Genomic DNA, 129,357 nt, shown 5'->3' on the forward strand with positions numbered 1-129,357 from the left:
CTTCCGACTCTATACAAACAGGCGACGAGTGCGCGATCTATTCTTAGAGGAGAAGATATGCAGTTGGCGACTCTTTTCTTTTTTGTTTTTTTCTCTCGGGCCGCCGGAGGCCGTTAATCAAGGTTGTATTGCGCGCTCGGCAGTTCCAATTCGGAAAGGTCGACGACGACGCATCCCCCTGCGTTCAGAGAAAGTTGAGAAACTACAATGCCGACCTTTCTCCACTTTAGAACTGGAAGCTTGAAGGGAGGGATCGAGAGTTTTGTGCCTGACAGTGCGCAATCACAAAGTTATGCCAGCAATTCGGCGTAACGTGTGTTCCAAAACTCTCGCTCCTCGAGTTGCCGAAATTTACTGACATACCAATTGTCGCCACACCCAGTAGAGACCGATAAAACTATTTTATGCCTCCGCGTGATAGCACACAAAAAATAGACACTTTTTTCTTTATTCTTTTCTTCTTTTTATATGGATATAACTACCCAGAATATGGATATAACTACCCAGAATAACACGTAGGCAGATAATGTTCCGCTCGACGTCGGTGAAAGAAATGTTTAGGTTACGTTGAGGTCGCGAGGTCACAGTGCAAGGCGAGACGGCCACATTTTTTACAAGGTGTTAACATTTATTAACAAGGCGGAATTGCATACGATCAGGAAAGCCTTTAATTGAAATTTCGCAGGAGTGGAAGCATAATTTCTAATTTTGATCCAGTTTGTTATGTAACCAAAATCTTCCGTCTAAGGGCCGGCCACGTACTTCCCTACAACGCAACAAATAATATTGGCTTACCTGGGATTCTTTAATGCCCACTTATATCCACCACGTGTCCCAGCTAGCGTAAGCCAAGCTGTTCAACGCAAAAAAAAATTTGGATTTAAAAAAACACGGTGCGAGATACAATTATAAGACCTACGGGGTTACGGTCGTCACACTTCTGACGACATAACATCGTGGGTCTTAGAACTGTCTCTTGCACCGCGTTTTTCATTTTTTTCTTTCAGCAGCTCGGCTAGCCCTAGATAGGACGCCCTATATAAGTTAACGTGCATGTTGAAATGCAGCCGCCGCGACCGGAATCGAACTCTCAACCAGGGGCTGAACAGCATAACGTCATATCCACTCAGGGGGAGTCTATAAATGAACAAGCGTGCGCAAAGAAAAAGAACGAATGAAATGAATGAGTACATCTAGGGTAATAGTCCGTAGTTTCGAACCCCACATGGTGCTTGAGCTACGGCTTTTTTTTTTCCGCCTTACCACAGCGTTAGCGCGGACCGGTAGCACAAAGGAACATGACTCCATGGCAAAACGATCCAACAAGAGCAATTGCAGTGTGAAGGTCGCCTTACTGGGCCAACGTGATCGTTCTTGTTCAGAGGAAACCACTGCTATTTAGTTTTTCAATTAAAGAATAACGTATGCCGTATTACCGCGAGGTTTACCCGTACTTGTTCCTTTTTTTTTTCAATTCCTTAGAACATCGTGGAAAGAGCTTATTGCCAAAAGCGAGCTTAGTCTAAGTGATACACTCGATCCAGTTGTCGAAGAGTAGGGGCTCTTGAAACAGCGAGGGGCTTATATTTCCGTTAACAACGCGGCGTCCCACGCAGAAGTAACCAAGTTTTCAACATTTTTTTCAAAATTCGATCTTGCGTTACTCGACGGTATCGATCGTTACTATTTGTTCCTGTTTAAGGTGTAGTGGTGTACCGGAAGTGCATCCTCGTGTGGTAATGGCGTAGACACCGTTGCTAAGCGATGCAAGCAGGAGAGCAGAAGTGAGGGGAGGGCCTTGTCCTATATTTTTATCAAGAGGATGCGTAAAAGCGAAGCTTAAACGAATAGACGGGGAAACATGCCTGAGGCAAAAGTTGTTTCGATTGGCTTGGGGAATTTCCGCAGGCACACTGAGGTCATCGGTGAGCGCGTGAGAGATACATAGTATTTCTAGATTAAAACGGTGACCGATCCGGTTTAAGCAACGTCACGTGTCTGTAAACTTTTATGACATAAGTACGTTTATATATATATATATATATATATATATATATATATATATATATATATATATATATATATATATATATATATATATATATATGTATGTAGTGTGTGTGTGTGTGTGTGTGTGTGTGTGTGTGTGTGTGTGTGTGTGTGTGTGTGTGTGTGTGTGTGTGTGTGTGTGTGTGTGTGTGTGTGTAATGAGTAATTTCGTTGATCCTGCATAGCACTCGTAAGTCTCAGCTATAGCAGTCACCTCCTTTGGTTCAGAAATCAAATTGGCCAATATGTTTGCGTATATTGTGCGCTCAAGTGTTCTGGCACGCGACCTTGACGTGTTTTGTTTTTCTTCCCCGATATTCGCAGTCATGGCACGCGCTGCGCCGGCGAAGTCTCTGCCAAGAGAGACAACGGAGTGTGCGGCGTCGGCGTCGCTTACGATTCTAAGGTGGCAGGTGAGCTCGCTGAGTTTTGCGTGCGTGCTTGCTTGCTTGCTTGCTTGCTTGCTTGCTTGCTTGCTTGCTTGCTTGCTTAAGTCGGCGTGGCCGACAAACATTCGCCGGACAATGTGTTTTTGGGAATTAGCCTGAACTCCCTATTATTCCGCGACTATTCGCTTATAGGGGTTGGCCTACAAGCAACAAGCGAACGAGTAGGTTCCCAAAGCGTCGGGTTATTTCCGTAGACGCTCTCGATTTGACTCAAAGTTTAATTGGTGTTTAAGTTTCTACTTTAATTCGATTTATCGTTTGACCAACCAGACAGAATCCTGCTATATGTTTACGTTTAAAGTTTTTCTTATGCTCGACTCCCTTGTTACGCGCAGTCTTGGCTGCAGCTATTATTGTGAAATAAATATCAAGGACTTTACTCACGGTCAGTGAATATATTAAATGTATTTCTCCGCTAAGCGGTCAATACCAGTTCGTTTGCATGAGTCAACGAGGCCATGCATGTCTGCCAGTCCGTAGGACTGGGTAGTGAGGTGATCACGTAGGGCAGAGGGGCAGGGAAACAGGCGTTCCACGTTCGCGTAGCGGGAGAGGGAATTAGCTCAGGATGGCCCAAAACGGGGACGGTATGAAAGGTGTCGGGCTAAGGTGGTAAGGGTATTTAAGCTCTCTGACTTGCGGTGTACTGTGTGTTTATGAGGTAATTAGCCTGGGTAGGATGGAGGTATGTATAGTGGCTGAATTGAGTGTCGGAAGTTGACGTAATGTTGGTCTGCTTTGTAAATCCATCGCTATATTTTCGAAGTTTTTGTATGTATCCTCTTGTGCTTATGACTCTTATTATTTTTGTTATTTATTTCTGTATTTGCTCCGCTCTTATGTAACGCCTCACCAGAGCCCTCGTTCTTTTTTTTTCAAGGTATATAATAAATTAATGACGGTATGGCTGCTACGCTCGCGTGCAGGCATCCGCATGCTGGACCAGCCATACATGACGGACCTGATCGAGGCAAACTCTATGGGCCACGAGCCCAACTTGATTGACATCTACAGCGCTTCCTGGGGACCCACCGACGACGGAAAGACCGTCGATGGACCCCGCAACGCCACCATGAGGGCGATTGTCCGCGGCGTGAACGAGGTATTGTACTTCTACGCTCCAGCTTGGAAAGCACTGGCAAAGTGCAGGAAGCGGAACACGCTCTTAGAAACACATTATAATAGGTGACAACCTAAGAATTACAAGCAAGCTCCACCCACAAGAACGCCTTGCAACCGCTCTTCACCACTTAAAGAGAGCCGAGCATGCTAGAGTCCGATCTTAGCTTAATGAATTTAATCTGCTTCTGCAAATGCTAGGGTAATTGGAAAATAAAAGCTAGTTCTTTCAAGCTAAAATGCTACGTCTTGCTGAACTGTGATATCAGAATCCTCTATAAAGTTCGTCTAAATGTTGAGGTTTCGTCTTCAAATCAATCTCGCAGATACCGATCTATACAGAGCAAACAGAGGTTTGAAACGCGCGGAACCGCCAGATGAATCTAATTTACTAGCGATTCAGTGCCAATATTGTTTGAGTTGGACAGCAAGAATAAACCTGTTAATTCTTAGGCTGCCACCGACAACAGAGACTAACGCTAAGTCAGCTTGGACTGGTATTTGTGACTTTATTTGCGTATATGTATGCGGAGGAACGCGCTATGTTACTACACGTCTTTATCATGAGCGAGGAGGTACGTGGAAGAGGCACAGCGGAAGACGAGCGTGATATTAATGTTTTCCCTTCTACAAATACTACTAACCTCATCAAAAAAGTATTAGTAGATGCCTCACAATAAAGGGGGGGGGGGTGAATCAGACATCCACCCGTTCGCAGCAATTGCTACAAAGGAAGCCCATGCGAGTTCCGCAGACCTATTACGTCAGATGCCTGACAATATCCGTTTCCGACTATTTATGTGAGCACCTCTGCCGATGCAGAGACTTCTGTCTCCCCCCCCCCCCCCGGAAACATTATTAAAGGTTCGCCACGTAAAAACTGCTGCAGAAATAACTTGCAGTGGCGAGTTCATGTCTCTCATGTGCACGGTGTTGCTGGGGCACGTGTTTTTGCTCATCAATCAACGCATCATGTGCACGTGAACAACTTGCTCTAGCAAAGTGCATAAACTAGGCGCATTTGTTGCGCCATCCAGCATTCACTCAGCATTCAGCATTCACCCAGAATTCATCCAGCATTCACGCCATCGAGCACACCTTAGCGTCCTCGCCTTTCTTTATGTGTGTGCGGGGGGGAGGGGGATTATACATATGACACACAAGAGATCTCGGACAAGATGACCGTGAACTCACGCAAAAGCTAAGTATAACTTGCTGTCGGTTGTGAAATTTTGCATTATGAGGCATCTCGGAGGCACTTATGACAAACAGACGGCTTCAGACAAGCTGCCTCACGAAGCTGTGCGAACACCAAGGATAGGTTGTTATCTCAAGCAGTTTTTTTCACCTCTTACGTGAAAAAATCACGTGGGCGTTTCTGCGCACTGCAGGGTCGCCACGGCCTGGGAAACATCTACGTGTGGGCGTCGGGCGACGGCGGGGAGGACGACGACTGTAACTGCGACGGATACGCGGCCTCCATGTGGACCGTGTCCATCAACTCGGCCATCAATGACGGCGAGAACGCGCACTACGACGAGTCCTGCTCGTCGACCCTGGCCTCCACCTTCAGCAACGGCGCCAAGGACCCACACACTGGCGTGGTACGCCTCCGCATGCCGCGTTCTCCGCCCGTGGCCTTCACTGCTGGGCCTCGTCTCTAGCTATACCGGTTACGTTTCGTGCCTGTTGTCGGGAAGAAATGCGCGAATAAATTTGGGGCGCTATGCTGACGCTGGTCAATGAGGCGGATAATCCTCTAAGCCGAATGGAGTGCTCTTTAGTTGTCAATGTATTGTAAATGACACTCGCTTGTTTAGGACAGGTTGAACAGGTTGCCGAATAATCGAGCTTTTTTCTTGCTTTTTGCTATTGTCATTTGATTAGGTTCTTAGAGGCAAACTGAATACTCATAACAGATTGGGGCATAATTCGTTGCGATGAATTGCCCTATGAATTATCCTATCCATCACACTGCTGCGCTATTGCCTGCTCGTATACGCTAATCATAATTAAGAGTATAATATCGTTCTATTTTGTAAAACGTAACAATCAGAATGAAGATTCTGGTTCTGTCTCAGGTAGGATACTGTAAGTTCTTTTTTTTTTTGATAGCACGACATTTTTCTCGGTAAACTTGGTTGAGCGGAAACCCACAAGCTGAAGGATTATTCGTGAAAGAGAAGTTGGCATTCACGGGCCCGTAGCATGAAGCTTCACGCCACAGACTGATGTTTGCCCATTTATCCTGTCGTGAACAATGCTTCTTTGAGCAGAAGGTGATTAACTAAAGTACAACATTTAGGCGCGCTGTCTGTGTTAAATCAACAAAGAAAAAGGAACATAGAGCTTCCTTCTAAAGCGTGAACGACTGCTGGCACGCAGGCCACGACTGACCTGTACGGGAAATGCACCAAGACGCACTCTGGGACATCAGCAGCCGCACCCGAAGCGGCCGGTGTGTTCGCCCTCGCGCTGGAAGCAAAGTAAGACCACGAAGCAGTTTGATTCTTTTCTTTTTTTCATTCACCTCTATACATGACAAAGCTATTTCTGGATAATAATTTACCCTCGGATAAAGTGCTACAATTGCAGATAACATCCGGCCAAGAAAACGATTACTCTGCAGAATACGCACGTATATAGAAAGCTGTATAAAAACCATATGTCATTAAGATAAGAGAGAAAAGTGAAATTCAGAAGGCTCTTCAGGAACACACAGGATCATAACCGAGTTTTTAATTATACAGGTTTGGTATTACTTAATCTCATTAGATACTGACAACCCTCGAAGATAGAATGATCGGTGAAGGGATTGCATGTAAGATAGCAATGTTCATGATAGCAGCGAATCATGTGGCACTACGCATCATTTATGCATTTTGATATGTTCACGTACAACAGAGGAATCATGCCAAAATAATTATTTGCTTCTGCACACGTCATGCCAGATTTAAAGCTAAAAAAGGGCATTTAAGTTATTCCAAGTTACATCTTCGAGCGTCACAGAAGTTTTTGTTGTTCTATGTGCATCGCGCTTCAAGCAACAGTACAGAATTCGAAAAACAAGATGGTTCAGTTCTTGGAACTAGCCAGCAGCCCCCAGGTCGCTAAAGAACACGCATAAAAAATACGTTGAGTAAACACTTACTGTATCAATCACTGAAGATCGCACAAAATCCAACGCAAGGAATCACGCTATGGCGTTTGAGTGGATAACAGGACACCGCAATATTCCTGGTAACACTGCATGGGATGCAACAGCGAAACGGGTGCGTAATAACGAAGAGACATTAAATCTCCTTCCAGCAATGAAGCTGACCTGCTGCTGAAGCAGATTTCCTGTCGCCTCAGCGTAAAGACCTGGTTTGCTCAGCAGACAGGAGGGGCCGAGACATTCGTTATTGAACCAAGTATTAAAATGTCAATCCCGTAAAATTTTAGGGATAACAGAAAATTTTAGACTCGTGCACTGTATCCTGCTTGATACAGCAGCACATATGCGGCACTACGAAACGCGTTGCGAATTCACGGTGCGTTTGTGACGAAAATATGCACCTCTTCCACCTCGGGTGTCCAAGAGTCTGAACTGTGTGTTCTGACGGATAATTTCAAGTAAACTCCTATTGATTTATGTATACACATGTTTGTAAATGTTTGTACATGTTTGTACATGCTTGCGCGTGTTCTTGTACTAATAAATTAAATGACTTCATCGACTCTTGCGGACAACTTTGTGTGTTCGGCTCTTCGATTGTATCCAGTGTGTTTCGCCCCTTTTAGTGATTTCGTTTCGCCTGTCATGCTGCTTGTAGTTGGCCGCCTCAAGAGCGCTGGTCACTTCAAGCCTCCATCTTTCTCTGGCGTCCTTGCCATACCTGACTCCTCTATGCACTTTTGCTGCTGTGAACATACGTGCAGCATCGAAACGCGTTACGCAGACATCACAGCTGGAGGAAGATGGACGCATCAGGATTACGAGAAGTAGGCGCCGGTGGGGAAAACTGGGACGGGCACTCGTAGTGTAATGTGGATGCCGATGATGATGATGATGATGATGATGATGATGATGATGATGATGATGATGATGATGATGATGATGATGATGATGACTGCAGATGATGACTGCAGATGATGACTGCGGGTGATCGTGATGTAAGACACTGAGCTTCACTTTGTTCGCAGCCCTGAGTTGACCTGGCGGGACATCCAGCACCTGACCGTGCTCACCTCGAAGCGCAACTCGCTGTACGACAGCAAGAACCGCTTCCACTGGAAGATGAACGGCGTCGGGCTCGAGTTCAACCACCTGTTCGGCTTCGGCGTGCTGGACGCCGGCGCCATGGTGGCGCTCGCCAAGATATGGAAGACGGTGCCCGCGAGATTCCACTGCGAGGCCGGGTCGTACGTCAAGACCAGGTGCGTACAGTAGAGGAAAACGAATGCAGGCACGAAACGGCGCCCGATGCGACATGCGACGCATCTGAAAGATAGCTGCTCCGTTTGTTGGAACCTGCGGGAACGTGCTAGAAAATTCCTGATTGCTGTTGCAGGCGCGACAGGTCGTGCTTCCGATTGCGTGCATAGAGAACGAGAGAGAGAGAGAGAGAGAAATAAAAGAGAGGAAAGGCGTGGAGGTTAACCCGACGTACGTCCGGTTTGCTACCCCGCACTGGAAGAAGGGTTATGGGGACGAATAGAGGGAGAGAGAAGATAAAGAGAGCACAGTTTCGCGCATATTTGAAGGTTCGCACCGAGTCAACGAGAGAAAATATAGGACAGGCTAGAAGGTTAATTTTACAAATATAACAGCGCTAACACATGCAACCACAAAGGAACAAAGACGAGACGCAGCGCTTGTGTCTCGTCCTCGTTTCTTTGTGATTGCATGTGTTAGCGCTGTTACATTTGTCAGAACAAGTATGCACCAATTCCCCCAGAAAGAAGATTTAATACCAGGAGGTTAACCACAGAAAGTCTTGTTCGCGACAGAAAGAGAAAAAGAAAACAATCTCAAAAGTATTTGGAAGCGAGAAAGCGATCTAGTGCTCTGGCCACCTTTAGCGCGTATGTTCGTTTTGACCACTGTCCCAACATCTCTCGGTCCGGCAATGGCCGTCTGTTCAGTAGCGCTAGCTCACTCAAACGCATGACGGTCGGGCTAAGCAGGCGGAGTGAGGTGACTCAGCACTATATTCAGTTTCATACATAGCAGGCAACACTGCGCAAGTTACGCCAGTAAGGCAGCCGTAGAAGTACGACTTCGCACGTTTCGCTGTGCAGTTGTTTATCACCTGCAACGCTTTCACCTGCCACGCTTTCATATACCACGGCTACAATTTGTGGACTTTAAGTTGCATCGCGGCACGTGTTATTTTTGAACCTTCGTGCTACGAGTGCGCGAAGCAGTGAATGTTGGTTGCGAGCCCCAAGTGCGCTGCGGCCGCTGATCCCCGGAAACGCCACTCTGTTCGTCCTGTGATAGATGTTCACTTATGTGTGGCTTTCCACCTAATAATTACATCATATTTTATAACATAAAAGTGAAGGACTAAGGATGAAGCTTTAGCTATCGACAAGCTCACTATTTCCCAATCCAAATACATGCAAAACCCCGAAATGCTTTCATGGAACAACCGCTGGGCATACTTGAATTAAATGTGTTTCGTTTGAGAGAGCAAGATGAGTTGTAGTGAATGTAGGAAGCAGAATATCGATTTAGAGCCTGTAAGTTTAAAAAAGAAACATTTAGAGAACTGAACGAGAGGAAAGGGGATTAACCGAGGGGCCTGATTTTTAAGAAAGGGGGTTAACCGAGAGGCCCAATTTTTTTTAGTCATATCATAAGAAGTCAACAAGCACTAACACCAAGGACAACAAAGGGGAAATTACTTGTGCTTAATAAATGAAATAAAGAAACGATAAATTATTGGAAATGAAATTGGTTGAAAAAGCAAGCTGCCGCAGGTGGGGAACGATCCTACAACCTGCGCATGGGAGGGGGTGGGATCGTTCCCCACTCAGTTTGTCAAGCAGCATTAAACGTGTAATATGTGCAAATTAAATGTACACCCTTACAATTTCTTTATAATATCGCGCGAGCGTCGACCGCACGCGTCAACGGTCATGTATCAGCGAGGGGCACTCCTGAAGTGAACTGCCCAGAAGAACAAATTCGAAATGCAAACCAGCTTGGACGACCGCGCATCCTGTCGCCGATATCGCGGCTCCTCGCCGTTACACGGCCGCTACGCACCGTGTGGTCGACGCTCGCGCGATGTTGTTTAAAATAAAGTGCGAAGGTGTACGTGTGTAATTGGCTTTTCGCTGAAGTCCAATCGGGGCATATGATGCCGATCGATTCACAGGTGGTAGTCAGGTGGGCAGCTTGATTGCAGCCTCACTTTGGCAGGTACAGTCACTGTGATCAGAGGGTACAGACTTGGGGAACTGAACACTTAACCGCGATTTTCGTCTCATCTCTTTTAATGCCCGTGTGCCCCAGACACGCTGAATCGTAACTTCTTGACGACAACATCATGCGTTTAGAAGTTCCTTGCTCACATCATCGCACCTCCAAGCTCTCTGTTGCATCGGAATGTATTTTTGTTGTCTTCCGTATGAGGTAGTGAAGAAGCGCGACGTTTAGAATATGATTAAGTGAAGTCAGTTTAAGACTAAGCGAGTAAGCGCGACTTTGTAGATGTGTCATTGTTCATCCATACATCGTTAATGTCGTTCATTCTCCACTGTAAAGTGTTTGTCTCTTTTTAAGGTTGTGACTAACGAAAAATCGAGCCTCTCGGATCCCCTTTCGCTTATTGTAAATTAATTCTAGTCTTGAAAGTTGTTGAAATTCTAGAAAGTTCTAGTCGGCGAGAATTACCCCTGTCTTGCGCTAGGGGAAACTGGACATCCGAGCGATCTCCAAGTTGCCCCGTACGCATGAAAGGAGTAATTGGAGATTGCTGAAACAAGAGGTTTTCGTCCTGCACTGGACATGAAGAACAAGACGACGACGATGATGATGATGATGATGACGATGATTGTGATGATGATGATTATGATGATTATGATGCTGATGACGATGATGATGACGATGATTATGATGATTATGATGATGATGATGATTATGATGATGATGATGAGTATGATGATGAGGATGATGATGATGATGATGATGATTGGAGTGAGTAAATGTGTTCCTGAATTTCCTAAATTCTCTGAAGGCTGAATTGTCTAGGTGCGGAGCTAGCGCTCCGAGCAACTTCACACACGCTTCCCGTTTTTCTCTAATGCACAGCGAGTTCAAGGCTAACGAGAGCCTAAAGATCTACCTGGACACGGATTCGTGCGCCGGTACGGACACCGAGGTGAACTACGTCGAGCACGTGCAGGCTGTGATCACCCTCAATGCCACGCGCCGCGGAGACGTCAAGCTCTTCATGGTCTCCCCATCTGGAACGCGGTAAGAACCGGACAGCGCGCTGCTCCCACCCCCCAACCCCTTCCCGACTGTCTTCAGCAGCCGTTGCACGCGCACCCTCTAGTCAGCATGAATGCGGACCCGAAGCTGAGCTGGAAACAGGTACGAGGGAGAGAGGAGCGCAGTTTGGGAGGTTCCTGTGAAGCTTTGTGAAACAGGTTACTGGTCGCCTATCTCAGTGTCGCTAGGAGAATCATGGAAAGGAAGCTACGGTCGAGGGTGGCGGAAGGGGTTCGGACTGACGCAATCCGGGGCTAATTGAACATTTCTTAATGAGGGTCTTCGTACAGCCGCTTTAGTAGGCGTAAGTGTAAACACGTTCTTGGTGTCAGGAGAAATTCATGCCTGACTCGCCAGTGAGCAAGGTGGTATAGTGAAAGGAAGAAACAGTTGCATCGGTGAGAGAGAGAGAGAGACAGCAAACGATAAATTAAAGGCAGGGAGGTTAACCAGGACTGAGCCCGGTTGGCTACCCTACACGTGGGCTACCCTACACGTGGGAAAGGGAAAAAGTCGGTGAGAGTAGTTTGCAGCGCCTCGATAACGCGGCTCAGCTCTTTGACGCAATATTCCTCGGGGCGGACGCTGTGTTCTCATATTCACCGTATACGGCTAAATAGGCGGCTAAGTGTATCACAACCAACTAGCTCAGCTGACTCCGCTTAGCCAAGCGTAAAGCGGCTATCGTAAGTGTCGTTCCATTTTTGACGAAGCCAGCAGAAAAGGCGGCTCAGCGAAGACATGTAGCATCGAAGTGAAGAACGATGCACGCTGCTTTCCAAAGAAGATAGGGGCTAAGCAGAATAATTGGAATCTCGAGAGGAAGGTCGCCTGCGCACAAGAAATCATGGTCACACTTTCTTATACATTTAATGTAAGTTACGGTTCTGTTCTTCGAGAAAAAGTTTGCTCACGCGAAGCGTTTAGGTACAACTGTAATTTGTCTGTTTTTTTCCTAGCGTTTTCCTTGTCGATGCGAGGCGGCGTCTAGTCGCAGAGACGTCTTCCAGGTGCCTGCCACTACTCGAAGCCGTCGTCGTAGCTGTTAGCATATACACTGAATCCAGCGCTGGTCAGAATTACAACACACGCTCGCCTTTTCTGCCTCGCAGGTCTATGATCCTGAGCCGTCGACCGAACGACGACGACAGCCATGACGGCTTCACCAAGTGGCCCTTCATGACCACGCACACCTGGGGGGAGAACCCACGCGGTCGCTGGACGCTCGAGGCGCACATCGACCGCGGCACCGGAGGCGCCAAGGACTCCGGTTCGGATGACGCCGGAGGCGAGGCCCGGGGCTTCCTCAAGGAGTGGACGCTCATGATACACGGCACCCGGGACCCGCCCTACGTCGACCTGCCGGCGCACGACCACAACTCCAAGCTCGCCATCGTCAAGAAGGCCCACGAGTCGACGCGTCGGGGAGCCGCGGCCCTCAAAGCGAGGTCCAGACCCTGAGGGGGCTTCCGCCGCGCACGCCAGCACTCCGGACGACGCCTAACGGAAATGAAGCAAAAAACGAGACGACGATGAAGATGCACGACGCGCAAGGAACCGAGGAAAAAAAAAGAACGTACTGAGGAACCTGCCGCGGACACCTCGAAGGCTACCGGGACTGCAGAGCTCAAATTGTGTTGGCTGTAGTCAGCGGGCGCGCGGCGGCCATTTTTCGGCCATCCCTAGAAATGCGGGAAACGAGGCGCGCGAGACACCTTGCGCCCTCCCTCGGAGGGCGGGCGCTGGAACTTGCGTTAGCGAAGGGGCATCGCATTTAACAAAATTTGAATCTCCCTAAAAACTCTTTTATCAATAAGAGCTTGATTGATAGATTGAAACGACCAAGCTGGGAAACTTTTCGGTAAGTTCCTAGCTATGTCGCAACAAGACTCTAAGTTCCTGGTCAGTTTGATGACCTCAATAGGTGAATCGTTCAAATTAGCAAAGTGCCAGAACCCAGATATTTATTCATAAATAACTGAACTTCGACGGAGATGTTCCAAAATGGGTCTTTAACATATATCAAAATACCCATTGTAGCTGCGTTGTTTAGAGAGATTCGATTTTTGTTTAATTTCGAAGGCATTTCATTCATGCAAGTGCTGTGTGAGCGATCACCGAGAAAGCGAACTGGGTGGCCCGTGCGCCTACTTTGCCACATTTGTGGCCAAGCGAGCTCTCAACTAGCACTCTGAAGAAAAACAGAAATTCGAGCTGGTCGATGCAGATTCATCGTGGTGTCTTAGGCACCAAGTTGAACGCAGAAGGAAGAGGATGCGACAGCAACGCATTTGTCTGTCTTCATCCTCTTGTGTTCTGCTTGGCCTCCAAGACACCATGATGGGCTCTGCACACCTTCAATATCAGGTGCGTCGAATTTGACCGTTGCATAGCTACGTGTGATTCGAAGCGCGCGCCGTGGTGTCAAGGATGACCATGGTCGGTGCTACGATCTCACCTGATCTCACCACGTTGTCTGGTGAACCAAGACAGATTAAGGCAGGCCATTCCATCGTTTCACAACAAAATGAGACGATGGGCTACAAGCGCAAAAGCTCCTGTACATACTCTATATATAGTCTATAAGACTATAGGGCGTCCATAGACAGCCTGGGTACTTGTTATCTTATATATTTTTTGTTTGCTGTTATTCATAAACTTTCAAAAATCAATTACTTTTGAGGTCTATCGACAAGAGAAATCTCAAAGGACGTTAACTCGTCAACGACTTAGAAGTCTTGATTTTCTCTTGTCCATGCAGCCCGGAAAAGCCGCTCCAGTCTGTTATGGTGCACCGACAGCTGTGGAATCCAGACCACCCGTCCTGCTTTCGGTACAGGGAAACCTCGTTTTGTGATGGCGAATCACCACCCAGTGCATTGTGCCCTAGCTTAGAAAAGCGATCCGCTGTGGTGTCATCTTGAGCCATTGCACTTAAGCCAACTGCAGCCAACAAATCTGAGCTCTGTAGTCTGAAATCGGAAGGATCTTTGTCTGCAGGCTGGTCTCCGACGAGATTTCTTGCCTGAACCTGCAGCTTGTTTTCCTTTCTTCGAGCTTGATGCACCGCAAGTTCTGAGCTCTACAGTGATTCTGAATGCAATTCAGAAACCCATCAGTTCGGCTGAACAGAGTAATAGAGGTTGCAAGACGGCGTTGTTTATTCAAAGCAGCACCTACAGCATGCAACATTGTCTCTTAGGTTACACCAGATAAGGCTAACTTCTAAAGGCTCAAAGGCTAAAGTTTCTAGTTCAGAGACTGCGACCTAGAGTTGCGACACATTTTCATTTCATTTCATTTATAATACCCTCAAGACCACAAGGTATTACAGAGGGGAGTGGGGTAAAAAAAAGTTACATAACAAACAAAACAAAGAAGGTAGCAAGTGATGTTGTCATAGACATGTGAGGACCGAAGCGATGGTGTCGATTATGGCCGCACGAAATTGTGCGTGGTCTTCAATATCTTCCTTCCACTGGTCCATTCACTGGCATTTGTATCATCCGCTGTCCCAATAGGTCGTTGCCTGTTCCTGTAAACGTAGGAATAGGAACCGCTCTGTGACACCGAGCCTGGTATTCGCAAGGACCACTTCCGTCGTACGATCTCTTCATGACCCTTCGGTGCATAAGCGCCAAAAATTTAGATTGCCAAGTTGGTAGGCAAGGCACCAACCGATCACGCACAGATCGTGTGCACGAAAATCCTCGTTAACCAAACCCAGATGTTATGGGCAAGCCACGGTTATCGTCGCCTCCTTGACGGAACCTAAAGAAAAGTTTAACTCTATGCCGAGGCGATGTGTTAGGAAGCTTTATTACCGCCGGGAACTGGTATACTATAATGCTGAAGTTTGTTGGCCACTTCACATTCTAGACAAGGTTCAATACGAAACTACTTTCCCGTTCAATGGAGCGCTGCGCGTTCCAAACCATATTTCAGCACATTTTATAACCGTGACAACATTTTTGCATGCTTAAAACGACTGTAGTACTGCAAAGCATGCCGTTGTGGAAGAAAGAAAAGGCGCAAGCTCTTGTGTTATCTAACGGTGGTGCTGTAGAACTTGCGGTGTAGTATGCTTGAGAAGATGCGAGTGTGTGCTGCATTCTTGTGACAAATCTTGGGACGCACCATATCTTACGTGTTCTTCAGACTGGAGCCCGCTCCTTCTCTGTATCGATTCACTTTGTTCCCGTTGTCTCTTACAACGCTTTGTTAAGTTCGAGTGTCCCTAAACTATGATAGAAAGAAATCTATCAGTCTAGAAGTACTTCTGAAGCATAAGGAACAAAACACGTGTTATATTTGCAATCACATGGGAAAAAAACTCGCATCATCGTTTTGGACGTTGGCTCTGGCTTGCCTCGTGAGCCGTACGAAGAATGAAACAATGTTGAATGTGCAGTCTTTGTCGGAAGTATTGAGGTCACGACACACGTCACCAAAGTAGTTGCTGCGATGCTTTTAAATGAATTGTGGCGCGAACAGGACAACCGAAATACAGACCACGCGGACTGGTGCTGGTCTTCGCTGCGTTTAAGCCGATTGCTCTGCAGTTCGTTTCGAACTGCCGCTACTATCACGGTAACCTCACAACTAGAGGCACACTGTCAAGTTTAAAGATAACATCCACACTACTTCCTAGAGGAATGACGACAGCCGCGCTGTGTTTTTTATGTTTTCGCTGTTATTCCTTTGGTCTAAAGATAACAGCGACCGAAGTAAAATTTACGGGAACATTTTATAGGTAACATGTATTGTTCTTATAAATTTCACTTCGAGCGATGCTACATTTAGATGTGATAATAAAATAAGCAAAAAATCAAAACCTACATGACCGTTAGTATTACCTAAGCTAAAGACACGATTGTTAAATTATAAGGCTGAAATTTGAACTTTTCTGGAGGTTACCTTCATAACAGTGCACGCGCAAACTATCCGTAGAACGTTACTAAGTGGCTGACATGTGCACCTGAAGGCCTCGTAGCGCTTCAGATTCTGCACTGTGCTGAACTAAGCTGGTTTGGCGTTATAACGCTGGACCTGCATATACTATGTGTCCTGTTCACGCAACTAAAGTTGGGGGCATTGGTAAAGGATTGCGTTCAGCACTCGCTTGGCCTTCTATGCTCCCCTAGTGCAATGCGAGCTCATCCACACGGCCTCGCGACGAGTCTGGCTAGACTGTGCTGTGGCCTGTGTACTTTTGGCAAAGACTGCAGTTATTTCGTGCTGACAGTGCTTTCATGCTCTGTGCTCGACAGTATTTTTCAATGCCACCGTTAAAAGAAAAGAAATAACCGGAAAGATTTCGCTGCACACACTCTACAAAGGTGTACATTGAAAAGCAGAGCTCTTTGTAAAGAAATTAGACTTAGATATGTTGCCTGTTGCAAATTTTAGAGTTGCACCTTGGATGTTGATACGCTGATGAGTTTGCGTTGGCGTGAGATGGTGACTACACGATTTGCTTGCTGCATCGCCGGAAAAATTCGCGCTGGGCCTTGTGGCCCGGGCAAAAACAAAATGTTCGATGCGCATGCGATATACATGTATGATCAATCAGAAAATGTGTCTCTCGATAGTGGAGTAAATGTTGTGTTTTATTTTTCGATACCATTCGCTCCAAACAGCGAGGAATATGACTGCTGATTTCCGCGGCGCCCTTTGTTGTTTTGGTAACGCCCGACCGCGAACACCAGAAGAAGTTGTGAAGCGTAGGATCGGAAAATTCGCGATTCTATTATTTCTACTCTGAAGAGTAAGTGTGGATGAGCATAATCAAAAATTACAGTAACCGCGAGATAACGCGTAGACACATGAGATGAAGAACATCTTCGTGACCTCATTTGCAAGAAGGCTCTATACACAAGATTTGCCGAGTCTTTTGTAATTTCTCAAGCGCGTGTTACAATTAATGCGCACTTCGGAAAAGTAAAGGTCACTGACAATGAATTAACACAGCTCTAATTAATTAGACTGTTTGGGCTTGTCGGTACAGCTCTAATGACATCAATGTTTCCCCCAGAGCTCCCCCTTTCCCATCCCGAAAGAAAGAAAGGAGGGCGTTGGGGTGATGTCATCGGTAAAATGTATATCGACCGAAGAGATGAAAGCTGCTTAGGAGCTAGGGGGCCAGCTTGCTCTATAAATGAGGCCGTTACAGTATTGCTTTATCAGAGAGGATCATTAGAATAAAAATATTCGCTTTGTAGCTGTAACCAAGGAGATAATTGATTCATTCAGCTCTTAAGAGAAAGCCTACACTCCGTAAAGACGGCCATTCTCGTTGTTATGTTTGAAGAAGCCAGTTTACTTGAGATTTATATAAGCTCCGCCACTACAGATGCAAAACAGCGGCGAGACTTGATACGTTGATCCACAGTGACAGGGGCTTAACAGCAGCTAATCTAAATGCACGGGTAAAGCTCAAATGTCACATCTAAACTCGGGCATGTAGAGGAGGAACCCCGTTCGACCAAGGGAAGAGAAAAAAATGAAAAAAATATATATTTTTAAGTATCGAACAATTATCAAGTGCGAATCGACAAAGCAACGACGGCGCTTTATCATTTATCAACCGAGAAGTTCATTTCTTTCTTCAACTATCGAGACTTTTTTTCGCAAATGATAAAGTACAGTCGACATCTGGAAGCTGACCAGAGGGAACTGAAACGGTGTCAGTGTGAACATGTGTCGACAATATTACGCACAATAAAATCGTTTTCTTTTCCATTGCAATGAACACTCTTCGGTCATCGACAGATACGTCGGTGCACACACATTCTGAACACACTTGACGCCTCTCGAAGCATGTCCTCAGTTTTGCTTTTTCTTCCAACACGCCGAAGGATGACAAGAAACGTATTGAAAATGAAATGACATTCGAGCACATCAGTACACGGCGTTAGTACTTGAATCAAAAGTGCCAAGGAATATGGCACTTTTCAAGGCATGTGTGTACGAAGAAGTGAACAACAAAGCCTATGTGGAACATAACAGCATTCAAAAGGACGGAAAAGCGGCCACATGACCAGCTCCCGTCATGTGCAGTATGGTACACTTTTAAAAGGAACATCAAAGTATAAATAATTGCATTAAAACTGCAATATTTCCTTGCATACATCGCGAAAAGCTGACTGACATGAAGATTTGGGGAGGCGTTCTTGCTCTAAGGAAATATTCTGCAGGCATTCATCACATATCTCAGATGTAATTGATGGCGACATACCAAGTGTTCCCTTGGATAGTAGACCATACTGTACATCGTATTCAGTGTCGTTAAATGAGCTACAGAATTCCAATAACAAGCTCCCCCAACTTTCGGGATTAATACCAAGCCGTCATTTTGCCTCCTCTATTCTCTGCGTTATACCATGGTGCGAAGGCTTCAATAACGATGTCCGAGAAACGTTACTGTAGCATAACTGCAGTACATACTGTGACGTCGCTCTTCTTGCAAAATAGTAGTTTCGTTTTCTCAAACCCGAAAACATTGAAACGATAAACGCAACACAGCGTACGCAAACGCAGCCGGCTTTTCACGTTGCTTCGAATTTCCAACACTACTTCCATGTCCCGTCAACGGATGTTATTCGAATACACCAAGCGGACGAAAAACGACCCACAATCCGCCGCTTCGCGGGAGCGTCCTCTGCACGCCATTTCTTTCGAAACCCTGCAACCCGCACGTCCGGCTGCGCATGCGCGAGTTGCGCGTAACGTGACACGGTGTCCCCCGACAAACGTCCTAAAGTTAGGGACCGACCAGAACTTGCAATTTCGAAATGCATTGGCAAGCGTCCAGTAACAGGTACTGCCGAAGCTAACTTCTATTTTTCGTCGTGGTTGTGTGTATCTGTCGGCGCGTGCTGCATGCCGGGCACGTGTCAACAGATACGCAGAGCTTAGAGCCGGCAGACAATGCAGCAAAGACCTAAAAGGTTAAGGGCGCAGACTTCAATTCAGAGTTTTGTGCAACTGTCACTAGAGCGCGGCCTACACCGCTGGAACCGTTCTACCAGAATTAGAATAAAAAGTGTAACAGTAAGGAATTACTTGATTTGACTGAAGTCCTACTCGCTGTTCGTTTTATTTGAGTTATTTTAGGTTCAATTGCATATGGTGCTTGTGTCGTATCACTGCTTCCTTCAAGTCCACATTTAACATTGACCGTGAAATCAGATCATGGTAAGATTTGCAGTATTTTGATTGACTTACGTATAATACTCTACGCGAGCCTAGCTAAAAGTCACTTTGAGCATAGAATATTTGCTTCTGACATTCAAAACAACTAATTTCTATAAATTCACGGATAACAGCAGAAAGACAGCATTCAATATTGTTCTCTTTATGTGTACAAACGCACGAACCAGGCGCGCACATACATACATACATACATACATACATACATACATACATACATACATACATACATACATACATACATACATACATACATACATACATACATACATACATACATACATACATACATACATACATACATACATACATACATACATACATACATACATACATACATACATACATACATACATACATACATACATACATACATACATACATACATACATACATACATACATACATACATACATACATACATACATACATACATACTATCAGCATTAATAATGCCAAAGAACACCTAAGGACACTGAAAGTTGTTTCTACGGAGTTCTATGTACTCCTGCTCAGGTTTCTGGTATTACCAGATCAAAGCTTCTCGAATTTCTCGAGCTGGTTAAAGTGTTCCAGCAACGTTCTCTCGATCATTTCACTGACACCAGCGCCAAATTTCCCTCTAGTAATATTCTCACAAAACATTATGAGGGCAGACAAAACAGGAAGCCGGAGCGCTACGATAGCTGGTGCATAGTGGACAGGTGAGAGTTGCAGCTCCACCTTCGATGTAGAAAAAGAAAGACAGCACATATAACGTGAGAACCCTCCGTCTCGGCTTGCATGCGTTTTCGTCTCGCCGCTCGTGCGTTTTAGTCGTGCTTCAAAGTTCGAGCGGGCCGTGCCGTAATTTTACACGACATTCCGAGCTTCCCATGCCACGTTGCTGACTGCGCGATCGGCACTCCGACATTCGCCGCTCGCGTACTATATACACGGCTGCATGTCTTTTTTATTTGCTATTATTTTACGTGTACAATGCACCAGCGTTCCCGCGTCTGCCCCGCAGATGACCTCCTGCTATGGTTCTCAGCCGCCGTACCTCGCTTGAACTCTATATAGTGAAAGGAGCACTTGCATGGCATTTTCCACTTGTATTCTTTCTTTCTTTTTTCGTTTAGTGAGCCCAATCCTAACAGAAAAAGCGTCAGAGCGCCCCATAGTGGACTATGTATTGGCCCGTGTAATTAACTATAATACTTGTTTCCACGAACGAGTTGCGAATTTGGTACCACGCGTGATGACGTGTGATGACGTCACGATACTAGTCGCTTCGTTCTATGCGATTGCTTAAACAAACATTTTACACAGTATTTCTAGACTGCTCTCACTTTTCGCTCCAGCCACCATTCGATTCGGCAAGAGAACATTTTCTTCGTGTATATTCAAAACCCAACACTGTTTAGAACCCTGCTTAATTGTGTACACTTCTCCATGCTGCTTTCGTGGTCAGTTGTTTTTCTTTTGTATTTCATGCTTTCTTTTTTTTTACATTGTGATGCCTTTGTTGTAACCTGATGCATACATGTTTCACTTCAGTTTCCCGAAAATTTTGCGAAAGGTTTTAGCTGGCACGCAACCGCTAAAATATCTCAAGCTGTACACTAGAACAGGAAGTCTACCTGAGACAAACGCTGGAACGCACAGTGTACTTCACGCCATATCATAGGCAAGACTTCTCTCGCTATAAAATGAATGGCTGCTACACGCTACTACCTTCCTTCTTTGTAATATAGCCTACCACGTAATGTAGCCTACGATGTGTGGTGATGAATGGACCAAGCACGGAGCTTCACTTCTAATCAAACCCAATGTAGTTAAGGCTAGTAGTCATCCGCTACCCTGACAGCAGTCTGCCCACACTCCAAACCAAAGGGAGTTCATGTTACTCCCTTAGGCGGGAGTAAGTGGTTGTCCTCCATGTTTGACGCCATTCTTTGAATTTTCGTAAACCCCGATGGAGTGCTTTTACTCTGTGTGTACACAATCAGAGCAAATGTACTTCGTCCCGGGTGTGAGAATTCTCTAAAATGGAGTTAAATAAGGAGCCAACGGTTACTCCAGTATGTATGAGTAGCCGGAACACCTATTCTTTGTAGAGAGTACGTCGGTGAGTTTTGCAGCGGTAGCGCACCTTGTCGCTTGAGATCTTAGTGTAAACAACTTTTGCAAGTTAACGCGAAGGTAAAGTCAGACAAAAAAAAAGTGGTGCGAATGCAATCGCCGGCTGACAGGACAGAAAAGTGAGAACATAAACGTATGTAGATAGCTGCGGCTCCGTGTCCTTCGATTCCCTATTATTTATGCGCTATCTGAATGACCATATCCCAGCTTGCTCTGACCCGTGAGTAAGACCACATCCAGCACTAACACAGTAGACTCTGTCAAAACCGACCAAACAACAAATTGAACGTCGTCTATAGAAAAAAATAAAACCATAGCCTCTTATTGAACTCCATCCAGGTAACCTCGTAACTTCCCCGGTTTATTTTCTTTTTTTTTTCGACAGCTCCAATGATATTGTACTATATATCGCTGTGAAAGCACGAACTCTAGAATAGGCTTAATTCTTAAATGTGAACTCGGCTGTACAGATACCGCCTTTTCCTACGTCGATGTTTCCCTCCTGTTTCGGACTTAAATGAGTCTTAGCGTAAATAACCTGCTCGCAAATGGCAAAGCTCGTTTACGTCTGTCACTCGTAATCATGTTTTTACGCTTCTTCGCCACGACATTACGCTTAAACGAGTACCTAAGACTTCTAAGTGTTTTGTTACCCAATGAGTATGTAGCTGGCATGTCACGCTATCTACTTTCCTATACATTCGAATCGTTTCTCTACATCCAGCAACTCTGATGTGGAATGACAACGCAGTGAGCGTGACCAAGCTGGTTGTCGCGCGAAAGCGAATTTCGTATTCGTCGACGTGATACGCTCCATGCTGAAACTTCTTTTAATAATCAATTACAATATTTTTTTTGAAGCAGTGTTAAGTACGGCTTATTAATTCCTCGTGAAATTGTTCTGCAATATATATTAGCGCGTCCTTCTTTCCTTTTTCTGCGCACGCATAGCTGCGATATTTTTCACGCCGAGGCGAACGCTGGTATGCATTAATCACTGTTTATACTCTGCACTTTGTACATGTAGACGTTTCGCTGTTGATAGTCTATAAGAGAGAATGCGGAGTGGCTCGGTGAACGCTTGCTAGTATCAGACAGAACATGGACGGAAGCTTCATTTTTTTCTACTCTTGAGGCGCTGCTGAACCATGTGGAAATTTCTTTCCGTCGGAATAGTTTAACTGAAGATGCTTGTGGTGTTTTCCGATATCCCGCTTGCTCTCGACTAATTAAAAAAAAATAAGTCGCACCTCGGACTCAAGCTGTCGGCAGAAGAGGTTTTATCATGATTTCCTGCCGTATCGTTTTTACTTGTTTATTTTTTCATTGAAGACGCTAGCAACGAGCCCAATATGTCGCCAGCTTCTCTGTAGCTACAATTTGTTAAACGAATGATACGTTTAAGAAGAAAAGGCCTCCCATTTTACAAAATGTAAGCTTAAAAGAAAATTCCATAGCCCATCTTTTCACATGTAATTTATGGGATTGGATAAATATTGCGTTTGTAATGAGAAGAAAAACCCAAATTTCGCATACAAACTTGGACAGTGTAACCACTAAAAAACCACTTACATATAGTTTGGCTTCACCTGAGGCAACGCTGTGGTACGCTATTCTGAGTACGGAATTTTTTTTTTAAAGCACGCAGTTAGATGCAGTCAGATGTAAGCAAGGAGTAATAGAGTCTCAATACATCACATTTCGATCAATCAAGCTGGAACAGCAGTCGGAGCTCGACATCAGATTATGCGTGGTTTCTTGTTTCAATAGTTGGCTGCTCCGAATGCGTCTGCTGGTCTTCGCCTACTTAACCCTCGATATTCTTGGGCCTAACTCTGCGTTTCGGAAATTCCAATGTCGCTTCTGTGCTTGTTCAACGCTTCATGCTGCATTTATCTCCATGATTTCTCGAACTGCAGTGGGACCTACCGCTATTTAACAAACATAAAAGCCTCGTATCTGTTTTGGTTCGCTTCCCCAATCATCGGATCGCCCACTGAACGAGCATATCAGCTCGTCTGACAAGAACGATCTGATGCGGGCAAGCTTTCTTTATCGGGCCACTCTGATTACGATGTTGATACGCAGATGATTAGCGACTCTGCAAGCAGTCAACTTGTGAGACTACCTACTTACATGACAGCCGTGCCGATAGAACGCCACATGTTCCATGTATGCTATCGTGTTTTCCTTGGGTGGCGGATGTCTCGCTTTTAACGAAAGAACCCGATCGAACACGACGGGCGAATTTTCGCATCGTATTCAACGCTTGCTCCTTGTTCGATGGATGCAGTGCAGCGGTGAATCACCCTTGGAAGAAGCCGGGAGTAAAGCCCGCGTGTAAAGTGAACCATGTTGACGAACCCCATGGCGAACCCGAGGGTGAGGGGGGAGATATGAAAGAAGTTATAAAGAACACTCGTGTCTCGCGTACCATGCTGTTGTAAGATATTGTTGGTCTGTATAATAAATTCTATTGTACCTCTGTGCGCTTACTACGTTCGTGTGAGTGCCGTTGCGTGAACGTGCGGGCTACCTGCGGTGCGATAGGGTGACACCGGGGCAACACCTGCATCTGCACTTCGCAAGCCGAACGCGTCAGCTGCGCTTGGACGCGAATGACTGGAATACATCGACGCTTATGCAATTTTCTAGTGATCGCGGTGGCTTACTTAGGTCACCAGCGTCAAGCACGTCGAATGCGCTGCAGTATGAAGTGAGTGAGTGAGTGAGTGAGTGAGTGAGTGAGTGAGTGAGTGAGTGAGTGAGTGAGTGAGTGAGTGAGTGAGTGAGTGAGTGAGTGAGTGAGTGAGTGAGTGAGTGAGTGAGTGAGTGAGTGAGTGAGTGAGTGAGTGAGTGAGTGAGTGAGTGAGTGAGTGAGTGAGTGAGTGAGTGAATAAATGAACTAATGCATGAGTGGGTCAGTAAATGAATGTGGGTATGAATGAGTGAGTTGATCAGTGATTGAACTAGTGATCAAGCGAGTGAACGAGTAAGTAATTGAGTGAGCGATAGCTTGTAGCTTTAGAGGTAGGTGAAATACCAAGTAGACCTGTACAATTGTAAACTACATTACCGCGACAGCTGGACGGCCGCTTTTGCCCCAAGAGGAGGCATGGTATAACCAAGAAAACGCGGGTGCTAACGCCACCCCATGAATTTCCTGCTACAGGTCGTCGTGACGTCACGTACTTAGGCACCGTCTACGCAGGTTCAGCTACTTGTTAATCGGTAAAAAAAGGATCACATTGCACCTTAGAAGAGCAATACAATACTAAATGTAGCAATGGTCGAGAAACCAAACACAGAAAATTACCTTTAAACTTGTGACGTAACATTGACGTAAGTGAGGTTTGGGCGCAAAGTTAAAAGTTGGCACCTTCTTTTCAATAGAAGTGTTTAACTTCTTTCTGCGCCAGGTGAAGGAGGTTGAAAGAATAGTTTAGAGCACTAAAATAACTTGTTGTTGCTATTTCTATGCCTGTATTTTTAGACCTGTTGCACGACTTTCGTAGCGCAGTCAGAGCACCCTGAAACGACCAGACGAACATGTTGCGTATGTATAGGAGCAGAGTCACCCTATTTCTATGGTATTAATACGTTCGAGTGGTCGCTTTCGAGCACTCTGTAGAGTGTTCTGGCGGTGCGTGTTACATTCGGCTAGCGTGCGACCACGATGAGACATAATTACGGTCACGTGGTTCATCCGACTGCTCTGGGAGCAGCTCAACGTTCAGCTCGGGCAGGATATACCTTGCTCCAATGTCGCCAGTGCCCAGAATCACTGCAAAGCTAGTCGGAAGGGCTGCAGCAGCCATTCTAGTGTACACCGCAAGATTACAGTGATCGTCTCAGGCACGTCTGATTCCAGTGAGGAGTGACAGAGGAGAAGAAAACTGCATTTTCTACATGAAACGTTTCTACAAGAAGCGTAAAAAAAACTTCGCTTATTTGTCGTTTGTCACTTGCGTCTCACACGCCACTGCTGCAAGACGATCGCAGTGGTAAATCATAAATCAGTAGCGACAAGCTCGGATCACTGTACACGTCACGTGAAGTTAACAAAAATAAAAGACAAACCCACAACACCCCATATCGCTTTGCGAATATTTGTAACGGACCAAGGCGATCCGAACTGAGCTAACCGCTCAAATCAAGCGCCTAACTTTCACTGGAAAAATTAAAAAAGAAAGAACACTACAAATGGTTACATTATTTCTTCAAATAAAGGCAACTACAATGCTTAATTTTTATTCCGGTGGGTCTAGCTTGGCTCCTTCCCCTCAATGTTATTATTTCAATGTTATTATTACAACTGTAAACTATAGGCCATTTCTTTATAGAATGTTGTAGGTTCAACGTCCAAAGAAAGCGACATCTGGACGGTTCCCTTCGCCAACTTGGTCTGGGCATTACTCTTCCTGTTATCTCTTAGGGCGTCAGCACTAGGATAGTGCAATAGGAACGTATGTGATGCCACATTTAATTTCGTAAGCGAAATAGACTACCACGGTAATTTTATCAGTCGTCGTTCCTCACCATGAAAACGAAAATATATCGTATATCGCACTTATGCTATAATATATCCCTAAAATTTATATTAACGATTAGTAATCATTTCAAAGGAGTTGAATGTTGGGTTAGTTGGTATTTTGACAGTAAAAACGCTGGTGCACTTAACTGTCGATGAACATTCAAGAACCCCAGGAGGTCGAAATTAATACGGAGTCGTGCCATGACGACGTGCCTCACAATCAGTTTTTGTGCGTAAAATACCATAACCTAACTCATGAAAGGTGATTTTAAGGCGAGAGCCTTAAGTGACTCATACCCCTGTGATGGCCTTTAAAAAAAAACGCATAATCCGGTCCAAGGGTGCAAAAACTATCATCATCAGCAATGGCTCATGCCTCCCCTAAGCAAGCAAAAAATGCAATGGCTCCTCCCTCTCGCAATGCAAAGGCTACAAGCATTCAGCAAAGTCAAGCGTACAGGGCATATATACATTCATCCGAATCACGCATCCAACGTACAGAAACGTGGCGTCTAGTCGAGTTGTACCAAAAAAATACCACGAGACCCTCTCAATGGCTCGTGCCCCTCAAGCAAGCAAGAAATGAAATGGCTCATACCCCCTAAGGCTCAGGCGGCAAGCGCTCAGCAAAGTGAAGCGAACAGTGAATACATTCATTGAAATCGCTCATACCTTCTCGCGGGAGGAAGCAGTGGCATTACGCCAGTTACAAACCGCAACTTTTCCAAATCTTGTCTCTCTCAATAAATTCTACCCACACTGTTATGCAGATCACTGCCCTGGCTGTGGCAGCTCGCCCACAATTTTCCACGTCACGATTGAGTGCACTGCAAACCTCTTTCCTCCCTTGCCAACTCTCCTTTAGCCCCTACGCAACAAAGAGCTACGGGACGATTCCCTCCGCGACTGACCTCCCGAGGTTCTCCGAGCTGTGATACAACGGGCTCGAAACATCGCCGGAATCATCTTAGGGACCCTGGACTGAGGGTTCCTCCCACACTGCTCTCGCCATTCAAATACTATTAATAAAGATGTTTTACTCTCTCTCATACAACACACAGAATCCGCCGTGGTTGCTCAACGGCTATGGTGTTGGGCTGCTGAGCACGAGGTCGCGGGATCAAATCCCGGCCACGGCGTCCGCATTTCTATGGCGGCGAAATGCGAAAACACCCGTGTACTTAGATTTAGGTGCACATTAAAGAACCCCAGGCGGTCATAACTTCCGGAGTCCTCCACTACGGCTTGCCTCATAATCAGAAAGTGGTTTTAGCACGAAACCCCATAATTTTTAACAACACACAAAGCAGCATGTGCTTCCATCCACTGCTGAGAGGATGCGACGTAAAGTCGAGGAGAAACGTCGTTGCCGCGATTCTGATCCCGCTATGCGAGCGCGCGAAGCAGCAGCTAAGCGTCGAAAACGAACCGAAGAAGTCGAGCTGTGAAAGCAGCAAACGCCACGATGCGAGGCGACGCATTGCCGAATGCGCAGCAGGCTTTCACCTTCACGTGTAAAAGGAGTGTAACATGTTGCCGAACTTTTGTTTTCCAAGCGGCAGCTAGTGCTCTGGGCCGATCCCAAAGCAATGTCCTCTTTATCTTCCTTCATTTTATTGCACAGAAGCTTACCGTTAATTGGTCGAGTAATTGTACTATTGTCCAACAGCAGTGAAAAAGAAAAAAAAAAGAAAATCGTGCACGGTGTCTTATGCAAATCACGCACCACCGCTCGCGTCAGAACGAAACGTGAAAGCGTGACATCAACACGTTTGTCCACTCAACAGGCAGGGCGTGCGAGTGCGCGCTATGGAGACAAGAGCCCCTGTTTAGTGCGATCCCATTGCTTTCCTTTTTTTTTATCCCGCCGGTTCACTCCATCGTCACGTGCGAGGTTCCGTCAGTTGACTTTATTTTCCTTTCTTTTCTCGTCTACAGCGCAGCTGCTTTCATTCGCGAAGCTTGTGACTCGATATTCCACGGGAGAAAGCGGCGCAGAGCCTCGGGGCTTGATTTCCATCGCTATCTGATCGCCACTGAGTGTCGCGCGAGGCATTCGGAGCAAGCTAGCGAGGTCTCTCTCTTTCTCTCGCTATGTCTATCTTTCTTTTTTTATCTTTACAGCCGTCCTGCCCTTGAACTCGCACCGAACGCGCCGGCGCGGACACGTAATGGCCAGAGCGTCGCACTGGGAGCCGTATATACGATGGCGTACACTGACGCATCATTACTTAGATATTAGGATACGATAGGATAGCGATTTGGGGTAGTGGTCAAGGTTCGTGGCGCGAATGCAATGAATACCGGCCTTTTATGCTGACCGTCTCCACAAATAGAACGATGCTGTGAGTGTGAGAGGAAAGCAATACATATTGTTACGGTTAATGTCAAACCGGCTTTATTCAAGGGACGAGATTGATGGTAAACTCAAGATGGCGTCCTGAGGCTGCACCAGCTCACGTCTTCTTCCTCTTCTCCTCGCCCGGCTCATGCTGTAGCAATCCCCGGTTGCCAGACGAAGCCCGCTGGGTGAGTCCAAATCACTCGGAAAGCGTAGGGTGAAACCGCTTAAGACGGGCAACATGTACTAACTGGGTCCGGCTAGACCGACGACCAGCGGACGTCAAGCGTGCCACCACGTACGTCAAGTCACTCAAGCGATCTACAATGACGAATGGGCCCGTGTACTGGGGTAAAAACTTTTCGCATAAGCCACGTTTACGTTGCGGAGTCCACAACCACACAAAGTCTCCTTTGGCGTACGAGACAGACTGGTGTCGGCTGTCATAGCGCTCTTTCGATCGGTACGAAGACGAGCGATACGCCTCGCTTCTTCGGCAAGACAAAGCGTCTTGGCAACAGAGTACTCGCTGTGAAAGTCAAACGGTAGTATAGTGTCAATGCAGCTTACCGGTGAACGTGCGTAAAGGAGATAAAAAGGACTGTAAAAAGGACTGGCTTGTCGAAGAATAATGAATCAAAGCAAAAACGTTGCAACGGACGCAGCTGTTGAAGATGGTACGGCCGCCGTTTCCGCGTAGCGGGTCAGATGGACGACACATACGATCATCCATCGGTTGTCGTTAGATGATCGGAGAAATGGGCCCAGAAGATCGATACTCACTTGTTCAAATGGCAGGCGAGGTGGCGGCAGAGGTTGGAGAAGACCTGGCGGGGCGGTCGTAGGGCGCTTGTAGCGTTGACATTGTTCGCAACTGGCGACGTAGTGCTTGACTGTGTCCCGCATTCTGGGCCAGTAAAAACGCTCCTGGGTCCGGTTCGATGGTTCGATGAATCCTAGATGGCCAGAGGTCACATCGTCGTGCATGGCTCTCAGTATGTCCGTTCGCAGACTCTGCGGCACCACCAGAAGGAAGCATGCGCCTTTAGCCGAATAATTGGTCTTGTAAAGCAGGCCGTCACAGACACAAAATCAACCGGTGGCTCCAGGACGCGATGCGGCTACAAACAGAGGTTCCAAACTAATATCATTTTCCTGCTCTGCTTTGAAAGTCATCGAGTCTGGGAATGTAGAAGAAATGGGAGCAAAACAGTCATCAAAATTGTCTTCGTCACAGTCCGTCGTCTTCAGAGGAAGGCGGGAGAGACAGTCCGCATCTGCGTGGCGACGCCCGGACTTGTAGGAAATAACGAAGTCGTACTCCCGCAGTCGAAGAGCCCAACGTGCCAGTCGTCCACTCGGGTCAAGGAGATTCACCAACCAGCACAACGCGTGGTGGTCAGTAATGATAGTGAACGGGCGTCCGTAGATATAGGGCCGAAATTTGTGGACAGCGAATACAGCTGCCAAGCATTCTTGCTCGGTCACAGTGTAATTGCGTTCCGCCTTAGTCAAAGAGCGACTAGCATAAGCCACAACGTGTTCACCTCCTTGATGACGTTGCACAAGTACGGCACCGATGCCGATGCCACTGGCATCAGCGCGCACTTCCGTAGGTGCGGGTGCATAGAAGTGACGCTATGTAGGCCCTGACGTTAGTAGAAATTTTAGCTGACGGAACACGTCGTCGCAAGCCGATGTCCAGTTGAAAGGGACGGCTTTTTGGAGAAGACATGTTAGGGGGTACACCACGTCGGCGAATCTTGGAACGAAGCGACGAAAATACGAGCACAGGCCCAAGAAACTCCTCAACTCCCGCACTGACTTCGGTGCTTCGAAGGAGCTGACTGCCTCAATCTTCTGTGGATCTGGCCTCACACCGTTTTTGTCGACCAGATGCCCAAGTACTAACGTCTCGGTTTCTCCGAAACGACATTTCTTGGAATTTAGGATCAAGCCGGCTTGTTTGACACAATCCAGAACAAGATTGAGACGGCTGTTATGCTCACTCAATGTGCTGCCAAAAATCACCACATCATCGAGGTAGCACAAACAAATTTCCCATTTAAGTCCTCGGAGGATAGTATCCATGAATCGTTCGAATGTTGCTGGCGCGTTACAAAGGCCGAAAGGCATAACGTTAAATTCATAAAGACCGTCTGGTGTCACGAAGGCCGTTTTCGTGGTGTCCATAACAAAGATCTTTTACTGTCCGTAACAAAGATCTTTCGGCCGCAACCTCAACAGTATGTCTCAGCCTCCTAATGAAACTCATGATCAAAACACATGCCAACAAAATTAACTCGTGATTGTTCCTCACAGTGTATATTTTTGGGCTGTCAGTATATCAGATGTTAATGATCGAGTGTTATTGAAATCTTCAATGAACGTATAATGCGTGCGGCAAACGTATTAAGAGGCCATGCGCCGCGCTCTACTAATCAAAAAGCGTATCCGCAATCCCAAAGCAAGAAGCGCGAAAGAAAAAAAAAAGAGAACAATACCGCCTACACCCTTACCGGAGATATATCGGTACAAGCATGAATCACCTCTTACATAATCACCTCCTGATCATGACGTCATCGCCATCTTTCTCACTGCAACGGAATGCTGACTGCCGCCGTCGCATTCTTGTTCTCTGTCAAGCAATATGTGCAGAATCAACGCCATCTCCCACACTTATTGAATAATGATGAGGCTGAATAACTTGGAAATGAATCGTGATGGCCGATGAATCCTCATCACCAATGTAGTCAAGGCGTATCCCTCGTCTCTCCTCTTTACGTGACCCAAGAAAAGGTAGGAAATTTGCATTAACCTTGGCCTCTACAGCATGAAGTAACACAACCAGCTTCCCTCTGGAATACGTGTCGACACGCATCTGTATCAGACAGGTCGCGCGGGTTAACCCCGCTTTCCCGCATCGGCTGTGTTTCTAGCCGCTTTCTTGGACCGCTTCCGGAGATACTGCAGTTAAAGAAAATGTGCACTGATCCCGAAGATTGATCTGGTGCCAGTGCTACCCGGTGGTACCATCGTGCAGTACCGGTGGTTGGTACCAGTGGTATCGGCACCTGTGGTACCACCATGAGGAACCTGTGGTACCACCGAGCTGTGGTACGTACCACAGCACGGTGGCGTGGTACCGCCGTGGGGTGGTACGGGAGCGTTTTCGCTATCTCCGCTTGTGAAAGCCGGTGTTTTGAGACGCTGTCGTTTAATCAAGGTGCTGCGGGCCCCTCAGAATAAATTATCTGGTTCATGCACCCTATGATCAACCCCCAAATCACTCAGGAAGGCTTTGGCTTTCATCGACTTCGAATGTAGCTTGAATCGCCTTCCTTTTATTTATTTTTTTTGTCATTGGGGGGGGGGGGGGGCCTTCACCCTCTGTGCTCGTGTGTGCACATTCACTGAATTTATCTTACATAAGTACACTTCCCGATTGCTCGGTCACCTGCTATTTATTTATTTATTTATTTACTTATTTATTTATTATTCAATCCTCATAGCTTACAGTGAAGCACTTCATATAGGAGGGGCTAATAAATACTTATATGCAAATAAAAAGAAACACAATTATCAAGTAATAATGCATAATACTGTGTAAGAATATAAGGCAAGTTAGAGGGAGACGATAAGCACATAATAGCAAAATAAAGCGTAATGCAAAGCAGGCTACAGGTAGTTTAAGAGGATATAACAATGAAAATAACGTAGTAAGCAACGTTAAAGAGAACAAAACATAACTACGTAGGAATGCATGCACGTGCATCAAGGTTTGGAAGGCAACCTTATTAAGTGCCTCACGAGAGTAATTGGTGTTAGCAAAACATCCGGCAGGTGATTCCATTTCCTTCACTTTTTTGATGAAAAGGGTGACCAAATGTTTTATACATTAGATGTTTATCTTATGACGATGGTCTAACCTTGCCGAACTAAAAGAAGCCGGTTCGACATAGCGTGACATTATTTTGGGGTTTACATGGCATATCTTATGGAGCAAACGAAGGCGAGTGGTTTTTCTACGTTTGGTCAGCGAAGAAATGTTGGAGGCAAGTTTCATTTTTCAGTTACACTTGCTATGCGCTGGTAATTGTTCAGATTGATTACGAATGGAACAATTCTGCACAGCTTCCGAAGTGTTAGTTGATGTTAGTCAATGATGGTTCCATATCGACGATGCGTATTCTAGATTAGGTCGGATTTGTCATGGCGGTCAGCGCCCCGCCCCCCTTCTCAACATTTTCTCGGTACCTTAACGAACGAACACATCGATTTGTTTCTGCAAAGGACGGCTCTTGGCCAGATCAAAAAACAATTCAGTCAAGGCCTACATCAACGATTCGAGAAATACCTGTTGATACTGAAGTGGTTATAAGGTATAATATTTTAATCAGACTTTGCTCTGAAGAGTTTGAAATAAAGTTCGTTGCCTCGTGCGGAAGATAGTGTTAGGGCTTGTTATCACTATGAAAGATTTCCAGTTTAAAAGAGTAGCTTTAAAAAAGTAGAAAAGAAAACCTGTCTTATTGTTAGTGCTGATATGTACGTGGTATACGTGGTAAAACCACGTTACAGTACTTAAGAAATCGCTCCACTACCGCGTGCGCAGTGACACAATCTCTTTCCCTATGGTCACACTTTCTGTCTGTATCCAAAGCATAAATATTAAATCACAGCAACGTTAAGAACTTTGTTCTCATGCAACTATGCAGTACACCGTTTATAAGCTGCATGCCGAAATGGAAACGCTAAATTATGAGGTTGCACAGTGTGAGGTGTCTACACTGCAGCAACGACAGGAGACCGATGTATGATGCCTTTCGACGGAAAACTGGCGATGACCGGTATATGCACCAAGGAAGTTCGGTATGCACAGAGAAGTGTGACAGATATCTAGGGATTCTGTCTCTCCTGTATTCCAGTGGCACTCGAAAAAATCAAAGGAAATTAAACCAATATGATAATCTCGCATAAAATAGCCACTATTCCAGGTCGGTGTTCCTTAGAAATATATGTGAACCGCCATTGCATATGTTTTTTGTTTTATATTCGAATTATTTCTTTTTTTTTTTCTTATGCCAAACAAAGTTGTGCGGATTGGCACCATATACTTTGTTGGTAAGCATAAAGTCTTTTGCTTTTTTATTCTGGTGTTTTACGTGCCAAAACTGCGTTCTTATAATGAGGGACGCCGTAGTTTGGGGCTCGGGATTAATTTGGCCCAACTGAGGTTCTGTAAAGTCCACCGAAAGCACGGTACACGGGTGTTTTTTTTCTTTCGTTTTTTTTTTTTTTGGCCCCCAGCGAAATGCGGCCGCCGCGGCCAGGATTTGATCCCGCGACTCCGAACTTAGCAGCGTAACGCCGTATCCGCTAACCAAGCACAGCGGGTCACACACAAGGGTCATACCACATATAAGTCCGTTCGCTGGTACTTGCCTTCGGCGCGCATATACAATTTTCGTGTATATATATATATATATATATATATATATAGCACTCCCAGGGTTAGTTCTGGTAGTAACGCATAAATACCCCAGAAAGTGGACGAGAGAACAGCGCTGCGGTAGCTCAATTGGTAGAGCATCGCGCGCGTAATGCGAAGACGCGGGATCGTTCCCCACCTGCGGCAAGTTGTTTTTTCATCCACTTTCATTTTCATTAATTTATCATTTCCTTAATTCAATTAGTAAGCACAAGTAATTTCCTCTGTGTTGTTCTCGGTGTCTTTGTTGGCTTCTTGTGCTATGATTATACTATCCACAAACATGTTCGCCGAGATACTGACCGACCCATCAGCCAGCAGCCAGGCCAATCTCGCGAGGGCGGCCAAAGAAAGCTTCGGTCCGAAAAAGACTCCGGCGATAGGGCACAACCCATTTCGACGGAGTCTCATGTGCCACGCGCTTCGAACCCTGCGTTTCGAAGATATGCGACTCGGGAGCGAAGAAGTAGTCGGCGATGCTCGGTAGCTCGCACGTTCTCGTTCGACCACCCCGCAACCATCGACCGAACGGCGCCTCCGTAAGCAGAACGAGCGACGCTGCGATCACGTTCCGTTCTAACGGCCGGCGTTGTCCGAAGGGGTCGGGCATTCGGAGAATGAATGGCCGAACCCAAGAAGCAGGTCACCCGCGGTGTGTCGGCGCAGAGCGTCACGCGATACCGCGCAGGGTCTTCACAGCACGAAGTGGCCCTGCGTCGACCACTGCAGTGCTGCAGGTTGGACGACGACTTCGGTCAGATCTGTTGTTGCTGTTGTTTCCTGCCAAGCATGTGGCTCCTACTCAATATGGTCCACTGGCCAAGGAATTCATTGATTATTCCAATTTAAAATGAAGAATGAGTCTCAGAATCTCTGTGGACTTAACGCTGTAGAACGTAAAATTATCTGCTAAAGTAATATCACTAAAATGAGATCGAATGAATAATCATTAATTTAAACGAGCACAAAAAAAAGAAAAGAACAGAGCAGTCGGTTGGATTCCACAAAGATTTTTTGGACAGCGAAGCGAACGTCCCCGTGGCTTAATCCCAAACTGGAGGCCTCAAACGAGGTGATAACAGGTTCTGTTAAATCCGCGCCAAGTCTTTGAATAGGTAATACCACGCAAGTTGCCGTCGTCATCGTCGTCGCCATCATCATCATCATCATTTACTTTTCCGTAAGCTGGGTGTTATACAGTAAGGGGGCGGGGGACGGGGGGGGGGGGGGTCATGAAGAATTGCAAATAAAGACAAACATAATAAAAACTACAGACCCAGCACGAAGGAAAGGGATAGACGCGGGGAAAGCGCAATTCTGAGCAATTCACTCCACAACGTAATCCTTTATATATACACCTGGTATACGCATGCCCAGATCTGTTAATTTAAAAAGAAAACGGTAAAAGAAAGACTCGGCTATGAAACGCACGTCTCAAGGAATAGGATTTCTTTAGCGTACACAGAAACAAAAAGCTCATTAATGCAACCCTGCCACATATTTTTTTTATCTAAAATCCTCACAGTAACAAGCCGGCTTGCTCATTCCAGCTTTCACCTGAAATCTTTGCTTCCCGAAACAGTGCCTCACAACCACAAGATTTCCTGTGCGTTCAACTCTTTATCTTTTTTCCCCCACTAATTAACTATGTCACGTGTGCATCAAGTGTAGGCGCGCAGCAAGTTCCTTTTAAGGCAGTAATGGCCACATTCATGGTGTGACAAACAGGAACCCGCTTGAACAGTTGTACATAAATTTGAACATGAACATATACGTGGCGTGCAAAATGACGTATTCGTTACCAATTGTTAGTTACTGAAAATGCAAAAACTAGTGTTCTAAGTTTGATAGAGTCTCGCGTGGTAACTATATGTTATCAGTCAATTCCTTCCATTTTCTGCGTTGTGTCCGACCTTAAAGATTGTGTAGAAGCGTTAGTTGAACTGTGAAATCGTGAACCGTGTTAATATTTGAGTGCTAAGATTTCTGAGTGAGTCATGAAGCGCCTTTTATTTCTGAAAATTTTTCACACTCCGCACACTCGTAAATATTATTAAACATATCTTTTTCCGTGTGTTCTTTAACACGACAAGTGAAAGTCCTGCAAGGCTAAGACATGGAGACTGCAGCTATTTGCTTGCTCAAGTGGGCGACAGGCCACGGCGGCCGCATTTCGCTGAAAGAAAAACGAAAAAATGTAATTGTTGTTGTTGTTGTTGTTGTTGTTGTTGTTGTTGTTGTTGTTGTTGTTGTTGTTGTTGTTGTTGTTGTTGTTGTTGTTGTTGTTGTTGTTGTTGTTGTTGTTGTTGTTGTTGTTGTTGTTGTAAAATAACAAAGAAAAGAAACATAAAAACGAATATTGTTCGTCGGGCACTGACCTGACGGGGCGGTGTAGTCCGCGCCTAGTGAGGTAATGCCACAACCCGCTGTGTTTTTCTCTAACTTACGCGAGACAGGGACAGTCCCACAATAGTTGCCTCACTGTCGGACGAGCACTGGCGTTTCGCGTGCTGCACGTCGGTGGTGATGACGGAACCGACGTTGAATGAAGTTTTCTTCTTCCCGAGAGCACGTTTCTTCTCTCGCACACGTTTGCCAGTGCCTACTCCAATCGAAACCAGACGAAACCGTGCAAGATTTACTGAGTACAAGGTTCCAGATGTTCCTCAGCCCTTCTCGCCGATGCTAAAGCAGATAGAAAATACAGTCGAACGCCTTTATAACAAAGTGCTTGGGGCCTCCGAATTCATTCGCTATAAAAGTCGCTTCGCTGTAAAGCTCGCGCGCAGCCAGGGTTGCCACATTTGACTACATTGCGCCGAATTGGCTACCTTTTGAGGCTGTTGCCGGGAAAAAAATGCCTTGGCTACTTGGCTTCTTTTTTGGCTACTTTTGAAATAGCTTGACTATTGTAAAAAGTGGGTAGAAACTTGTGTAGCTCATATTATGCAGCAACATTAGCAAATATTTATGCCAACTCACGACGACGGCACTTCAAATCTTTTCAAGCTGGTCCATCATCATCGTCAATATGACTCGGGAGCTTTCATTTCATGCAAAGGATTTCGCAGTGGTGACGTCACAGCGTGTTCCATCTTCGCATTCACGTTCCGCGTCAGGCCTGCTACACACTGGGCTTCTTAGGAGTTCTGGCAGCCAGACGGTAGCCAGCTAGTTCCGGTCCTGACAGGAAGTCACGTGAGCTGGGATCCTAAGAAAACCCGAAGCTGCCCGAAGTTTGCAAAATCAAACACTCGGGCAGCTGGCCGTGGGATAAACGTGAACATGCTACCGGCACGGCAGCGGCCGGTGTGGCCGTCGCGCTCTCGGCGTAGTCGGTCCATTTGTGCGTTGTCAGCTTGAAAATATACAGCTGTATTCCGGAACGCGATCACTTTTTCGAGATTTCGCGCGACTGGGCATCTCACTTTGCACCGCGTAACAAAGGGCCTGCGACGCGTCCGATGCCGAGACGCAAAATCGCACGCAAGTAATCGCGAAAGCGATCGCTCGAGGATGCCTCGAGCTTTGACAGTCCTCCAGAAATTATTGCCAAGATTAACTCAAACATTTACACCTGAACTGCAGCTGGGACTCTGATTTGTGATAATACTCTAGTCATATTACATGCTGATCAAAGCGCTGTTAGCTGTAGTCATTTATACACATTTCATATTTTTTTTATGTTCCTGCATTTACTAAAAGCAGCTTTAAGTGTTGGCTGTGATAATGTCTTCAGAGTTACACAATAAATGAAAATGCAACATTTTTCCATAACGTGTACTTTTTAAGCTACATTTCTGTATGTGGCCACAGTTAGCTACTTTTCTGGCTACTTTCCGAGATTTTTGGCTACTTTTCACATTTCGGACCTGGCAACCCTGCGCGCAGCACCACTCATAATAAAATCGGGACAGAATTATTCATTCATTATGCATGTCATTTTGTTGTAGAAGCATTCGTTGTGTCGTTTCGACTGCAGTGCGCTTGGAGAGCGCGGTCATGCCGCGAGCTGTTATAATTGGCTGACACCATGATCTGCAGGGTTCAGCCTAGGTAAGCGAACTTAAATGAAGCCAGTGCTAAAATGTGAAAGGCATTATAGGAAAGAGGAATAATAGGCGTGTTTCTCACTTTACCACCGGAGGACGTTACCGTCACAACAAATGACGTTTTCTTCTCATCTACAAGCGATTGTTCTGCGCGCATCTACGAATTTTTACTCCACGGATACCAAGCAAAAAAGCATAAGACTTACGGCGAATTATAAAGTTATTCTGTCGATGACGCAACAGAAAAGAATAATGTACCTCAACAGCAATGATTGGCTGACATCACGCTCTGGAGCTGATCTATAACCAGCATTCGCGGCCTGAAAGAATTCAAGCGAACTTGCGCCAGCTATCGCGTCACCGCTTCGCATTATGGGCAAAGCTGCATTTTAAGCATGAAATGCTTTTAGCCCCGTTGTCGACGACCTTCAAGAGACCTTGCGCCAAAATCCAGAGCCGTTATCCGGGCACTCAAGACGAGAATGGGACGTGAATGGGCCGAGAACTAAACGAAAACATCTGGGCATCGTTGCGAGGGCAAAACGACATCATCCGGGCAACCAGTCAACGCTTAAGAAAATGCGATCTCTGGCCCTCAACCCCTTGTACAGGACCGCACTGCATACTCTAGTTGCTGCCCAAACAATTTACAAAAAAATTGCTTCCGGTTTCTTCCTAATGTTTGTTCACGATTTCACTGAAGCTGTAACTTCTAGTACACTGAAGTTTAATTTGTCATTTCCAATACCGACTTTCAGAAGGCAGATACAGTGCACCATACAACTGATCGTCATCTTCTGGCGATGATACAGGGTTGCCTGTCCTCTTTTCAACGCCAGCGGTCCGTGAGATCTGCGGCGCGGGTGTAGCACCGCCTTCTTCGAGAGATGGCGCCAGGCTGCGTGAGCAGGCCGCCGGTGGTTGTGAGACGCTTGCGATGGTTGCGAGACTGTTGTGAATAATCGTCGTAATTACTCCAATCAATCTGCTTTGCCGGTAGCCATTTCATGCTTACATCTACTCTCGATTACGAAAGATCCAGCATTCTTTTTCTGTCTGTCTGTCTGTCTGTCTGTCTGTCTGTCTGTCTGTCTGTCTGTCTGTCTGTCTGTCTGTCTGTCTGTCTGTCTGTCTGTCTGTCTGTCTGTCTGTCTGTCTGTCTGTCTGTCTGTCTGTCTGTCTGTCTGTCTGTCTGTCTGTCTGTCTGTCTGTCTCCACCACTGACCTTCAAACCTGCTTAGACTAATTAGCCATGATAGTGAATCAATTTCGCTTTTTTTTCCTTCTCCTACACAGCGGGCCGATGTCAAAGGAATGCACTCGAGTTCTATAGACTCAGACGTAGTGACACCAGGGTTCTTCAATACTTTTCAATACAATACAATAGAAAGTATTGAAGGACCCTGGTGACACGTATGACCACACAGTCTGACGGTTGGGCAGAACGCATCGCCAGACACGGAACAAGGCTTGGGTCTTTACTGACTCTTCATGCAAGGCGACGGCAGCATTCAGCTGCTGCCATTTACAATGCATAGCAATCGAAGAAGACGACGGTCAATAGCGGCGGACCCGCGCGCGTAGCTGCGAAGGGCGAAGCGCGAGATCGCGAGGCAGCCGGTCCCGGCATCTCGCGCCCCGCAGCCGCGGTGGACATCGTCGTTCCACTAGGCCTCGCCAGCACTGCACAGCGCGAGCCGGCCGCCGCAAAGATACGCCGGCGTCCAGAGCCTCGGCGACCGAAACCTCTCCGAAAACGCGGTCCATCCCAGGCCCACCACGCGTCCTCCAAGCAAGGCCCGCCTGACCGCCGGCATGACGCCGGCGGCCGCGGCGGCGGCGGCACGGGAGCACGACAAGAAGCTGCTGTACTTCGCCGGCGGCGCCATCATGCTGATCGCGGTGACCACGGCGTTCGCCAGCATCGCCATCATGCGCTCCGCGCTGCAGAACGTCAACAAGCACCGAAAGAGCAAGGCGCAGTACACGCTGCAGGCGGCCGACCTCAAGCCGCTGGGACACCGCCAGGACGCGGCGGTTCAGTACCCCAACAAGATGCCGATAGTGGCGGCCCCTCCCGAAGATAAGCCGCGCAGAAAGAAGGCCGCCGCCCGCAAGGCTGCCGACCGCCAGCGGCCGACCAAGAAGAAAGCCCGTGCCACAACCAGGAAGGCCAAGAAGGCGACCACGGACCGCCGCAAGGCTGCCAAAGCTGCCAAGAGCGCAGGAAACAGCAAGAAGCACGCCAAGAAGCCCACCACGACCGAGCCCGAGGAAAAGAAGGACGAAGACGACCAGGACGACGAGTAAGGGCCCCCTGGAGCGTCGACCGAGTGCCGTGTGTACACCAGGCCACGAAGTGGTTCGACGAGACAGGAGTCAAAAGGGAGGTTTCATGCTGGCACCTCGCTTTGAAAGAACGTACGCTGGATAGGTTGCGCGAGAGCCGGAGCACGGACTTGCGGAGTTTGCGCTTGTGCGACTCGGTTGTGCCAATAATGAGACTCTGGAATGTGTGTGTCTTCCTTTCACTGGCTTGATGTCACTCGTAGGTTCATAAAAGACGCCATGAAATATTCACAGATTTAAGGATCATCTTCGGGGTGTCTAACTCGCCCCTTTGCACGCACGCACTTATCCCAGGAAGGTTGCAAAAATGCTGGGGCTCTTTCGTAACGGTGTTAAGTAGCAGCAGTTGCATCTCCCTGTGTGTGTATGAAACTAGTTTCATACACGCAAGAGCAATTTTTTAATCTAACCACAGGATGGGCTATACGCGCGTAATTCACCTGGGGTCCAACGTGCGACTTCCGTTTCTGTAGCACCGGGTGCGGTGTAAAAGTAATCCCAGAAGTGAATGCACTCCAGTGCACCTCAGCGGGGCGGAAACTGGGGTGCAGTGATTACAAATCGTCATTGTGGTTTGCAGCGTGACTACCACTTCATCAGCACGTGTCTACTGATGTGCCCGTAAAGTTTCGTTATTCACAGATGTTATGGGGACATGCGGCAGGTAACGCAAGAAAGATATCCTGCAGTTTGGCAGTAATATTCCATGGTTTCTGCCACATTTTTTTTTCTGTGACGGAAAATAGTGCACTCCTAGGAGCTGCACACATTTTATGACGCAGTTTTCGCGTAATGTTCAACACCATTCATCAATAAAACAGGTAATGCTATTAGGTGATACTGCGCAGTTAAAATATATACACTGCATTTTAAAAGCAACGACTTTCTTGGTGAGTTACCCCCACATTTTAGTATCGGATATGTGTTTCCAGGCTTTTTCATGAGCCGATCCCGATGATAGTGCAGTCTAAAAATGCGGGCCGATCCTGAAGTTAGTGCAGCCAAGGAATTTAAGCAGTCCGACGCTCCTCTTACTCTCCTCACGTGAGGGGTCACGGGATAGGGTGCCGTGTGCTATAACTCCGTCCAATTCTCAACCTGAATTCGCTGAGGAAAACATCGTCTTTGACAAACTTCAAATAAGCTTGAAACGCCTTCCAACTCTTTAACTGCGCGCTACCAGTGTACCTTCTTGTCAGAAACGCCACGCGCACGTCTCAGTGGCTGCAGTAGAAGTGGCAGGTGGACTGCATTAGAAAAAAAAAGTTTAACAGAAGACTGACGGCGATTTTTGTTGTGAGGCAAACTTGCACACACACACGAAAAAAAAGAGATATTTCAAGATGGTGAAATAACTTCATTGCATACGCAATAGCGTGTTCACATACAACTGGCTGCTGGGTCTCGTTGATTGCTTCTATGATGAAGTATTTACGTTGACTTGTATTTTTTTTTCTTTTTGTGCGCACTGTGTACTTCGTGCATTTTAAGTGCGTATTATAGCGAAGTCATCCTACAAGTGTGCGAAAAGTCGTACAAATGTTGCTTCAAAATCTGCCTTTCTAAGCGAACGCTAAATGAATATAAGAAGTCGGGAAGCTGACGTGGCGCTAAAGAATCGCAGCAGACATTATTCCAAATAGGTTAAATTAACTTTTACTCATTATTCTTTGTATCGATATTTTTTTTGTCGACCAGCTTCTGTGCCAATACGTCGCAGATGGTCTGCCTTTTCTATGGACATAAAAGATATGTATTCCTTTATTCCACGCGACTCGACACCACCGCTCTCGACACTAATCTGCATTGACGAATCCACGAATGAATTCGACCCTAAGCCATTCAGAATGCACCAGGTGTCTCATGTGGTGCTTTTTTTTTAGAAATGTATGCTCAGTTTATACCTTAAATTGAATTTCGTTCTCTAAGATGGCAACCCACATCTTCGGAAAGAAGGCATGTGCATTGGCTCGTGCATCGCACTCATCATCAATTATATTTTTAGTGAAACTTGACAGAGCCCTCGCAAGGGTTTTGGAAGGCAAAAAGTGGAAAAGCTTTTAGATACTTTAATAAGCTGTTCATGCTTCTTAGCAGGTGCGCAAATCCCTTCGAGTCAGATGCTTTTAATTAATGTGCTGATTGCGAGACGGGAGCATTTTAAACTTCTGCAAATGACACATGAATTCCTTGACAGCGGTGAAATAACCTGTTTTGATGTGAACTGCGTGACGATAGCATGTGCAGATTGTATCAAACGCGTAGCAATAAGTCGCTTGTGTCCTCCAACTCTGCGCATTCCAAGCTTGTAAAGCATAGCATTGTTAACTTGTGTTTTCATAAAGCAGTCCAGAAATCCTGCCAGCAAAAAATGCCACAGTTTCTGGCAGCTGTCGTGGCGCTTGACCGAAGCAGGCTACCTGATGCACGTGCAAGTTTCAGTCGCCGAAAACTTGTTGAAGAGATTCTGTGGAAGAAAAGAGGGCGGTTTAGAAGGGCCACACAGGGAAAATCGAAGGGTTCTTGTCACTTCGTATACCTGCATCAAATTTCCCCCATCTTGACTGGCTATTATTTTTCTTTTCTCTCCTTATCTGTTCTTCCCTTTTCCCCTCCCCATGTGTAGGGTAGCCAACCGGGCACGTCCCTGGTTAACCTCCCTGCCTTTCCCGCTTCGTTTCTCTCTCTCTCCCTCCCAACTCGAAGGTCGCGCAACGCGTATGCATAAAAACTTGTTCTATCAATGCCAAATAAGTTAGGAAGGCTTTGTAGGATGACCCAGCCAGAGTCTTCAACAAATCACAACTTCAATAAGAAAGACAAGAACAGGGTTATGGAATGTGCGGAGGACGTTGTGGTAGAGTGCTGTGGTGTTCAATCTGTCTCGTTTCTCGCTTTTGGTTTGAACAAGTCAGTGAAGCGGCGGCACTAATAGTGAAACTACATTCTTATGAATGCAAAGGTTCTGAGCGTCCTCGGTTACGGAAACCATCATTCCTGCTCTCCAAACAAAAGCCGTTCCTTTTTCTTTATGAAGCGGATAAATTGCTTTCTTTGATTCTTTCGCGCATTTTCGTTAGCCTGTGGTGGGTGGCCGGTGGTCAGTGGTCGGACTTTCACAGCTGACGCAAAGAGCGCATATTCACGGGCAACTGGGTTGTGGGGCGCCCTCGTCAGCAACAGTAAATATATCAGGTTAAGAAAAAATATTCGATGCGAACGTAGTTCTCACAAACGCGCGAGTTCTAGATGTAGCATTTCCAACGGCAAAATGAATATTTCGTCAAATTTTATCACACATTCTGGGCTTTTCCGGAACTTATGGTTATAGGCGATCGGCGACAATGCGAAGACAGAACATGGCGCCGTTGAACACGTGCACTTCGTAAAATCGTTGCGCGTGTGAGCGAACAGTCAGGCCTCTCGTAACGTGCTGTCACGCGAGAGCTTTGGGAGCAGCTTGAGGTTTACATTCTCTGGTGGAGTGCCCGGGAAGGACAGCTAGCTCTCCTCTTCTCCGATCGCCCTCTCCCCGTGTGGCGCTGCAGGAGGTTCTCCGGCACCGCTACAGGTCTACTGGTAAAAGGGCCCGACGACCAATATTTTATTGTACCCGTTTTTTCTTCTTTAATGCAACTGTCAGTCCCGTCGTGGGATTAGCCAGGTGCGCGTTTTATCGCGCTTTGCTGGATCAAATAAAAGTTTATTCACTCACTCACTCACTTACAGTTCGGTGGGTCCATTCTGCAGCGGTAGCACGGAAAATGCCGTGGAGCATTTTTATAAGAATATACCGACGTGCAGTCACGATCGCGTTCGCGAAGCCATCGTATACACGCAGGAAATATGCTGGAGACAGCGAGATGGCGATTGTACGCTGGCACTGGTGGGATGGAGGTGACAAGTGCGGTCCTAGCTGTAAGAAAGTAATAGTTTGTCTATCAAGCCGATGTTCACACGGTTAGCGTTTTCTGAAGTGTTGAATTACTCGTGCAATAATACATAGGTGCTCTCGTGGTTTCCTGTCCAACTGCCTCGGTCACATATAGGTCATGGTGTTCCTTGCTACTGTGCTTCTGACCCGCGTTCGTTTTAACATTGTGATGCCTCTATGACAGCAGCTAGCCTAAGGCGCAAAAGCACCCAAATCCAGGAGGCTATGCCAAAGCAGACACGCGCATAACAAGGCGGAAGTGAGTGACCGAAGACCTCCTCCCATTGCATTTTTCTGTTCGCATGTATATTAATGGCAATCATTTACGGCACAATTATTCGATGGAATTCTGTATATCACAAGGAGACCATAGAACTCTGGGTACTCACTCGTCAACTCGAGCTTGTGAAAAAGCATTCACGTCGGGCCTACCCATCCACTCGATGATGATGATGATGATGATGATTTATTAGAATCGCCTTTGAAACGAGGCGCTGTGAAATAGTCACCGAGCCTGCTTCATTTAATCAGGTATGCTATGCATGTTTTCCATTCTAGCACTTTTGCATACATCTCTTTAATTTTGTTTTTCTTCCCCAAGACGTCTCTCAAGACTTCTCAAGACGCTACCTATGCCTGTAACGGATCCGGTCGTATAAATCTCTTCTCTGCTTTTTTTTCAACTGATACTCTAAACGTCTCTTGCTGTTGATGTTTCTATACACTTTAAATCCAAGCGCTTATGGAAGGGTCTCACTGAGTGAATCTCTTCGCATTCCATTAGGATATGCTTAGTGGTCTAAAGACTTTTGGTTCTCATTTTGTTGCGAATATCTGCTCCGGTATGTTATTGCACTTAAGCAACCAGCTCGAGCATCAAATACCAAGGCTGTTCTGTGTTATAGTACAGATTTTCCTTTCTAATTTCTTTCTTCCCATTTTTGTAAAGATCCATGGTCTTTCTTTTCTTTTTTTGGCTTTCGGTATTTGCATCCAGTTCGCTGTCTCTGACTCTCTCACTTTCTTTCTGATGACTCCTGGCTGTCAGTTTACACTTTCAGTTACCCTGTACTTGGTTGGCAACTTTCTTGACCTCTTCCTCCATTCTGTGTCCGCGCCTTTAAGGTACAGATACTTGTGCATTTCAGCCGCCCATTTATTTTCACCATAATTCTTCAAAACTGATTTTGCTGTGCGCTTCTCTGACTTCAAAAGAGGCCCAACCGATGTCCCCCTGCACTGCCTCATTTGTGGTTTGACCGTGGGCTCCCAAAGCCAACCGGCCTACCGATCTTTGGTTAACTCCGATTTTAAGCATAGAATGGCATTTGCGAACGTTAGAAGTGGCACCATTACTCCTTTCCAGATTCCACACACCACCTCATATTTATTGAGGCCCCAAACTGCTTATGTTTCATTATTTCTGAATTCCGCTCCCCCTTTATCTTCATATTATCTTGGTGGGTGCTTGAGTAAGTAATGTCTTTCATTCGTTTATGCATACGCCGAGGTATTTATATTGCTTGACTATGGGTATGACTTACTGTTTAATTGATACTACGTAATTACTCTCTCTTCATTAAAGATTGCAATTCCCGATTTCTCTTAGCTAAACTTAAAGGGTAGACTTGTCGCTACGTTGCTACTCATATTCGCAAGTGTCTGTAAATAGCTTGCATTGTCCGCGAGTAGCACTATAGGTCCTTCGCATACATCAGCCCAGGGACCTTCTGTTGCACCCTTTCGTTGCCGCATTGCATGTTGCAACTCGTTGCCTTGAAAACAGTGCAGCTTGTTAGCGTGAACTTTTCTTTAGTTCGTAATACATATAAAATGAAACACAAACGCCTATATCATACAAAGACCGCGATTTTACCATTTTAAAATATAAGTATAGTGCACTTAATTTCAGCCCATTTACGTACGGTAATCCGTGTGTGTCCGCCTCTACAGTGTCAAGATATCACCTCAAGTTGGCGTGACATACCGATTTTCGCTAGACATATACAGTAACTCTATTTTTTGCTAAGATCCTTATTTTCCGCGTCTTTCTGGAGGAAATAAAAATTATAATTCCTTCTTAAATCGCGAACGGCATGTTCGCTTCTATGACTACAAATCATTGTCTTATCATTTCCACCAACATATCATGACACTTTCTGGGCGATTGTCGGTCCCTTTAACGATTCTCTTCTCCGTGGAATTACTGAATGAAAGAACAAACAGTGCATCCACACTCAAACAAATCCACAACTTCAAGCGCATCCTTTCTTTGATAGGGCGAATAGCATCCTAAAAGCTTTCGGCTGTTCGCTTGCATTGGAAACCATCGAATATAATTTCTTCACTTTTTATCTCCGTATTGTCTAGGCGTCGACGCCTCTCCACTCTCAACGCTTTTAAGTGCGCAGCGCGTCCGTCGAGTCTTCGGTCAAGGCCAATGCAGTTGCCAGTGCCAATCGTCCGAAGTGCAGGCGACCGAGTTCCTAAACACACGAAGGAGGTCATTTATGCAAAATAGTCACCAGCCGTTGAGTAAGAACGTCTCGTTTCAGGCAGCCTATGATTCCCTGCTTCGAGTTAGACAAATAAATTCATTACTTGAACGAACTCGTCAAGTTTGGATTCCTTCAAAATGATGCGCGGTGCTGTAGTATTGCCCGTTGCTCTGTTAATTAGTGCTATACATTGTTGTACTTTACGCATTTGGGACGTCCTGTTCCTTTATATATATATATATATATATATATATATATATATATATATATATATATATATATATCATCACGCGCCTAATGGGATCGCACTGTATCACGGTGCATGTGTATGAAACAATGTAAACGAGCCCTTTGTTGCAGGACTGGCTCTGCGAAATTTCTCATTTCGCTTTCTTCTAGAAACTGAAAATATTCTATATTCTATTCGATATTAAACGGTCGTTTTCCACGAATACTCGAATTCAGTTCAATTTGAAATGTTTGCTATTAGAATAGCCCTATACATTTCCACTGTTTTCCCCGTACTCAGTATAACGGGTGCCGATAAAAAGAAACGCGGGAAAAGGGGAGGACGCGTCGAGCCACCGCACCGCGTGCTGCATACGTTTGCGCTCGCAAGAGAGAGAGAGGGAGACAATAAACTTTATAGAGCACACGAACTCCTCCGTTCTGCAACGGAGGAGGAGTTTGCGACACACATTTGCGACGACCACTGCCTAAAATAACCGTCTTTATGTGTATGGCTGCTGTAGCTGTACAGCGCTAAAATTCATTTTTGTCCATCTATAACATTTACTTCTGTCTCCGTGTGCCAGCCATTTCTGCCACCTTCTGATAAAGCCTGCGCCTGCGCCTTGCGGACAGGTCAATAGCACTGTGCCGCATATCGCCGTATAATTCGCCTATACTGAGCATCAGCTGAACCCAGTTTACCGATATCCACTCAACAATACATACCGTGTATGAAAAGATTATATATCGATGGCGTCGACAGAACATTGACTGAAGGACTATAATTTTTTGAAAATTACGGCACTCGTGGAAAACATTCATTTAAGTACCGCAGCCGTTAGTAGCCCTGATCCAAAAAGCACGCTTGTAAAACTTTCTTTTGCCGAATTAAGTTAAAGTTACGTTTCTAGGAGCTCGAAAGATATCTTCAGTATCCGCGATTTTAGCGATATTCTGAGAGAGTTGATAATCCGAAACTATAGAATGGTTATACACTCTAAAAACAGTTTACACCCTTTGGGTGTAATTTTTGTCTCACAACAGTTATCGTCATCTGTCTTGCTTGCGTTTTCGTTCTTGAACGCTCTTCCCTCGCTACTTTCCTGACAAAGATGCCTCGACACGCTGATAATGCGAATGCCATTCGTGGCCTGGAAGTACCAGGCGCTGTTTAAAGTTCTTAGAGTACACTCTAAAAACATTTTCCCCCTTTGGGTTGTATATTTGCCACATAACATTAATCGTCATCTGTCTGGCCCGCATTTTCTTTCTTTAACGCTGCGACCCCGGTACTTCCAAGTCACGAACGGCATGTGCGTTGTCAGCACGACAGAGCATTCTCGACAGGAAAGTAAATAGCGCGGCGTTTTCAAGAAAGGAAACGCAAGCAAGACAGATGACGATTATTGTTCTGTGGCAAATATACACCCCAAAGGGTGCAACTGTATTTAGAGTGTAGAAGTCCCATGCTCAGAAGCACTTCTATTCCGCAAGAAACTCTACACTCGCAAAACAGTTTACACGCTTTGGGACGTACCTTTCTCTCCGCAACGATAATCATCATCCATCTTGAGTACTGGTACTACACCTACGGCATGAGAGTTATCTTCTGGGGACAAATACCCCTCGAAGGGTGTAAATTCTATGTACACTCTTAAAGAAGTTTGCACCCTTTGGAGCTTAACTTGTCTCACAACCATAATCATCATCTATCTTGCCCCCATTTAGTTTCTTTAACGCTGTGAGCCCGGTACTTCAAGGTCACGAACGGCATGCGCCGTGGCATGCGCGTTATCAACATGACATTGCATTATCGGCAGAAAAGTATCGAGCGCAGAGTTTTCAAGAGAGGAAACGAAAGCAACGCAGACGACGATTATTGCGGTGGGACAAGATGTAAGCCCCAAAGGGTGCAAACTTTTAAATTTTAAGAGTGCTGTCCCACAGCAATAACCGTCATCTGCCTTGCTTGCGTTTCCTTTCTTGAAAATTCTGCACTCGCTACTTTCCTCTCGAGAATGCAATGTCACGTTAATAACGTGCATGCTGTTCCTGACCTGAAAGTACTCGGTCTGCAGCATTAAAGGAAGGAAAGGAGCTCAAGATAGATGACGATGATCGCTGTGGGACAAGATAAGCCCCAAAGAGTGTAAACTTTTTCTTAGAGTGTAGAATCATCACCATCAGCCTGTTTTATGTCCACTGCAGGACGAAGGCTTCTCCCTGCGATCTCCATTACCCCTGTCCTGCGCCAACCGATTCCAACTAGCACCCGCAAATTTTCTAATTTGGTCGCGCCACCTAGTCTTCTGCCGTCCTCTACTGCGCCTTCCTTCTCTTGGTGCCCATTCTGTCACCCTAATGGTTCGACGGTTATCTAATCTGCGCATTACATGACCTGCCCAGCGCCATTTTTTTCTCTTAATGTCTATTAGAATATCCTCTATGCCCGTTTGCTCTCTGATCCAAACCGCTCTCTTTCTGTCTCTTAAAGTTATGCCTAGCATTCTTCGTCCCATCGCTCGTTGCGCGGTCTTTAACTTGTTCTCAAGCTTCTTTGGCAGTCTCCAAGTCTCTGCCCCATATGTCAGGACGCACTGATTGTATACTTTCCTTTTCAATGATAACGGTAAGCTCCCAGTCAGGCGCTCACAATGTCTGCCGTATGCAATCCAACCCATTTTTATTCTTTTGTGAATTTCCTTCTCATGAACCCGCCGTGGTTGCTCAGTGGCTATGGTGTTGGGCTGCTGAGCACGAGGTCGCGGGATCGAATCCCGGCCGCGGCGGCCACATTTCAATGGAGGCGAAATGCGAAAACACCCGTGTACTTAGATTTAGGAGCACGTTAAAGAACCCCAGGCGGTCGAAATTTCCGGAGTCCTCCACTATGGCGTGCCTCATAATCAGAAAGTGGTTTTGGCACGTAAAACCCCATAATTTAATTTTTTTTTTTCCTTCTCATGGTCAGGGTTCCCTGTGATTAGTTGACCTAGGTAAACGTACGCCTTCACAGACTCTAGAGGCTGACTTGCAATCTTGCACTCTTGTTCCCTTGCCCAGTTATTTATCATTGTCTTTGTCTCACTCCCCTGTTTATCATAATTTATCATTATCTTACACTCTCCCTGTTAAGGTCCTCCATCACTTGTTGTAACTCGTCCGCAGTGTTGCTGAATAGAACAATGTCATCGGCAAACCAAAGACTGCTGAGGTATTCGCCGTCGATCCTTACTCCTAAACTTGAATACTTCTTCCAAGCATGCAGTGAATAACATTGGAGAGATCGTGTCACCTTGTCTGACCCTTTTCTTCATCGGTATCTTCCTACTTTTCTTGTGTAGAATTAGGGTGGCTGTGGAATCTCTGTCGACATTTTCCGTGGAATTTTCGTAAGCGGTCTGTACTCTTTGATTACGCAATGCCTATATCTCTGCTGGTATCTCTACTGAATCAAATGCTTTTTTGTAATCTATGAAAGCCATATAGAGAGGCTTATTGTACTCTGCGGATTTCTCGATAACCTGATTAATGACAAGGATGTGATCCATTGTAGAGTATCCTTTCCTGAAGCCAGCCTGCTCCTTTAATTGACTGAAGTCCAATGTTGCCCTTATTTTATTGGAGATCATCTCGGTAAATATTTTATATAATACTGAGAGTAAGCTAATGGGCCTATAATTCTTCAGTTTTTTAACGTCGCCCTTTTTGTGGTGTAGTATAATATTTGCATTCTTCCAGTTTTCTTGGACCCTCGCAGTGGATAGAGCCGCCAGTTTTCCTAGCATTATGTTTCCTCCATCTTTGATTTAATCGACTGTTATTCCATCCTCTCCTGCCGCTTTCCCCATTTCATGCCTTGTAAGGCCCTTCTGACCTCATCTGTAGTTATAGGAGGATTTCTGTATACTGTTAATTATTGTTTCGTATAGAGTACTCCTGAGTACTTTGGGTACTGTACACGTCAGTATAGAATTCTTGCAATGCTTTTATTATACCTTCGAGATTGCTGATGATATTACCCTGCTTATCTTTCAGTGCATACATCTTGGTTTGTCCTATATCAAGTTTCCTTCTCACTGATTTCAGTCTGCGTCCATTATTTAAAGCTTCTTCAGTCTTTCTCCCCTTATAATTTCTAACATCACTTATTTTCGCTTTGTTGATCAGTTTTAACAGTTCCGCGAATTCTATCTTATCTCTTGAGTTGGACACTTTCATTCTTTGTCGTTTCTTTATTAGGTCCTTTGTTACTTGGGAGAGCTTGCCTACTGGTTGCCTTGGTGCCTTGCCTCCTACTTCAATTGCTGCCTCTGCAGCCAGCCTCGTTATGGTTTCATTCAATACCTCTATGTCATCATCATCATCATCATCTCTCTGTTCTGAGGCTGCATATTTGTTTGCAAGTACCAGCCTAAATTTGTCTGCTTTTACCCTTACTGCCTCTAAGTTGACCTGCTTTTCTTGACCAATTTTACTCTTTCTCTGTTCAAATTGAGGTGAATCGTGGCCCTCACTAACCTATGGTCACTGCACTTTACCCTACCTAACACTTCTACATCCTTTACTATGCAGAATGTAGAAAGATCGGCAGAAAGCATGAAATCAATTTCATTTCTTGTTTCACCATTAGGGCTTTTCCATGTCCATTTTCTGTTGCTACGTTTCCTGAAAAAGGTGTTCATTATTCTGAGCTCATTCCTTTCTGCGAATTCTACCAGCATCTCTCCTCTAGCGTTTCTAGAATCGACACCGTAGTTGCCAACTGCCTGTTCACCTGCCTGCTTTTTCCCCACTTTTGCATTGAAGTCACTCATTACTACTGTGTACCGCGTTTGCACTTTTCTCATCGTTAATTCAACATCTACGTAAAACTGATCCACTTCCTCATCGTCGTGACTGGACGTTGGAGCACAGGTTTGTACAACCTTTAATCTATACCTCTTATTGAGCTTGATTAATGACAAGGATATGATCCATTGTAGAGTATCCTTTCCTGAAGCCAGCCTGCTCCTTTAATTGACTGAAGTCCAATGTTGCCCTTATTCTATTGGAGATCATCTCGGTAAATATTTTATATAATACTGGGAGTAAGCTAATGGGCCTATAATTCTTCAGTTTTTTAACGTCGACTACTGCTACCGTCTCGTTGATGCTGTAGAATTCATCAGTGTTTCCCGCTATATCCTTATAGATTAGGAATCCTATCCCGTATTGCTTGTTATCCGGGAGACCTCTATAGTAGAGGACATGGCCGTTATTCAGCAATGTGTAAGCCTCACCAGTTCGTCTACTCTCACTAAGGCCTATAATATCCCAAACAACGTTGATAGTCTTTCTCACTTGAGAGGATTCGGGTGTTAAACGTTGCAAGGGTCAGTTTCAATACAGTCAGCTGCATACGCAACGTAGCTTCTGAATCGATAGAAGGAAAATGAAACATGTGAACAGCCCGCCTAGAAAGAAAAGTAAGTCATTGTCTGTTACTTCGCAGGCGCACTTCATTTATTCGCTTCAGCAAGCAGGAAGGAGTTCTAAGGCAGTTGTGTTTTGAGAGCGGCCCCACTTATTTTTTCTTTGCCTACACCGCGCTTTTGGGTGCTCGCAGAGTGTGTAATCAAGGTCGGCAGCTCGTACCTTGGAACGCCCGCAACGCACAACGACCGACACAAAGGAACTGCTCAAGCGTAGCGTAACCGGCGTAACTGCGTAACGCCCAACAAACGCGCACCCGGGCTTTATGCGCAAATTTTGCGCCAAATTTAGCGCCGTTCGCGCTATGCAGTGGCCACACTGGCACGACGCCGCTCTTGGAAAACGCCAGGTAGCGCTCGTATCGCCGGCCGCAGCTGAGAGGAGTGCAGCAACGGCAGCAACACAGAAGCGAGAGCCAAATGTGTGCGCGCGTTTCAGGATCTCCCGTATGTGCGACAGCTGTGATCTTCGCAACGTCGTCTCCGGAGCAGTTATGTAGACATCAGCAGGAGCCGACCCTTCGGCCACCGTTCTCCATGCTGTGTTGACCTGTTTTGCAGTGTTTTCTTGCAACCAGTAGTGTCTGCTAACTTCACGGGAGTGCACCATGGCGTCAGTGAAGGTCGCCGTGCGTGCCAGGCCCTTTAATCAAAGGTGAGACAGTTTCGCGTCGCAACCGACTCGTGTGTGTGACTCACGCGCCTGTCGCTCTAAGAAAACCAGCCTCACTTCTTGGGCCGCACTCTTTTCCTTGCCTTGCGTTTGCTACGGTTTGCTTTTCTGTCGTAGCAGTTTCGCTTCTGACGGCCCTTGAATAGGTGCTGCTCCTGACATAACAAACACATTTTTCCTTGGAACGGAGCTTTGTGCCCCCCGCTGTTGCGCTCCCGATTTCAGCTGTTCGCCGCGCCGTTCCGGGCTGCCGTCTTGTTATTTGCATTTTTCGTTGCGCAGACCGCCAGCTCCGTGGACTGCGTACGTGCGTGTCAACATTGGCTGAAAGGATTGCGCGGCGCGCTTTCAGATTCTGGGGTGCAGCGCGTGATGAACCGGCTATATTCGGCGCTTGCGAATAAAGCAACGAACTGGGTGTGCGCGGTCTGTACGTTTGGCAACTGTCAGCGCTGCAGCCGAGTGCGTTTTGGAGCGCTTGCTCTCCGTCTTGCTTCACGTGCGTCTCTTCGGAGGCGTAGTCTAGTAATTCCCACTTTTCTTGTAACGATTCATGACTTCTGTCGACCGTCTATGTGAATCCTACACAAAGGTGTTCGAGCTCCGTCATGTTCCCAGCCGAAGCAAGGCTGTAAACAATACTTGGCGGGACACGCGTTGGCAGAGATGCATCGGTTTCCAGAGCACCTAGGAACGATATCAGTTCACTCTTGTTGGCTTTGAACAGTCTCACGCAAACAGTACAGAAATATTAATGGTGCGTAAGCAGCGGGAGCGCTTAAACCATGCATACATCTCGCCGACAGTGTTTGGCTTTTTATTTAGTGGCTGGAGTCGATCGGGTGCTCATGGCAACTACACAGCCTGCGCTGGAGTATGCTGTGATTTACACGGTTAACTTGTTCCATGTTAGAAGTGAACCATTTTTTTCTCATAAGAAAGGGCCAGTGCTACATGTTCGCATGCTAAAAATATTCCTGCTGAATGAAACTTCGTTTCTCGATGTTTATTTATTTATTTTTTTGTACATTCGTTACTCCGCAAGAGTTGTCATGGGTCTACAAGTGTTGAAAAGGTTCTCAGTAATGTAAGAAGCGCTCTGTATACGTCTGGAAAACGAACAGTTTGTGGTGTAGTGAAATTTGCCAAATACAATGTTTCCTGATAAGAAAGATGCAGTCAAGTGGTGCCAGCCAACCTTATAAACAACTCTTGAACAAAACCAAATGAGAGAATAAAATAGGATTTTCATTTTCTGAGGTGTTGTCATCTTGCTCTTAATATCTTGCACCCTTGATTTATCGTTTGTTTGGATAAAGTGAGGTCGATTAGGTATTTGCTGGTAGATAAGCAGATGTTCGCTCATAGATATTGCATACTTCAACTGCATGCTTCGTTGGGGAAAGTCAGCACATATTGAAGTACTAGCACAGCCGTTGTGTCAGACCATGCAGTAGTGGTTTCATGAAAGTTAAAACCGAAATCCTATAACAAAAACAAGGTGTTGGGGATCAGAAGGATCAGAAAATTGTATGCCATCTTTTCGTGCACCATTTCCTCTTCCTTGTGTGATCTCATGGAATGGTCCTATATGCCATAGCACTGGTCTGGTTAGTAATCATTACACTCGAACATATTGAGTGTAGACAAAACGACTGAGTTGATCAATAATAGAGCATGTCAAGGGCACATGAAGCAAGATGAAAACAGATAAGAATGGAACATTCTGTTGTTCATCATCTTAGTGCTGTTTTGTCACTTAATGTGGTCTGTTCTTCGCCACATATTTCTTCCACGATCACTCCTCCTTTATGTGCTAAAGAAAGGTGCAATGTGCAAAGCGCACTTCATTGTTTCCTTCCTGGTGTTTTGTTTGCGCTCAACATAGGGGCTTGCAGCCTCTATAATCTGGCTATCTTTTTCTGGAAGGCTTTTGGCCAACTAGACTCTCTTAATTGCATTTTTTTTTCCATATTGAAAATGGGGCAATGATATGGGCAAGTGAGAAGACAGCACAGGCGATGTGTCTTACTTGTCTGCATCTTTTACATGTATGGGACCTAACTGACACGCGGAAACAAATAGCTTACTGATTATTATTTTTAATGCTTGTACGAGAATGTGTCGGTACGTGAGAGCAAACTGGTCTCAGGTGGGTGGAGTTTGAACGATATATAGCAAGAAGCCAAACTAAAGGTGCCATTGGCATGGAAAGGTGTGTCGAAATTACATGCTTGCCTCTTTCTTCTGCAGGGAGATTGACTTGAAAAGCAGTGAGATTATTCGCATGGATGGTAACAAGACATGCATTGAAAATCTGAAGGTTAGTCATTGGCCATATACCTCATCTGTGCATGGGAAACAGGTGTGCTTGATGACATTGTGTGCCAGTTTAGTGGTACAATAACTCTGAACATTCGCATGTGCATATATAAATGTGCTTGGACCTGTAGTAAGCTTTAGTTGATATTCTTGCGTGCTGGCTGTTTTGTCCAGACATGACTTAACGAGTTTGTTTTAGAAATTTTTTTTAACAGACCAGTATTGTTCGTAATAATTTCCAGCACCTCGTTTCACATTTTTGGTTTCTTGGAAGTGTTGACATGAATGCTTTCAGCTGTTTATTGTGTTAAGGAAAATTTAAGCACCCCTATTTTCTATAATTGTGTATTGCCAGGCTAGATGACCTCTCAAATACAATTGCGAAATGGTGGGACAAAATCATTTACATTCATAGGGTGTTTTAGATATCTGGGAAGATTGGCTTTTTTTTTTCTTTGTTTCAGCTCCCCATCAGATTTATTTAGGTTTAAGCACCCCTTTTCTTTCTTTTTCCCATATTTCAAACTCCTAAACTAAAGGTGGGTGCTGAGGAAGTATGCCCGCCCCTCTTATTTTGCTTTTTAATGTCTACTTATATAAAAATGTAGTGGAACATATTGGTACGTAACCGAGAAAGGCGGGCTAGTTGGTGGTCGATATTTGAATGCATAATGTAACCACGCAAACGACAATGAACAAAGAAGGAAACACACTGCGCAAGCACAGAACTTCAACTGCTGAAGTTCCATACTTGACCAGTGCGTTTCCTTCTTCGTCCAGTGTCGTTTGTGCGATTACATTATGCACTCACATATTGGTACTTCAGGCAGCCTCAGTTCCTATAAGTCAAACCTTCCCCATGCCAGTGATTGCAATAACTGTCAAGAATTGAGTTGGTACTACATTTCTTGTTCTTCTATAACAAGAGTACAAAGCATGCTTGCATACATTTTATCCACTAGCAGCTTGCAATTGCAAAATTGAATGTGTATATTTCTGGCATCAATTGTTGTGGCCTATGCTTGTTGCTCCTAGAGAATACTTCTGTTTATGTCTTAGCACAGTCAGTCATCTGCCTTACATGCTGTCAATGTTAAATATTTTATTAAAATAGAATTGACATAATAAATAATCATACTAGTTTCAATTTGTCACATCTGTGCACAAATGCTGCTTTTTTTTAGTACTTCTTGGATTCTTGTGTACAGTCAGTAGTTGGCTTTTTATTTCTCGTACATCGCAACTACTTTATTTTTCTGCATCGTACAGTTTCAGAGCCTAATCTCCTGCCCCAATATAATAGTGAGTACAGTGCTTCAAGCCTGTCAATCTGGTTATCGCTTCCTGTGTTTACGTGGAGTTTGTGCCAGGCTGCATGGTTTCTGTCCACACCGTGTTGCATGGACGTCTTGTGGGGGATTCTATGTGCATGATGAATTTTTTGCACAGTAGCACATAGTTAACCTGCCCCAGCCAATTGTCATAATATTTCGCTTCATACCAATTCTGACTTCTCAAATCAGGATGGGACTTATGAACACAAGGGACCTGCATTCTGGCATTATGCTTAATCGTAAAACAATAAACTAGTATGTTACATGTGTGCTGTTTGTAAAAGAAACTTTTATGCATTAGTTACCTATTGAGACTCAAGTTACTGCGAAGCCCACACACCTGCATTGATTCAGCTGTCCAAATTCTAAGGTTCAGTCCAGCAACTCGAACTGCTTTACACGCTCCCAGAAGGTGGAATACAATGCCCTTTCCAAATTCCGTCGAGCGGAGCTGCAGATATCAAGATTTTCTTTTTCTGAACGCCAGTAAATACTTTTAAGTGGAATGTAAATATTTATCGTAGGCACAGAATTCTAGTTGATAGGTGAAAAAATTGCTTTAAACCATCTCTCAATTGCATCTTGTTTTATAGCTACATACACTGCAGTGACATTGAGTAGCCATATAGTCATATTGCCTGCAAAGTCAAGTGAACAAGCTTAAAATGCCATGTTTCTTATTTATTTATTCATATTATTTTCACAATACTGCAGGTCATGTGGTCCAAACAGCTGGAGTGAGATTACAATACAATGAGAGAACAAAAAAATACACAACATGCACATGTTTGGCAAAACGTGAGAAAAACGCAGAAATAGTCGGCAACAGTGCTCATATGACAAGTGGTACAGCAATTTTTTCAACAAAATTTTAACAAAGGTTATTTAAAAAAATGTTCTTGGTCTGTCACTTGGTGACATCTCAGATTGTGAGCTTTACACGCTCTTAAATCAAATGTACAGTTTAGTTCAGCGTGAAAGTACAGAGGGTTCTTGGCATATTTCCTTTGTAATTATTGCAATAGATAATTTTGCATCACAGGTGGTTTGAAAATTGAAGGCACGAAAGCACAACAATTGTTCAAGAAACCATTTATTTTCATTCCTCCATCTTATTGAAACAGCTTCTTATTTAGGGCGATCTAATTATTATCATTGGTGTGCATTGTTGTGATGTGAATCATTTCATCAAAATAGAGAGTGAATGGGCAGACCCATAATTTTATTTACGAGCCTCTAAAGTGCACTGACAAATTGGTGTATGCACAGGCCTTCCTGCTGCAATGGTTTTCCTGTACTACATCGCGATCTATTCTCGCTGCACAGAAGCACTTGTCGGTCAATTAAATTCTTGGCTAGTGCATTCACTTGAGGGCGTTTTCCCAATTGCAGTGACAGCCACATCGCACAAACACGCAAGTCCAGCATTGTGTTGGCATGTAGCTTTGCCTTATCATTTATCACCACACCCGCGGGGCCATCGTGATAATGGGGATGGCTTTTGTTCAGTTCTGTAGCGGCATATCTTTGATGCAGAGCCATTAGGCTTTGCCAAAAGTTTTCTTTAACCCACATGTGGGTTCACACTGTGGGTCATAAAACTTTATGGCTCAGTGAGCCGACCTTGCGAAACTTGTCTGAACAAACGTGAATGGAGCCGCGTGAGCAGGAGCTTCTGATTCACTGTGCCAGAGTCTGTAGATGGAACATCTGTTTATAAAATTTATGACCATGTGACAGCACAGTCTTTGTAAATAGGTCATGTGTTGTGTTCCTTTTCTAAATTGTGGCCCCAGTGTTGCTCCAAAACTTTACTGCAGGCATTGTGGTGTCTGGTTCAGCTTTCTAAGAGCAAAAGGATATTTTTCTCTCGTGTTGCTTATTCCCATTTACTTTTTAATTCCTAGTTTCTAGACCATTACTAGGTAACCAAATGGTTAGTTATCCAGATAAATAGATGACTTTTTTTTTGTGTGTGTAGTGGTAAGTCTTCAATAGTGGCATGTCTTCAGTAGTCGAGGTGTCGTATTGCGCTCTTGTCATAAAAGCTTAACCAGCAATCTGCCTCTCGAATGTAACTGATTGGCAGCTGACATCGTCAAGCAATGCCTTTGCTGAATGTGTGATGTCATTGGCATACCACATAGAATTTGGGTACAGTGTAATTCAACAGCTTATGTTCTATTAAGCAATTATAAGTTTATCATTCCCTTCTTATTATTGTTGTTTAAGTCAACCAATGTTTTTATAAACTTAATATTCACCATCTTCTTCTGCCTGAAAAAGCAGATATACCCAAATCAGAATTTATTATTAAAAGTTCGGTCATATTACAGGTATTTAGTATACAAAAGGAGGTGCCATAGTCAAAGACTGTATCGGGACCTCCTTTACAAGAAAAATTATAAACTTAACAACTCAAAGCAACAGCAGCACACCATATGGTAATACACAAGCAAAAATAAAATAATGTGAACAGAACAAAATACAGAATCTTATACAAAGAATAACAAGATTTAGCATATCTCATGGTAGCAAGAAAAATTGTATGGGCAAAAATAAATAAGTCTATCCCCATTGCTGCCATCCTGCTTTTTTTAACTGCATAGTGTGTAATAGTGAAAACAGGCCAATCTTTACAAAGACCTAGTTTTCATAGTTCCTGCATAATTTCTGGCCCACAGCTCATTAAAAATTGGCCCTACAAAAGATTCATACTATTTTCACATGTCACAGCCAATCCTTGCATTTTGCAAAATTTTGCACTTTATATATTATACTCGTGCTATGGCTGATCTTGCATTATGTCAAGCTCGTGAATGAAAATTTCTTTGCAGTTCTTTAATGCATAGTCATTTCAATCTTTTTTTATACAAGTTTCACACCACAGTGCACATCTGACTGCCGAGGGCAATTCACATGACCCAGCGATACTTTATCAGCTGCATTCTGTTATGGACAACAGGACACCACTAGGTCTTAAAGCTGTGCTGCCTTTAGTTGCACAGTTCTTTCCTGCAGCCTCTTTTTCAGCTTTCTGCACTTGCATTCATACTGCAATACCAGAGGCTTGATGCACTGTGGATTATGTGCACGATGAAGTGTCTTGGCTTTCTCCTGTCAGATAGTTAGGTCTGCAAGCTGGTGATATTTGCCTTGTTCTATCTTCCAGTGTTTCCAACCTTAGTCTTCCCTGAGACAACATCTATAAAGAAATTACAAACAAAAAGAAACAAACATCAATGCTGTATGCCATACATTGAAAAAGTTCATTGCCCTCCTGTTTGCTCTGTGTCACTGAACCATTATTTTAGTGAAAAAAACATTTTGGCCAAACTTATTTTTATATTGCTATGTGCTTTCCATACACAAAAAAAATTATCCGGGCAAATTTAATTATCTTTAAGGTGTGCTACTCATGCTTTGTGACACAAGTTTTACATTGTGATAATAAGAAGCCATTTCAACTGCTGTAGTTTCATTCACTCACTGACCCATTCATTCATTCATTCATTCTGGACTTCAGGTCAAAGTAAACAGGAAATTAAATCTGATAAACAACACTATCCTAATAAGAATGTAACAGTGGGATCTAACTTTGAGCTTGTTTCATTGACTGTCTACAAAAAGTTATTCTTATCCACATTATGGGTGCATAAAAAAAAAGAATTCTGGTTTGCCTATTCTTAAGAACTGAAGCAGCAATTTCATTTTCGGCGTTTGTCTAGTACGAAATTATTTGTTCCTTTACTTTTGTTGTTCAGTTTACATCCAAACACAGTGCAGTGCATTGGCAATTCAGCTTGCACACTATGCTTGTGCAAATGCCAGTGGTTCCAGCGGTGCACCCATTTATACACACATGTGTAGCTTTCTATTGTAATTATATTTGATTGTGCCTATGTAATTTGTTCTCATGCTCTTGCAAATGGGTGCAGTGTGCTCTGTGTATATGTTCGTCATTGCAAGTGTGTCTGCACATTGTGTCACCTATGCCAGCACCTTGCACAGGTATTAACTCTGCTTTTTACTCATAGGTGTCGCCACAGGGTGGAAGTGAAGAGTTAGGCCGAGAGCGAATTAAAGAATTTACGTTTGACTATTCTTACTGGTCTGTTCACCCGAGTGATCAACACTTTGTAACGCAAGAACAGGTAATATCTATAGTTTCATTACATCTTTCTTGCTTAACAGCTCAGACTTATTGGGTCTTCTATTATAGTTTGCAAACGAAGACGTGTGAGGGCTCATATAGATGTAGGTGTTGGACTTGTAATCTGTAGCACCATATGACTTCTTTTGATTTGAAACCCAAGGTTATCAGGTCATTAATTATGTTTTTCAATGAAAAATACACCACTTGGTACAAGTGGTGGTATAGATTTGAGGGAACATGTAATATAAATGTCACTGCATGTAATCTTTGTAAATGGCTAACAATTTTAACAAAACAATTTTTTTAAGTAGACTGCCAGAATAACATGAGTTTTAGGCATTCTTTTGTTGCTAAACTCTTGTTAAAGCTTAATGAGTAGCTACTCTTGTAAAAAAACAAAAGCAGCTACTTTTGTTGAAGCTTGTTGTCAAATAAAGCTCTAATCTTGTTCTACAGGTATGTCAAGGCTGCTAATGATTGCCCACAGTAACACTGCCCTAGCAGCATATATTGACAGAACATTATGGGGGCAAAATGCAAAAACACCCATGTACTTAGATTTAGCTGCACTCTAAAGAACCCCAGGTGGTCAAAATTTCCGGAGTCCCCCACTGCGGCATGCCTCATTATCAGAAAGTGGTTTTGGCATGTAAAACCCCATAATGTAATTTTTTTTTTTTGACAGAACATATTCAGTGTTCTGTTCCAGATTGTTTAGAGACCTTTGCAAACCATTGCTACTTTTCATAAACTACATGATGGATTAAACAGAGACCTGCTGCTCCTTACAGAAGCTTGAACATATGTGCTTAAATTCCTGCACATTAGTAAGTCTCTACGGGAAGGTTAGAGACTGAGTACATCTTCAAAACACCTCCACTTTGCATAAAAACCTCAACTCATTGTAGAGATTGGGTTTATATACAATTAGCGCCAAGTTGTTCTTACATCTTGTGCATGGACCCTTGCCTCAATCAATCAAAAGCACATTAATACTTGTCTTTTATGAATATCTTGTTCACATGTATAATATATTTGGGGTGTCTTGGGGTAGGTTTTTAATGACCTTGGCCAGGAAGTTGTGGACAATGCGTTTGAAGGCTACAATGCTTGCATATTTGCCTACGGCCAAACCGGGTCAGGAAAGACCTTCACCATGATGGGCTCGTCTGTGAGTTTGCTTTCCAGAACTTGTTTCAAGTTTTTTTTTCTTTGCCGATTCTTCTGGGTGTTGCTATGTGCTTTACAAGCTATAGAAAGGCACTTATGGGTAGCTATATTGAACAGTTCTTGAACCAAACAAACACAGTTTACGTTTATCAAAAAATTAAGTCCATCAATTCATTAGGAAGGGATGAAAAGAATACCCTGTGAAGCATGTAGTATTTAAAAGAAAGCTTATCTCTGATCTAGCATGTTTCATCATGTGGGAAACATTACAGTGCCTTTATTAGGCAATTACTGAAGGAACTAATAAAAATTGAGGCATTTAAAATTTTTAAAGCTGAAATTTTGGGGACTGCGACAGCTTTTTATTTACACTATAAAATACTGTAGAAAAGTTAGTTAAAGCTTTTTACTGCACTTGTTGTTATTTATGAGGCAGTCTAAAATTAACGAGTTTATATTGTACAAGGGTATGAATTTAAGACTTCGCACATGCCTGTAGCCATATCTTTGGTTCCAATATGAATTATGTTAAAAAGTTAGGATGCAATGTTAATTTAACATAGGCTTGTTACGAGCAAGAGTATAAGGAAATGCTCAGTTAAAAGAAATTACTAAGAATGTAGATTTAGGTGCATAATGTTCACTCTGAGAAAGTTGCTTTCTGATGACAGTGGTAATAAGCTACTATGATTTTTAAATTTCGTTTCTCGCTTGAAAAAAAAGTACAGTATTTTGCATGGGATGGGAGGAAACCTGTAATGTTTGACTTCAAGGGAAGCTGGTCAATTTCAGTGCACATTGCATTGCATATTGCATAATGACTACGAAGTAGAAGCTTTTAATTTATGTAGAAGTGCATGTTTGTTTCTATAGTGGTGGACCTTATAACCATTCAACAATTGAATAATTGTATATTCGTGCTGGGTGCTACTAACAAAAAGCTTTCTTGTGAGCACTGTTTCTAGATTCTGCCTTGTTTTTTTTTTCGTTAATTTCGCGGTAATAAGTTTGTTTTATTGTTTTATTATTATACAATACAATTACAAAGAAAAATGTAATACAGAAGGAGGTCCCAAAGTAAAAACTGTCAGGGGGACCTCCTGTTACGACATGTACAAAATATGTAATATAGGATTAGCAACGAGGGTAAGAACAGCGTGAAAATACAATCAACATATTAGAAGTAATTAATGAAACATCGGGTAGTTGAAGATTACACAAAAATTAGCAAGAATAATTCCATCTTGAAATACACATGAAGGTACTATCATTACAGTAATTGAATAGAAGTATAATGATTACGAACAAAAGTGCGCAATCCAACAGTGCAACAAAATTAATTTACAAATGGCTGATAATCTATGAACATAAATAGAGAAAAACAACAAAACATGGCTACACAGTAATAAATGTATACACACACGCATATACTGTATACATACATACACACCTATATATAGACACACATATAAACGTATGTACACTTGGCGAATAATCAGGTAAGGTATGTTGTTAGTAAGAACTGTTTTAGAAGCGAAAACAGTGTAATGAAGAGCATGATTTAATATTTGGTGGCAGCGAATTCCAAAATGAAATTGCGGAAAAGTAGGCTGTCATTTTACCGTAGTTCGTGTTGACTTTAGGAAGCAAGAGATTATTATTTTCAGAAAACGCGTGTTATTTGTATTGAAAAGTTGCATTTGGGGAAGTAACTCAGTTGGAATGTCACTGTTTCTACTTCTATGCAATATAAGACCTAGTTTCAGTTGAAATGTGCAAGTTAAGGGTAGAATTTCAAGAGTGCGAAAAATGGGCGCTGCTGATGCGATGTATGAACTGTGGGTAATTATTCGGACCGCCCGGTTCTGAAGGTGAATGAAGGTTGTCAGATGTGCAGGATTTGTGTTGCCCCATGATGAAATGCAGTAAGTAAGGTGACTGTTAATGAAAGCGTAGTAAAGTGATTTTAGTATATATTGCTGAAAACAGTGTCTTGTTCAAATGAGCACGCGGATGCCGAAAGCAGTCTTCTTAGTGACAGAGTTTAGGTGAATGTTATACTTAAGTTCGGGGTCTAATGTAACACCAAGGAAAGTAATAAAATTATATGGGGTAATGACATAGTTATCAATGTATAGTTCAGGGGTTCTTGTAGGTGTTTTTTGGGACGAGTGAAATAACATAAACTTTGTTTTAACAGGATTTTCGTTTAGCAAGTTATTTTTACACTAAGACAAAAGATTTGTGACATCGGCGTTTAACTTTCTAACTAGACTGTTAATGTCTTTATCACTAGTGAATATTGTTGTATCGTCAGCATAGAGGATGCACTCAGAACAATTAAGCAATGGTGGTAAGTCATTAATGTAAATGAGGAATAACAGAGGACCCAAAATTGATCCTTGTGGAGCGCCCTGGCTCGTTGTTATTGGAGAGGATAAAACGCTTCCATATCTAACAACCTGGGTTCTGTTAGTAAGGTAGCTTTGCAAAAGAGCTAAAGCAGGTCCACAAATTCCGAATGATTCAAGTTTAGCGTACAAAATGGCGTGGTTAATAGTGTCAAAAGCTTTAGTTAAATCAACAAATACTGCTCCCGCCCATAGCCCATTGTCGATAAATTGCTTTAGGCTGTCAGTTAGTTTTATCAGTGCTAATTTGGTTGATAAGTTAGCACGAAAACCAAACTGCTTAGAAGTCAGAAGGTTAAATTTTGTTAGGTAGTTCGTTAGGCGATCAACAAGGAGCTTCTCAATTACATTACTAAAAAATGGGAGTATCGTTATAGGGCGATAATTAAAAAAGATATTTCAATCACCTTTTTTAAATACTGGAGTTACTTTTCCTTGTTTGAGACTCGTTGGAAAAACGCCGGTACAAAATGCAGTGCTAATAATATCAGAGAGGACAAAAGATAACTCACAAGCAACAAGTTTGATTTTAGATGGATGAATTGAATCTAGGCCACAGCCTGTGGTCTTGAGCCCTATTGTAGTGCGATGAACTCCATTTGGCGAAGTGGGTTTTAAGAAAAAGGAGTGAGGCAAGCGGGGCAACTTGGGCAAGTTAGGGACACCAGCTGCAGAGCTCTTGAAGAATGATTCATTAAATGAATTTGCAACATCTATAGGATTAGTTAGTGCTGGTGCCATCCGTAAACTCTGTCACAGGTGTGTCCTGTTGATTAAAATTTAAACATTCTTGAATTACATTCCAATTCTTTCTCCAGTCATTCCCATTTTCGAGCACTTTATTTTCATAGTAGGTTCTTTTAGCCTGTTTAAGTAAGATGGTGAGGGTTTGTGAATATAATTTGAATCGAGCCTTAAGGGCGAGGTTAAATGGCTGGAGTTTTAATATTTTGAAGAGGTTATCTTTTTTATTTATAGAGTGCAGTAGTCCTCTAGTGATCCACGGGTGCCTGGGGGTGGAGTACCAATGTGATATGGAGAATACAGACGTACAAGTATTTATAATATCTGTTAGTTTCTCACTTAAAGTGCTGAATGCTTTGTTAACACAAGATTCCTCGGATAATAGGCCCCAGTCAGAGCCGGATACCAAATCCACAAATTTTGCTGAATCGAAAGAACTCTTAATAACCATTTTATTTTTATAAGTAGTTTGAGTATTTAGTAAGAGAAAAATTGGATAATGGTCTGTCAGATTAGAGTTGACCACACCGGCTTTTTGATTAGTCATGATATTACTGAGTACATGGTCGATAAGCGTATTTTGACTGGAAGAAGCACATCGTGTTGGAGAATCTAGTAAAGATTCCAAACCATGTCCAATGAAGCACTTGGAGTACTGGATACAAGAACTGTCGTTAATATTTGTAATGGTAATGTTAATGTCGCCAGCAATGATTACATTATAATTTTTGGTAATGAACGAGTTTAATAAACTATCAAGTTCACCACAAAAATCATCATAAGATGACGATGTTGCTGTCATATTAAATGCCATATTGTCGCTTGAGTTGAATTTTGGTTGTCTTGGCTATCATCTCAGAGGCTTCTCCTTTTTCAGGACAATGAAGGGCTCATACCGCGAATTTGCCAAGTAAGTGTGCTTGTCACTTGAAGTTCATCTCTTTGTTTAGAGCGATTTCATTGAGACATAGGGATGAGAGCTAAGCGTAAACGTGCGTGATAATATTTAAGGATGTGACACTAGTAATGAACTATAGCGAACTTATAATGATTGACTGCTTAGTCACTATGGTCTTATGAACACCGGAGCCATTTACCATCGTTACTATACACATAGCAGGAAGCCCAACTTTTTCTCAAAAGGCCACCCACAAATCAACTTTGTTTTTGTTTTTATTGTGTCACACACGATGGCTGTTGGCCACTGAGAGGCCTCTTTAGTGTTAAAACAGTGGTGCCTCCTCATAGCAGAGTGAAATACCATTTTGTCAATGCTCTGGCCTCCCAAGTTTGGATGACGTGACGGACTGATCTCGAAGGCCATGCCACTACCAATGCTCAGCACGAAGATAAGACAGAAGGGTGAAGACATCACGAGCACAATGCCACAGCTTTGAGTACAGTGTAGGAATAACAAAAAATTGTGGAAAGCCAAAGAGGCATGACAGGGACAACAATTGATTACTGCTAAGTCTGCTCGTACAAGTAATATTTAAAAAAATTCTTGTCGTAAAATATTTGTGGGGACACTCTGTAACACCATATACATTCGCACCTTCTTTAAGGGGTGCTGCAGGTGCTCCACAAATGAGTTTTTCCTTACGTCCAGTTTTTCTCTCACATTGTTTACCTTGTTGTAGCCTAGAACCTGTCAAGTGTGGGACACCATCATACATACATACATGTGTGTGTGTGTGTGTGTGTAATCGTATTCCCTTCTTTCATTCTAGGCTATGTACACTAGGATGAAATTAGGGCAAAATTCTGGCACTACATTTCGTACAGAGGTTAGGTAAGTACTGTATAAACTTCTTGCATTAACTGGTACCCAATGTTAAATATGTGTGAAAGCACAAGTTTGTGTGCCACACTGGTGTACAACCATGTCATCAGTTTGAAAATGGCAGTGCACATCAAAACATTTTGTCAAGACACTATCCTGTATTTTTTTTATTTCTTGATTTAAAATATAAAACAGAAAGTTGGGGCCACCGACATTTGCTGTACAGTGTTGTCAGCTACTGCTCCACAGTGCTCACATTGTTCACCTGATCACACCTGTATTTCTGCATAGTCATCATGGCAATTAACAGCTGAAAAGTGACCAAGCAGAGTGCCTCATTATACTTAGTATGGTAATTTACATAATGAAAAGTGTTACTTGGGTCAAAGAAATGAAGCGACATTGCAAAACTAGCCTAGGCCTGGTGACAGTGACTTGATCAGTTGAGATCTCCCGTGCATGTAATGGCATCGTGCCAAGAAGCCAATGCACTGTTACTCCAAACACTAAAGCTCTGTAGAATTCCTGGGCAACATTTTTCACACAGGCATTTGTGCAGAACAAGCTGTTGAAAAACAAAGACAGCATGGAATTTCATGCTTCTTTTATTGTGTCCAAGATAATTTGCTAACCTTCAACAATTTTAAATTAGAACTGTATTTTAAGGTTTTGTGTCCTTACAAAATCAGATAAATCCAATACTTTCTTGCTTTATTTTTATTGTTTTTTATTCTTACAGTTATCTTGAAATTTACAATGAAAAGGTAAAAGACCTGTTAAAGCGAGAAAGCACACAGCACAATCTCAGAGTCCGAGAGCATCCAAAGCTGGGACCATATGTACAAGGTGAGTCTTTCAACAACTGCTTTACTGTCTGTTTTATCTTTAGCCCTTTATGAAGTGGCATGCTCAAATTGATACAAAGTCTATTTTTTATTTTCTGTTTTGTCTTATTTTACAGCCACCATTCTTTCAATGGCTGATTTTGATACTGTTGCTTTCATAGTTGAAGTCCATCAAAAACTATGTCTTCTTGGGCGAGTTGGAGGCAAGAATGGGGCAGAGTCATTGTACACGGCACTCTATTGCATCCCTCCACGCATGAAAGGAGCAGGAGGAGCATTGGAGAACTTAATTTTTTTTTATTGCACAATATTCAGGATCAGCCCACTTATTTAGACTTCACACACTCTCAGACCCACCTCAGTGATTTTGCAGCTATGGTGTTTCGCTGCTAAGCACGAGGTGACGGGATCAAATCCCAGCTACCGTGGCCATATTTTGATGGGGGTGAAAGGCAAAAACGCCCGTGTCCCGTGCATTTGGGGCACATTCAGGGTCCCCTGGTGGACAAAACTAGTTCTGAGACCCCCACTACAGCGTGCCTCATAATCAAATCGTGGTTTTGGCATGTGACACCCCAGAATTCAATTCAATTCAATTCAATTTGCACACAGCCTCGGGAAAGGCTCACATTTTGAGATTGCACTGTCTTCAGGCCATGAGAAAGGTTAGAAACCCAGGTACCCAGTACATGAAAGTGGGGATGACTTGCCAAAGAAGGCATAGTGTTCAAAAAAAAAAGGAAACCATGCAGTTTTTTTTTTTTAAGATTTCTGGCTAAACGAGAAATCAAAGTGAATAGCTCATCTGTTACAGAGTCAGTGGATATGCCAGTTTTGTTCATGAAATATGTTCTCAAGGTGATATTTTCATACTTGAAACTATAACTGAAATTGGTAAGCGCCAAAGGTGCCATACCCAAGGCACCTTTCGATAGATCTGTTGTGACACACTCATGGTCAACATTTTAGTTCCATGGAGCATTCAAAGTGCAGTATTTTTTGAAGTTTAATGCACAGCAGTACTGGCACACAGTAGCTCTCTCATGTACTTCAAACTGTGATTTGAGTACACACTCAGCAGAAATTGTAGGCTGCAGATTGGAGTGATGGGCACATTTCATGCTTAGCAGGTTCTTAAGATGATGTTGTGTTCTTGCCTCAGGAACCACATTTTCTCCATGCAAAATAACTTGAGTGGGCAGACTTTATGAAAGGTTGTTGTAAACCCTTGACTTTCGATATCCACTAAGTATGTGGAGAGGATACCGTCAGAAATAAGAGCGATCGCGTTCTTTGATGTTTAACTCTTATCAGCGTGCCACAATCTCGGGTCTGCAGGTCAGGTTTAAGTTTGCTTGCACAAGACAGGAGTTGGACAGACTTACCAAAAGGCTGTCTGCACTTAACAACTGACAAGGCAAGGATGGCTCTAAGAATAAGCAAAAGCATCCCTTGGTGTCCGGCTGTTATCAGTACTGGCCTTATCTTTAAGACGTAGGTGTGTTTATGTCAGCAAAGGTCTTTTCTTTTCTTGGGTTATGTGCTGCGACACATGATGCCCAGGAAGTTGTACATATGTGGAACGTTCCTTCATTCCATGTCAGCATGGAACCACCAAAACCCAAGGTCGCTCATAGTACGAGTGTCACGAGTCGAATGAGCTCCACTTCTTGCTGCTGATGATGATACCACATTATGCACCTCTTTCTGTGGTGTGGTTGGGGGGGACGTTGCTTCACGAAGGCTGTGGTCATCAATTTGGAATCCCTGAGCACTTGGCACAATTTAAAAACTTTGGAAAATACTTTTTAACAGACTTTTGTTTTATATAATGGGGTATTGAGTGATTGGCAAAGCAAAACAGCATTGTTATAACTTACACATGGTTGCACTGAAGTCCCTTTGTTGTACTTTAAGTAAAAAAAAGTAAATAATTATATGTTACTCTATAGTATATGTGGGTAATAATGCATCCCTACATCTTCACTTTAGATATACATTTTTAATAGAGCTACTCCAATAGGATATCTGCTATAGTCCTGTATGTTAAGTTAATGTCTAGTTAACAGGACTAGGACCTTTTTTTCTTTCTCGTACTTACCAGCGATAAAATTCTTTGTTTCTTGAAACATACAGTGGTCTTGCTATAGTGATATCAAAGCTCTGTGTCCATTTGTGCATAATAGCTGACCCGGAAGATGCATTAATATGGCATAACACATGTTTAGTATGACCCCATGCTTATGCTGTTGCAAGATTGTGTAAAAGTAAAAAAAAAAGCTGCATTTGCAACATCTTAAGTTTTAGTGAAATGTGAGCACAGTTCCCTACTACTTCAACCACCAAGGTGGTGAGGAGGCTGCTTAGGGGATTAAGAAAATATGATAATGATAGTTAGGTCTATACATATTCGTGTCATGTAGCGACTGCTTAGCAAGGCTTCACTGCGTGGTATGGTTCTTGAACTGCGTATCTGTTACACTATGATTTGTATATCTCTATCTACTTCGCACCTGTGAACAGCAAAATGCAATGAATCGCAGTGCTTTTGTATTATGGAGGTGACATTATTTTTCCTATTTATAATGGATATAACAATGGCATCCTGCTACAATAACTAGCTTGTTATAGATTGTAAATTTTTTCTGCAGCCCCTGCTGCTACACTTGATGTTTGTCAGTACATGACACTTTACATAGAGTTTTGCCGCCCATTGCAAAGCCAACAGATGTCTGCTTTAATGATTTTTTTTAATTAACAGACTTGTCCCGCCACCTTGTCATGGACTACTCGGATGTAGAGGAGCTGATGGCACGCGGAAATGCGCACAGGTGTGTTCTATGGCACAGCTTGCTGGGCTTAATTAAGTTTGACCTTGCCTGTCACTGAAAGTACAATTTATTGTTTTGCCTTTCTTTACTCTCGGTAGGACGACTGCATCCACAGCCATGAATGATGTCAGCAGCCGGTCGCATGCTATTTTTACTTTGAATTTTACTCAGGTAAAGCTTTTACATTTTATTTTTTCCTGTGTAGAATGGCTTGGCAAACTGTTAGACTGTGAAACTTTAATTGTTTTGCTACAGTGAACTTCTAACACTTAAGGCAAAAATGAGGAGCAATAGAAAAAAAATAAAAACTACAGCAAAGCCTAACAGGCATTGTTAAGTGAGAGTTGAAGGCATTTTTATCATCTTTTTAAGAACCTCTTGCCTTACTAAGTTTGTTTTCAATACCACAATGAGGCTTCATCTTTAATCTTGAGATTATAATGGTCGAGGCATAAATTACTGTTCATGCGCAGTGGTATGTTTCCACGTATTTCTTTGTCTGCATAGTTACTGGCTTTAACATTTTTCAGGCAAAATTTATTCGTGACCTCCCAAGTGAAACGGTCAGCAAAGTTAACTTGGTTGATCTTGCTGGCAGGTAAGCTTTTGATTGTGTGCTATTGTGGCACTTTTATTCTTTTAATTTATTCATTTTATTCTTTTTATTCAATTATGATCATTTTAGATCAGAATTGAACAGTGTATAATGATGTCATTACTTCATTACATTATTCAGTGAGCGGGCTGATTCCACCAAGGCAACTGGCCAGCGTTTAAAAGAAGGTGGCCACATCAACAAGTCTTTAGTCACACTTGGAACAGTCATATCAGCACTAGGTTAGTAGACAACAGGCACTAGCCTTTAAGTCAGCATTATTGTTGTGATCATCTTAATTGTTGCGATTGCTGCTGCTGTTTTTGTCATTGTTGATAAAGTAAATTGATTATCAAGCAGATACTGATTGCCAAACAAAACATTCTGTGATTTCTAGTGGATTGAACAAGATAAGAAGTAATCAACAGATCTCTAAACATTGAATGAGAACATTAGCACTTTGGGAATAATAAGTTTGTATTATTAGCATCTTACAAAAATTAGCTTTTGCCATATTGGTTGAAAGGTTAGATCTTCTTCATTGTGTGTAAGTATACTGACTAAGCTTAGGAAGTTGGACACACAACATATTGATAGTAAAAGGAAGGTCAAAATTTCTTTCATAAAATATGATTACTAAAATGAATGTTGTTCAGATATTAACCCAATTATTATGATGCATTTCTTTTGTCTGATCTGACTTCATGTCGGTTCATGAGGTTCATGTGCGTTAGCATTGCAGCACTGTCAATCAAAGATGACTGTGATAATGTTCGTGATGACTACTAGAGGAGAACTCGAAAGAAGCACTTTTTTTCCCTTGTTCAGCATTTCGCTCTTGTCAACTCCCGTTTACTTTTATACTAAACTCTTTTGGTTTTACTTCTGTACTTTACTCACTTTCAAGCCTTTCTTTATTTTCTCACTGCTGAAGGGTGAAAGTAACCTCTTCCAGCCGTTTGTATATGTTGGGTAAATTTTGTGATATGTTCTATTATCTGCAATTCTTTTTTATTGTTTTAAGCTTTATCAAACTCACTTTATCACGCAATGGCTTTAAAAGTAGCATCACTCAGTTGTGTACGTACCAAGGAACTAGGCAATACTTCGGATAAGTTCTTTCTTTCTCTCTTTTTTGGGCTCACTAAATTCATACTTAGACCTTTCCTAGTGAAGAAAGGCCATTAATTGCTGTATTGATTGTTATGTGGTTCCTTTCTAAGGAACTTCATTTTACAGCCACACATTGACTAGATATTACTAACATAAATCTGTGCTCTTTTTCTTTTCTGACTTTTATGGGTCTTGCTTTGATCTGGATTAGCTTATTGCAACCAGTGTAAAACCTGTGCTTCTGTCAGCTTTGCTCTGCAAACATCACTTACACCCACCTTTCCCCCACTCTTCATTTTTCTGTATAATGGTGTGAATGCAGCACAAAGCACTGAAGTGCAGGGACATAGGTGCGTGTTCAGCAGAAAAAGGTACAAACATAAAGCTGTCTAACCTAACATGTAAGCACGAACCTGTCGTCCAACAGTTTGGTACTTTGCACTACATTTACACCATGAACTTAGACCAACTCACCCAAATCGCTATCCTAATTTCCTGTTTCAATCGCCACTTGTAGTTGATCTAGCAGGTAAAGTAAATGCCCATCTTTTCAGGATGCATGCAAATCCATAACATTATCACAGTTGTACATTTACCTTTGTGTCCTAATACAGTGTATGGTGGTTCTGATATTTTAATTGCGTTTTTATGTTTCTGTTTACAGCCGAGCTGTCGACCAGTCATAGCCGGAAGCGCGTGTTCATTCCTTACCGGGATTCTGTCTTGACTTGGCTATTGAGAGACAGCCTGGGAGGGAACTCCAAGACAATCATGATTGCCAGTGAGTGTTGCTAAAGGAAAATCTTGCTGAATAGTCAAGGGTAAAAGTGTCTGCGAGCCACAAACGTGATAAAATGCAAGACGTTCTTGGCAACCTTATTTAGTAACATACAGGAGCATTTTACCACAATATTCATGAACAGGTTTCTTATATAGATGCTGACATGTGTTTTTTCTTGTTTGTGGTTTGAATATAGTTTTACTTTTCACTATAATTTGTTCCAGTTAGATGTGCTTTCATGAAACTTGTGACTTTCTTGCAGAATTTAGATGTGGGTAGCAAACCGGGTGCTTGTCTGGTTGACCTCCCTACCTTTCTTGTCCTTGCTCTCACTATCTTAAATGTGTTTGATTTCTGAGTAATTATAACTGCAAAAGGATGGATAGGTGGGCTAGTTGGTAATGCATATTAATAAAAACTTAGAGCGCTAAAAACACGAAAGACGCAGAGAAAGAAATGCACACCACAGGCACTCATTTTTTTTTACTCACAACTGATGTTTAATGCATGTATGGAAAAATACATATATAGAAAGTGGACGCTTTGCGCATGTCAAGATGAGGTATAACAACAGCATGCATCTAAGGCATGTGTGAATATCGTGTGGTGTGTATTTCTTTCTCTGCGTCTTTCATGGTTTTAATGCTCTAAGTCTTTATTAGTTAAAATTGCACACAGTGCAGTGCTTGCTGTACTGATTATTGTGCTGTTGTAATGCTATGCTGATTATTGTGCCATGGCTAACACGGATGAGTATTTATGCAGCTCTTGCAGAAACCAATGGCTTGCCTGTGTTCAGGTATTAGAGAGAGCTTTTGTTTGTGGGACTTTTTCAGTGGGATGCTCAGTGTAAGCACTGGCATTCGTTTAAAGCTGGTTGAAGTGTGCCATGTCACATAAGTAGGTTTAACAAAAGACATGAGCTTGCACAGGTAAAGATGAATGGTGCCACCTGCACACTGATGATGGTGTGTTTTGCCTTGTTGGCAATAGGTAGCACGTGAAGTTTTCCACCACTGAACTTTTCTCATTTCTACATCTTTGTTTGTATACTTTTTCAAGGCTTAGAAATTTCTACTTTTTCACTCATTTGGACCAGGGACTGTGGCACATATATTGTATATTGAGAATGAAAGAAGCAAATAATAGTCTTCATGCATGCCATTGCATGAAACCATATTCGTAGGGTTTCATCTAATACCCTCTGTGGATGGAGCCACAGAGCACCCATTCTCTCTGTTTTAAATTCTTGAATTTTTGGCAAGTGTTACATGTGTGAAAACATGAGCGAAATGAGAACAAGGTAAAAGCGGGAGCCAACATTTCGACAACTGTACTTGTCTTTTTCCAGGCAACGTAAGCTTTCCTCGGCACAGTATATATGGATAGGGTTCTTCTAAAGAGGAGAGGGGGTTAGGTGGGTGGGTGAGGCAACAACCGAGAGGTGTGTTAGCGCCAAGGGTGTAGAATTGAAAAGAGGTGCTATTCACATGGCCGGTGACACGGCCATATGTCAACCGACCGTGTGTTTTTTCATGGAAGGGGCCTGGACGACAGGCTGGGAGGGGAGGTTATCTGCTATCTGCTTTGCTGGAGGTCAGATACCCCCCCCCCCCCCCCAACTTGCCATCGTCCAGGCCCCTTCCACAAAAAAACACACAGGCGGCTGACACTCAGCCGTGTCACTGGCTGTGTGAATAACACCCCTTTTCAGTTCTGCGCCCCCACCGCAAACACACCTTTGCTCGTTGCCTTACCCACCTGCCTTATCCCTCTCCCCTTTAGAAGAACCCTGCCCATATATACAGTGCCGAAGAAAGCGTGTGTTGCCTTGAAAAAGACAACTCCACTTGTTGAAACATTGGCTCCCGCTTTTACCTTGTTAGTGTTTTGCTAATCGTCTTGAATTTCCATCTCAAACCCATCGTGGTTGCTTAGTGGCTACAGTGTTGGGCTGCTAAGCACGAGATCACGAGATCGAATCCCGGCCACAGCAGCAGCATTTTGATGGGGGTGAAATGTGAAAAATACCCGTGTATTTAGATTTAGGTGCGCCTTAAAGAACCCCATGTGGTCCAAATTTCCGAAGTTCCCCACTACGGCGTGCCTCATAATCAGAAAGTGGTTTTGGCATGTAAAACCCCATAATTTAATTTAATTTTATTTATTTCCATCTGCCGTCTTCCCCGTTTTCATTGTGTGAAAACATGGCACTTACTGAGAACTTGTTTCACATGCAGCCATCTCTCCTGCGGAATGCAACTATGGAGAAACGCTCAGCACCTTGCGCTATGCAAACCGTGCCAAGAATATTATCAACAAGCCGACTATCAACGAGGTCAGTTCACACAGGCTGTTTGCTTGTAATACATATTTGTGCTACAATGACTCCACCTAGTATCAACCAGCTAGTCCAAGAACTATTATATCTTTAGTTATTTTTAAAGGAGTTGCTGTTAAGGGAGACAAAATAATTACCAAGAAAGGAGCTTTTGTAATTTTTTTTTTTTTTTGCGATCTAAACATCCTAGTGAAGCTACTCCTGCAATACTATCACCTTTTGATTACTATTCACCTTGCTATTGCACTCTAAAGTCAGCATCATGACCATTTCCACTCACAAATGCACCACAAAAATAGGCAAATTCAGTGCCTTTCCCAGGGCTTACCATAACCCTAGCACGGCCATTTTGGAATCGTTAGAAAGCTGGATTCTTCAACATTCCGTTTTTTGGTGGTGGAATGCCTCTACATCTGGCAACCATGAAGGTACACTCCTTCAAAAAAGAGGAGGGTGCTTGCTTGGCATTTGGGTATTTCTACCACATGAGGCAAACTCTGCTCCCCGATTTGATGACTGGGAGTTTAGTCTTCAAGATAATCAGAGCTGCCATGTTGGATACAGTAATGCACCAAAAAAACATTGCGGAAGTTCGCAATGACTCATGTCTTCGGGGGAAAATGCAACCAACTGTCTCGAATGCCCCAAGTAGCATTGGATGGATTGGCAGTGATGGCAACCGCCTCAGCATCATGCACCGGTATGCACGTGGAAGCTACCGAAGCTATGTCTGCACCGATGCTACCGATGCCTGTGGCCAACAATGTATCGAGGGCAACACACTTAGACATGCTGCTAAGTGGCAAATTCACCATAGGTGCCAGAAAAACTTTTCCAGTAAGCCTGGCCAAATGGGGGAGGAGGCTGCCAAATTCTCTTTGCTTGGTCACTGGAGAAACGTGGGCTGCGATGCACGGCCATGTTGTGCGATGGCAATAGCCTTGCTTTTAACAGCTTCCAGGAGGAGAAAGTATATGGCTGGGTGGCAGTCGAAAAGGAGGATTGCATAAATCACGTGCGCAAGCTAATGAGCACTGCACTACGAAACTTTCTGCAGAAGCATAAAGGAGAAGGCAGACCGAGCCTCAGTAGCAAAGGGAAGGCCATGGGTGAGCTTGTGACAAAGCTCACCAATCACAACTGCAGGGCACTCGAAGCACACCAAGGGCACATTGATGAGATGGAGAATCTTGTCCATGCCACTTGCTACCATGCGATGTCCACTGATAAAAAGCGAAGTTGCTCACGGTGCCCAAAAGGTGAAGAATTTTGGGATCCCTGCAACTAGGCAGCAGGCCCTACCTTAGCGTCGCTACTGCTTCAGCTCAGGTGGTAGAGCAACCACCTTGGAAAGGCGATGGTCCCGGTTTCGTGTTCCAGACCAGGGCGAATTTTTCTTCAACTGCGAGGCTTTATTTCTGAGAAACCTATACGGGTTTCCTTTGTAGCTCTGTGCTACAATTTGGGTGGATGCCAATTTTTCCCTTTCATGCACTCCCCTCCACCTTGCAGACTTCCGCAGAGCTGATTCGCCTTCTCAAATTTGTTGGGAGCCTTCCTGCCAGTGTATGCATGCCCCTCTGACCACAAGCCGTGGCACTGCTGTCAGTGAAAGAAAACTCAAAAGGCAAACAAGAGCCTTCTTGCTATAATATGGTTCCTGTTGCCTAAAAGGAGGCATGCATGACTTGGCACAGTGGAAAGCGCCATTCCTGAAGCAGTTACCAGGAATGGCTGGAAAAGAATTTGCCACTGAGACCGTCCTGAATGAGCTCCACTTAAACCAAGACAGCACAGCAGTTGAAAGGTGTGCTGAGAAGGACCAGCACTGACTGGCTGGTGGCATCTTACAAGAAGCTTGCTAGAGCAGAAAAGTTCAGACACGTGAAGAAGAGGCACATGAAAGAGAACGATTGGGATTATGTGCAGGGTGGCTTCTAGTAAAATATGGACTTGAATTTGTTGCTTTGTTTGCCAAGAATAAACCTTGATCATGTTTTGAAACTACTTTTCTAATTTTCTCAAAAAGTTACCTCTCCTGTGACACCTACTGTTGCCAACAGTATCTTTGATGTAGTAGTTGGATTTGGGCGATTCTTGTTGCATTTGAAAGCTTATGATTTCATACACACAATAAAGCTAATTGGAATATTTCCTGCAATTTTTTTTTCTGCAATACAATGTTACTTGGATTAGTGTAGGTATCATTGTAAACGGGTATAGACAATATTCTAATTGACATCAAGAGAAAAAGGATCTGCGCAGGTCATGTAATGCACCAGTTAGATAACTGCTGGACCATTAGAATTGCAGAATGGGTACAAAGAGAAGGGAAATGCAGTCGAGGACAACAGAAGTCTTAAGTGGAGCGATGAAATTAGGAAATTCGTGGGCGCTAGTTGGAATCGGTTGGCACAGGACAGGGGTAATTGGAGATTGCAGGGAGAGGCCTTCGTCCTGCAGTGGACATAAAACAAGCTGATGATGATGATGACAATGATACAAAATTTTAGGTTTCAATAACATTAAATATGACAATAAACTTTCTAGTAATAGAGAAAATTAGTGATGGTCTTGTGATCTTATTGTTCTAAAATATGTACATAATATTCTTTGTCTGGTATGCAACAGGGTGATATAGAAAACTTGGGCAAATTGTTTTTTCGTAATATATTAGATAGCTTAATAACTATCGGAAATGGGAAAAAGGTTGCATATATGCTTTTAGCAGGTCAAACTATGCTTTGCCTGAAAAGTTTATCTTTATGATGAAATTTTTGCAAATTTTAAGGCACCAGTGTCTCCCCTTGACTATGAATACATTTAGAACATGTCTTACTCAACCATGATTCGGAAACACGAAATCTTAGTTTGTAAGGGCCAAACGTCAAGAATGCATGTTATTGTCGAACATTGTTATAATAAAGTTGCATCCAACATGAAAATTTTCATCATATCCAATGTTCATTATAAACATCTATTCATTACATTCTGATATCAAATGAAAACATTTTAGATTTACTTTGTCATGTCCATGGTTATTATATTGAGGTTTTACTGTGCACGTAAAGATAAATTTCCATCTAATTCACTGTAGTGTATGCATTAAGTGTCTTGACTAACGTCTTGTCATCGTAGGTTTTTATTTTTTTCAGGATCCAAATGTCAAACTCATCAAAGAACTTCGAGAGGAGATTGCCAGACTACGGTCAAAAGTCGAAGGGGATGATGTAAGTATTGAACCTCTACCTCCATCACTCAGCAGAGATGTACTACATGCACAAGATTACCTACTAAAATTGGCCGCCCTTGTGATTTCAGAGTAGCACACAGGTGATGGAGAAACTCCAAGAGAATGAAGCAAGGGTAAGCTTTCATCTCCTATTCATCGGTGTAGAAATGGCATAAGCCCACATCAATCACATTGTGCTCACTGACTGGTTTCTATTTCGCCCATCAGGTAAAATTTCTGACCGAAGAGTGGACGGAGAAATGGAAGGAAACTCACAAAATTCTAAAGGTAAGCTGCAGTTCGTATGGTTTGGTTCGAAAAATAGAAGGCAGGTGATATTCACACTAGTACGATTTCTTTTACAAGTTCAAAGGTGCAGAAGGAACGTTTTGCTCTGGGGAAATGTTTCATTCTCCCCTGTTTTTGTCCTGGCGGCTTGTTTTGTTTTTTTTGCATTCGACAATGCCTACAGGGCCCTTAAGAGGGTCATAAATAGCGACATTTACTTTTTTTTATTATGGAAAGGGTAGCTTAAGCATTGCCTTACATTTAAATAAATAGATAAATAAATAAAAAGTAAGCTCACTTGCATACATTAACACTTACATGCATACAGTAGACTTTCATTAATTCGATCCTGACGGGTCTGATGAAACTGGCCGGGTTATCCAATGGGTCGAATTAAACAAATAGCAGAAGAGAACACCGAAACAAGCTGTTAATTTACTTGACAGTGTTAGCCTTTTAAGTTAGCTTCGCCGCAATACAAGTACTATGCGGTGAAACATATTAAGTGGGAAAAGGTGCCATTGTTACAGGACATAGCATGGGTTCCTTAATTTACACAGGCACATGCGCCATCTCGAGTCACAGCACAGCATCGAGACTCCTAATAAGTTTACTGGCAGGCGTTCAGTGCTTTAGATAGACCCCAACTTCTTTGTTGGCTTTAAACGTACCCCCACCTTTCTGAGTGTTTTTCATGTTATCGCCTTCCTTTTCACTAGCTTTTTCAAAACACATGGTTTTTCTAAGCTTCTCAGTGCACAGCGCATGTGCGCGCATATAACTGAAAAATGTGCAGTAGGCCCCGTTAACAATGTTATATACAGGACACGTAAGGCAGGTGAAGTGTGGGCTGAAATCGCCACAATGTCAGAAACTCTTCTGAATAGCTGCCAGTATACTTATTGTACATCTAGGTGCCCATACTGTGTTCGAAGATGGCATGTGTGCACTTGTATAATTAAGGAACACGTTCAATGTTCCGTGACAGTGGCCTAGTTTTCATGCTTGGCATGCTTCACTGCAATAACTTGCATATGCTCACTGCCTAACATGGCTGTATTGCGGCGAAGCTGACCAGTCAAGTTCGAATTATTTGGCGAAGGCCAATTTCGAGATTGAAGTAACGGAAGTTTGGGCCTATAGATATGTATAGGGGCTGGCCAAGACCTTTGGTTGGGATTTAATTAACTAAAAAGATTGAATGAATTGGAATCGAATTAATGGAAGTCTACTGTATTACATACATGCATTAGGTTTACCAAACTTGTTTTTACACAAATTTATAGTATTTAAGATCAACTTGCTTTTAAACTAACGAAGTAAGGTTAATTACCTATTTTCTTGCTCTTATGTCTGCCATTTCAGCATCATGTAGTGCTGTACAGTTTGTACAATTCTACCGTGCCACTGATTGTAATGCACTGTTATATTACCACCCAAATATAAAAAAATCACTTGGTGCCGATTCTACCATGGACATCAAGTAACAAAACCTGAGTTGATGAGTACAGTGTTAAAACGATTTATGGAACATACAGAGGCACACAGACATGTACAGGTGAATCTTAGTGGCTAATCACTATCAGAGTCAGACGACACCTCTTTTTTGCTGTCTACCAACCACAGAAAGCCACATTCAGTTCCGTTTAATGCATGAGAAATGCCGCATTCTTGAAGGCTTGCGCAGCCATCATCTGCAGGAGGACGTCTCCTGCACCATGAACCCACCTTGCGTTGTCTCCATGCTTCACTTTCTTCAGACAACCCATTCTATGGCAGTGTGACTAGCTACCTTGCATTGAGTTTTCTTTTTTAGTAAAAATGGGTTTAGTTCTTATTTTGAGTAGAATTAGTTACGATTGTAATGCACAAGCAAATTTTAACGCACCTTTTATTTTCAAAAAGGTGCATGTTAGAATCGTGTAAATATGGTAATGGCCATCACCATGAAACATTGTCTTCTTGTTAAGCTGCCCTGAATTGCACCATGACCCTGGTGTCAGTCAGTGCATTTGCTTGCGAGTCCATCTTAGTTGCAGGGTGTTTGTTGTTACGTGCCGCTGCTTTAGTTGTCACTTATGCAACTGAAGATAGAATGTTTCTTTGCTAGGAGCAAAAGACCCTAGGCCTGCGGATGTCTGGCCAAGGCGTCGTCCTTGACTCCGAGCGGCCACACCTGATTGGACTGGGAGATGACATTCTGAGCACGGGGGTTGTCCTCTACCACTTGAAGGTGTGGGTGTGACCTATGAAATCTGTGAATTTTATGTGAGGCCACAGTTCTAAGTAATGATGTGGTGTCTGTGTTCCTACAGGATGGAAAGACCTTCATAGGCACTGAAAATGCAGTGACCAAGCAAGATATTGGTGAGAATTCTTTCATCTTTTAATAATGAATTCCTACCCTCTAAGACACAAGATCTTTGTCTTTTTTTTTCTTATACCAGTGGCAGCACTATATAATTTTATGTTGCATTGGCTGAGTAATTGAGATGATGGTTAAATGTTATTTTACTCTGACACTCAGTCATATAGTGTATTCTAAAACTGCACCTTACCGCTGTCAAATTCAAGGATGTTGTTCAACTAGGCTGAGTACGAGACAAATTATCAGCCCTTACAAGCTGCAAGATCTGATTGTCATAGCTGATCGCAATAAAGATAAATAAATATGGTCGCTATCCAAGGCAAAGGTATGGAATAACATTTGATAGCCTTATCACGTTTCAAAGAATAGTTGTTTCTTTTTTACTTGACTGGTGACTGGTTTTGTGTTGACCAGAACAACTTTCATGGAATCCTTCCTTTGGTTTTAAGACCAGTCACTGCGAGTCTTTCACGTCTGATCCTGATTCGACTGAAAATCTGAATCAGCCAGAGTCTTGAATTTCAATCATTGTGTCTGTCTGGTTGTGGTGCAGTCCTATCTGGATCTGGAATCCAAGACGAGCATTGCTCCATAGAGCTGGTGGACGGTGGGGCCACCCTCTACCCAAATGCAAACTCCGAGTGCAGCATCAACACAATGCCTGTGGACAAGCCTACCAGGCTCACACAAGGTTTGTGAGAGCACTTTCTCAAAGAGCATTTTTCCCCTCCATTTCCAATGGATTTTGTTTATTTATTCTTGGTAGATAAGAATGATGATTAATGAAGTCCTGTGGTACAAATGCTACTAGGGCTTTAGAGTGTCATTGTAATGGCGACTGGTCAGCTCAAAGTAACGAAAATAAGAAAAACTAATCAGTGTGTATAGGATAGGATAGGTGCATCATGCCACATTAGAAATTATATAGTGAGATTTCTATAGAAGTACAGCGTGAAAAGTGAAATCCACATTTTTTACAGTTAATATCAATGCAGTGAGGGTAGTGTCAAAGACATACCGGTCAACTCCCGAATTTTTTGTAAAGCTCATGTATTTGGGATTGTTTTATGATTTTACCAATGCTATGTCAGTACTTATGAAAAGGATAATCTGTTAATGAAAAAATTTCACTAGTCAGTCTTCAACCTTTCAGTTGTCCATCATTTGGTGGATGCAAGAGGGGTGCTTTCTGCGAACAAGTTTCTCATGCAGACGAAATCAGAAACAACAAAGTTTCTGAGAAAGTCACTGTGATTCAAAAGCAAGTTGTTGCTTGTCATTCTTACTGTTTCAAGTTTGCTGCTTCTTGAATTATGTGTCTAAATGCAAATCATCACTAATAAAGTATGTATGCATCCCTGAAAAGGCTTTTGTAAAATAATAAGCTGCAGTGATTATGCTGGGACATGAATTCTGCTTACATTATCTACAAGTTTCTGAGACTACTTAAAGCACTGCATTGCAGGCTCCATCACTTTCACTTCTCTGTCTTCTATTCGCAACATTGGCATGCTTGTTTGAGGTCCCTTTCTTTTGATGCAAAAGCATGAAATGGCTTATTGAGCGACAGCATCTGTAGCAGTGAAACGGCACCTAAATTCCCATTGGCTGCTATGCCACGTCATGCGTGTGCCTCAACAGAGCAGAGCAAGTGAAAGGGGACATCTGCTGCCTCACCAGGTGTTGCATGAGGGCATCACCGCAATCGTATGTCACCCTCACTCTCTCTGTCGGAAGCTCATGTTATCCACATGTTCCCTGTCTGCACAAGCTGTCGCCTGCATTCTAACTTCACCTCTCTAATCACTATAAAAAATGTATAAAGAAAGCTCGAAAGAAAAAACGTTGGCAGTAGTAAGTTTTGAACCTGTAACCTCATGCTCAGAACTCGAGTGTCTTACCCACTGGGCTAAACCAGCGCCTCCTAGTTAGCAGGCCTGTGCACTCTGCTTTATGACATCATGCTGCATAGACCGAAATTTCCATTGCCAAGCTTAGCGTGATGAAAGCAGTGGTGTCAAAATCACTGCAGCTTACTTGGAGACATCCCCATCAGATTCTATGGCGATTGGGCAAGGTATGATGTCACGGATTGAAGTGCACTGGCCTTGTATCCAGGAGGTGTTGGCTAAATCAGCGCCTTGGCTAAGCATTTCAGTGCGCTCGCTTGCCTGCAAGGGTTTCATAACTCGAAGGACCGCTCAGTGGCACTCTATTGAACATTTATGCTTTCAGATTCACAACTCATAATGCTCAGGTGTCCTCGGATATTTTTCAGTCAGCCTCTTAGAGGAAGAAAAAATATAGTCAAAACGTTTTTATAATGAAGTACTCAAGACCGCCAAAATATTTTGCTATACAGATCACAGTTAAAAGTCAACCATTGTACCGCTCACAATAAAGCACACTGAGCATGTTCAACAAAAGCTTACCGTTGTTAACTTGAATTTAAAATAGTCTAATGAAATAAGCAGCAAATCTTTTGTACACACTTTGTCTGGCAAACTGTGTGACTACAGCCAACCCTAGTGCAATGAGTTTCACAGCACGCCCTGCGGTGAAACGGAGGAGCTACACAAAGTAAAGCTGCAAATCAGCGAATGCCACTATGACCTCCTTTGTCGTCAGAATTCTTCGTTCGTTTACAGGATATTCACTGTTGCTTTTTCACCCGCCGTGGTTGCTCAGTGGCTATGGTGTTGAGCTGCTGAGCACGAGGTCGCGGGTTCGTATCCCGGCCACGGCGGCCGCATTTCGATGGGGGCGAAATGCGAAAACACCCGTGTACTTAGATTTAGGTGCACGTTAAAGAACCCCAGGTGGTCAAAATTTCCGGAGTCCTCCACTACGGCGTGCCTCATAATCAGAAAGTGGTTTTGGCACGTAAAACCCCAAATATTATTATTATTATTACTGTTGCTTTTCTTTAGGCATTTGAGTTCTCTCCACCCTAGATCTTTGATAATATTAATTCACGGTCGTCAGATAAGATTACATAATCGCATCATCACCAACTGTGATATATTCATCAGCATTCGCAGCTGCAGATTTTCAGCAAGCAGCGTATGAGTTGAGCGATTTCTGGAGAGGTGAAACAGGACTACTGACATCGGAACGCTTTTCAAGTGTGTTGCTGTACTGCTGTTGGCATTAGCGCAGAGCGAACCTGTGGGTTGACTTTTGTGGAGGGCAGTAGCGGCATTGCTATGTTGTGTTTGTTGTAAATCAACAAATCAGCTGGTGGGGAAGCCTAAATTCATCCATTCTACATTAGACGACCGTTAATTCGACTCTGCTTAATCTTATCCCGGCCGGCGCCCATAAACGTCAGTGGGCCCTAACTTCCGTTATTTCGATCTCATAAATCGCCTTCACTGGATAATTCGAACTTGACTGGTCAGCTGCGCCGCAGGACAGCTGTGTTGTGCGGTGAAACATACTTAGACTGAAACGGGGCCACTGTCACGGGACATAGTACGCGTTCCATAATTATACAGGCGCGCACGCGACGTTTTCGGTCGCAGTACGAGCATTTTGACAACTAATGTGCATATAGGCTGCCATTCAGAGTTGTTTCTCGCGTTCTGGAGCGATTTGAGCTCTCGTTTGAGCCCTCGATTTAAGCCCTCCATGCGTGTCTAGTATATGGCACCGTTAACGGAGCCTAGTACGCGTTCCCTGATGGTACGCGCGCGCGCACGCCGGGCACTGAGAAGTGGGGAAAAACCGTCTGTTTTGCGAAAGCCTCGAAGAGAAAGGCGGTATGACGAAAAATCAATTTTAAAAAAAAGTCGAGGGGATGTTTAACGCCAACAAAAGAGAGAGTGTCTATCTAAGACTCCGAAGGCCTGCCGGTAAACCTAGGTGTCTCGGGGCTCGCACCGTGACCGGAGGTGGCGCATGTGCATATGTAAATTTAAGAACCCGTACTACGTCACGTAACTATAATGCCGCTTCCTTGCTTGGTATGCTTCACGGCATAACAAAGCTGTATTGCGGCGAAGCTAACTTTAAGAGCAACTAGTTCCAAGTGAATCGACAGAGTGTTGTGGCAGTTTTGCTTTTTGTTTGATGCGACCCGCCGGATAATTCGACCAGTTTCGTCGGTCCCGTCAAGATCGAATTAACGGAAGTCGAGTATACAGGCTGGGACATGACCAATCCTTCATTGTACAGGTCATTTTGCTGTATAGGTGTTCATTGTCGAGGCATTCTACTGTACTCAAGAGTTTGTGCTCAGGGCTGGCTTTTAAATAATTATTTGCTGTTCCCCTTCTCTGTGTTGTGTCGTGTTTGCGTTATTTTATGAATCCTGAAATTTCACAGGCTGGCAGGTACGCAACGGAATACTTTCCAACCCTACCTACAGAAGCATGCTACCTATATAACTGTGCTGAGAAAAGCATATGCTGCCTTGAAAAAGACAAGTCCACTTGTCAAAACGTTGGCTCTGTTTTACCTTGTCCTCGTTTTGATCATTGTCTTTAATTGCCATCTTCCGCCTTCCCCGTGTTTTCCCTGGATTCCAACCTTTATATGTGCAAAGGCAGCGAGACCCACTTCAAAATGATATGGTCAAGGTTACCGAAGTCATTGTCTCATCTCTGATACTGGACAGAGCTTAGTTAATATTCTTGCTGAATTACTGTGCATGTAATATGCATAAAGTTATTTCATTGGCTACACAAGTTTTCTGTAGTTTATGTTAGCGACACTTGAGCACATCATGTGGTCAAACTTGTGTCATCATTCTCGCTGATTTAATTATGTGTTATGTTGATGTTATCTGTATGTAGCATGGACATAGGCTTTTTTGTTTTTCAGGCTGTGTCGTTCTGCTGGGATCGACAAATGTGTTCCGATACAATGACCCTGCTGAGGTGCACAAGCTTAGAAAAGAGAAGGAGAGGAGGGTAAGACACATGACCTCCACGTGCCAGCATTTCTCAGTTATTCTTTTTCTTGTTGCTCCGACAGTAAAAAGATGTTGTGTGTGGTTTCATAAACTTGCTTTGTTCTTTTTCTTTTCTTTCTTTTCTCTTTGGTAAAATTTGCTTATGCCTAAAAAAGCAGTGCCTGTGCAGGAGCCAGCATCTTTTTTCTTCTCACCTTTTGGAACTTCTCTGTGGCTGTATTATGTTCAACAGCGCCTGATAATGGCAAATTTGGTGTGACATAAACATTTAAGTATGCATTTAATATTAATAGGCTACTGTCATGCCCATTTGACTGCAGTCCATATGTTATCGATGGCTTTAAATCACACAGTTACATTTGAGCGCAGCTGTTCATCCTGGGCTTCATTCGTTCTCTGTGTGTGTGTGGGGGGGGGGGGGGTTGAGGTGCATTGGAAGATAGAAATGGCTTTTCCAATATTGCCACATACACCCTTGAGGTATACAAACTGTTTTGCACTCAATCTAACTTTATGCTCATTGCTGCACTGTCATGATGCTTGAGTGTTAATACAAGTGATAGGACTGGGACTTCTGAATAACCAATATTTTGCACTATCACCATTGCTAATGAGAGTTGTCACTCTTGTTTTGCAAGGGATGCAATATCTTGCCTTGGTGTACTTGCTCTGATCTAGTCTATAGAGAAAGAACATCATTTACAATTGAGTAATGTGCTTAATTCTTTTTTTTTTTCCAGTCACTTATGAACCTGTCTCACTTGTCTTTTCTGAGCCGATCAGCAGGCGACATGTCCAAGTCGACAGAGAGCATCTGCGGAAATGGGTGTGTGGCCGGCATCACTGCTATACGTTTGTGGTCCTCCTTAGAGAATCCTGCTACACATCATAAAAAATGCGTAACGTGTCTGTGTTAAAGGGCTTCTGATTGCGAATCTTTTTCGACAGTTTTTTAATGTGCCTTGCAGTAATAAAGCAATCAAATCAACACTCAAATGCGGCCACTGTTATGACTTTGTCACTGCAGTAATGTTGTAGCACATGGTTGCATTCACACGAGCCCCTCCGACTGTTCTGGAATGTACAGTGATGAATCTATGAAAGCAGCCACTCTCTAGTATCTTGATTTGATTCACTGGTTGCTGACTATGCTCCCTTCTACCACTGTCACTTAAGTGAGTGAGCGAAAAAATTTGTTATAGGAGCTGATACAAGAACTTGTGTGAAAATAAGGTTCAGTATTTGCTTTTCTTCCCAAGCAAAAGTTCACCCAATAAGCTGTATGGGGACAGTATTAACAATCATTTTCAAGGACACGATCACTTTCGCAAGATTTCGCACAACTAGGCAACAGACACATCAGAGTAGATTAGCCGACAGCATTCCTGACACTGTGCAAAGCTGGTGAGCTTAGCTGGGAATGCTGTCAGCTGCATCTGCCGATGTGTCTGTGATGCTGAGTCACACAAAATCTCGCAAAAGTGATCTTATCACCGGAAGTGATCGCTCCGCGTCCCTGCTGTTCACATTCATCCTCTTGGCTAGCATTTCTGTCTGAGCACTATCGCTAACTTGTGATATAGAAAGCCTAAAGGAGTGTTCATACCTGAGGTGGTCAGTGCTTTCAGTTTAACTAATTATGATTAATTATTGATTTGCTTCTTAGGTTTGAGGCTCATGAAGATGGAAGTGAAAAGATTATGGACATGAGGTGAGCCTGAATTTTCTTTCAAAAGTTGCTTGTCCAACAGAATGTCAGAATAATACACCTTGTGCATTTTTACACTACTTAACACTTGAAATAGACATTATGGGGAAATTCAGGCGCTAACCAAGGACATTCTAGTTCTTTGGATGACCGGGCTAGTTGGTGGTTCTTTATATTTTTGAACAGCAAGCCTAACTAGAGGCAAGAAAAGGATAATTAAACTGAACACTTCGCTCATGCCTTCAACCTCTACTGCTGTTCAGACTATTGTTTTAGATCTTTGTTTTCTATCAATGAACTTGGTTACCTGTTCTCCTAAATCAGTGGCATGAGGTTTGTGTTGAAAGTGTGGTCAGACACTTGTTTGTTGTGCTTTATCCATTATGAAATTTGGCTTTACTATTTTATGAATGTGCTGGATTTACTTACTCACTGTGGTATGTGCCGCTCTTCCATGTACCTGTCGGGCTATAATCAGTGACAGAATTGGCAGTATAAGTTGATTAATATTGAAAGCAAAACCAGTTGACAACAGTGCATATTGGAACATTGTAAAATGAACACAGCAGGCAAGCAGAATGTAGAGTGGAACCTTGTTATAATGATGTCACTCCTTTATTATATATGCAGTATTCGTTATAAGCATAATGTTGAATTCAGCCCCCCAAAAATTGAACATCTTAGGTTCACTTCGTTATAGATGATAATTTGTTACATCTCTGTTCGTTTTATCAGGGTCCCGCTGCATTAAATTTTTTCTTTCGTGCCTTCTATGGCCACAGACTGTGTCTCTCTCTAAGATATCTGGTCTTTTTGTTTGTTTTGGTTTATTCGTACATTTTTGTATACCGGTCATACATGTGCATGTGCTGTGAGTTCAGAAGGAGGTTCTGTGATAAGATAGGCATTCCAGCTCCTTGCTCTGTATTCAAACATCGGTGCATCATTTCTAGACAATTCATATCTGTTTCCTTGAATGTGCCACCTGCCGTGAGAGCAGCATGCGCAAGCTATTGGAAAAGCAGTCGGGCAACTACGAGGAGCACAACAACAACAGCAGCGTTGTTGCTCCGCTGAGCAAAGAGCAGGAAGCCGTGGAGGCGCAGCTGTCTCAAAAGCGCGAGGAGCTCAGGCAACTGCAGGAGAAGACCGAGGAGCTCAAGAGGATGGCCGATGAGGTAATGAGAACCCATTCTAGATACATACCTTCAATTGACTGCACACATGCCTCGAGGAAGTGCAGATTGGAAAAATGTAAATTACTCCATCGTTAGGACTATAGTTCATGAACTGTACCAGTTTAAAGGTCAAAATTTCACAGGGTGCAGACTAAAGGGGATTATATTTTTTAAGGTCAGATGAGTGTGAGAATAACGAGGCCAGACTGCACCTGCAAATTTTTTCAGTGCCTAATCACTTGGCGACATCAGCTTCGGGATGATCGTCGCTGTACATGAGTATCATTTCCAGTTCAGTCTGGCAGCTTGTGATAAGCAAGCGAACACTGTTTGCAATACTCAAAAGTGGTTGCTTTTAATAAATTGGCTGCTTAGAGCAGCAGTTTTTATTCAGACAGCCCAGATGAGAGTGATTTTGAAGGGTTTTACAACTGACTCCCATATGCAATCTAATAACGTATCCACGCTGGCTGGCGGACCAGCTTAAGTCATCCTGGCTGACAATAAAATGTTTGCTTAACATCTGTATACTGGTTTCAGACAAGTTAAAGAAAACTTACTTTCAGTCGAAGTTAGTCCACAAGGATTATACTGTATGCATGGACTACCTAAAAAAACTTCTTCGTTTAGACCAAAATTGGTGCCTGCAGACCATCCACCAGATGCTGACTATAGTCTGAAATTCATGAAGCTTACTGCATCAAAAAAAGTGATAAGCTCATGAGCGCTCCATCAATTGCTTTGGCCTGGAAAAAATTTGACTACCTTGTTCAGTGACTGCATGTTATATATGTGAAGAATGGTGGCATGCATATGCAATGATTGAAACTTCTTTATCCTACATGACCTGCAGGCGTGATTTTTCTGGTAGGAAAGTTAGTGGAAGACCAGTGTGCTTCCTTTACTGTTGTTCTTTTTTTTCTCCTGAAGGGCTTTCTTTTCTGTCCGCATTGGAAATGTCACGAATGTCTAGCTTCCAACTAGCCCGGCTGTCAGGTTTATATGGTCGTTTAATTTGTGCTGTCTCTCTTATAGCCACATGTGCCCAAAGTTTTCATGTGCTACACATTGTGTCCAAAAGATGGCATGTCACATGAAGCCTGAAAGTTCTGTTGCCTTCGTGCATTAGCCATGCTGCAGTGGGCACATTTAATAATTGTAATGCTAGCTTTCCCACAAGGCAGTTTGCCAAGCTAATGTTTGTGTAGTTATTTTTACAATTAATGGCAAATAAGCACAGTTTGCTTGTCTTATGACATGGAACATTTAAATGTGACTCTCATGCAAAACCATGTGCAAGAGACAAGCCCCATCATGTGCAGCTAGCACTTTGTCTTCATTTGAAGGATAGCCAGCACCGCCATTATTCAAGCAAAGGTGTGGCGCAGAGAAGTGTACTTATAGGTTAGGGTGCACAACACTGCAATAAAGAAGTCTGAATAACTGAGCTGGTCTGAAAAACAGGCTTGTGAAGAACTGGTCAGCAGCTGTTCGTTTTTTACTATGAATACAATTGCTCATTACTCATACAAGTTGCAGTAACGGCACCTCAACCTACCTGTTGTAAAATGCAGCAACTGTAGTAAAATAATGATGGTTGATGTTGTCTACAACAGAATAGTGGCTAGAGCAAAAATATTTTGGCATCACTTCAACTTATAGTGAGGCCTAACTGTATTATTTTAGGACTGATTACATACAAAAAACTGCATAAGTTTCTGAAGCTAGCTCATACGTTCTAGTCTATACACAAGGAGCACACAGAGGAGGTTGCACTAAGCAACCGCTCTCCTAACAAAGATAATGTTTTCACATTTAACATGCGAAGTTAATTACTAATGGAAACAGATTTGAAAGCTAAGTCATCTTGTTTTTTTTTAATCTTGTTGTTTTTCCAGGTGACCATTATTTCTAGATTTTGTGTGCCGCTGTGGCAAAGTTGTTTTTAGAAAGCTTGGTATGGATGTTCAAAAGGAGCATATGCTGATTATTTGCATTCGGTGTCTTCTACTAGTGGCCACTGACTAAACTAGCTAACTTATTCACTAAGCCTATTCAGGAATCTTGACGATCTGAGCTCGTCACATGCTATCGTCACTTTCTCACTTATGGCAAGCCCAGCACTAGCGGTGGACATTTTGTCAGTATAGCTGTTACTATATTAGATTTTCCACACCATTTGCAGACATCTTTGTGTTTTAATAATAGTAGTCAAGCATATCACATTAAAGAATTAGCCGTTATGGTATCCTTTTTTTTTAATGAGTCCCGAAGGGGATAGGTATGGCTGCTCCTGCTTTCATACCATGAGGGCATATGCTGATTAGCATGCTGTTGTAGCTTTCTTGGACAATCCAGTAGACTACAACTTTCTGCTTCATAACTCGCTCTCATCACTTTCAGGCTCATAGAAAAGCTGAAGAAGAGCAAACAAAGCTTGAAAATGTCACTGAGGAATTGCGAAGACATCTGGAGAAGCAAGCTAGCGAAGAACAAGTAAGGCTGTCTTTATTGCTGTATTAGTAGTGTCAGTATTCGTGCACAAATAATGTCCTGACCTCCATTTCAAATTACAGTTGACTTCTGTTAATTCGACCCAGATTGGACTTAAGAAATTGATTGAATTATGCGGCAAGTCGGGTTAAACAAGATGCAGATAAAACGTCAAAACACACTGCTGATTCATTTGGCAGTTCTTGCCTGATTCTAACATGCCCCCGAATCAAGCGCGCGCTTGCTTTCAATGTGTCGAAGTAGAAAGCTAATGTAGAGATAACATAAACGCTTCTAAACGAAGCAGAAATCGAATGCAAACCCAACTTTTATTCAAGAAAAATGGGCAAGGATACATGTTGCACAGTGGCGGTTAGTTTTCTTAAGTCAGCTTCGCCGCACGGTTTAAAAGTCAGCTTTGGCGCAGTACAGCTCCGTTATGCGGCAAAGCATATAAATGTCTCGGACACAGTTTTTGATTCAGTTTTCTAGGGGGAAAAAAAGGCCTGTGTTACAATCGTGTGAATACCGTGATCAGGCATTCGGCGAGCTACTTTTGTTGCTGGAAAATCTTCCTAGGCCACGCCAGAAATATGTATTTTTGATGGGATATTAATGTGTGTTCAACAGATTCAGTCCCCTTAGCTCTGGAAAAACAGCCACTACTACTAATGCGGTTGCTGTTGGGATCACTTTAGAAGTCAGGCATGTGCATGCCGACTGGTCAAATTCTAATTATCCAACGAAGTCCAATTTTAGGATCGAAATAACAAAAGCTTGGATCATTAGAAATGTATAGACATCAGTTTGGACTTTCAGTTGGAATTGAATTTTAAAAAATAAAATTAATCCGCATTGAATTAATAAAAGTCTGCTGTATTTCATGGTCACAAAAATGCAGAGCAGATAAACCAACCTGAAGATATGTGTATAATGAGGTGTTGGTCGGGCGTGCTCTGTTCTCTGTTGCTCAGTGCCTGTGTCTAAAACATTGAACAAACTCTGGTGCAGGTACCTTTCTGTATCCTGTGTTGCATTAGTTATTGATAACACTGAACCAGAAAATTTTCTAGTGGTCTTGATTTTGGCACAAGTGTTCTTTGAGAGATGTACTGTTGTTCGCAGCTGCATATATATGTCTTGTGTGTGTGTCTGTGTTTGTGTTTGCATGTCTCAGTATTCCCTTGATGCATTTTTTTTCTTGAGTTGTACATAAACAAGCTATGCCACATGTTAACACATTATATGTGACACTGAATATGACCAGTGTCCCTGATTACAAATAAGAAAATGTGTGCATCAGGCCTTGACGCATTTTTTTTCTTGAGTTGTACATAAACAAGCTATGCCACATGTTAACACATTATATGTGACACTGAATATGACCAGTGTCCCTGATTACAAATAAGAAAATGTGCGCATCAGGCCTTCGTGCATAAAACTGCATACAATGGCAATTTAAATTTTTACAGAAAGCAATATAAAGCACAGTCACCAGCACACAGCAAAGCTCCAGAAACAATCTTATTCTTCATGTTCAGTCATGAAGTGTCTGGCACAAACTGCCAGACACTAATCTCTTCTCTTAGTTGAAGGACATTGTGGCTACACTGCAGTGCAGATAGCATTGCCATAAAGCCACATCCCAGGGCCAAATTTGTGAATTGACATTCACTCTCACTTCATGCTTACAGTTTTTTAATTGTTCGAGCCAGTATTAGGCACAAGAATGCGGTAAAAGCACACTCAAGAGGTCTTTCTGCTTTGCAACTCGCTTTTGTTTCAGGGTACAGCGCAGAGGATTGTGCAGCTTCAGCAGGAGCTACGTTACCTGACAGCAAAGGAGAAAGAAGTGCGAGAGAATTTTGAGCAGCTCAAAAACAGGCTTCAACAGGTTTGTTTATGAATGTCTTGGCTACCCGCCATGGTTGCTCAGTGGCTATGGTGTCGGGCTGCTGAGCACGAGGTCGCGGGATCGAATCCCGGCCACGGCGGCTGCATTTCGATGGGGGCGAAATGCGAAAACATCCATGTGCTTAGATTTAGGTGCACGTTAAAGAACCCCAGGTGGTCAAAATTTCCGGAGTCCTCCACTACGGCGTGCCTCATAATCAGAAAGTGGTTTTGGCACGTAAAACCCCAAATATTATTATTATGTCTTGGCATTGTGCAATCACTTTCCCTCTTTCCATCTGAACGTTGCCAATGCAAATTATATCTTGCATAACATTAAGTGGGCAGGATCACCACCTGTGGCTTGCATGCAATGTACAACAGGGCACAACCCACTTAATCTGCTATTCCAGTATTTTCACCCTACAAGGGCCCGAGTGGTAGCATGGAGCCACCACAGCACCATAGCTAGAGCTTTGGCTAACAGCTGGCCAAGGAAGACACACAGAGAGAGAGAGAGAGAGGGAAGCTCTTTAATCAAAACTGAAAAGGTTTGTCTGGTGCCATGCCTAGGATGCTAATTTACGTGAATGCAATAACATACAAAATCACGGCACAGGGCACATGACAGAGTATATGCAATTAACTTGAGACCAGTGTCTAAAAAAAAATTATGGGGTTTTACCTGCCAAAACCATGATTTGATTATGAGGCACACCATAGTAGAAGACTCCGGAATAGTTTGCATCACCAGGGGGTCTTTAACGTGCACCTAAATCTGCACCTAAATCTACGTACATGGGTGTTGAGATCAGTGTCGCACAGAAAGATTCATAACTGACCTTATACCTTAGGACACACAGGCAGTATTGGTCTGTGGACCAAGTACATTTTGTAACTCAAGGCACGATCCCCAAAGTACAATCTAGTGCAAATGTAGGAAAATGCATTTTTCTGTCTAGCAGCTTGTTTGATTCCCTGCCATGCCTGTCACACTTCAGTGGGGCAAAACATGAAAGTGCTTGCTTAGATTTTATGTGCATGGTTTTAAACCCTGCTTGGCAAAAATTAATTCCAAGCATGCCAATAATGATACCTCTGATTGTGCAGCATTAGGACTTGGAATCCAAATTATTATATTTATATTACTTTATTGGTATCCTCAAAATAACGCCCAGTGCATTAAAAAAATTAAATGTGAGTCTTTTTGCTTGTAGCATAATATTAGTAGCATTTTTAAACCTTTGCAAGAATAATGTTGGGTTTTCTTATTCATTTTTTTCAATATATGTCCACCTTGTTGAATTCATAGTTTTCATGAATTAAAATCACCTCACAAAAACTGAATTCTGGCTAGGCCTGCTTCCGGTTAAATATTTGTACATTACGTTGACCAATACTCACCTGTTCAAATATTTTTTCTTGTTGGCTTATGGCTGTACCCACTCCGTTAGCCCAGTGACTATGACGTTCCATTATGAGCTCGAGGTCATGGGTTGAATTCCAGCTGCGATTGCTGCATTTTGATGGGAAGGAAATGCAAGAACATGTGTACTTAGATTTAGGTGCCTGCTAAAGAAACCAGAGTGCTATTGAAATTAGTCCGGTGTCCCCTGCCATTGCATGCCTAATAATCATATTGAGGTTATTGGACGCAAAACCCTAGAATTTAACTTTAGAATCTTTTCTTTTCTTATGCTGTGTTTTTTTTGGTCATGGTAACACTGGCATGAGAGAGGTGACCGCAAATGCTGGCATGGTTTTGGTCATTTCTTTGAAGTGGCAAAAACAGTTACGCTGGAAACTTAGTGGAATCTACTGGATCATTCTTGGCTATTACAGTGTTGTTCATTCTTCATTCATTCATTCATTCATTCAAATAACTTTATTCAGTGCCCTGCGATTTGGTGGGGTGGACCTGGGCCCCGCCTGACAAAAAAAAATTCATAACCAAGGATATAGCTTTTGGGTGTGCCAAATATCTAGCCTATGACTTTTCAAAATGCTGTGAAATTAAGTAATGTGTGTTTAGCTTACAGAGTAGGCTAGATAAAATTATAGTACCTATTGGCAGTTTATTTCTAGAGACGAAGAGTAGGAATGGCTTCTGCCCCTTGGCCCCTCTTTGCTTTTCTTTCTGCCAGCTTTCCGAGCAGACAGAGCAAGTTTCCTCCAAAAAATGCAAAGCCTTCTGGAGGCCTCTGGGTGGATAACAGCTATATGTTTTTGAATACCTCTTAAAGAAGGCTCCAATATTTATGTTCTCAGTAACTAAGTAGTGGTGATTAAATAACCAACTCTCTCATTACCTTATGGTCACAATGTCAATACAGGGTTTGTAGAGCACATTTGAAAACTTCACTTGCGTTTGTTTGCAGCTTGCTACCATTTGTATCGCCCTTTCTTCCATGCCTAAAATAAGTCCTGCGAAATGCTTAAAAAGCTTCCACAGTCCATTGTTTCCATGCCACAGTGACTTTCCTTCAAGCATTAAAAAAAAATGCTATGAACGATAGTGCATCACTAACTGAAAGTGACGGTTTTTTTATTTTGCTCTGCGAACCTTATTACTGACATAGAAGTAATGAAAAAATTAGGCAGTTAATCACTACTTGTTAACAAGGACACAATGAATACTGGAGGCTTCTTTTGAAAGCTGCCAACAACATACTGGTGGTTTCATCCTACCAGAGTGGGCAATTTATTCCCAGAACACTGTGTTTATATTTCTTCTTTTTTTTTACTTGTTCTATGTGAACTGGGACACTTGATATACTGGTAAGGCATCTTGAATCTAGCTGTATGTGCCTGAGTTGGCATTTTCTCAATCAGCACATTGTGTTGTTTTTCTATAGGTGCCATGGACTAGCCATGGACGTGATTGATAATTGTGGAGGCTGTTCGATGCGGCGTCACTTTAATTCCGGCTGCAGAGTCGAAACTCGGCGGAACAACGTGCTAGTGTACTGTGTTCTACTTTAGTCTTTAGATTTGTCCTGTTGCTCTTCCTTTCCTCTTTCCTCCCTTCCTTCCTATCTTCCATTTCTGTGTTGCTGTCACCTCCCTTCAGAAGAGTAGGCAGGCGTTGTGCCCCTTCCGGTGGCAGTTGCCAGCCTGCTCCTCGCCTTCCCTTTCCTGTTAACTGTATATATGTGTATATGTGTTCAAAACAAATAATAATAATAATAATAATGCTAGAGCACTTTGTCAGCACCTTATGGCGGCCCTTTTCTTCTTCTTTTTTGTTTTCCTCGATCGTACAGGAGCGAGTGTATGTGCTGAGCAAACTTGAGACAGAGCAGTCGCGCCTCTATGATGAGATCAAGAGCCTCGAGATGAAGGAGCAAGACTTGAAGGACGCTATCGCCAAGCAGCAGCAGGAGCTGGCCCGTGTGGAAGAAGAGGTCAGCCAGAAGAAAGATGAATACTCGTCTCAGGTGAGTGTTTTTCAGCCTTTCATATTTTTTAGTGTTAAATAAAGGTCTTAGGCAGCAAAAACACACACAAAAAACATACTGGCATGCCTGAGAATGGCCCAAAGTACCGTATACACTCATATAAGGGCTGCACGTTTTTTCACAACTTTAACAAGATGCAGCCCCGACACAGAAGTGGTCAAATGAGTCCAATTTTTCCCGTCATGCCTGATCAATGTGCTTGCATGATCCACGTGGTCCTTGTATGACAAAATAGCATTGCTTTAATTTGTTCACGCATCACATCACACACCGGTTGCCTCTGTAGTGTTTAACAGTGTCACTGTCGTCGCTACTGAGGCGCATCTCGGCAACAGAATCTCGGATGTGCCTGCGACTTGAAAGCATTTCAGAGCAATGCCAAATGGCACCATAGTCCACAGTCCACACACTCAGAAACAAAGGAAGCAAGCTGCAGTTACACTTATCAGTTCACATTGAACATGTAGTAAATTTTGTATTGCCAAGATAAGATGTTACACGAGTGCAGCCCTTACTCAGTTGTATACAGTAATTTACTACAAAAGCTTTTCTGTGAGCCAATTTTTGTTTTGTTTCTCGTGAGGTGTGTGTGTGTGTGTCAAGACTTGAGGCGGTCACATTGGAGCAGGACATCACACTTTGTCACTTGCTGTGGCCCGCCCAGTCATCTGTTATGCTGCAACATCATGCCCTGTTATGAGTAGCAGCAGGGCATTTAGCAGCGCATTTCGCCTTATAAAATTTCGGGTAAGTGCACTGTATTGTAAATCAATAATGATGCACAAAGCGAGTTTAGACTTCATTGTGGTGTATAAAATGGCAAGTTTATTCAAGACGATGAGGTTAAGGTTGCTTCACCTGTGGATAACATGACCGAACATAATATTTATTTATTTATTTATTTATTTATTTATTTATTTATTTATTTATTTATTTATTTACATATACTGCCATCTTGCATAGCAAGATATTGCAGGAGTTAGTGCATACATATGTCAATCAATTGAAGAATACATTTGAGTGGCAAAAAGAAAACAAACAATACAAAAAACAATATCAGGAAAAGCTAGTTGAATAATGAACATAATTAGGTAATAAGTTAATAAAGTGAATAAATAGGTAATAAGTAAATGTGCTCTTGCAAAGACTGTATTCTTGTGTACCTCAAGCACAAGTCCTCCTTCAAAACTAAACATTGCTTTTGCATTTTTTAATGCAATAACGAAAGTGTTAATGGTACTCTGCAGCTTCATTACTTATTAGTAGTGCTTCATTTGTTTCCGAGTGCCACACACCATGAAGCAAGGTGGTCTATCGATGTAGAAAACACGAAAAAAGAAAACTTGAATTTTTGGGAAACTTTGAAGCCCCTTGCAGAGTGATGTAATTGTGAGAGAGAGTGCATGAACTAGAGAAATGGACAGTATACAATATTCTTCATCTTAATTTCTGAGCAAAGCTCTGTTACAGTCAAAAATTCTCAAATTGTCCAGCTTCGTTGGAAATTCTAGGTGTAGAGTGTTGTTTTCTAAGGGCAAGATGGGGGGGGGGGGGACGAGGAAGCATGTTTTTGTTCAACAATTGCACCTGATATCACAATCTGTCTTTCACTTCTCACTTAAAGATTCTGTTCTTATTTAAGAGCTCAAAACCGATATATTGCGATATTCCAACAGTTGGCCGGAAGTTAACAAACCACTACGGACTCTCTGTTTTTTTTGCCTATCACACAGACGAATCTCCTACAGGACGAGATACATCTTCTGAAAGACGAGCTCATACTTTCGACTACCCAAGCTTCGGAAAACTGGCGCTCCCTCCTGTCTCTTATCTCCGGCGCCCGCGATGACCTTCCCCTTCCCAAGAACACCGGTGATCTGGAGAACATCGTCGAGAGCATCCGTCAGCAGCTTGCCGACAAGAAACATGCCCAACTGGCCGAGATCCACGAAGAGCGGCAAAGCATCGCTGGGCAAATCGAAGCCTTGGCAGAGAAGCAGAAGTTGTTGCAGAGCTTTGCCGATGAAGCATCACCAGACGAAGATGGCTCAGGTGACCGGGAAGGCCGTGAAAGGAAAGGCCATGGCACAAGAACTTCTGGCGACGCGTCCTCCAATGAAAAGGGTGGCGGCGAGGACAAACTCTCGTCGGATGAGTCAGACAGTGAGGAAGTGAGCACTCTTGTGAAGGGAAGGCTTGCTTTCGTGGGTGAAGAAGTGCGCAAACTTCAGGAAGAGGAGCAGGCACTGGGCAGGAAAGAAGAGGACGTGGAAGTTGGCTGGCGGCATAACCTCGACACACTGGACTCGCTGCTTCCATTGCTCGAGTCCATGGTTGAGGACCTGGACAAGCTGGAAGGTTGGTTGTTTGACTTGACAGTGGAGCTATGGCTCCATTAGCTTAGTGACTATGACATTGCACTGCTGAGCTTGGTCACAGGTTCAGGCCCGGCCGTGGCAGCCACATTAGATGGAGGCAAAAAAATAACTAATAAAAATAAAAATTAGAAATAACACTTGTGTAAATAGATTTAGATGCGTGCTAAAGAACACCAGGTGGTCAAAATTAATCTGGAATCTCCCACTGTGGCTTGGCTTATGATCAGATTGTGGTGTTAGCACAGAAAACTCCAGAATTCTTTTTTTTTTTTTTATGCATGAAGGCAAGCACAAACACACAGAAGCAAGACAAGGTGAAATGTGCTTTGTCCTGTCTCCTTATGCTTTTCTTAATTGTCTTTTATTTTGTGCATTGTGCTTCATTATGAGCAAACCAGCACAAAAAAAAGTCTTATGTTTTTTACTTTTTTTTTTACATTCTTGGAAGGTGAGCAGTGCGGGAAACGACAGTGCATGAGCAGTGCACATAGATGCTTTTGTGTATTGTTGATTAAATGAAAGCAAGTTGGTGAAATTATTGTAGCTAGCTGAATAAGATCAAGAGCTGAAAATGTTTCGCTTGCTTTTTTTTCTCTCAAGGTTGTTTTCTATTTGCTTTGTTAAACTCGTTCACTAGATGTATCACAATCATTCCCAGGGTCTAGAGTGTGTTGTGGCTTTCTACATCCAAAAGAACTAACATTTCTTTTTTCACGCAATGATGGGCCACAAAATGTTTTGTAACATACTTTTGAAAAGAAAACTTTGCAGCTTAGTGTTCAGCTGACAGGTGATATGTTACAGATGGCTTGGAATGTAGCATGTACTTGTGGGTGACGTGAAATGTTCATTAGTAGACACTGCAATTAAACGACGTGCTTGAGAGACTAGATGTGCTTATGGGCCTTTCCATTAAGGCATGACAACATCCTTCGCTGGACTGTTGCATGTGGACGTAAAAACACATGCTGCCACTCTTTATTGTAATGTTCCGGAGAAAATCATGCAGCCACTCGCATAGCTCTCATTAGAAAAAATCTCCGTTACATGCCTCTGTACAGTGGGGTACCGTCATGCAGTGTTGACAAAAGCTGCCAATGAAAACATACAGACATGCTGCTGCTCATTATTTGACACTTTCAACAATAGCCAAGGTAGCTAAATTTTGGAAACCTGCACCAAGGCCAAGGGGCGTCCATAACGTTTGTATTATCTGTACCATAAGTATTGAACAGGCATACACAATAGACATCAAAATGAGCACACGGCTCTCTAGTTTTAGCAGAATATAAAAATTGTGTTCTATTTAGTACTTTGTAACACCTTTAGGGCATCAAACCAAAAATGGCAGTGTCCATTGGAAATGTTGGTTGAAGCACGAGCAGTGATCCGCTTTCGCCATTCGAAGGGGCTCAATGTCAGAGATTCATGTCAAGCTGGTGGTGGTTTATGGTGATAGTCACCGCACACTGCTGCCAGCCATTTTGTTTTGGTGTCCTAGCGGTGTTTCATGATACTACAAGAACACAATTTTTATATTCTGATAAAACTAGACACATGCACTCATTTTGATGCCTATTGTGTACACCTGTTTCAAATTTGTGGTACCAATAATAGGAACTTTATAAACACTCTTCATATTAATTTTGTCTTATATGAATATCATCCCTTTAAAATTGGTGGGAAAAGTTTTACTAGAACAATTTTTAAGCATCCTTCTGCAGTGTTAATTGGTGTAGGCGTAAATGTAAGTTCACTGCCAATGCAGGCACAACCTCCTCTGTTAAAGGAAAAATATTGGCTGAAACAGGAACACTGTTGGTATTATGCGCAGTGCCGATATCAGCGACAAGGTGAAGAGGTAATGGAAGCCTGACCTAGCCTCGGGATTCAACTTCCTTTCACAGTATGCCTTGCAAGCATGTTAGCTACAAGACCTCAACACCAAGATGAATCATGCCAAGACTACTAATGATGTATGGCCAAATCACACATTTTTCTATATGTGCCAGCACAAATAATATGTAGCTGAAAAGAATTACCACTTAATTGGACAGTCCTTCTAAGTTGCTTAAACTCTTCACTGAAACATTCATGATGTTCTCGCTCCTATATACGTTTTTCTTTCTTTTTAGGTTGCATATCAGAAAAGGAACAAGACGTCGCCGACATCGAGAGTTCTGTGAACCAGTGTAACAGCAAACTCACAGGTGTTCTCACCGAGAAAGAAAACCTGGAACAGCAGCTCCAGAAGGTTATTACTTGCTCTTACAGTTATATGCATTCAAGGAGGATAATGGCTATGTAGCACTGTTTGCAGCCTTCCTGCAATAGAACCCTCATTGACACAATATACACTGGAACATAAAAAGACGCATGTTAAGAGCTGATAGAGCACAATACCAAGGAACCCAGGATCACATTGTCTTCGCACTGGAATCATGCAAATGCGATGTAGCAGTTGGGAAAGACTTGTTTTTATTTATTTATTTATTTATTTATTTATTTACAGGTGAACAAGAGTGTAAAAGAAAACAAAGCACCACATCAAATTCACACTGTTAACAGAAACATTTATAAGTCCAAGTAAAGACAGCTAATATATTTGAAATGCCATAACCAGCAGGGTATGACATACATGACATAAAAATCAATGACTCAGTGAATGACTAGATCATGACATCATAACTGCCACTACAAGAGTGACTGCAGTACATATTCAAAACCACTTTCACATTGTCTTGCAAAAACATACTCAAGTAGTGCATTCTATTCAATGATTGTACAGCGGAAGAAAGAAAGGTGCTATAACTCGGAATCCATCGAAAGGGTTGTGCTGTATATAAGCTGAGTCAAGATCCACGTTTTGTGGAACAAGTAGCTTACATTTAAAGCAAAGCTTTCTTTGGCTCTTGACACCTGTTTTGTGGGGATAACTGTCTGGCCCAGTAAACTTAGCAGACCCTGGAAGCATTGTAATCAAAGGTGGTGACTTGGTAGACCGATCCTGATAACACTGCACAATAGGCTTCTTTGCAAGAATTTTGATGTGGCTTGTAAAGTGGGCTGATCCTTGAGGCATTGCAACATCACACCACCAACATGCTCCCTGGCGTTAACTAATGGAGCAATCCAATAACTGTCCCCATCAGAATATTTAGCAGATCTCTACCGGGAAGCTATTGCTTGGCTCGGACATTCGTCTTTAAATGGTTTTTGTCCAGTATCTAGACTTTGCGGACAAGTCAGTCATATCATGCATGAGCAGGGGCTTTGCAAGCAAGAAGAAATATAAAACACAAAAGACGTTGGAAAATATTTTTCAACTTCATGTGGCACCTACATTATAGATTCTGGCATCATCATGGTGCCACCAGTAGTTGCCTATTATTAAGGATAAAATACTACATTGAAAAATAAATGGGGAACTCAAGCTAGTAACTTTTGTGAAGATGTAGCGACAAAAAATAGCTATAAGCATGAAGGTGCTTTGAAATCCATGCCATTGGGCATTTTGCTTTGTTGTAATTAAAGGGACCCTGAAACGCTTTTTATCAAAGTTGTGAAAAAGCACTTCACGCTAATTAAAAATGTTAGTAATATTTTGCAGCAAAAAGTATTTGAATGCGTTCCGTAGAGGCGGAGGTATTAGCAAACTTAAATCGCTCTTTATTCCCTCTGCGGTGCTTCCACTCCTTCTTCAACGACATGTACTGTGGAGGCTATAGAACATAGATCGAGTCGAATATTCGAAAGTTTTCGACTCGAATGCAAATATTAAAAATATAATACCTGATAATATTCGAAATTTTCAAATATTTGCACACCTCTACCAGAAACACAACTATATTTTGCAGCAAAAAGTATTTGAATGTGTTCAGTAGAGGCAGAGGTATTAGCGAACATAGATCGCTCTTTATCCCCTCTGTGGTGCTTCCACTCCTTCTTCAACGACTTGTACTGTGGAGGCTATGTCGGGGCAGGGTGGTGCCTGTAGCACTCTGCCCACTGAACGTCGTGCCACGCAGTTTAAAATTAGTTTTGGCCATGCACGTAGACGCCTTTACTTTTGGTTTTGGCGTGCTAAGCTCAGAGGCTGTCCCTCAGCTTGCGGTTAAGTTGACATAGAGTTTATATGGTAGCTGTCAGCAAAAGTTCAGCAACGCCATGATATTGCGCTGCAGAGGCACCGGCAAAACTCGAGCAGACGACGGCCACCGATTACCGGAGACTAGGGGTGTGTGAATATTAAAATTTTCTAATACGAATTGAATACGAATACTTGCCATCAAATATTGTATCGAATATGGAATAATAATATGCACATGCATTTATTAGCAAGTTGGTTTATTTTAACATGTTGGAACATTGCAATTACATTGTTATTAGCAAAAAGTTAAACTTGTAAGCTGGTATACTAAAAGATTGTATATTTGGCTCATGTTAGCTTTGGAAGATTGAAAAATTTCTGCTAGTCTGTTCTTTCTAACCTGTGCCTTATTATACCTCAGCAATTTCCCGTAAACTCGGAGGCATTGACCCTGTACCAGTCGTCACTCATCACATTTTCCGTCAAGCAATAAGCTCAGGATTGGGGTGGAACCTGCAAAAGAGTGCACCCTCACTGTTCACAAACTCGTGCCCCCTTGTTGCTGAGAGGCTCTCTCTTCCGCAAAGCTTAGGCATCTAGGGGTAAGCGTGTTTCACAGGCAAAATTTTGCCAGCAGCATGAAATTATTGCAAAATTCAGCACAAGATCAGACGCACTTTCTTAGATTAGACAGAAATAAACGCTAAGAACCACGTTTGTTCCCGCACAGCCAGCAATATATCCCATATGTTTCAAATATTCATATCCAGTTGAGTATTCGAAAGTTTTTGACTCGAATGCAAATATTAAGAATATAATACCTGATATTTCAAATATTCGCACACCTCTACCAGAAACACAACTAATTCTTATGACGACACTTCGAGCGCAGTGGTATTTCACAATCTTTTAATACGTAAGGTATCACAAACATTGTTACCATTGCAGACACTTTTGTGGCCTTGGTATAGCTAGTATTGCTCAAGATGTTTTTGCACATCTAGCAAATAGTTGCATGAGGACTTCATGGCATTGTCATGTGCAGTTTCAATGGCGGGGGTTTTACAAAGCTCTAGGAAGCATGATCAATCTTTACAGCAACATTCTACATTCCCTGCTGCGTAGAAATTAGTAATATCAGGCTCAGTTGTTCACGGAAGCATTGTCTCGCATCTATTATGATTTATTTACCGTGCTCAGAAAGTGTTGCAGGCCCCTTTAAGAAATTCAGAAAGAGCAAGAAAAAAATGCAGACAAGACATTGCCAGCGCTCATATGATCTGGCAGTGGGGCCGAAATTGTATTAGTGACGCATCTTTTAACCTAACAAAGAACAAGAATAGATTGCTTGAAAGGCTTATATGACAAGTTATTTACCTCTGTTAAAGAAAAAGCCAGCTGAGTTTAGTTTTTAAACCCTTAACTGCCATGACAAATTTCAAAATATTCTTAAAAGTGTGGAATTAATTTTAGACCTGTATGTATTATGCTAAATTTTTCCAGAAATTTTCATACCAGGAATGCTCGCTGTATTTTTACTGATCTTGTTGAAGAAAAAAGCAAAAGCCAGTGTGTATTATTTATTTGTCAAAATTGCAATAAACAGCACATATACTTATGTGAAAAAATTGCGGAACATTCACAAGTTACCTCGTCGTCGGCAGTTAAGGGGTTAAACCCCTGGAGGCATTTTTGCTTTGCATTTGCACACCAAGAACTGTTTCCTTACTGCTTCGAAAACGTGTTGGTTTTTTGTGAGCACCAGTGCTGTTTTCTGTCTTGCAAGTGTGTCTTTTTGATTTATTAAAATGCAAGCATGCGATGCTGGGCTGGTTGGCTCAGTGTGGCTTTTTAGGGCAAAATAGCACAGGAAAGACAATAAGAATAAACACACCACAGGGGCAAAATCAAGCAAGCATCGCTTTCTGGATGTTTGCTTTGCCTCCTACGTCACTGAGCAGGCGTTGTTCAATTGGCACTCCTACCTTGCCGTGTTGAAGACCTCTGATGAAAGCACAGCTTCGGCTGCTTCGTGCACAAAACGAGGTCCTTGTGCAATCTCACCACAGCGCTCTGGGGTGTGTGTACATTCCTTCTGTCTGTCTTTGTTTCTTCCTCTGTTTAATCTTCAAAAACACCTGATTCTAAAAAACACCTGTTTGGAAGCACGTGTGTGTGTTCTTGTGTGTCTCTGTTCTTGTGTTCCATTTTCACACTTTATGATGTAAAATGCATATTCTTTTTCATTCTTGTTCTTGGTTATTTTATATGATTGGCCATGCTCCATAAGCCTCCAACAAAGTGAACTGAAAGTTTTCACAAATACGCCGACAACTCGGTAATATGCAGGTGCAAGATCGCAAAGTGGATGCTGACACAGAACAGAAAGAGCTCAAGACATCGCTGAACAGCCTGGATGACAAGATGGCATTTCTGGCACAGCAGGAAGAAGACATACTGAGCACGTTGAAGAACAAGCGACAGCGGTCAGTCACTGAGCTTTCATCACTTACGCATAATGACTTGAAGAGCAAACAGGTGTTGTCAATATTCTAGTTGGGATAAAGAGGAAGAAGTGGCGTTGGGTAAACCATGTAATGATAAATAGAGAATGGGTGCCAAGGGAAGGGAAGTGCAGTCGGGGATGGCTGGGTTAGGTGGTGTGATGAAATTGGGGAATATGCAGACTTAAGATGCAACCAGCTGGCGCGAATGGGTAATTGGAGATGCTGGAAAGAGGCCTTCATCCCGCAGTGCACATAAAAATAGGCTGATGATGATGGTCGCTTTTAAAGGTCAGCGCTGGCCTGCTGCGTAAATTTCAAGATATTCTTGTGAGTGCAGTGTGGTGTGCAATGTAAATTTTGCCTGTATATTCCCACAACGCATGTAACACCGATATTAAAGCAACTCCATCAGCACAGGGGAAAGATTGAAAGGGTTGTGGCACAATGGTGTTGTCTTGTGTTAGTTTTTAATATTGTTCATGTTTTTAGTTGCAATGCCGGAAGACAATGTGCTTATTTTTTTCAATAAATTTTAGAACTTTCAACCTAGTGACCCTATTAATCTCATGCTGGTTTTTCACTGAGCCTGCCTTGTTAGAATCTCCACAACATTTACTGATGGTGCTGAACCTTGAATATCTTTTTTCCTGTCTTGGAAGTGTACAACTCAACTTTGCTCTTTAATGCCCACACCTGCCTGAATTTTGTCAATCAGACTGATAGTAACAAATAAAATAAATAACTTGCATACAATAGTTGTAAAGCTGTCATGATTGCATAGTTGGACTCGAGGCTAGGAACTCTCACTCACGAGTTTGGCCTATACATATATTTGTGTGATGTTACTTTTCAACATAAAGAGGACAACATGCAAGACACACAAAGAAGAAAAAGAATGGGTATCTTCACACATATAGCCAATTGCTATGCATAGTTCACATGCAGTTTACAACCCTCACTTAAGAAAAAGAAAGGTCTGCACATAAAATAATACAGTTAAAGAGCAGAACAATTTTTACATCTTTTCAAAAATTAAAGTATAAACGCCATGTAAGTGAAACATGGCCACTCAGAGTAGCAGTGAGGATGTGCATCTCACCTGCATTGCAATGAAAAACGCAAAAGCTATTATACCTAGTTTGCTTTGCACAGTAATGACTTGAGCATATCAGAGGTGTCAAAGTTTGTGTCAATTTTTTTTTTCCCTTGAGCTCTCAGTGTCTGTTACACGCTCAAAATTACAGCAGCAGCTCTAAGGGTTGCCCAAAGCATTGTTGTTGTAACTTGCTGTTTTTTTCATCCGCATGGCTGCTTGTACCTCGCGAACCATTTAACTGGCCATGTATGTAGATGAGAAATGCACTGTTGCAGACTTGAAGAAGAGCTGTCCAAGTTCAGCAATGGTAACGACCCGCTGATCGACGCTCTTGGCAATGGCAGTCAGCTGTCATCCCCTGCACACAACGAAAGCTATCTTCTGTCGTGCTCCGACAACCTCGGACCTCTGACGTCTTCTCCCATATCCAACAAATTGCATCACAGTAGCTGGGTGAGTAGGGCTGGGCACGTGAGGTCCTGCTGCTATTGTCATTGACCAATTGTGGCTTCAAAAAGAAAAGTAATTTTAGATTGTGCTTCTAGGATGAGACGCAAATATGAGGAGCTTCTCATGTTAATTGTGAGCCACCATCTAATAATAATAACATGCAAGTTTTGTGTACCAAAGCTACATCATGGCCGTGAGGCACACGGGGAAAAAAATAATATTGCCGACCAGGACTGGCACTTGGGAGCAATCAAATCAAATAAAGTTGGAGTTGATGTTAACTTTATTTTTATTATTATTATTATTGTTTCAGGATCTATCTGGTCTCGAGGAAAAGTACTTAGTCATTGAGAAGGAGCTTGAGGAACGACGGAAAGCCTTTGATTCTGAGCGGGGAGAAGCTGACAATGTCTGCCTGAAGCAGCTCAGGGAGATGGAATTCAAGCATCGGGAGGAGTGAGTGAATGGGATCCCGATATCATTGCCGTTATCACTTCATTCACGGGCACTTGACTGGATGTCGCAGAGAGATGTAGTCAGCCATCAAACATGTGAGATCAGCAGCTGATGGCAAGACATAGTTGTAGTTAATGATGGAAGTTGGTGACAAAAAAATTCTGTGTGCACATATTGGGTACTTGGTACATATAAATTTTAGTTGCCAAGTCATTTCTGCGGGATTCCACTAGGTGGAAGCTTTTGAAAAAATAAATTCCAGTTATCGGCTGGGTGCTGTTCTTTTCTTTTTGTTTCTTTTTTTTCAGAAGATATTCCTTTGTATGCCAACTTAGTACACATAATTACACATCCTTGGTAAAACTAGCTTTGTGCCTCCCAAATAATTATTTTGTGTCGTATACAAAGAACAATGCAGTGCACAGTTCCCGAAAACATACTGTATAGTACTACATGCCACTTATGGAGAACACACTCTCTTTCAGATTACTGGAGCTCATTAAGGAAAAGGCAGAAGACCTGAAGAGACATAACTCGGGCCTGCATCCACTGCCCTGTGATAGGTATGTCCTGGTCCTTTCATTTTCAGAGGTTGCCATTGTTTTGCCATGCATATACTGTCAGACCTTGATATAATGAACATGGGTATAGGGAGTTATCTGGTGTAACAAAGTGAATATAAAATTCTGTTGGTCATGCTATATCTTGTTGTTTTGACTGCTATAATAAAACCAAAAAAGCTAGATCTGAGGCAGCGAAACAAATCTTTGGTCACTCGTAGCTGGAAGTGTGTTCGCATGGAAAAATGTCATATGTTCAGCAAAAGCAAGTTAAAATGAAACATTCTGAACTGTGTGCATGTTTTGGCTTGTGCCTTTGGTTGGCTGGTTCGTGGTCATCAAGCCAGTGCTCTGATCCTGTGTGGTGACACCAACTACATGGTTGCATGTTTATGGCTATGCAAAGTGCATTTTTAATTTAGCATTATTCACATTTGTGTTCCATGCATCAGCATGACAAGCCACTGGTAAATTCTTAGGCGTAACACTTTCTTTTCTTTAGCATAAACTTAATTGTGATTTCTTCTTGTTTATCCTGCCAAGTAACAGGTCAGGACATTGATTCAGGCCAATGTCCCATCTTTTCTCTCCTAATAAATACCCCTCTCTCTCTCTCTCTCTCTCTCTCTCCTTGTTTATTCAGTATCAATGTGTACACTCATAATGAATGTCTACATATATAACAAAAACTTTTTTTTTATTACTTATTTACAGAGGTTAAACTGTTGCACATATTCATTGGTTTTTGTCAGAAGCAAAATTTGTCACTGCATGAAAGAAACCTTACACTAGCAGCCACTTGGTAGACTAAACAGACTTTCCATTATAGGATAGAAAGAGTGAAGCATGTCTTGTTTCCACAAAAGTTGATGGGGCTCCATACAGATGTGCAATAAACGATCGTAGAGAGTGAGCTTATTGTAATGAGAGCTTAGAGGGGGTTTGAGGTGGCAATACAGTCTACTTCTGTTAATTTGACCCTGACTGGACCGATGAAATTTATTGAATTATCCGGCAGGTTGAATTAAACAAGACTCAAAAGAAGCACTGAAACATGCCGCTGACTCATTGGCAGTATTTACCCTATTCTAACATGCCACAGAATAAAATGCGCACACACTTTCTCTTTGTCCAAAGCAGAAAACTAACATAGAAATGACATTAAAGCTCCAAAACAGGGTATAAACCTAATCTGCATTCGTTCTTTAGTAAGAAAAACGGGCTTGGGTCTAATTTGTTGCGCACTGGTGACTGCTTTACTAAAATCAGCTTTGCCGCGCTGTTTATTAGTAAGTTTCGCCGCAATACATCTGTGTGATGCGGTGAAGCTTGTGACCATTGTAACGGTGCTTTTGTTGGTTTTGTGTCCAACTGCACCACGCAGGTAACTTTTGGCCCAGTTTTCTTGGAAAAGTAGTGTACATTAAAATCAGGTGAAAGCAGTGATCGGACACTGTGAGCTACAGTTACTGTTCGAAAGTCCTCCTAGAGCAGGCTCAAAATGGGCATATGATGGTAGATGACATGTGTTCAATGCATTCACTGTTCCCTAATCTCCGCCAAGACAGACGCTGCTACTGTTGGGGTCACCATAGAGGTCAAGTGCATGCGTGCTGAGTGGTCAGGTTGGAATTATCTGGCAAAGGCCAATTTTAGGATTGAAATAACAAGTTTGTGCCTAAATAAATGCATGAGCACTGGCTGTGGCCTTCGGTCAGGACTATTAACGAAAAAACTAAATTAACCGGACTGAAATCAGCAGAAGTCTACTGTACCTGTTTTATGAATGCAATACCATTGTAGTCCTGCTGCATAATTACTTTTCAACTAGACTCGGTAGTGGATAACATTGTATTTTAAGTGATTTGATATCGCAAAGCACAGAATAATGGTTTGTGTGCTTATTCGAATTTTTCTTGATTGATAATTGGTGTTTGCTTTTCACTATCAGCAATTCTTCCACTCTGCCTGGAAGAAGACAAAACATCACATCTCGATCTTTGGTGAGTTTTGTATGTGTGTATGTGTTTATGCATGCTTTTTCTTTGTTGATGGAGCAGGTAACAGGTATCCTCGATTTGAGTGCACTTTCTGCCTTAATTTCAAATTGTTCAACAATGACTTCAATGCAAGTTCTTTGCACTCTTTTCCATGTGGCTTCAAAAGTTTGGGCCATGTCTTGTGCACTCTTTGTTAGAGGTAACGTGGAACTGTTGTTGATTATCAATGCATGGATAGAAATGTTTCCTGTTTTCTTATGAGAAGTATCTGTATAGTTGCCATGGGGGGGTCAGCGAAAAGTCACAAGGGTAGATATTGCTCAAAGCACAGATGTTGTTCAACTTTTTTGTACTTTTGCAAATTATGTAGATGCTGAATGGACAAAGTGTTTGAACATGCACATTAGAAAAGTGCCCCGGGCTAGTTGCCTGTTAGATTGCAACATGTGATCTGGCATAGCATGAATTCTGTAAGTAGTTCTAGTAATAGTAAAAAAAATTCTCAGGCTGAGGGAAATGCACAAAGTGATGATCTTTTGCCGCAGTTGTGTATGGTCTTTGCTCATGTCTCTTCGCAGCACAGTTCCTTGATAATCAACACTAAAGTCAGAATTTGAGCGAGTTGGTTAAGCATCCTGTGTAAAGGAAACAGTGCTACAGGACAAATCAGAATTGTACACTGATCATTATTATGATACTGCAGCTTGCATGCACCGAACAAGGACACAAGATAAAAGTTGAAGTTGAAGTTTATTCATATGCAAAACATAGGTACATAAATGTAATATACAGACGAGGGTCCCAAAGTAATGATACTTTGGGACCTTCATCTAGGTAACACAGAAGTGCTGACTACTTGTGCACTGATACTGAGTGCACTCTGTGTGCGCTTGTATGGCTCACTTGCCCCTTTCATTTATCACTATTCCCTGTGAAAATTATGCCTAATATCAATGTTAAGCCCGAGATTGCAACAGTGGTGTTATGAAAGGCTGAAACAAGATTAGGCTTATAACATCTGGCAACCTCGTCTGCCTCCTTGCAGCCCATTCTCCCAACGCACCCCTACCTGTCGTTCGAGCGAGGCACAGAGGAGTGCCCCATCAGGATATCCATTCCATCCTACACGTTGCGAGGAAGTGGATCCAACGCTCACATCGAGTACGAAGTCAAGGTAAAAATTGCTCTTCAAAAATGACTTTGGCTCTTCCCACTTGAAGCAGCTGGTACATTAGTGTGGTGCTTGTTTCAGGTGCATACCCATGCCTGCTGGCACACATTCATTTTACCCTGTCTGTCTTTGGTTAAGCAACCCTCACTTTAGCTTTTATCAGGCTTTTCATTGCTGTTAAATGTTTCGTGGAAGATTCTGTCATGTTTCCTATTCAGTCCTTTCATGTTCTTATGGCTTTATCTCCTTTATACAGCATCATAAAGATTAAGGAGATGGAAATTAATTTCAGCAAGAGCCTTTTGTCTAACTGTCGGGGGCCGCATTATGACAGGCTGAAGTGCAGAAATCTTCGTATGTCAAGCTTTGATGATTGTTTAAAGAAACCTGGGGGTCAAAACTAATCTGGGGCAACCCCCCCCCCCTTTCCCTGCTATAGAATCTAGACATAAAAGCTGAGAGACATAAAACTTTATCGTCGGTCTTTTTTTTTTCTGTCACTGTGTGCTTGTTTCTTTTCCAGGTGGTAGTCATGGATGACAGCTGGACCTTGTATCGGCGATACAAGCGGTTTCGAGAGCTCCATGACTACATGAAGTTAAAGTATGGACAGAAGGTGAGACCTCATGAGGAAGAAGGCCGTGGTTCTTCTCCTTGAAGCAACTTCAGTGCCATTGGTTTTTAACAATTTTCACTGATTAGTGTAGTACGAGGGGAGCACCTGCTCAATTGTCTTTCGCACTTGTGCTTAGTACTAGTATGTTAAGCAAGCCACCCATCATTTATAAATACTGTATAAGTGGCTGGAATTTTGTGAGGATGTAAGTTTTGTATTTTTCTCAAGGCCCCTTGTAATTAGCCACGCAAGAAACCTGCACTTATTCATTTAACCTTTCATTCAGTGCCACTGCATGCCCTGCAACTTCGTAAAATTTACTGCCAGTGTACTATTCAAAAACCAAACTCAGTGGAAATTGCTAGGTTCTAATCTCATAAATAATGCATTGCTTACAGTGTTAGCCAATTACTTACTTGGCACTCATAAAACAAAAAGGCTGCATTCTTGTGTAAGCTTTGGATACTGACATACAACTGGCATTTAGCAGTGGGCTGTTTTTCTAAATAAATCGTTGTTCGAAGTCATCATTGTGTGCCTCTCATCTCTGTACTTCTCCTGTGGTTGACCCCAGCAAGGACATTTCACAAAGTTTTTTCTCTCTCCCTCTCCTGTGGTTGCACTGTTTAGTACCAAAGTCTCATAACCTCAGTTTGTTGCTGTACACCTCTTGGTATGCTAATTAGTGCGACATGGCGTTGTTGGGCAGTATGATCAAAATTCAAGAAGATGTGCACAGCAGTTGGCCTTCGCTAGCAAGGTTATTACCTCAAGGCCAGGAAGCCAAGGTAGGAATGTGTAAATGCTAAGGTGAGGTTGAAGCTACAGATTCACGAAACAGTGGCACCTGATTAACAAGGAGCACAGCCAATGGAACATGTCTTATATTGTTCATATTCAGCTCCATGTAGGCATCGCTGCCATTCCTCTTGCTTATGCTGAATTCCACTGGTTGCCCTGAAAGAACTACCTGTATTCATTAGATTTGTGATATCAGAGCACAGTCCAATTGAGTGCTTGCATTGCACTTCAGTTTCACCAATCGAAATCTGCCAGAAGAAGGCAGAGATGCTCCGCTCCAAATCGCAGCAGACGCCTTCGCACTCAAACGGTGTCTTATTGCATGTTTAGGTTATGCATTCTAAACCTTGCCATTGAAAATCCACCTAGGAAAAGTTGATACAAAACAAACACTGAAAAATTCACAACCATTTCATATTGACTTGCTCAGATGTCCCAGCGGCTATGGTGTGCCGCCACTGAGCTTGAAGTCATGGGTTCAATTCCTAGCCATGGTGGCTGAATTCCAATGAGGGCAGAGTGCAACAACATTCATGTAGCATATTTTCTGGACTATGGTCTGCACTCGGTGTATAGTCCGCAGGGGCCAATTTGCACTTAAGATAAAAAGTTTTTCTTAGATAGGCTGTGCCTGCTGTATAGTCCGCAGGATCGAACTTTGGGAGAAATCAGGCATTTTAGCTTGTCTGCAACCAGTAAAAGGTAGGTAAGTAAACATGTCATTGTCCACCAGTAAAAGCCTAGGTCCTTTATGAGACTGTATAGCGGACTCGGTACTAAAAGAGGTCAGAACCACTCTCATCGTGACTGCCAGAACAAAACAAGTCAAGCATGTCGGATTCGACAAACGGCTCCTCAATGTCTTTATCGCCTTCAGAACGGTTAGATCCTTGTGCGCGGTCTACTACAATGATCTCGAACAACTCCGGGAAGCATATTGAATATTTACTTGCATATTGTCACGCTTTCATATGTTGTGGCATTTATTTCATCATACACTCTTAACAATATCCCAAGCTGCCTGATTGAGCTGGAAATATTGCCTGTGTGCAGTAACGACCATGGCGGAGCTAACTTTGCTATGTGATTTAGCACGGGAAAAGTTCACAGGGGGCAGTCTGGCTTTGTTATCTTCAAGTGCGCCTCCAATCTTAAGAAATAGAATCATGTATAGTCCGCACCTCGAGAAATTTCGACTTTCAAACTTGTATAGTCCATGAACTATAATCCAGAACATACTGTATATAAATCTAAATGCCCGTTAAAGAATTCCAGGTGGTTGAAAATAAACCGGAGCCCTCATAGTCCATGGGTTGCTTTGGGATGTGAAACCTTATTATGTAATTGGTGATTTCCTATCGACTAATGGAAAACAAAATAGTTTCTTTGCTGTGGCCTCCTCCACGTAATCCAGTGCAATTCCCCTTGATATTTCAGTTTTTAAATTGTCTCTTTGTTCCAATTCGGTGGCAGGTGATGCTGCCATACTTCCCCCCAAAGCTGCTTTTTGGGAACAAGTCACAGCGACTGGTGGAAGAAAGGCGCAAGCTGCTGGAGGTTTACCTAATTGAGCTCATCAACAAGTGCCGTCGTGACCTGTCCTGTCCCCTGCACCGAACAGTGCAGGGCCTCTGCAAACAGCACATGTGGGAGTTTGCACCATTCTTCCGGAAAGGATGTTTCGAGACGAGCAAGCACAGCACTGGCTGAATGCCATGATGTTTGCATAGCTTCGGATACACTTTTCACGCAGTGCGCTGCCTGTTTCATGCAACAGTATCAATTGCACTACGCCTTGCAATGTGATTTTGAATTCGCGATCACGAGCCTTCTCATGTGGTTTGTGGGCAAAGGAGCCTGACAGGTAAGAATGTGCAAACAGGGCAGTTTTTAACCACTGCTGGCAGAATTTTTCAAGCAAAGCACACACGCTCGTGGTTCGTCATTGTGATATTGCACAGATCGTTCCCAAGTTGTTGGACTACTGTGCTTGCATAAAAAGTTGGCCTTCAAGCCAGACAGTGGTGTGGCATTGAGTTTGCCGGTGACAAGCATTCTTTTGCCGAGGCAAAAGTTATGTTGTAAGTTCGCACACTGACGTCATTTGTTAAAAGGGTGTTGCATGAACAGACCGAACAGCGAGCTTTCATCGTAGCCAAGCATGAACAGACCGAACAGCGAGCTTTCATCGTAGCCAAGGCTAACCATGAAATAGATGGTTATACTAACAACACGCCTGTGCCGTTTGACCGGGTGCGTTGGTTGGTCACCTTTCTGCTGTGTCGAGAAACCAGTGTGCAATGAGCGGGGGTGTGTTTATATCCAACTCTGTAAATTCGCGACTGTTCCTAAATGTTGTCTGCTTTGAGGCAAACCTATGCAAGTGCAGCAAGAGGTAATGTGAGGAGGCCTTCCTGGTGGCCGAGTACCAACTGTGTTTCCAAGAGCCAAGCTTTTGTTTCATATACTCACTTGACAAAGTATAATCTAGTGCACCCTCTTTTATCAGCACCTTTGTTGCATCTGCTTTTGTGAAGCATTGGTCATGGTGCTTTTGCTTGTGGTAGCCCTGGAGAACAGTACTTCTGCTGTGTTTGCTTTCAAATGGTAGTGCCTGTTACTGTAGCATCACTGGTATATTGGTGCCGCTTTGCAAGAGGAGACTGGTATTAACTGCCCCAAAAATGCATTTGTGCATGCCACAAAAAGCACAAGGCAGTTTTTACTTGCACATCCACCTCGTTGGAGAAGACTGTAGGTGGCGTTGAGGAGTGAAGTTGGGTGCTGCCACAACCTTTATCAAGTGCAGGATCTGGCAACTAACCTACAGCAAGTCGTCGTACACCATGTAAGGGTTCTCCTGCTTACACGAGTACAAACAAGTCATTGCAAAGTTTTTGTTTCAAAGTGTTATTTAGCTTTGGCCACGAGATAGTAGCAGCATAAATCCAAGCTTATTTATGATGCGCCCAACTATCGAGTCTGACTCATACCTGCAACTATGCTAAGTGTTTTTAAACCATTTCGGAGCATGCTGGAAATCTGACTGTTCTTCCTTCTAGCTTCGATGGGGATGCCTGCGTTGTCCTATTTGTATAGGTATTTTTAACTTTTGGAGACATATACTGTTTTGCATGAAAGCATAATGTGAGGCGTGCTTTTTTTTTAGTTTTATTATGAATGAGTCGGGCTTGTTGCAACACTCTTGTACAGTTTTCTCTTTAGTTTTTGTTTCTCCACTTCCGTAGAGATTTTTTGTATACTAGGTTATTCCTTGTCTTTTGCATTTGTCCATGCTTTTGAATGCATCATCAACTTTTCTTATTTACTCCAACTCCACTTTGTATTGTGGGGACACGTCAGCACAAATACATCTGGTGCGCACAAGAATTCCTTTAAGTAGTTATATACACTATAGCATGCGAGTTTTATTTAAGTCCTAGGTTCACTAATAGCAGGAAACGAAGATTGAAAGCTCATAATCACTGAAGAGTGCAGTACACGTCCGCTGCTGTCATATAGCAGCTCGCAACACATTTCCTGGGGAGTCCTGATCTCGTACATTGTATAGAGCTTGGCAGTGGTTATAATAATGTTTAGGTTTTTCTCACTTCTCCATATTACTGGCATACAAGCACCTACTCATCTTACATAGGAGAAACGATTCAGCACCATCAAGATATTCATCTCATACTTTCATCTATACAAATGCTGTAGGTTCTTCGAAGTGGATGTTAAAAATAGGGAGCGTGAGGCAATTTGCATTAGCTCAAACCAACTGAAATTCTTTTGCATATATTTGGTTTTGCAGTTGTAGTATAGAATAGCATACTCTATTGTATCTAACTGCAAGGTGGTTATGCCAGGCCAGTTTTAGTCATTTTTGTTTTATTGAATACACTTCACAAGCTATTTCATAGCTTTTGTAAGATTTGTATCGTCACTGAGTGGTGAGCTCACACATTTATGAGACCACACTGAGATACATAGTTGCTAATTTGCTGCGTGCCACAAACGTGCCTGCTGAGGCTTTTCAGGAGTATGGGATGCCTGCTTGCATGCTACAATTTAGGGCCGTGCCACTGCTTACCTTCAGGTGCGGAAGGTAGGCAGTGGAAATGGCACTGAAGTCTACAATGTATAGTCAAAACTTTAGTGCACACTTTGCAGAAAACCAGTCTAAAATCTAATGCAGTGAGGAGGCTTGCTTTATCTCTCTCTCTCTTTCTTTCTTTTTTTTTAACGGAAATTAAAGAAAAGTCTCCATGCAGCTTATCTGACACCAGTTCTGTCACAGCACTTTGGGTGCATTGTAACGTTTGGTTGCTTCAGTGTGACTGGCACACTAACATGTTTATGTTGTGGTTGGTGCGAATTTTATCATGCATTTGCTGCCATTTGCTGCATGCCACAGACGTGCCTGCTGAGGCTTTTCATTAGTATGGGACATTTGCATGCATGCCACAGTTTAGGGCCGTTCTTGCAAAACATTCTTCTGGAACATTCTTGTGGACATTTGCTGGGTCATTTACTTGGTCATTGAACTGTGCTTTGTCAACACTAAGAGTGGCACCATTCCCACATTGATTGGTGAAAGACGACACTGAACAGTGATCGGCCTCCTTTTGAGAGGCAAGCGCACAAAAATCTGCTCATTCCAGCATTTTGTGAACAATGTGTTTTGTTCGAAGTGTTATTGGTGATGCCTTTTCTTTGTACTACGTCTGTGTGAATTCATGTACAGTGTGCGTGCAGCGTGCTTTCGTTTGTATTTATATTGAGAAGACACCCTTTTTTTTGTTGTTGTTCTTGTGAGTGCGCACATGTTACAATATGGAAAGCCTTCATCTAACAACTACACAAGATCTTTATTGCCGAAGATATTTCCACACCTGGCCTCAACTGCTAGCAATCTATTGCTTATCTTGTGGGACTCCACGGCTGATGTTTGACTGTTTAATAAGTAACCATATTTGACCAGTTGCCACTATTTGTGAACGTTCAGCCCTTGTAAAATGTAAAATTGACTTTGAGGGGGAATCTGTAACTTTGTTAAATTTGTACTTAGAGCTGTAATGAAAACTGTGGCTTGTTTTTGTTTATAATCACTTAAAGTGTTTGATTGATGCACATTGTTTGCTAATGTTTTCACACATACATGTTTCTAGTGTTGGTAGTTTTGTGTATTAGACTGTTTAGAGCTTATTATGTTACAACACACTTGCATTGCTTGCTGTGCAGATATGTTGAGATGTCGTACCTGACAAATTTCACGCCTCAGCATTCTGAGCTGAACTGGTGCAAAGCTCAGTTCTCATGTTTCCACATTTGGCTGGGCTGTAGGAAATGCTATAACTGGTCCAAATGGCTTCCGTTTCTGCAGCAATAAACTGTGGCTACTCATGATTAAATGTTTAAGCATGACTGAACGAGGATGTAGAAAGAAACACCCATATAGACAGGGCTGTCTCTGTGTGTGTATGTTTCTTTCTATGTCCTCATTCAGTTGTGCTTACACATTCCATCACGGATTCAAACCAGCTAGCCCACCATGTTTTAACCAAGTGGCTACTCATTGTGTGCTCTTTGCACAGCATCGGTGCCCATGAATGTCAGTATTTGAAGAATTTTTGTTTTTTGTTGAGTCGTTAGACATTGTTGAGGTTTTGGCATTTGTCAGAATTGAATCGGCACAGTTGTTGCTTCATGGCACTTCACATCCCACCTACCATGACGCTGAAAACATTACGGTGCTGATTTCTCAAGAGGCTTGTTTTCAATCGCCTTCCTTTCGGAAACTTTCTGTGGCCAACTTTAACTAGAAATTTTGGAGCTTCCTTGATTGATAAGCTTTTGTCACTGCAATATATGGAAGCACCTTTTACTTTTTTGTGTGTGTGTTTGTTACGAATGTTTTTTTTTTTAATGAAGCCTATTTCGTCTGCACATCAAGACACAACCATTTGTACATTACCTTTTTGCCATACAAAGTTACAGAAACTCCTTTGAGGTTTGAAGTGTTTAGTCCTGTCATTGGTTATGCACATGATGGCTGTTGTATATTGATTTATTGCAACTTTTTTGGCATAAGTGTGAAGGCCAACTCCAAAAAAATTGAGACCTCATAAAAATCCTTGTTTCAGGCAGTGTGCAAAATTTTATGTTTGAAATACTAGTGGATGCGCCGCAGAAAGCTAGCAAAAGTATGGCATTCTTGATATCTTCAAAAATAAATAGACAATGCCGCCATTAGCCATGACCACTCACCCGAAGTGACACAACATCACTTTGTTGTGAACCAGAGTGGATCATTGGCATGACCACCATGATTGGGTGACACCAACAGCATGTTGAAAATCTCTGACGCCATGTTCAGTGATCTGCGTCGTACCTGCTAACCACCAGGCGCATGCGTGGTCTGCTTGGATGCTATTTACAAGTGGCTAATAAGAAAATTGGGCAATTGCCAGTACTGCAGCTCTGCCAAAATTGCTTCAATAGAATGTACCCCTCGCTTGTAACCAACGTAGCCAAAGTTAAATTTTGTTGCAGCCGGCCTTTGATGACATTGGCTTCGACTGTAGCTTTTTTTAGCCGTTATAAATATTTTTGGCTGTAGGATCCCTGTAGCTACAGACTAAGTTGTTTGGCTTGGATTAAACTATAATGAATTAAAGGAAGCTCAATTGAACTAAATTGTATTACATTACCTACTGTGCTTACTTTGCAAAAGCGTGCTTGGTGCAGATAGTGATAGTACAACATTGCTTTCTCATGTAAACAAAAACGTGGCCCATGACTTGCAGAAAATGTTCTTATAGTTGAAGGCAAAATTTTTTTCTCTCTCAAATAGAGTAATGAATGAGGTATACCTGTTGATAAGACACCAAAATTTCACCACTACATCGTGCAATAATGGTATAGCATTCGCTGTAGCGACATTTGATGTATGTACTACCTGATTTCCTGTGGCTTGTCCAAACAGTACCATTCTCATAAGGTATCCAAGTCCTCGCAAGTCCTGGCATTGTAGTGGCATTTATATGCACACAAAGCTTATGCAGTTCAGGTGTTGTTCATGGCGCCAATGTTATATACACAGCGTGCCTGCCAGTTTTGTCTGATCAAAGGAATGTGCCTTATTACCGCATCTTAGGCGATCCTAAAAATGTTTATGAGAAGAGCAATTTTAGTGATGCTTAAATGAAGTGTCTCAAGATGTGGGATTATAAAATTACAATATTTTTAGAATTTCGTGCTCTCTGAAAGTTGCAGATGTACAGTGTGGCATTGCCACTGGCTTTAAAGATTGTTTGTTAGTCACATGCATTAATAGGTATTTTACTTGCAGTATGTGTTGACAAGTTCATTCGAGTGTATTTAGGGCAATGCAAGCTGCTCACAATACAAATAAAGGAGATTAAAACTAGGGCAGGTTCCAAGCACATAGGAAATGGTGAGATATGTCATTGTACAATATGCACATAGCCATCAACGTGTTCTCCTGCACAAGGGAAAAATGCAAGTTGTTTGCCTTCTCACTAGCAGTGGCGTTCACATAGCTTGCCTTGTGTCAACTGAGCTTTGGCCTGACGTGCTTGGTTAACGTATCGCCATAAAACCAGTGGCACAGATATAAATGGCATTTAATTGTGGCATTTTGTGATGCTGTTTCTATAGAGTTTACTGCAACAATTACTAGAAATAAATCTGGAGCTAGTGTCTACGAGAGCTGGAAGCATGGTGGTTCAGCCAGCATAAAAAAGTTTAGTACATGGATTTTACTAAACTTCGTCCTTCTGGCTTCAAACAGCTTTGTGACTTAGGAAATTGATCATTTTCAATAAGATGTCGCGTTATGAATGCAACAATTCGTGGTGGTTATGCATATTGCCTTCTTTAATGCCTATAGAAAAGTATGCATGATGATTAGACAAATTCATTTGCCACCTACCATTCCCATGGCAACTGAGGATCACAGTACCAGAGCTCCCCTTAGTAAAATTTGTAGGAAATTTTATGGCTGTTCCCAAGCAAGGTGTGCAAAGCTTCTCTCCCAGTTTGACAATGGGAAAGGTCTTGGAATCAGTGTAAACTTCATAAGGTATGCTTGGCTCACGATCTTATCGGCAAGGAGATCTGTGCTATGCGCAAACTTCTCTAACATGTTGAACGAAGTATCACGAGAGTCCACGATCATCGTAGCTGTTCCCATCTGTGTCCATTATTCCAGCATTTCAACAACGATAGTATGTACACACCAGGCTTGCACTCTGCAGGTTGCTCAATACACACACCAGGTTTTTTTTACGGTCAAGGCTGCATGGAAATTGTGTGTGGTGGAGTTACTTTTATGATCTGAGCCAATTTGCTTATCACAAATGCATTTCTGTTGGCTGTTCCTTTACAGGATGGCCAATAAATGTTCCTTCACTGTTATGATGTGTGTCTGCTTCGCTTAAACTTCTGCTGTTAAAAATTCAGATCTAGAGGGAGTGTTATTTATTTATACATTTATTCGGAATACCTACATCGCCTGCACGGCATTATCGTAGGGGGGTTAAAATACAGGTCATCACAATGAAAAAATATTCAGCAACATCAAATGAATACATCAGTAAATGCAACATTGTTTAAGCCCTGAAATTTGCAGAAGCGGAAGACGAACTAACAAATTATCAAAGTAACAGAAAAAAAAAACTAGCATATGTGCAGAGATGAATAACAGAACAATCTGACCAAATTTTTTAAATATCTTAGTTATTCAATTTAAGGCGCTCAAAACTCTGCATGTGCAACTTTAAGTGCTTGCTTCAAATATAAAGTTTTTTTGTTTATCTCTTGTTTCTAAATTTATCCATGTTCTGAAAAAATGATCAAAATCGTTAGTTTTTCAGATTTTACTAAACAGGCCATCAGTGGCTTCTACAAGGCTCAAAACCAACCTTATCTCATTTCATTTATTTCATTTATTCCCTTAAAGGCCCGAAGGCATTACATAAGGGGGGAGCAAAATCAAGGTCAAAGAGAAAGAATAACTTGACAAAAGAGAACAATAACAAAAAAAAGAGTATGTAACAGTTAAATGTTCTTGTCGCGCGTATACAATTAATGCAAAGTAAAATTCACGGGTTTGAAACACGAGAGAAAAAAAATACAGATATGTATATGAAACACTCAATTAATACACGAGAAAAATACAGTGAAAAAGGCATCACACGGAAAACAAGTAAAAAATAAAAAATAATCAGCAGTTCAGAGTGCCGAATTGAATATGACAGGAAACTTTTGCCCTCATGAAAAATGATCATTTAGTTTATCCCGGAATGATTTGCGGTTAGTACATGATGCAATGGTAATGATGCAATGGTATCATGCTAGGTTAGACAGAGCAATGAGGTTGGTCCTACTGTATTTCTTCAACCATGCAGAAGCAATTGGGAAACTGATTTTTCTGCAGCTATTTCCGGAAAATAGATTGAAAGAGTAAATACAACAACAAAAATTTGCCTCACCCACTAACCAATAATTCACTTCCCACCGCTTTTGTTGAAAGCCTGATGGTATTGTCCTATTCGCATCCCGACCGCATCGGGGCAGAGCCACCAACTTTATCTTGGGGAGCCGAAGGCCCCCCTAGATCTCGGTTCCTAAGAACTCGAAATAAAGTTCTTGTCATGTCATGTCACATGAAATAAGCATATGCATAAAAGCATGCATTGAGAAGATTTTGTCATCATCAGCCTATTTTATGTCCACAGCAGGACGAAGGTCTCTCCCTGCGATCTGCAACTGCCCCTGTCCTACGCCAGCCGATTCCAACTAGCACCCGCGAATTTCCTAATTTCACTGCTCCACCTAGTCTTCTGTTTCCCTTCTCTTGGTACCTATTCTGTAAACCTAATGGTCCAATGCTTATTTATCTAACTGGCACATTGCATGACCTGCCCAGCTCCGTTTTTTTCTCTTAATATCAATTAGAATATCGGCTATACCCCGTTTGCTCTCTGATCCAAACCGCTGTCTTTCTGTCTCTTGATGTTACGCCTAACATTATTCGTTCCATCGCTCTTTGCCCAGTCCTTAACTTGTTCTCAAGCTTCTTTGTCAGTCTCCAAGTCTCTGCCCCATATATCAGCACTGGTAGAATGCGTTGATTGTACGCCTCTGTTTAATAATAATGGTAAGCTTCCAGCCAGGATCTCGCAATGTTTGCCTGAATGCGCTCCAACCCATTTTTATTCTGTAAATTTAATTCTCATGATCAGGGTGCCCTGTGAGTAACTGACCTAGGTAAACATACTCTTTCACAGACTCTAGAAGCTGACTGGCGATCCTGGACTCTTGTTCCCTTGCCCGGCTATTCATCATTATCTTTGTCTTCTGCATATTAATATTCAAGCCCACTCTTGCACTCTCTCTGTTTAGGTCCTAGGGACTGTTCACCTGGAGGATTTTTGTATAGAAGCGTATGCCCAAACTTGAATCATGTTCCCCTGTCTCCTAGAACATAGTGGCGCCTGTTGCAATCCCGGAGGCAGGACCTACAGTCTCTCATCAAGCCATTGGTTGAACACGGGCCAGCCTTGTAATCAACCTTCATCCAATGAGAAAATGAGCGATGCGGCAGGCATCCAGTAAGAGGCATTGCTCTGACCCACCAACCGTCGCCAGCTGGCAGGTGTCCTGCTGCATAGGAGGCCACTTTCTTTTCAATTACGGGGCATCAATACAACGAGCAGTTTAGTGCTGAACAATTGTGTTTCTGACAAGCCACATTTTGCCATCTCTGTGTGACAGATGCCGCGAGCGCATCCTTGTTCTGTTTTAACGATCGCAATAGCTGGCCGCCAACTCAGAACACAATTTTCACAGTAAGCATTTCTTTATGGGGAATACGAAGACAAATGAATAAAAGTAATTCGGGATACCACCCGACCATATTTGCTTCACCCTACAGAAAAACTGAAAATAATTTGCTAGAACTCTACGAAAAGTATTAATTGTCCCCATCGCACTAATTGCTTCGCTACCTGTGTGACAAGCTAATGACACCATGGTGGCTCCATGTTTGAGCAGGAAAACAAAATTTAAAATGAGAAAGTAGCCCAGCGAGCGCACCGTTTCACTGCAGTGGGCACTTATCAAATGCGACGAGCCGAGACTGCTATCCGCGCATGTGTAACCCAGAGGAAAGATGAGCAAAACGTGAACAAGGTGAATGCAGGAGCCAACGTTTCAACGTTGGCTCCTGCATTCACCTTGTTCACGTTTTGCTCATCGTCTTGAATTTCCATCTCCCGCATTCCCCATCTTTTCCCCAGAGGAAAGAAATAATTTGTGAAGGGCCTTGCAGAGCATTTGTGAAGCGCTTGTGCTCAATTCGAATGTGAAATCAAGAGTTCGATAAAAACTCATCTGGTCGGATGCAGACGAAGAACATCAAAAGAAAAGAAAGCACGTTTCAGCTCCCATACAGGGGCCTTGTTCTCAACGAAAGTAAACGAAAGGGGGAGATTATGTACGTGTGAATAGATGCCACAATAAGCGGGCATAACCAGAAGGAAGGCTGCCGTCATTGCAGTTTAGCGTGGTATAGATTAGTAATGACTCGAGATGCAAATGTGAGGTTAGATTACTCTCAGTGGCTAGCACATGCCCCCTACCCCAGTCAATATAATGTCCTTCTGTTGCAAAATACTTGGCAACAGCGCATTAGACATCATGACAGTGTTCCTTGATTCACCTTTCAAAATTTCCCATCTCACCGTTGTAGATGTAACTGCAGTCTGCACAAGGAATATTGTACACAATGTTAGATGTTTACGCGATAATTTTGCGACAGTTTCTACGTGTTCCACGAGCTCAAAACAGCGCGCCACTATGCCGACATCCAACGGTCTGTAAAGACTGTTGGATGTCGGCATAGTGGCGCGCTTCATTTGTTTGCTTAGCATTATTATTTTGCTGAAAGTGGTGGAGTGGGTGCACGTTTGTAGTAGTAATAGGGTGTTGGAATAAGTGGTGTCCAAAACGTGGTGGCCCAATTTTGTGACAGTTTCTATGTGTTTCGTGAGTTCAAAACATTACAGACTGTTGGGTGTCTGCATAGTGGCGCGCTTCATTTGTCTGCTTAGCATTATTATTTTGCTGCAAGTGGTGGAGCGGGTCCACGTTTGAGTAGTAATAGGGTGTTGGAATAAGTGGTGCCCAAAACATGGCAGCCTGGACGCATCTACGGCTCTGCAATCACTTCCGGCATGTGCTATCCGCAAAAGCACAGCTCTCGAGATTAGTTTTCATTACTCAGAGGGAGCCGTTGCTGGGGTGTGGATCTGGACACCACCTATTGGCATGCGAAGTAATTTGCCGCGTCGTGCAATGTTTTTTTGGTTTTTTTTCTGATCTACTAGATGAATCTCTGCTGTAACGTTAAATTTGCAACAAATCTGTCTGCCCGGTTCACATGCAACATCTTGCAATATCGAAAAATAATTTCCCTGGTGATTATGTTACTTCCAACCATTTGTCGCCATGAGAACCGCGGTTGCTCCGTCTACGGTTCAATCGGCAAAGTCTATGCTGGTACGTCTCCGTAACGCTAAAACTGCCCTATGTCTGCGTCGATAAGCCAGACATGTAATACAACCCCCACGATGAGAAATGTGTATAATTTCTGTCCCTCCTAAGGTGTGGCAACACTGCAGAGCAGGATAAAAATTAAATCTTGTCACGATGACGTGACACGGGAAAATTCATATCATTTACAAAGATCTTGCCGGGCTTTCTACCCCAATATGACTCTCCTGAAAGAAGGAAAAAGAAAAAAAAAACGACTAGTCGTACATGCATAGTGCAATGTAATGGGTAATCTTTGAAGGCACAGTGAATAACTGTTGAGGTTCGCAGTTAAAATTTGTATGCTTTCTAGGCAGCACGTCGTGCAACAAAGATGGCTCACTGGCTTTTACAGCAAAAATTGTATTGCACAAGACAAGGACAATGCAGAAAGCACATTCGAAACTGCTCAGAAAAGTCGTGCAACACAGACCAATGCCATTGTTTTCTTCCACTTCATAAAATGAGCATGAGCAGAACTATGGCGGCAGCAAACAACTGCATGGGCTAGCTCCGTGCCGACGTGAACGAAATTTCACAGTGCTTCTAGTCACGTGACCCTGTTTTAAGAATACCCCGCAAATGTGCCACAACACACGTTGTCAGGGGTGACTTAGGCAAACTAGTATCGTCGTCTAACGTGGTGTCAAGAATAAGAAAGGGAGTTAACCGAGGGGCCCGATTTTTATTAGTCATATCATGAGAAGCCAACAAACACTGACACCAAGGACAACATAGGGGAATTGTGTTTAATAAATGAAATAGAGAAACGATCAATTAATGAAAATTAAAGTGGATGAAAAAACCAACTTGCCGCAGGTGGGATCCGAACCCACAACCTTCGCATTGACCAGTTGCCAGTTGACCAGTTGCCTTCACCCAAAAAGATCACATTCTCGTGACGCCTGCAGCAAAAAGGATGTTCCACGTACGCCGCCAAGGTCTGTGAGTGGTGGCGCTCGCTAACACTCTCAGGGTTCTACTAGGGCACATAAATACCCAAGAAAGTGGATGGAGAAATGGTGCCACGGTAGCTCAATTGGTAGAGCATCGCACGCGAAATGCGAAGGTTGTGGGTTCGGTTCCCATCTGCAGCAAGTTGGTTCTTTCATCCACTTTAATTTACATTAATTTATCGTTTCTTTATTTCATTTATTAAACACAATTCCCCTATGTTGTCCTTGGCGTCAGTGTTTGTTGGCTTCTCATGTGGTGTCAAGAAGAAGTTTTTAAAATGTGCCTTTACGATTAATGAGACTGCTGTGAGCGGGCAAATGAGACCATCTTTCAATTCCACAGGATTTACACTCTAAAATGTGTTGCACCCATTGAGGTATTAGCCCACCACACAACTTGGTTGAATTTTGCATCCTTTGGGATACCAAGCTATGCCACCCTTTATAGTGCAATTATGTACAGCAATAATTGTCGCCAATCTTGTGTGCAACACCTCACCCATTTTTTTTTTCAACACAGCGTGCATAGTACTTCTTTTATCAGGAACATCATGTGGCTTTAAGTGCTGTTTAGTGTTCCCAACAAAAAATTAGCTGGCGCACTGTGAATACATGCACACAACAGTGATGACAACTATCGTAGAAAAAGAAAAAAAAGTGTACATCTTTTTTAGAGTGCACCGCTTGAAGTGCGAGACCAAGAAATGCCTCAATAGATGTAACATCAAGATGGTGGATAACGCAAGGTATTCCACGAGTGCTTTGTCCGTCACAGCCTTTGACCACACACCTAAGCCTCACATTTTAACAAAGTTAACAAAGTGCAGTACAGAAGCACCACGTAGGCTGGGTAATGTGTAATTGACAGGCAGAGGTGGCCTTGTATAGTTCCAAACTAGAGTAGAGATGATGTCCCAAACGTGATGCTGAACTACTGCCACCAGTTTGTATTAAACTTGCTTCTTTTAGAAGAAAAAAAAAGACATCTAAGTTCAGCTCGATTACGTAAATGGAAAAATGACTAGCATTCTTCCAGCACCTAATAAAATGTTGTGGAAGATCACACAATTTCAGAAATTAAATCGGTACCTTGCATTGAATTACTGCAAATAAAAGGAAGGAAGCGGGAAGGATACGTCCACTCCAGCTCAGTAAAATAACAGATAATGCAACTTTTAAATTGATCTGAGGATCGTTTAAAAAAATAAGTCTCACAGTTCTAAGCTAACTTTTACATAACAGAGTTGTGCATTCGCAAGTTGCAAGTGAAAAAGTCGGTTGCAGAATTTAAACGTGCCCAATGCCACAGTTCACTCCACACGGCCAGAAATCATGGGACAAGCACCACATGGTCAAGAGCGCAATTTTGTTGCCCTTTAGGTTAATGCAGACTTGACACAAACTGTTATCGTTATATATATATATATATATATATATATATATATATATATATATATATATATATATATATATATATTTGTCAGCGCTAAGCTTCCAATAATATTTCCTGCCTGAAACGCTATAGGACACTCGGAAACAAGCAAGGTTGCTGAAGAGATGGTACGACCATGCAGTGTTACACAAGGGAAATGCGCACACAACAAATGGCAGCATATGGATTTTGGACCAAGACTACATACTAAGAAGTGTAAAATGTTCAAGGGTGTATAGACGATTGCACCTCTGGTAGAGGATGTCACAAGCTCGCTCACAAGATTATGCTATGGTGCCCTCTAGCCACCATAATTATGCCGACAGAACTACACAAATGTGGAGAAGTCATGTGGAGGTTTTCAACCTAAAAAAAAAAAAAGAACGGGTATTAACCAAACCTGTTAGTAGGGAAGTATGCAATTTACCATTGAAGACATTGGGATTTTTAAATTATTTTTTCTTATGACGGGGGATATACACAGCATCTGTTTGGAATGTACCATGGCAGTGCAGCTTTTATTTATTTATTTCAAATACCCTCATGGCCCTGCGGGCATTATTGAGGGGAGTGGAACAAGACAACAATAACACAGATAACAAGAAATGGAAATACATTCATGGGTTCATGGTTCATACATTCATTCATCATACATTCAGCTTGAGGGGCTCTTGATGCACACTCTTACTAGAAGGGACACTAAAGTGAAAATGATTTCTTCTGCATCAGTAAAGTACCATTCTACAACACCAACAACACCACTCTTGCAACGATAATACGTTTGGTAAGCCAGAAAAAGCGCAAAAACTAAATATGGGTGGCGATGCCTACTTGAGTTCCCGCACCTGGGGGCTGTGACGTCTTGGATTTCGATGGCATCTTCTAGGGCCTGCTAATTATATATTGCGGTACAGATTGACTACATTGTGTTCTAAAGGAACCAAATATTACACATGGCAAGTTTCGGGAACCTTTATTCAGCCAACGCGGCCCAAATGCAATGCAAAAACATACTTTAGAACCCTTGACGTCACGCTGATTAGCGCTCGTCCTGTCGCTTCCTCCGTCTGTGTCCCTGTTATTTGCGCTAGTCTTTTGAATAATGATGTCACACCAACTAGCCCAGCTTTCTGCCTTGGTCACGCTGACGTACTGGCGCTGGGGTTTCGGCACGAAATTCAAATACTGATACTTGGACCTTAATTTTCTCATCTAATAATCAAACAATTTTTTTTGAAATGACTGCCTGCAG

At 42.9% G+C, this 129,357-nt stretch overlaps 2 protein-coding genes across 3 annotated transcripts in view; both read left to right on the plus strand.

Annotated features, from left to right (window-relative positions):
• The window catches only part of amon (prohormone processing protease amontillado), a 200,791-nt gene extending 182,947 nt beyond the window's left edge, over window positions 1-17,844 (plus strand). The window contains exons 7-13 of the mRNA XM_075675115.1: window positions 2,374-2,462; window positions 3,425-3,600; window positions 5,009-5,221; window positions 6,003-6,103; window positions 7,803-8,036; window positions 10,921-11,085; window positions 12,216-17,844. Of these exons, the coding sequence (XP_075531230.1) occupies window positions 2,374-2,462; window positions 3,425-3,600; window positions 5,009-5,221; window positions 6,003-6,103; window positions 7,803-8,036; window positions 10,921-11,085; window positions 12,216-12,564 (1,327 nt within the window). The 3' untranslated portion in view covers window positions 12,565-17,844. The remainder of the gene's footprint in view (window positions 1-2,373; window positions 2,463-3,424; window positions 3,601-5,008; window positions 5,222-6,002; window positions 6,104-7,802; window positions 8,037-10,920; window positions 11,086-12,215) is intronic.
• Window positions 17,845-52,720: 34,876 nt separating this feature from the next.
• Window positions 52,721-121,538, plus strand: Klp98A (kinesin-like protein 98A). 2 transcript variants are annotated; one of them, XM_075674197.1, is made up of 37 exons: window positions 52,721-52,997; window positions 55,269-55,338; window positions 56,607-56,639; window positions 60,709-60,825; window positions 61,882-61,998; window positions 66,030-66,062; window positions 66,883-66,944; window positions 67,675-67,781; window positions 70,542-70,611; window positions 70,710-70,782; window positions 71,142-71,209; window positions 71,348-71,448; window positions 72,984-73,100; window positions 75,341-75,438; window positions 78,597-78,671; window positions 78,763-78,807; window positions 78,902-78,961; window positions 81,072-81,194; window positions 81,277-81,328; window positions 81,883-82,020; window positions 86,154-86,242; window positions 86,985-87,070; window positions 87,911-87,955; window positions 88,953-89,130; window positions 91,534-91,626; window positions 93,410-93,517; window positions 96,780-96,953; window positions 98,708-99,332; window positions 101,488-101,606; window positions 105,792-105,928; window positions 107,321-107,498; window positions 107,809-107,951; window positions 108,437-108,514; window positions 110,463-110,514; window positions 111,557-111,685; window positions 112,206-112,298; window positions 114,573-121,538. In XM_075674197.1, the coding sequence occupies exons 1-37, from the start codon at window positions 52,951-52,953 to the stop codon at window positions 114,807-114,809; spliced, it is 4,170 nt and encodes a 1,389-aa protein (XP_075530312.1). In that variant the 5' UTR covers window positions 52,721-52,950; the 3' UTR covers window positions 114,810-121,538. The 2 variants fall into 2 exon arrangements, with proteins under 2 accessions (XP_075530312.1, XP_075530313.1); XM_075674198.1 differs by lacking the exon at window positions 56,607-56,639.
• Window positions 121,539-129,357: the final 7,819 nt, after the last annotated feature.

The sequence above is a fragment of the Dermacentor variabilis genome, chromosome 11 (genome assembly GCF_050947875.1).
Source record: "Dermacentor variabilis isolate Ectoservices chromosome 11, ASM5094787v1, whole genome shotgun sequence".
NCBI lineage: Eukaryota > Metazoa > Arthropoda > Arachnida > Ixodida > Ixodidae > Dermacentor > Dermacentor variabilis.

What these genes read in the sequence shown, in the direction of transcription:
- Klp98A (XM_075674197.1), top strand. Translation starts at nt 52,951, where the DNA reads ATGGCGTCAGTGAAGGTCGCCGTGCGTGCCAGGCCCTTTAATCAAAG. An exon ending in GAATTCAAGCATCGGGAGGA is followed by an intron (nt 107,952 to 108,436) that starts GTGAGTGAATGG and finishes ACTCTCTTTCAG; the next exon opens with ATTACTGGAGCTCATTAAGG. An exon ending in CATCCACTGCCCTGTGATAG is followed by an intron (nt 108,515 to 110,462) that starts GTATGTCCTGGT and finishes TTTCACTATCAG; the next exon opens with CAATTCTTCCACTCTGCCTG.